The 119,464-nt window shown below is 37.4% G+C and overlaps 9 protein-coding genes and 1 pseudogene across 15 annotated transcripts; 3 read left to right on the forward strand and 7 right to left on the reverse strand.

Moving 5' to 3' along the window:
• The first annotated feature begins 24,107 nt into the window (after positions 1 to 24,107).
• Positions 24,108 to 36,758, forward strand: LOC121810026 (mitotic spindle checkpoint protein MAD1-like). The gene is made up of 16 exons (XM_042210905.1): positions 24,108 to 24,456; positions 24,887 to 24,986; positions 26,271 to 26,431; positions 27,174 to 27,371; positions 27,450 to 27,542; positions 28,201 to 28,314; positions 28,860 to 29,107; positions 29,431 to 29,602; positions 31,254 to 31,364; positions 31,443 to 31,646; positions 32,478 to 32,640; positions 33,637 to 33,727; positions 33,807 to 33,876; positions 35,023 to 35,151; positions 35,975 to 36,013; positions 36,537 to 36,758. The coding sequence occupies exons 1-16, from the start codon at positions 24,247 to 24,249 to the stop codon at positions 36,624 to 36,626; spliced, it is 2,193 nt and encodes a 730-aa protein (XP_042066839.1). The 5' UTR covers positions 24,108 to 24,246; the 3' UTR covers positions 36,627 to 36,758.
• Positions 36,759 to 52,951: 16,193 nt separating this feature from the next.
• On the forward strand, positions 52,952 to 56,896 carry LOC121806318 (protein NRT1/ PTR FAMILY 4.3-like). The gene is made up of 5 exons (XM_042206313.1): positions 52,952 to 53,268; positions 53,342 to 53,559; positions 54,142 to 54,582; positions 55,397 to 55,494; positions 56,000 to 56,896. The coding sequence occupies exons 1-5, from the start codon at positions 53,136 to 53,138 to the stop codon at positions 56,790 to 56,792; spliced, it is 1,683 nt and encodes a 560-aa protein (XP_042062247.1). The 5' UTR covers positions 52,952 to 53,135; the 3' UTR covers positions 56,793 to 56,896.
• Positions 56,897 to 59,315: 2,419 nt separating this feature from the next.
• LOC121808615 (cullin-associated NEDD8-dissociated protein 1-like) lies at positions 59,316 to 73,734 on the reverse strand. Its single transcript, XM_042209187.1, has 28 exons — positions 73,543 to 73,734; positions 73,256 to 73,425; positions 72,462 to 72,672; positions 71,200 to 71,365; positions 70,961 to 71,090; positions 70,249 to 70,363; positions 69,991 to 70,148; positions 69,784 to 69,907; positions 68,738 to 68,788; positions 68,581 to 68,663; positions 67,848 to 67,932; positions 67,671 to 67,772; positions 67,469 to 67,567; positions 66,006 to 66,116; positions 65,844 to 65,927; positions 65,631 to 65,771; positions 64,763 to 64,855; positions 64,560 to 64,681; positions 64,282 to 64,444; positions 63,962 to 64,201; positions 63,071 to 63,319; positions 62,805 to 62,981; positions 62,555 to 62,701; positions 62,293 to 62,409; positions 60,887 to 61,055; positions 60,684 to 60,761; positions 60,448 to 60,586; positions 59,316 to 59,870 (listed from the first exon to the last, which is right to left on the reverse strand). The coding sequence occupies exons 1-28, from the start codon at positions 73,576 to 73,578 to the stop codon at positions 59,774 to 59,776; spliced, it is 3,657 nt and encodes a 1,218-aa protein (XP_042065121.1). The 5' UTR covers positions 73,579 to 73,734; the 3' UTR covers positions 59,316 to 59,773.
• A 4,886-nt stretch (positions 73,735 to 78,620) lies between these two features.
• LOC121808298 (CLP protease regulatory subunit CLPX2, mitochondrial-like) lies at positions 78,621 to 87,144 on the reverse strand. 3 transcript variants are annotated; one of them, XM_042208708.1, is made up of 15 exons: positions 86,352 to 87,144; positions 86,205 to 86,266; positions 85,353 to 85,459; positions 85,101 to 85,180; positions 84,913 to 84,963; positions 83,460 to 83,534; positions 83,297 to 83,374; positions 83,043 to 83,099; positions 82,409 to 82,479; positions 82,233 to 82,329; positions 81,984 to 82,088; positions 79,473 to 79,535; positions 79,275 to 79,397; positions 78,956 to 79,114; positions 78,621 to 78,779 (listed from the first exon to the last, which is right to left on the reverse strand). In XM_042208708.1, exons 1-15 carry the CDS (start codon positions 87,024 to 87,026, stop codon positions 78,708 to 78,710), a joined length of 1,875 nt encoding a protein of 624 aa, XP_042064642.1. In that variant the 5' UTR covers positions 87,027 to 87,144; the 3' UTR covers positions 78,621 to 78,707. The 3 variants fall into 3 exon arrangements, with proteins under 3 accessions (XP_042064642.1, XP_042064644.1, XP_042064643.1); XM_042208710.1 differs by having other exon boundaries at positions 83,460 to 83,509; positions 85,097 to 85,180; XM_042208709.1 differs by having other exon boundaries at positions 83,460 to 83,512; positions 85,097 to 85,180.
• A 256-nt stretch (positions 87,145 to 87,400) lies between these two features.
• LOC121808580 (protein root UVB sensitive 6-like) lies at positions 87,401 to 93,135 on the forward strand. The gene is made up of 13 exons (XM_042209137.1): positions 87,401 to 87,985; positions 88,811 to 88,909; positions 89,027 to 89,140; positions 89,408 to 89,479; positions 89,577 to 89,687; positions 89,765 to 89,884; positions 90,394 to 90,495; positions 90,608 to 90,680; positions 91,013 to 91,096; positions 91,209 to 91,273; positions 91,448 to 91,549; positions 91,634 to 91,798; positions 92,565 to 93,135. Exons 1-13 carry the CDS (start codon positions 87,623 to 87,625, stop codon positions 92,628 to 92,630), a joined length of 1,536 nt encoding a protein of 511 aa, XP_042065071.1. The 5' UTR covers positions 87,401 to 87,622; the 3' UTR covers positions 92,631 to 93,135.
• Positions 93,136 to 93,460: 325 nt separating this feature from the next.
• LOC121806179 lies at positions 93,461 to 97,554 on the reverse strand. Of its 3 annotated transcripts, none has more exons than XM_042206122.1 (7): positions 97,369 to 97,544; positions 96,551 to 96,607; positions 95,887 to 96,006; positions 95,722 to 95,800; positions 95,461 to 95,547; positions 94,271 to 94,333; positions 93,461 to 93,804 (listed from the first exon to the last, which is right to left on the reverse strand). In XM_042206122.1, exons 2-7 carry the CDS (start codon positions 96,604 to 96,606, stop codon positions 93,733 to 93,735), a joined length of 477 nt encoding a protein of 158 aa, XP_042062056.1. In that variant the 5' UTR covers position 96,607; positions 97,369 to 97,544; the 3' UTR covers positions 93,461 to 93,732. The 3 variants fall into 3 exon arrangements, with proteins under 3 accessions (XP_042062056.1, XP_042062057.1, XP_042062058.1); XM_042206123.1 differs by lacking the exon at positions 97,369 to 97,544 and adding an exon at positions 97,206 to 97,227; XM_042206124.1 differs by lacking the exon at positions 95,461 to 95,547 and having other exon boundaries at positions 97,369 to 97,554.
• A 1,878-nt stretch (positions 97,555 to 99,432) lies between these two features.
• Positions 99,433 to 103,959, reverse strand: LOC121807051 (26S proteasome regulatory subunit 6A homolog). Its single transcript, XM_042207238.1, has 10 exons — positions 103,738 to 103,959; positions 103,519 to 103,635; positions 102,448 to 102,555; positions 101,738 to 101,929; positions 101,460 to 101,651; positions 101,127 to 101,245; positions 100,868 to 100,955; positions 100,431 to 100,550; positions 100,134 to 100,274; positions 99,433 to 99,843 (listed from the first exon to the last, which is right to left on the reverse strand). The coding sequence occupies exons 1-10, from the start codon at positions 103,849 to 103,851 to the stop codon at positions 99,766 to 99,768; spliced, it is 1,269 nt and encodes a 422-aa protein (XP_042063172.1). The 5' UTR covers positions 103,852 to 103,959; the 3' UTR covers positions 99,433 to 99,765.
• An 841-nt stretch (positions 103,960 to 104,800) lies between these two features.
• On the reverse strand, positions 104,801 to 105,588 carry LOC121807052 (annotated as a pseudogene).
• Positions 105,589 to 106,357: 769 nt separating this feature from the next.
• LOC121807050 (methionine S-methyltransferase-like) lies at positions 106,358 to 114,936 on the reverse strand. 3 transcript variants are annotated; one of them, XM_042207235.1, is made up of 12 exons: positions 114,631 to 114,936; positions 113,524 to 113,717; positions 113,171 to 113,377; positions 112,909 to 113,004; positions 112,023 to 112,211; positions 111,763 to 111,951; positions 111,421 to 111,657; positions 109,584 to 109,721; positions 108,776 to 109,096; positions 108,365 to 108,544; positions 106,986 to 107,939; positions 106,358 to 106,852 (listed from the first exon to the last, which is right to left on the reverse strand). In XM_042207235.1, the coding sequence occupies exons 1-12, from the start codon at positions 114,845 to 114,847 to the stop codon at positions 106,556 to 106,558; spliced, it is 3,219 nt and encodes a 1,072-aa protein (XP_042063169.1). In that variant the 5' UTR covers positions 114,848 to 114,936; the 3' UTR covers positions 106,358 to 106,555. The 3 variants fall into 3 exon arrangements, with proteins under 3 accessions (XP_042063169.1, XP_042063170.1, XP_042063171.1); XM_042207236.1 differs by lacking the exon at positions 114,631 to 114,936 and adding an exon at positions 114,274 to 114,505; XM_042207237.1 differs by lacking the exon at positions 114,631 to 114,936 and adding an exon at positions 113,896 to 114,251.
• Positions 114,937 to 116,557: 1,621 nt separating this feature from the next.
• Positions 116,558 to 117,082, reverse strand: LOC121809163. Its single transcript, XM_042209704.1, has one exon. It carries the CDS (start codon positions 117,080 to 117,082, stop codon positions 116,558 to 116,560), a length of 525 nt encoding a protein of 174 aa, XP_042065638.1.
• Between the last annotated feature and the right edge of the window lie 2,382 nt (positions 117,083 to 119,464).

Below are 119,464 nucleotides of genomic sequence, written 5' to 3' on the forward strand. Positions count from 1 at the left end.
CGCTGCTCGATGCATCAAGCACGTCCGTGCCAACGAGCAGCTGACGTGGCGGCACGCGATTGAGCAACGACATAGCCGTTGCCTTTGAATTATTATTTTAATTAAAAATCAATTTTAATTTAAAAAACTGATTAAAAATAATAATAATAATTCCACTTCCCAAAAAAATATATCCGTTTTTTACCGTTTTTCATCATTTTTAAAAAAAAATATTTTTTCCCCAAAAATACACATTTTCATCTATAAATGCCCCACTTTCACACCCAAAAATTCACCACACACTACACAATTCTCATCTACACTCTCTAATTTCCATTCTCATTCTCATTCTCATTCTCATCTTCATTCTCTCATATCCATTCTCAATCTTTCTTCCACTCCTACAACATAACAATGTCCGACCAAGGTGATGACCCCCGTCCTCCCACGGTTGGAACCCCGAATGGTTCGGTTCACAATCGTTTTCTAGTCCGGAAACAGAATATTCGGCCTCTCCTCAAACCCAAAGTTCGGGCGTTCCGGGTGGCTACCGGCCATACCCAATCGACGACCAAGGTGCCCCCGAAGGGCGATACTGGTGGACACCGGAGAGTAGTGCCGCCGGATGAGTAGTCATCCACGGGGTATTTTTAGCTTTTAATTATGTAATTTTTTATTTTTAGGAGTTTAATTATGTAATTTTTTATTTTTAGGTATTTTTAGTATTTTAATTATGTAATTTTTAATTTTTAGGATTTTAATTATGTCTTTTTTATTTTATTTGTAATTTGTAATATTTATTGTGGTTTTTTAATGAATTTTAATTTTACGAAAATGTTTTTGTTTAATTGAATTTTAAATTGAATTGTACTCGTCCTTGCGGAAGAGCACATCTGTGGGTGTTGTGCTTAGGGTTGGAATGATACGGTATACCGCGCCGAAATGGCTATACAGCTTACCGTACCGTGCGGTATGACCAAAAACCATACCTTTACCGTACCGTTTTTGTCGGTATACCAAAATTTAGATATCGTTACCGTACCGCTTTTGTCGGTATACCGTACCGTGATTTCGGTATACCGCAATATGCGGTATAACGTGATTTGGCGGTATATACCGCAATTGCGGTATATACCATATTTGCGGTATACCGTGTTATTTGCGGTATATACCGCAATTACGGTATGATGTGGTATAACGCGGTATATACAAAATGCATACATTTACCGTACCTAAAACTGTCGGTACGACATGATACCGTACCGAAAAGTACGATATACCAAAAATTCGATATTTTCGGTATTTTTTCGATACGGTAAGTGCGGTATTTCGGTATATTTTCCCAGTCCTAGTTGTGCTATTGCCAGAGAGCAGGCAGAAAAAGTGGGATCGGGCCCACAACCGTGCTCGCTAGCAAGAGCACGGTCGTGGGTGCTCTAATGTTTTGCAATATTTAAATATAATACTCTCTCCATGAATAAAAGGCATGTTAAAATAATACGAATATGTTATGAAAATTTTCAATTTTACTTAATTGTTTTTTAATAATTCTTATTGTTAAAATCAAAAAACACTTTGTGTTGACGTAATAATTTTTATACGATGAGACAAATTGCAAAAAAAATTAAATTTCAAATACTATTACGAATCTAACTTGCGTGGTTTGAATGACGTTTAACTCTTTATAATATTTCTAGTAAGAGGTAAGACCTTTTATTCACATGTAAAATAGGTAAACGCTTTTTTTGATACTAATTGAAAAGGAGGAAAAAACTTAATATCTAATCATTCTTTTCTGTGAAATAAGTATAAACTTAGTATATTAATATTCACTTATTTAAGGGCTAATATATAAATAAAACTACATGAATTTTGAAGTGAATGTTGTTTCGTACATAAATTTTAATTTTCAGAATAAATCAAGTTCTTCATGTTTAAGTCGTGAAATTGAAAAACTTATAAAAAAAATATTACTCATATAGTATTTATGACAAATCGAAAGTTTATATGCAAAACTGAATCACCCCAGATTTTTTATTTTTAATGGCTGTATCTCTATTTTTTTATAGTACCGTGACATGATGCTGAAAATTGGAAATGGGAGCAATATTATTTTGAAACCGAAAATAATATCGACAATAACATAATAAGATATTATTCTTTTATAACTTATTATATTTATAGTTGAAGATTCATGAGTTATTTGAAATTATTAATTTGCAGTTCAAGATCCGTGATCCATGATTCACGGTGAAGTTTAAACTTGGAAGTCCTAGGATTTAAATTCAGTCGAGAGTTTCTTAATTGACTCTTATCCGTATAATATATAGTAATTAGGAAAGACCACGTTGATGAATTATGAATTACTATGATACAGTGACAGAAAAGGGAAATTGAATAAATCATTCATAATTGGTATGTGTCAAATTAAATAGTTTTTCCTTTCTTACTAGTACTATCTTTGTATCTTTTGTTTGTTGTGATAAGATTCTTATCTATTTCCTTTGTTGGTATTGAATTCTCATATGAATTAAATGGTTAGTAGGAACCAAGTACTCCTATTTTATATGCCGATCTCATATGGTTACCTAGCAAATAGGTTAGGGCTGGAAAAATATACCAAAATACCGCACTTACCGTACCAAAAAAATACCGAATTTTTGGTATATCATACTTTTCGGTACGGTATCATACCGTACCGACAATTTTAGGTACGGTAAAGGTATGCATTTTGTATATACCGCGGTATACCGCGTTATACCGCATCATACCGCAATTGCGGTATATACCGTAAATTTGCGGTTTATACCGCAAATAACACGGTATATACCGGAAATCACGGTAAACTGAAATCACGGTACGGTATACCGACAAAAACGGTACGGTAAAGGTATGATTTTTGGTCATACCGCATGGTATGATACGGTATGCGGTATCTTTTTTTAACTTTTTAAAAAACTTTACCTAATAAATACTATGCCGATAAGTACTCCAAACATGGAAAATGAGCAGTTTAATTTTTTCAATTGAGAACCGGCCAAATTTAATTTAATATGTAATTGATTAGTTGTTGATTAGCAAGTACTAAATAAAATGGGTCGGTTGCCGCAATCAGCTCGAAAACTATATACTATAATCGGTTCAGATAATATACATAACTCATTGAGTTTAATTGTTGACGGAATAAATCTAAACTAATAATTGTAATGCAACTATTGAAAAATTAGAAATAATATTCAATTTTTTTGGCTCAACTATTTCAACTTCCCAGGTGGTCGGCATTTTATGGCGAACAAAAGTCTGAAGGATTCAATGTGAATAATAGTAATAAAAATAATAATAATAAAAATAAGTCATAATATTGGAAGTATCTAATTGGAGTATAATTAGATATCAAGAGACCAATAGCTGTATATGAGAAATGTCATGGTGTACAAGTAATGTTTGATTTCTTGGCTCTCAAAATGAGGTCATCCACACACACACACACACACGTATTATATATATGCGTGTCGTATTAAAATATTTTACGTAGTACTAGTATAACATTCTCTTTGAAAGAGATGGGTAGGTATAAGGGGTTTATATAATACCTTCAATAAACGAATTGTTTTGGTTACTAACTGAAGAATTAATAGTTAAATGACTTGTTTTCTACAAAGATTAAAATCATATATTTACAAAATATATAAATATATATAGAAAATTTATAGCAGATACTGCAAACAAGGGACAATAATCATAATATTATATAGCACTAGTAGAAACACAGCAGTAGATTTCAAGAAAAACAAGTGGTATTTTATGTACATAAAATTCCTAGAGACAACAGTACACAAACAGACCTAACTCAGATCCAAGCAACCAAATCACCATGAGATTCTCCTCAAAAAATACAAATTATACTATCACAGATCCTCGCAGTCGTGGCACCACTCTCCCTGATAAATTTATTATTACGCGAACAAAATTGCTGGTCAACTGTTGGTTTCATCTCCATCGACCATCGTCATTGACCATTTCCCGATCCCATCAGTAACCAGATTTAACGGTTGAAGAATGTTCTTCAGTGCCAACAGCTGCATCAGACAGGAGGAGCTTCCCAGATTTGGCCTCTGCCAGGGAAAGTTTTATCTAAGGCAAGAGCCTCTTGGCTTCCTCGGTTGAGTAGATATATATCTTCTTCACCATGGTGCAAAATTCACTAAAAACGTGACAAAATATTAGCAGCTGTGGAAGCATAAGACAAATAATATGTGTCAAGAAAACTAGATAACCCTTCCAGAAGTTGCAGACTAACCAAAGTCACACAAATGAGAGACAACAGGCATGCACAAAATGAATGTCATGTTTTGCAAAATGGTGCAAATAACACAACTGCCTAGCTCAAAGAGGAACAGGGTGATTATGTGCTCCTTCACATGATCTCTTCCATAGAGAAGGATTAGGCCAGTTCAGACCATTGCAACATCGAAACGAACCCTAGCAGCATTAGAGTGCACCGTAATATGATAAACTATACTGACAAACAGAACATATTGAAAAGAGTCATAACACAGCTTAGAAGTAAATCTAGACATACGTAAATTAGACTCAACTGCCATGGATCATCTCCAACCATCATCATGTCATCCTCATCATCTGTGTAGACAACTTGCCATCATTGCTTTGTTGACCCAGAGTGTTCCCCTATAAGTTCAAACATCTCTTCAAATTTCTTGAGCAGATCCTCATAGCAATCAAACCTGGTCAAGTCCACTGCTCTTCCAACACCAATTCCTTGCAAGTGAACCTGGGCGACTTGTGAGCATATATCATTCAAAAGTGCAGTAGAGGGATTTCCGAAAGGAGAAAATCAATATTTCTAACCAAGGAAAAGAAACTCTACTCTTCAAAATATAATCATAAATTTTATTCAAGCAGGTCTACTATGCAAGTGTTTGTTAATCATATGTTCACATCAAATAGTAAGTTACAACAGCTGAAACATTCTAGACAGTAATTACAACAATACTTTATCCAAAACGATAAAATCTTACTCCGCAGAACCATAACTAAACAAGAAGCGGCAGAATAGCATAATCAGACAGAAATCCAAGACATGCTACTTTCAGTACAACGAATATTCAATAAGGATCCTGGATAAATTCAGAAATGATATGAAAAACTGTCCAGCCCCAAACCTCCACATAGCTGGTTAGAATTAATCAAGTATTGGTCATTTCAGTTAATCTCATTGTTTACTAACATCTAGTGACATTGAAATAAGGCAGTACATAGTAAGATACCTTTGTGCAGCTGCGGATTTGCCTAGTGTGTGCATCATGAGGGGATCCAAGGCATGACTTATCAGGATCACAACTGACTGAGGGAGCATCAGAAGGTTTACAGTCTGATGGTCCAGAATGTTGTTGTTCATATTCGGCATCTAGAGGAACATGAGAATCCTCAATAGCTGATTCAGATTGAATGGCTGGTGACGTATCATCAATATGAGACTGGTCAAGCAACTCGATTCCAAACAGCCTGCAGCCATTTGCCTGCCTTTTTTCACTTAGAGGAGCAAATGACTCTGCTGCAGTTGCTATTTGATTAGGCTGGTACACGGAGTTGCTCAAGATAGGTAGGAAGTTCTCATTAAAATTGATTCCGCTAATTCTGGTTCCATCACTGAGCTTAGGCGATTGATATTTGCCACGACCTCGTGATGGATCACAACCGGCAAATGACGGGGAGTCAGCCGGTGACTTCCACATACCTACTAAGAATGCAGGGCATGCCTGCAGCTGCGGGGAGCAGGCAGGGGGTCCCCCAATCACCTGGGGACAATGTCTATCGCCCCTACATGGATTTATTGTCTAGTGATTCCACCCAGAGTACTCATCTGGAGACTCAATTCACTGGCATTGAGACTTTCTCTTTTGAGGAGTTGGGGCTATCTCCGGTCAGGGAGTCTCCCACTGAGATGCCACCGGCGGCAGGGAGGACGCGGAAGCAAGGGAGAGGGAAGGGCAAGGGCCCTACCTCGTCCTCGCGTGCGGGGAACGAGGGTGAGGCGGGGCAGAGGAGGAGGGGGAGGAAGCCAGCGGGAGAAAGAGGACCATCTGGAGCATAGGGGAGTGAGTCGCGCTGGCGAAGGCCTGGATCAATGTAGTCGAGGATCCCTACGTCAGGGCTAACCAGCATATCGACAGAATGTGGTGGCGCATTAGCCAAAGTTACCTCCAATTCAAACCGCCAGGTGGGAAGCCTCACGATGGAGAGCAATGTCGGAAACAATGGGAGCGGCTGAGGAGGCAGCTCAGCCTTTTTTCCGGCATCTACCAAAACAACCTCCGCACGTCAACCAGCGGCATGTCCGCTGATGATGTGAAGCTTCTGTCTCACCAGCAGTTCCCCGACAGTGAATTGGGTTTCGGGGAATTCAAATATTGGGAGGACTATTTTGTGGTGGAGACTTCCGCCAAGTTTAGTTCGGGTGTTGAAGCTGGCTGGCCGAAGCGGACGAAGATCAACGCCTCCGGAGAGTACAACAGCAGTGCCGATTCCCACGAATTCACTGACGCCGAGGCAGAGTTCCCGAACCCTCAATCGTCTTCCCGCCGTCGTCGTCCGGTTGAGCAAAAGACCGCGATGCGGATGGCTAAGGGAAGCGCCAGCGGGTCCCCCGAGGTCCAATCAGCAGCTCCTTCCCTGATCGATCCCGAGCTCTCCTCACTCGCCCGCATACAGCAGCATGAGACCCTGATACACACCATGGAGAAGTGGTATGTATCCCTTATACAAGTTGATGCTGAATGATGTCATCGACAGTATGCGGCGTGATTTAGGGCACCCGCAACGTGTTCCGCCGGCGTTCCGCGTGCCGTTCCGCCGGAACGGTTTCACCGCGAAACGCGTTGCGGCGCACCATTCCGTTCCCATTCCGTTCTGGGTGCCGACGGCACGGAAAGCGGCACGGCTTGTGCCGCCACGCGCTGGGGCGACGTGGCGCTCCCCGCTTCGTGCGTGCATCCCACTCGCCGGCCCGCGAGTGGGACACATCAGCGATGACGCAATAATTAATTTTTTTTTAAATTGATTTTTTAAAAAAAAAATTTTTTTTTGTTAACGGTAATATTACCGTTTTTTAACTTTTTTTTAATTTTTTAATTTTTATTTTTATTTTCTTATTCTATAAATACACCTAATTTATTACATTTCACACACAACTACACATCTACTCTTCCTAAACCAACATCAATTCCTCTCCAATTTTCTATTTCAATCTCCTTCACAAAATGTCCGGAGACGGGAATTACGGCGGTGGCGGCTCCGGTGGGTGGGATCTCAACGCGTTCGGCGATTAGGAGACCATGTACAACACACTTGGTGGTTCCGGGTCGTCGACGCCGGGCACCCAGGGGTCGGCGACGCCCGGTGGGTACCAACCACCCACTTTCGATGTGGATGCCTACGCTCGACCACCCGGCTCGCGGCTTTCTCAGGGTTTGTCCCAGATTCGGGAGGATATCCCCGTTGAACCCACCCAGGGAGGAAGCCGAGGCGGTGGAAGCTCTAGGGCTGCGTCTGAGGCACCCGAGGAGGAGGAGGAGGAGGAACTGGAGGATCTGGGCCGGCATCCGTACAACAACGAAGAAACTAAGGCGGTGTACACCGCCTGGCTCACCGTCTCGTACGATCCCATCGTCGGGAACCAACAAGCCGGCAAGTGCTTCTGGGAAAAGGTCCGTGATGTCTACCACCAGACTAAGCCGAAAGGGGCCCGGAAGCGCAAATATACAATGCTCCGTGCTCACTTTGGCCGAGTCGACGCACAGGTCAAAAAATTTTGCGGCATCTACTCGGCCGAAGCGGCGAACTACCAAAGCGGAGCTTCGGGCGCCGACATTCTGAGGGCGGCTTTGCGCGTCTTCTACCAGGACACCGGTCTACAGTTCAAATATGTTAATATTTGGCAGCTCGTCAAGGACGAGGAAAGGTGGGCCGGCGGTGTCCGCTCGAGCTCGGGCTCAACCTCAAAGTGCACGAAGCACACGGCGAGCGAGAACTACTCGTCTGGTGACACCGGTGAGGCCAGCGAGGGTGAACCGCAGGTGTTTGGGGGTACGGGGGATCCAACGCCCGACGAATACGGGGGATCCAGCCGTGGGCGCCGTCGGCCGCAAGGGACGAAGGCGGCTAGAGCGAGGAAGGGCCGAGGCGAATCAAGCCAGTCGGCCTCGGGATCGGGCTCGCGGGAGGCTCGGACACACTTATGGTGGCGTACATAACCGCCACAATGGCGGACACTTCCCACTTCTCGTACGCCTAATTCACGGCCTGGTGGAACGGAATTGTGCATATGGCAGGAATTCTTGGTCTTCCTCCTCCCCCTAAACCTCGACCACCTCCGGAGGATGATTCGCCAGCGGAGTAGTTTTTTTATATTCCCACGTTTAATTGTGTGTTTTTATTTTTTTTAAGTTTAAGTTGAATTTTTTTTTAATGTTGTGTGTTTTTTAATAAAGTGTGTTTATTTTTTATTAAATTGTGTTTATTTAAATTGAATTGGGTTGAAAATAAAAAAAAATGAAATTGAATGAATAGTAATTTAAGGAACGGTTAAGGAACGGAGGGTTGCAGGTTCCGTTCCTTAGTTAAGGAATGGAGTAAAAAAGTACAGTGGGGCCCTCAAATAGTGGTTTAAGGAACGGTATAGGAATAGCGTTGTGGATGGCCTTAGGAATGCCATCCCTGCCCGTGAGTGACGCCGGGACCGTCTACGGGCACGCTGGACTGGCGGCGGGGACGACGAGGAGTGAGACTAGGCAGCATTTGTCGAAGCTTGAGGTTTTTTTTAACTATGTATTTTTTTTTAATAATTATGTATGTTTTTTGTTTTAAATAAAGTGGTTGCAATTTCTCCGTATTCGTGTCGAAATTTTAATTTTATAAATTATTTAATTTGGTGAATTTGTGAATTTTTATTATTGTAGATGTCCATCGGGATGTCCGCCATTGTGCAGTGGGATGTCATTATGACGTGGCAGTGCAGTGGGATGTCCTTATGACGTGGCAGTGCAGTGGGATGTCCTTATGACATGGCAGAAGGTATTTTTGGGATATCCGTCGGGATGTCCACGGGGACATCTGTTCCACTGTGGATGCTCTAAGAGCATCCACAATGGCGCCCGTCCCGGCGGACGTCCGACATGCCGGAGTTCCGCGCGGGACGTCTGTCATTGTGCAGCGGTGACGCGGATACGGACGTCCACTGCGGACACCGGAGTTCCGCGGCGTTCCCGGGACGTCCGTCGCGACGTCCTTGCGGACGTCCGCCATTGCGTTGACTCTACGGACGTCAGCGCGGACGTCCCGATTACTTTTTTTTTTTGGAAAATTCTATAAATACAGCTCGTTGAACTTCATTTCATTCGCACCACTTGTATTAACGAGTATCTCTCTCTCTAAATACTCCGTATTTGTGACGAAATTTTAATTCCGTAAATTGCTTAATTTGGTGAATTTGTGAATTTTTATTATTGTGGGAAGTCCGTCGGGATGTCCTTGGGGATGTCCGTCACTGTGCAGTGGGACGTCCTTATGACGTGGCAGTGCAGTGGGAAGTTCTTATGACGTGGCAGGAGGTATTTTTGGGATGTCCGCGGGGACATCCGCAGCCATGTGGATGCTCTAAGAACCTTAAATGGTTACAGTACATGTTTCCCATTTTGTATCTAGTGTTGCCCACGGTTCGAAAATCGGCGGTTTCGGTTCGGAACCGCCGGTTCCGGTTTGGTGGAATTCGGAACCGGAACCGAACCGTGAGGCTATTTCACAGTTCCGGTTCTCGAACCGGCGGTTTCACGGTTCGATTTATTTATTATTATTATTATTATTATTATTATTATTATTATTATTATTATTATTATTATTATTATTATTTTAATTTGAAATTTGGACTTATACAATAAATTGGAACCAAACAATGGATAATTTAAATTGAAATAAGACGAATAATGTGAAAATGATATCAATTTTATTGAATTTGAGTTGTAACGGACAACGATACATTACAATTTACAATACATATACAAGTATACAACATACAACAATATAATATAATTTACAAGTGTAGTCGGAACGTAAATAAAAAACATGAAATGAGGGGGAAAATGGATGAATTTGAATTCAAAATTCGGAAAAAAAATTGAATTTTTGGAAAACCGGCGGTTTTGGCGGAAAACCGCCGGAACCGCCCGTTCGGTCAACAAACCGGCTGCCAAAAGCTGCGATATGTCGCCTCGGGTTCCGCACCACCACCAAAAGCCATCGGTTTACCGGTTAACCACCGGTTTTCGGTCTAAAAACTGCCGAAACCGGCCGGTTTCAACTCATGAGAAAGCTGCCTCGACTGACGCATTGGTTTCCGCGCCCGAACCGTGAAACCACCGGTTAACCGGTGGTTCCGAACCGTCCCGAACCCGAGGTTCAGAGACGGTTCCGGTTCGAAAATTCTTGAACCTGAACCAGACCGTGGTTCAAATTGCGACGATTCCGGTTCGAGGAAAATGCCACGGTTCTGGTTCGGAATCGGAACCGGCGGCGGTTCCGCTTTGCCGGTTAACCGCCGGAACCGGAACCGGTGGGCATCTCTATATGTATCCACGGTCTACGCGTGTTTTACATTTCGCGTGTTTTACATTTCAACGGTAGGTATGAATATTGGAATTTTCAGAGCATCTCCAGTAAGACTGGACGTCAAATAGCCCTCACATAGCATTCACACTGCCACATCATCAGCACTACAATTCTCCTGCCACATCAGCTTGCCACATCAACTGGACATCAAATAGCCCTCACATAGCCTTCACACTACCTATCCACATCACTAATAACAATTATATAATTTAATTTACAATCGTATCAACATACGGAATTTAATTTACGAGACAAATACGGGAAATTCGAATAATACTATTAAAATTTAAAAAGTACATTAATTTAAAAAAAAGTACAATAATTTAAAAAAAAGTACAAAAATTAAAAAGTACAATTAAAAAAGTACAATATTTCTATATGGAAACATAAAACATTCAAGGATGTCTCTATAAAAGAGAGACAACCTAGAATGATTTTTGTCCCACATCGAATGTGAAACATAAAACATTCAAGGATGTGTCTATAAAAGAGAGACAACCTAGAATGATTTTTGTCCCACATCGAATGTGGAACATAAAACATTCAAGGATGTCTCTATAAAAGAGAGACAACCTAGAATGATTTTTGTCCCACATCGAATGTGAAACATAAAACATTCAATGATGTCTCTATAAAAGAGAGACTACCTAGAGTGGTTTTTGTCCCACATCGAATGTGGAACATAAAATATTCAAGGATGTCTCTATAAAAGAGAGACAACCTAGAATGATTTTTGTCCCACATCGAATGTGAAACATAAAACATTCAAGGATGTCTCTATAAAAGAGAGACTACCTAGAGTGGTTTTTGTCCCACATCGAATGTGGAACATAAAACATTCAAGGATGTCTCTATAAAAGAGAGACAACCTATAATGATTTTTGTCCCACATCGAATGTGAAACATAAAACATTCAAGGATGTCTCTATAAAAGAGAGACTACCTAGAGTGGTTTTTGTCCCACATCGAATGTGGAACATAAAACATTCAAGGATGTCTCTATAAAAGAGAGACAACCTAGAATGATTTTTGTCCCACATCGAATGTGAAACATAAAACATTCAAGGATGTCCCTATAAAAGAGAGACTACCTAGAGTGGTTTTTGTCCCACATCGAATGTGGAACATAAAACATTCAAGGATGTCTCTATAAAAGAGAGACAACCTAGAATGATTTTTGTCCCACATCGAATGTGAAACGTAAAACATTTAAGGATGTCTCTATAAAAGAGAGACTACCTAGAGTGGTTTTTGTCCCACATCGAATGTGGAACATAAAACATTCAAGGATGTCTCGATAAAAGAGAGACAACCTAGAATGGTTTCATAATTCGCAAGCCCATTAAATATATATGGGCTATTACGAATTTCTTGTATAAATTTATTTGTAAAAATTGTTTTTAAATATTAAAAACAATTTTCATAAATAAATAGTATTTTTAAATTTTTTTTAAATTCGAATTAAAAAAAATTAAAAATTTGACGCCGGTTTGACGCTGATCCGGGGCCTACAATGGCGCTGTGAGGATCGGCGTCAGAACCGGCGTCGGCGAAAAATCGGCGTCGCGGTTTTGACGCCGGCATTGGAGATGCTCTCATTAGTGTCAGAAATTTTGAAGACCCTCTAATTTCTCGTGCTACTTTTGCACTCGCACAACTGGCCCAATCATCTAATTTACCGGGACCCTATACTTTATTTCATATTTCAACTATTATAGCCTTATTAATGAGAGAAAACACGGCGCTTTCAATATTAGTTCAATGAATTACTACAATGCACCATCATATGCTACATGTAGAACCGTGAATAACAATAAAGAAGATAATAAATCAAAGAGGGAACATTTTTCTTTTGTGCAAACTTTGTTAATGTATTAATTTTTTTTTATCATTTGAAAATATCATATAAGTTTCATCAACTTCAACGTAATATTATTTGATCTACTTTTTCACTTTTTCAAACTTTTTTTTAGCCAAAGCCAGTGGCGGATCTAGAATTTTTATTTTAGGGGCATGGTAATATTATATCGATTGATGGCGCTTCATAATTATCTTTTATATTTACTTTAATATGTCATTTTTTTAGGTAAGAAAGATCACTATTCAAAAAATGATAATAATTGGAAAATGATAAAATAAATAAATTAAAAGAAGTAAACTAACACTTTAAAAACTTTTATGCAGGACGAATAGAAAATATAAAAAATTAAATACATAAAGGAATTAAGCTTTATAAGAAAATAATGATAAGATACGAAAATTTATTATATTAATAGAATATTTTTAAAAAATTATAATAAAAGTTAGAGGTATTATATATTTTTAATGCATAAGAAAATTTATTATTTTTATGGAATATTTAAAAGAATTATAATAAAAAATTAAGGGATAACTGCCTTAAAAGTCATCAACTTTGCCCAAATTCCGGGTTTTCCCACGACCTTTAAAATTAGCATATAAAGTCACCAACTTTGCATTTAGTCGCCGATTTCCCATGATGATTTTTCCGGTGAACGAGTGAGCTGCCGTTTTTTTAATTGACGTGGCGGATCGTGGCGGCTGACATGGTCAACAATTATTGACTGTGCAATAAAATAAAAAAATAAATTTAAAAACAAAATAGCCTGTGAAGAAAGCTAGCACATTTAGCCCGAGGAACGGGAATCAGAGCCACGACGGATATGAAGAGGGGGATCAAGGCGTTGAGAAGGAGGTACACAGCTGATGAGGAACGATCGATTGACTTTAATACGAGGTTGTATAGAGCAGCGCTTACACCATTGAAGCTGACGGTGAGGGAGAGCGCGAACGACATTGCTGAGGGGAAATTCTTGATGCAGAGAACAAAACAGACTGTGTTGAACCAGCAGATGGTTCAACCAGCTAACAAGCAAAGTATAAATACCTCCAGTTGAAATTTAGGCTTCAACTCAATCAAAAAGATTAAAATTGGGGAGAAACGCACACACAAACACACATTGGCATTTCAATTCAGTGATAAAAAATTTCATTTACAATGGAGCAAATCATTCTTCATGGATTCAAATATTTCCAGATCAATCCACAACCTAATCAAATTACTATCGAATTTGCAATGTTACGAGATACTAGATTGCATTATTGCATTTTACTGTAACTGATAATATAGAATTGGAGCTGAATCAGCAAAACCTAATCAAATTGGGGGAAAAGAGAAAGCAACTAACCACCGAAAACGGCAGCGTAATCACTTTAGCAACGACGAGCCATTGCGCGTCGTAGCCGACGAGCCCCATTGCCGCGGCAGCGAACATTACCGCCCAAAGCGGCATCCACATGACGGCAAGACCTGCCGACCAGCCCAAGGCCTTGCCGAGGTCGGAGGCGGTGGCGAGATAGTTGAGTTAGACCTGCGAAACCCCCAAAACCGACTTGAGCTCGGAAGAGTAGGCCGAAAAGTCGAGGTTAGTCCCCGTGAAGGCCTGTATCCAAATAGTGGTCGCGAGCACCATCCATTTCCCCGATTGGGCCACCATTGGTGAGAAGAGAAGAGAAGAGAAGAGAAGAGTACCGTTTGATGTTGAGCAAAGTGATTGTGAGGGAAGAAACGACGTCGTTTTAGGTGTTAGGAACGACGTCGTTTTATGATTTTCCGATGCCATCCACATCAACATTCAGGCATGCCAAATAGGACACTTAGTTGCCGGAAAATACAGGGTCGGGTCAATTTGGGAGATACCAACGACCCGGCAAAGTTGGTGACTTTATACGCCAATTTTAAAGGTCGTGGGAAAACCGGAATTTGAGCAAAGTTGGTGACTTTTAAGGCAGTTATCCCAAAAATTAAAGGCAATATATATTTTAAATGCATTAGTAACGGATAAGAAAGATAGATCAATCTCAAGACGAGTAGGATAAATGTTGTTGTAGTTCGAACCTGGGCCTAGAAGTAGAGAGGTGAGAACTCTAGCACTAGGCTGTTACTGTCAATTGATTGAAAATGGATCGTCTATGTTATTATTAAGGCCATCCACTACGCTGTCTCTATACCGTCCCTTAAATACTATTTGACCACTATTTGAGGGCCACACTGTCCTTTTTTTCTCCATCCCTTAACTAAGGGACGGAACCTGCAACGCTCCGTCCCTTAACCGTCCCTTATTCCGTCCCTTAATTACTATTCATTCAATTTCATTTTGTATTTTTTTTCTCAACCCAAATTCAATAAAAAAAACACACTTTATTAAAAACACACTTTATTAAAAAACACACAACATAAAAAAAACACACAACATAATTTAAAATACAAATTTAAAGAAAAATAAAAAAACTACTCCGCCGGGTAATCATCCTCCGGAGGCGGTCGAGGTTGAGGGGGAGTCGGAAGGCCAAGTTGTGCTGCCATATACACAATTCCGTTCCACCAGGCCGTGAATTGGGCGTACGAGAAGCGGGAAGTGTCCGTCATTGTGGCGGTCATGTACGCCACCATAAGTGTGTCCGAGCCTCCCCGCGAGCCCGATCCCGAGGCCGGCTGGCTTGATTCACCTCGGCCCTTCCTTGCTCTAGCCGCTATCGCCGCCTTCGTCCCTTGCGGCCGACGGCGCCCACTCGCGGATCCAGCCTCAGGTTGGCTGATGCCCTCAGCCAACCTTCGTCCCAGCATCGCCGACCGTACCCGCAAACTCCTGGGATTCAGGCTCAGGTTGGCTGATGCCCTCAGCGGTGTCACCACCAGACGAGTATTGGCCACTCGCCGTATGCTTCGTGCGCTTCGAGGTTGAGCCCGAGCTGGAGCGAAAACCACCGGCCCACCGTTCCTCGTCCTTGACGGCCTTCCAAACATCAACAAATCTGAATTGATGACGTTCGTCCTGGTAGCAGGCGCGCAAAGCGGACGTCAAAATGTCGGTTGCCGTTGCGCCGCTTTGGTAGCGCGCCTCTTCGGCCGAGTAGATGCCGCAGAATTTTTTGACCTGTCGGTTGACTCGGTCAAAGTGAGAGCGGAGCATTTTAAATTTGCGCTTGCGGGAGCCTTTCGGCTTTATCTGGTGGTAGACCTCGCAGACCTTTTCCCAGAAACACTTCCGAGATTGTTGATTCCCGACGATGGGGTCGTACGAGACGGTGATCCAGGCGTTGTACACCGCCAGCGTTTCGAGATTGTTGTACGGATGTCGGCCTAGATCCTCTTCCTCTTCCTCTTCTTCCTCTTCCTCCTCGTCCTCGCCCGCCTGGGGTTGTACACCGCCTCGGCCACCTCCACCGCCTCGGCCACCTCCACTGCCTCGGCCTACTCCCGGCGTGGGATCAACGGAAAAATCCTCCCGGATCTGGGATAATCCCTGCGAATACCGCGGGGCGGAGGGACGAACATATGCATCAAGGTCAAAATTGGGTGGTTGGTACCCCCTGGCGTCGCCGAACCCTGGGTCCCCGGCGTTGACAAACCGGAACCGCCCAATGTGTTGATCATGGTCTCCCAATCGCCGAACGCGTTGAGATCCCACCCGCCGGAGCCGGCACCGCCGTAGTTGCCGTCGCTGTCGCCGTCGCCGGGCATCTTGAGTTGTTATATGAAAATTTGAGAGAAAATTTAGATGATAGGAAGAATAGATGTGTAGTTGTGTGTGAAATGAGGATGGGTTTAGGAGTATTTATAGAGTAAAAAAATTAATTAAAAATAAAAAAATTTAAAAAAACAAAAAAATGGTATTATTATTGTTACAAATTTTTTTTCTTTTATTTTTTCTTTTTTCTTTTATTTTTTATTTTATTTTTTTTTTAAATTCGAATTTTAAAAAAAAATATTTATTGCGTCAGCACGTGACGACGCCCACTCGCGGGCCGGCAAGTGGGCGTCACGCACGACGCCGGGTCGCGCCACGTCGCTTAGGCGCGTGGCGAGACAGCCCGTCTCGTGGCTCGACGGGACGCGACGCAGGACGGCGCGGGACGGGATGGCGAGCTGCAACGCGTCGCGCCGGGGTCCCGTCTCTCCGGGACGGGACGCGAGACACGTAGTGGATGGTCTAAGAATGTTTGGGGGTACAATTGTTCTATTCTCCCTCCGCCACTAGCAAAAGTGCCCAAAAGCCCATGAAGAGCATTTCAGTCAATTACTATCTAATCTTAGGGGTGGGTAAACGGTTTTCGGTTATTCGATTAACCGAGAACCGAACCGAAATCGGTCGGTTAACTGATAACCAAAAATTACGGTGTTCGGGTCGTCGGTTATTACCGATAACCGAGATTAAATTCAATTTTAATTTGAATTATATTTTTAATCAATACTAGAAAAATTGTAATTTACTTTCAGACTTTGTAACAATAGAAGAAATTGTAATTTACTTCCAAATCTTGTCAAAGTTCATATTGCAATGTCAAAAAAGTCTATTTTAATTTGTACTTATAATATCTCAAAGTCGATAAAGTGTCTAAAATCTAAACATTATTTTTGAAATAAGACCTCTCAAAGTCAATAAAGTTTTATTGCTTAAGCATTACTACTATTTTAAAAATAGGATAACTCTTCACTTATTATTGGAGAAAAGTTTTTAAATCTTAGATCATTTAAAGTTTAAGTCTTTTAAAGTGCCTAAACAATTTACGTATTACTTCTAAATAGAAATATAATAATAATAATAATAATAATAATAATAAAGTAGATGAAAAGTTAAAAACCATAAATAATTTTAATTTCAATTCGGTTAGTTCGGTTATAACCGATAACCGATCGGTTCTAACCAAGTCGGATAATTAAGTAACCAAACTTGAGATCGGGTCAATTTCGGTTAGTTTTTTTACGAGATTTTGGGGTCGGTTCAGTTATTAACCGAACCGACCGAATAACCACCCCTATCTAATCTTCATTAAAATATTTGATTTAGTTTATACTTCTTTCCCCTATACTTCCTTTCTTTCTCTCTTTTTTCCATTTTTTCATTTGCTACTCTTCTCCATTTTATCCTTCTCTCTCAATCTAAAGTAACAATATAAATAGAAATGAATGAATGTGTAACTAATTTAAAACAACCGTTTAAGATTCTTAAAATGCCCTTCATGGATTGAAGAGTATTTTCATAAAAACAATTTAAAACGGTGCAAAAGTAGCTCAAACGATATTATATCAATGTTAACAGACTTCAAAAGATATTTTAAATATTACAGACCAAAATTGATATATTGACAAAGTTCATGACAAAAAAATTATTCTCTCTAAATCAAATATACACTAAACAACAAAATAGAAAAAGGAAAATGATGGCATGGTACAACTTCGAACAATTTATCAGTTCTTTGAGATTGTATGGCATTTAACATATGTTAGGAATTAATGTATTCATTTAATGTGCACAACAAAATAGCGTAATTCATAATCATATGTAAGTTAAGTTGTGAAACAAATCGAATATAAATCTTACTTGTTGTGATGTTTGATTTTTGCGACATGCGAGTTGACTGAATTGTTGAATTCACAACTATCGTGGCTCACGTGTATTCCAATATGTTGCATAAACTATTACCAGTACAATTGCTACGTAGAAGAAAACTATAAATTTTTTTATAGAGCTTTATGTATTCTCTCTGGAGTGACTTTTTTAGTCTCACATTATCTGTAACACCCCTTACCCGATTAATTTAATAATCGAATAAGTGATGTCACATTTTGGTACAATTATTGAATTAACAGAAAATCGTGGATTTTTTTATTTGTTTATAGATGAATTATTTTTCATTATGTGGCAAACGGAAAAACTGGAAATATAATAGCTATTAATAGCCACACAATGCCTGTTAGCTATTAATAGCTATTAAATGAGATAATTAAATTAACTTTAAAATATAATAAGAGAATATAATGTTAAAGTATTTGGACAATAAATCATTAGTATAATAAAAGTATTACTATATTATTTATAATATTTACTATTTTGGTGTTTTAAAAATAAAATATTTTGGTCCATCCCCTTAAAAATAGAACTTTTTATAAATTTTATATTTTAATTACATATCAATTTATTTATAACTTACTATATCACTAATTTGGCAAACTTTATAGTTCTAACACTATTTCTAATATTTTTCATCTTTACGTCATTTATTATACTCATTTCTTCCTTTAAAAATAAATTACTTTTGTCATTTTAGAATGTACTACTACTATTATTTAAGGATTTTTTCTCTCTCTAAGTAGGTGATCCAATTTTCCATTATCAATATTCTAATTACTTTTTTTCCATCTCCCTTGCTTTATCATTTATGCATTAAAATTAAAACTCTTCTCGTCTAATATTTTTTAAGGACTAGGGACGGAAGGAGCATTTTTTTTCCTATCAATTATGCCACGTATTTTGGGTTTTTTCTTTTTTAGTTCTAAAATAGAACTTAGATTCCGTGTTTGTACTGAACTTTTTTTTATTCCGGGTTTGGGATGCGTCTTCTTTTAATGAGACGCATGACGATTATGCGTCTTTCATAAAGACGCATGAGGGTCATGCGTCTCTTTTTTTTCATTTTTTTAACGACGCATGAGGGTCATGCGTCTTAGGTAGAGACGCATCTCCTTCATGCGTCTTTTAGTTTTTTAAAATTTTAATAGACGACGCATGAGGCTCATGCGTCTTAGGGAGAGACGCATGAGGCTTATGCGTCTCTAATTCGAATTAAATCAGATGAGGTAGAGACAGTAGCCTCATTCAGGCGCGACAGAAAGAGAGAGACGAATTAGGCGATTTTTCATTGGCCTTTCCGGCGAATCTGACGATTTCCCTCGTATTTCGGTAAGTTTCCTTCAATCTTTCAACATTCCTCCCTTATTTATTGTTAATGTGCATATTTTGTTTAGATTTCTACCAATTTTGTAAATTAGGGTTTACAACAAATTGCTTAATTTTTAGCCGATGTTTTGTTGTTTTGTTAATGGTAACGGATATTATTGGTTAAATTCATGCTATTGTATAGTTTATGATATGTTTGAGATGCTTGGTGTTGTGATTTTGGTTGTAATTGGAGAATAGAGTATGGGTTGAAATGTATCTTTTAATTTAACCTTCTAATTTAGTAGTTATATATAAATTAGGCATTATAAATCATGAATTGTGTTGAATTGGAGTGAATAATTTGGTTTATGATGTTTTGTTATTTTACCGATGAATTTGAATGTATATGTTATTTGTATTGCAATTGTGAGTTTGTAATTGTTGTTTTTTGAATTTGTACTTAGATTAGATGGAGACTTCAAGTTCTAGCGGACAATTATTACATGGACCCGAAGACCCGTCCGTGCTAAATATGCAGAAACATCATATATTTCGAATAAACTCATGAAAGAGGGCACAACACAAGTATTTAAAGTCCGAAGGATAGAAAGTAAGACTTGGGACATCGATATTCATGAGAATGTTAGATATTGGCTTGACGCCTTTGGTTTCAAAGGTGTGATGGATTGTGGGAGGCCCATGAAGGTCGACAATGAGCTGATCACGACTTTGATTGAACGTTGGAGGCCGGAGACGCACACTTTCCATCTACCGATCGGTGATGCGACGATCACCTTGGAAGATGTGCAAGCCATTTAGGGCTTGAGGGCGGAGGGTCGCGTTTTCACAGGGCGTGACTATCATGTCAACTTTCAAGATTGGACCAACAAGTGCCGCGATATGTTGGGATGGATACCAGATACTTCCACAGAGACAAAGCAAGGCGGTTTGCTGATGACCGCGCTGATCAACCAGACAAGGATGCCTCTGGGTGATGACCTACCTACGTACGTATACATCCAAAGGGCACATATCCATGCCCTAATTTTATTAGGAGGTCTCATTCTACCAGACACCACGGGGTATAAGGTTCTAATTTGTGGTTTGTGGTTTCTTTGTGAGGTTCAATTAAATTCAAAAACTCCAATAGAACTTAATAAATCAATTGGCAAAGGACTTCATTTTCATAGGGAACAAAGTCTGTAATTCATTCATTCAAAGTCTTCAAGTCATTCAAAAGATAGTCCAACAGTGTCGTCACCTACACAAGTCCTGTTACAACAGAAAGAGTATGTTTCCTCATAGAACGAACCAACAAATAAATGTAACTTAAATATACGAAAATCAATAATTGAGATGAAAAAATACCGGCACTACAAATGCTACCAACTGCTACATAACACGACCGACTGTGCAATTTCTACGGTCATGCCCCTATACGCCGCAATTCCTGCACTTGCGGGGAGCTCTCGGTTCATCTTCCTCGCGGACATCCATTTGATTAGGAATCCTCCTTGTTCTGCCTCGTCCGCGCTTTCGAGGAAGCAACTGCTCAGGGGTGATACGCAATTTCCATCCAGGTTTTGCCCAATAGTTTTCGTGCCTTGGTGCTTGAAATGAGCTACCATAGTACTGTGCTTCCCATGTAGCTTTGTGGTTGTGTTTATCAATGAGTTCACACATAGAGTTACCTCTATCTCTGGCAACGGTGCATGCATGTAAACAAGGAACTCTCCACATCTGCCACTTCCCACAACTGCACTTTGACTCCATAAACTCGACGTTTTGTCTGTTATTGCCCTTTACCTGTCCCTTTTCGACATGTGGACGACTTCGAATTTGGTAATGACCTAGTTCTCGGGCAAGTACTAAACAGTAATGCAGTTGCCCCTTCGCATCATTAGCAGCAAGTTTATCCCTTGCCCACGGGGTCAACCGACCTTCGGTATGTTGTATTTCTGTCTTTCTATCTGCCCAGCATTCCACTGTTCTCCAAAATGTCAGATCAACCAAAGCTCTAATTGGCAACTCTCTTATACCTCTCAACATGTTGTTGTAGCTCTCTGACATGTTAGTTGAGGGCACCCCCCATCTCAGTTCATCATCGTAACAAAGAGATCAGTTTTCTTTTTTGGCTTTGTTGAGCTCGTGTATCGCAACAAGACTTTCCTCCCGTAGTGCACGTCGCCTTCGCATGTATTTGCGTACTTGAGTTGTGACACCCAATGCCCATATCATGCCTTTCGCTTTAGCTCCCTTACCCTTAAGTTTTGTCAAGATATTTTTCCTCACATGGATCAAACAAAATTTGTGGTGACATATCGACGGCTTTTTCCATTCATCAGAACGCATAGCCTTAAGGATTCCTTTATGCCTATCCGAAATAATGCACACATCCCTTTGGTATTTCACCTCTTGAATTCTGACATGATCCAAAAACCACTCCCAACTGTCGCCAGTTTCTTCATCAACAACAACATATGCAATAGGCAGACATTTCTTGTTAGCATCAACACCACAAGCAACAAGCAGCTTACCTTTAAATCTTCCTCGAAGGTGAGTCCCGTCTATTGTTAAAACTGGTTGGCACTCCTGGAAAGCATATATAGCAGGCCCAAGTGCCCAGAACACGTAATAGAAGACTTTAGTACGACCCTGGCTCAACAACTCATTATGCCTCCACTCAACGATTGTGCCTGGATTCCTATACTGCAGTTCAAGCATGTAGCTTGGCAAATCCCTAAATGACTCCTCCAATCCACCAAATACAATCTCTAAAGCCCTTCTCCGTGCATACCAGCCTTCTTATAACTGATTACCACATGAAATTTGTCATGAACAAAATTTCTTACGGCTGCGGCACTGAGCTCGGCATTTTTTAGCAACTGATGGTGAATACATAAAGCAATCATTGGTGATGAAAAGTTAGCATGTCCTCTATCATTACGATGGCCTTCACAACTATGGCGTCCCCACCACTTCCTAATCTCCCACATATCATCATGGGCCATGTGTGTAACAGAAACTTCCCACCGACATTCATTCACTTTTTCAGTGTTGGTCTCGCTGATAATAGCTGTCCCATCTTCTGTCCGCCCTGCTGGATATTTGCACACGGCATGCCACCTTCTTAATTTGCTCTCAACCACCCTAAATTGCCGGTGTTGCCTCAGACTCCACATAGTAATAGCAGTCTTCACATGCAGCTTGCTATCAAATTTTGTTCCTGCATTAATCTGATATGGGTGTTCTTCATCCTAGTACATGGTACTGCGTTCATTACCAACTTCAGGTACCTCAGAAGGACCACTCGGCAGTCTGCGAAAATATTTCAACCCAGTGTGAACGTATTCTGGAAGTGGTTGTTCACCTTGCACGACGAGTTTATACACTACCTCCTCATCACTAGAGTCAGCACCGGAATCATCACTTAAAATATCATCAGACGATGATGACGACAATGGTGGATCAAGGTCTCCTCGTACAACATAAACATCAGCATGCTCTTGTACAGTCTCTTGAGTATTCAATCCAACATCAGCAGCATCTGCAACATCTGTTTGCTCATTCATACCGCAATCAATGCTCATAGGTTCAAACCTCGTAGATGATCCAACACCATGCTCAACAATTGGTGGGATGAAGGCATTTCCAGCAGGCAAATACTCAATAAATAATTCTATATGCTGAGTAGAATTTAGAGCCGCATTGAACATAAACAACACACTTTCATCACTGTCAACCCCAGTACATACATAACTCGTACCGGTACCCAAGAAACAATGTCTCCATGATATATCGATGGAATGTTGATTTGAATCTATCCTTATCTTAGCATATATCATTGCAACTAATTCAGAGAATGAAACGCACGAATTCAATACGATGGAGGCTCTCGCACGAGGTGGATCATACCCAATGCCCACTTGAGGAAGTTGAACTATTCTACCACCCCAATATAAACTCACGAATACTAACATGATTTCTGCAAAAATATATATACAAACCAACAACAATTAAAGACAATTTTTTTCAATAAACCCTAATTTAGTAAGTTTAAAATAAATTTATCAAAAACCCTAATATTATGCAAATAAATAACAAATACGGGAGCAATGTTGAAAGATTGAAGGAAACTTACCGAAATATGAAGGGAATCGCCAAGAAATCGAGGAAATCGCTGAGTTTTGTCTGCCTCTCTTTCTCTCGCGTATTCTGCCTATTCTTCCTTCATGCTACTGATTTAAGCAAGTTAGAGACGCATGGGCAACATGCGTCTCTCCCTAAGACGCATGAGCCTCATGCGTCGTCTATTAAAATTTTAAAAAAATAAAAGACGTATGAGGGAGATGCATCTCTACCTAAGACGCATGACCCTCATGCGTCGTTAAAAAAATGAAAAAAAGAGAGACGCATGACCCTCATGCGTCTTTATGAAAGACGCATAATCGTCATGCGTCTCATTAAAAGGAGACGCATGAGGGTCATGCGTCTCATTAAAAGAAGACGCATGAGGGTCATGCGTCTCTCCCAAATCCGGAATAAAAAAAAGTTCAGTACACTGAAGGAACGATATCTCTATTCTAGAACAAAAAAAAGAAAAAACCCACGTATTTTTCAAAGACAGAGTTAGTATAATTACTAAAATGCCATGTCGTAAAATTACCTCTTGCAATTTATTTATCCCGAGGAGATTGGCGCCTTCACTTTTGAAACGTTACCTGTTATTGCCTTTTTCGATATTGAAGCCCTAATATTTGCTATCCTTCGGTTTCCCTTCCATCAGATCAAATACAGATAGATGTTTGGAAAATTGAGAAATTGAGCAAGATAACTGAAGAAGATGATGCTCAGAACACCGCCGCCGAGGAAGAGAAGGGCAGAATCTCCGCTGCAGGAAGACAATAACAACAATAACAATACGACTCTCAGCCCCAGTTCCAGTCGGCAGCTGCTGGTTTACGAGGACTTGCCGGTGCCGGAATATTCGCATGACCACTCCATTCCAACAAGCTCCGAGCAGATGCTATGCACCTATCAATGCCGACAGATGGTATACTATTTGTGTCACCTCCTTTTTTCTTTTCCGAGTATTTGGATCATATTGGTTTCTTCCGATTATGCTTTAGTTCTGCTGTGGTTCTGGAAACGAATAATTTATGTTTCTTGATCACATTTAGTGTGTTCTATTGCATAACAGTGGCCTATGTTGCACAATCCATCAACTCATCGTCATATTAATGTATCCGTAATCTGGAAATTTGCTATCATTTTCTAAAGTTTCTCAATGTCGTGAATAACAGTGTTTAAAGTTGGCTAAATTACTTGAGTGCCGGTCTCTTTGTTTGTTCCTATCTGATTGATGTCTTTAGCAATCACATAGTTACACATTTTCATTCAATTTATTTGTTCGATTGAATATGATGCCACTGTTCTAAAGATTTGGTAGCAGTTATTTTGGCTGACTAGACTTGGTCTTGCAGGTGAAATCAGAATTTTTCGATGCTCTTAGCAGTGCAGAAAAACAAGAACATGATTATCAGTCTAAATTTGAAGCACTCAATGAGGGTTTTGAAAAATCTGGTAAGATTGTAGTATGTGCTTATGGTGAAAAGCATTTCTAAGATTTCCTGGATTTTAGATCAGTTTCTTCATGAGCCCCTTCTTGGTATGAGCTATGATTCCAATAAAAAAAATGCCTGAATAGTTATCTACCATCAAACAACTACCTTCACTCACAATAAATTTTGTACCTTACTTCGGTATTACTTCTCAAAAAGGACGCACTACTCTTTGTTTCTGATTAAGCAGAATTTCAAAAAGCCAAATAAACAGCATTTCCTCTTTATTGTTGAGGAATTGCTTAAGGATTGGAATAATAAATACCTTTCATTTTATTTTATCCTTATCTTGCAGATGACCATAGTTAACTCTATAATCAGTTTATGTATGATAGCTACGTGCCATGATCCCAACTTTAAAATAAAAACTACACTTTGAGAATGTCTACCATAAATCTTTCTATAAAACTCATCTTTCAACAGTTCCTTCAGCATTCCCAGAAGGGGTTTTCATCCCTAAAAATCCCAACAAATTGGGTTTTATAGCAAAATGGGTTTTATTACAATGGAGGTGTGTATCTGGCTATCTGGGTAGCCCAATTTATTTATATACATCAATAAATCATACAGTATGTATATATGTTGAAAAAGTTTAGTTATGACCAGTGGGGTCAATAATGTTTTTGGGGTATTATTATAGTAGCGGAAAGTTAAGGGTAGTGAAAATTGGGCTAGTTGCGTATGTGGCACACAAGTGGAGGGGGTGTAGGATATGCTACATCTAAATGTTGTATCTGTATCAAGTGCTGGTTGCTGTTTATTTTTATTTTCTTGGTTTAAATCTTGAATGATATGTAACACTCGATAGTGGTCCTTGAGATTCTTGTTAGGATTAGCAGCTGTTACTTGAAGAACTTTAAATTGTTCTCCTCTCAGTGAGCCTAGAGAAGCTCCAGTTGTTACCTGTCTAAAATGTTCCACGATGGAGTCGTTTGTCACCTCACTTTGCAAGCTTTTTGCCTTTCATAATCTTACATGCAGCATCTCTAACAATATTTCTGAATGACTACCTTATATAGTCTTTCAATCTTGTATTCTTCGATTTCGATGGCTGACATGCATTTTCAAGTAGATAAATCGTGACTGTTAATCACTAATTAGATATTCCATACATTTGTCTATTATTCGGTTATTCGTATGTCTCCTAAGATGTGTATGTTTTTCCTTGTACTTTCTCGCACAATGTCTGGAAGACCATATAATGATGTGAATAGTATCACCCAAAAAAAAACTTTGCTTCTTTCAGAATCAGAGAGAAAGAAATTACGAGATAAATTTTTCAACACCGAGCAGGAACTAGCTGCTACTAGAGGACGTGAACATATATTGCAGGAGCAACTAAGGAAGGAGGTCGATTTTTCTCAAGAACAACTCAGAAAGCAACTACAGGCCTTTAATGAGCTTGAGGTATATAAGTAGTGGAGCATGAACCGTTCAAGGTTCTGAATTTTCATCCTACACAATCAGTTTCTTATTGATGTGTTGTCATACTAGTTTTGCAAATGAAATTTAAGTCAGCCACATAGAAATATAAACTGTATGCATTTCAGGGAAGAGAGTCTGATTATACGTGCATTATGTACTTTTAAGTGGAGTGATCTTTGTTGATGCGAGTTTTTAAGGAGCAGCAATTTTTGTTAATTCTTTGTGAAGTGTCTAGGTGTTTTTAGCTTTACTAGTTCGTAGTTTTTACTTACTTTAGATGTCTTTTTACTATGATTTACTGCTCAAATCAAATGGGATTATCCTATGGTAACTTTTGTCCTGGTTTAAGAGGCCAAGAACTGAAAGCCGTAGAACTTAATCTTGTTAGTAGTCCCATTCGACCCATCTTGCTAATCTAGAGACAATTTTGATGAATTTAATATGCACGATTACTGCCATTTTCTTGCTTAGGCACACTGTGTTAGTACTTGGTACACTGGCTAGTTTTAATATGTATATGATCTGTTCCAAATTCTTGTTCATTTTCCATATTAGGTTGCTTTCAATTTGCTCTTTAGAACAAATTATGTACATGTCTGCCTGTTGACACATGGTGACTGCAGAGGGTTGATTTTTGTTACTATTCATTTAGTACTTTTAAACACCGACACTTTGTTTCTCTGGTCGTGTTTTTTTAATCATTATTTCATGTATGGTTTTGTAGATAAAGTTTCAGAATGAGACGCGCCTGCGCAAAAATGCTGAGTCATCAGCTGCTAAAGCGGAAGAAAGAGCACAAATATTAGAGGAGAAGCTAAATACTCTATCAGAAAGCATAGATAGGGAAAAGGGTCGTCTTCAAAATGAGCTTGCTCAAATGAGAAGTGACACAACGCTGTCTGTTTCTAGAATAAGTGCTGATGTCAGTAATCTAGTTTTGTTATTTGTTAAAAGGTAATCATGGTGATTTTTTTATATACTTCAGCATCTTTTTGCGCAGCTTGAAAGAATGGAATGCAGAGCCAAAAATGCCGAGAAAGAGTCGGAATTACTGAAAGTACAGTTAGAAGGACTGAAAGAGCAACTTGATAAGGTAACTATTTTATTGTTTCACTTATATGTAGTTTATGCACTTCTTAGTAGGAGTATTATTTTAGTTTCATGAGGTTGTATAATCTTAAGTTTCTTACTTAAGATTACATTCTGTAGTTTGAGAAAGTAGGAATATATTATGTATTTCTTGAGAAAAGGGCTAAGTTTAAAAACACTGTGTGTTTCCTTATTTAGCAAATGGCAAAAATTTAGCAAAGGTTCTGATTTTTTTTCTCTCTGGGATGTTGATGTTCTGAAAGCATGTCAAAATGCAGACTGCATCAGGTTGCAACTTGCAAATACACATAACATGAAGGTCTAGTGGTCTACATTAGTCATATTTCTTAGTTCAATATTGCACCAGACCGATTGGTACAAACTTAAGGTAAAACTGTTCATGCAGCAACTTGCAATAAGACATTACACGGAGGTCTAGTGGTAAAATTGCATTCTTTCTTTTGTTCAATATAACTTCTTTGCTTACTAGACCTATAGATGTTCATGCAGCATCTTTCTGTGATGTCATACCTCATGCTAAAAATTGGGATGCAAATATCCTCTTAAATAATTGCCATTATCATCATATAGCCTATTTTTAGTTCCATCGTTTCATAAATCCATATCCGCTGTATATCTGACAATTTTAGAATGACTGCCAGTCAATGCAGGAGAAATTTGAGTTGCAGAAAAAATTGTCAACAGAATCTTTTGAAGCTCCTTCGAAAGACAATAGTTTGTTGGTGCAACATTTGCAAGAAGAACTGAGGAACTATGTAAGTATTCTATTCCTCACTATTAGGTATTAGTGCATTTAACTAGTCTAAATATAGAAACGACCATGCTATTTGGTTTAAAGAACTAAAATACGAGAGAAGAAAATTAGATCTGATCAGGGTGAGAAACACAACCTTTTGTGTACAAACTATGATATTGGTGTTTGTTTAGCAGCCCTAAGAGACCCGCAGCAGTAGCTTATAATAAACCTGTGTCACTAATCCAGATTGATGAAGTGATAGGTTTTGTTAGATTGCTTCCTACAACATGTTTGGCTGTAGCCTCAAACTAGGAATTCATATTGATGACATGGTGGGTAGTATTGGGTGGCTTGTTTTCATTCTCTCATGGTTATTCTCTAAGCATCTGTCAATATTTTTCAGTATTAGAAAATTAGCATAAAACTTGTGTGTTATAAGGAGCAACTTTACCCCAAGTGATTGTTCTCCTGCATGCAATGTGTAGTGAACTGAGATATCCAATTTAATGTTTCCTTTTTCAAGTGTATTATGTCCATAATCGACCGATCTCATTATATCAATAGGAGTCTGAAGTTTGTGAAGCTAGAAAGATAAAAGCTTCTCAGGAAGACATAGAATTATTGAAAGAAAAGTTGCATGAAGAAAAGAGCCGCAAGGAGAGGGCAGAGTTGGAACTACTAAAGTTATCCGACCTCAAGTCAAACATGAAGAATCTGGAGGATGAGGTGTCCACATGGAAATCAGTGATTAAGGAACTTCCTGGTGTGTCATCTGTAGATGATATACCTTCTGAATTTGCAGCTTTACAGAAGTATGTATCTTAGTCATGTTGTGCTTCTCTTTCTATTATCTAGAGTTGCAGTATTATACAATTGCTCGATTGATCTTGTCTTGCGAGGTACTCATGCTTATTAGATTTGCATAATGCTGCATATTGCTAAGATAGAAATCATGCATAAAACTGTTTCAGAGGAAAACCGTATTTGCTTCATATTGCACTTTTCTACAGGAAGTGATGTAACTTTCCTGTTTATGATGTTTACGAGCTCACAAATACTGAGTGTCAGACTTAGGCTTCAGATCCTATTCCTCTCTTTATGAGGATCTCTGACCACTTTTATTAATCTCACATAGGAAGGTGGTCGATAGCATGAAGAATGAAAGTGAGACCCGGGAAAAGGTCATAGAATTTCAGGTGGCCCTTGATAAGGCTATTCTTGACAAACAAAATGCAGAAACTGAGGCTGCCATGGTGAAAGAGAAGGCAGAGTCATATAAAGCAGAAATCAAAAGGCTGGAACTGATGGTATGCAAATAGAAGTCCATGTCCTTTTTCTCCAGTATAACTATAATGATTTAGAAGTTGAAAATGATTGTGGTGTGATTATCTTCAACTCTTTTAGTACTCCCTCCTTCCTGCCTATAGTGAGGCGCTCCTTTTGGTTACAGGATTTTAGAAAGTGTTCTTTAGTGGTTAAATAAAGAGAGAATAAAGTATGAGAGATAAAAAAAGTAGGAGAGAAAATAAAGTAAGAGAAATAAAAGAGTGTTGGTTTTTTGCCAAAAAAAAGGAAATGCATCAGTTTAGTTGGGACGACCCAAAAAGTAATACGAATCACTTGTGGTGGGTCGGAGGCAGTGTTGTTAAAATCGCGCCCCGAGAGCGCTTGGGTCGCGGGTCGCAAGGGTCGAGACCGACGTCGCCCCATTGTGGGTGGGTGGGTCGAGATTCAGGGGTCGCCGTCGGGGCGGCTGGGTCGAGCGGCTGGGGCGAGCGACTGGAAGAAGAAGATCCTCGGCCATGGCTGCTCAGAAGAAGATCCTCGGCCATGGGAATGAAGAGAGAAGAAGGGGGGTTACCGAGACAAGAAATTTTAAAAGTAAAGTAGGCAGAAGCTATAGCTAGGGCTTCTAGGACCTATAAAAGTTAATAATCATTTTCTTCCACCTTCATTTTTTAATATTAGTATTAATATTGGTTGTCAAGATTCTCTATTCTTTAAATATGATTAGTTCCTATTTAAATAAAAAAATACCTTTAATTACCAATCAAAATTACATTCAAATCTAATTAAATATATTGTGATGTTCTAATTAAATTAAATATATGTTCATTTTTATTTAACTATATAACTAATTTCTTAGAGAATTGCAGCTGCGCTTTATCTATTTGTTTAATTTAAAATTGCATTTTATAAATTACTATATTAATTTGAGAATTATAATTAAATTTATTAATTTTGCATCTAAATAGTTATAAATTTAGGTTTTAATTTGTAATTTATGATTTTTTGAATATGAGTGGAGATTTATTGATTTTCATTATTTATTATTATTATTATTATTATTATTATTATTATTATTATTATTGTTATCTAAAGTCTCTAAAAGATATTAATTTAAGACAATTGTTTCAATTATTTATTGTGTTATGACTTATGAATTGTTTTGATATTTTGATCATTTCTATTTTCCATTTTATCTATATTCACATGAATTGCATCTACATTTATATTATTTGATATATTATAAACATTAGAGCAATATATTTATTTTATTTAATATTAAAAGGCAAAAAAATTAACCTAGCTTTGTGGGTCTCTCGACCCCATCGACTCGTCGACCCGCGACCCGAATTTTCACCTCATCGACCCGATGCGCCCCGCGACCCTAACAACACTGGTCGGAGGGAGTACTTGATTCCTCTTGGAAAACTTATTACTTGTAGTAAGAAATCTCGATGAAAATTTGTCAGTTTATCAACTTACAAGTTCATCCTATCACCATAAAGCGAACTTGTTTAGACAAACTATCACTGAAATCGACAGTTATCAAAAGTAACATGTTAACAAAGCGAACTAATTTGTATATGCTTGATGGAGTTTGTTTGATCTTTCTTGCTCTGAATGCTCCTTCTTCTCTTGTAGTCATTTTAATGTTTTAACTTTATTATTTAGCTAGGTTTGATTACAGAGGAAAGAGACCGCTTGAAAGATGTTATTAAGGAATTAAAAGAGCATAAGGATCTTGAAGGTGGATCTGGATTGGTCAGTGGAACTATATTCCAGGTAAGAGATACCGAGATTCGCATGCTTACAGTTCTTTTATGACCTTTCTGCATTCTTATTCAACTTTCATGTGGACAGGAGCTTGAAATATCTCTGGACAAGAAGGAAAACTATGTCAGGCAACTAGAAAATAGCTTATCAGAAATAAAGGAGAGTAATAGTCGACAGCATAATGAGATAATGTTGCTCAATGAAAGGTTAACTAATGAAGCAAGACGAGTAAAGATGTTAGAGCGTGAAGGTGATCGCCTACGTTCCGAGATATCTTTATTGGAGTCTAAGGTTTGTGTTCAAGGCAAATATACTTTGCGTGATGGGTGACATTCTGGTTTGCCTTTGCGAGCTGTTAGCAAATTTGAGTGCTTATCAAATTCATTATTATTAAAATAGTTTCAAAAGATTTTTACATGTGCCACGAAGGTATAAATTTACGAGGTGAAAAATCAATCTTTTTTTGGGTAATTGCAATATAAAATTTAAAGATGATGCCGCTCTGGACTCTAACTTGAGACCTTTGTTCCTTAGATATTAACCATTGTAATGCTAGGCCACATACTCACAAAATCACATCTGCTGAACCTAGAAATTCATAGATCATTATACTAACATCGTGAAATATTAGCTGAATGTTCTCTTACAACACAATCGAATTGGAAACTCAAAATTTTTTGTTTGCATGGTGAAGCCCTCTTATTAACCTGAAATTTTACGTGTTCATTTTATACTGAGATCTCCTTGTCATTGTAATTGTATTAACTCAATAGTTACATAACTATAACATTTCATATGTTTTGCCAGTTATTCATGCTTAGTGGATATTCAAGTGTCACATAATTGATGAATATAGAAAGCATGTTTCCTAATATTCTGTGTTGAAGTTATAGCTTTCGCCCCACTGGTTTGCTGATATTTATACTGATATATCTGGTAAAGTCTGTGTTCACTTTTGTAGGATCCTATTAAAAAAAAATAGAAATATAATATGGGCAAGTAGTATGATTTGTTCTTCTGAGTAGATGCAAAGAAGCAATACGCCATCTATTTAATTACAGACAGCTTGCAAAGTGTGCAATTTCCCCCTGTAGTGAGTGTCATCTTGTACTTTGTTTGCAGCTGGGACATGGAGATTTTTCTTCTGCCAATACAAAGGTCCTCCGGATGGTTAACACCCTGGCTGTTGAGACCGAGGCAAAACAAACAATAGAGGCTCTGCAAAATGAGCTGCAAAAGACAAAAGAAAAGTTACTGGCTGTAGAAGAACTTAAAAAACAGTCATGTGAGCAACGACACTCATTAAATGTGAATATATGATATATTATTCCTTTCTGCATAACAATGACCTCATAAGGCCACAAACCCACAGACACACAGGCACATGCACACAATGAAAGCACAATACACACACACACATCCACATGCCACACAATGAGACATACAAACACGCTACACACCCTTATATTGTATTTGTTGCATTTGATGGTAAAAGACATATTTGCTGACTCTTAAATTAATCCTCATCACTTTACTTTAAGAGTGTATTGACTTTTATTATTATTATTAGTATTATAATTCTGAAGCTTGGCTTTATATATGCAACCAAAACCTGAAAACCAGCTTTAGTCGAGCTGACAATGGATATATTCGTGCAGCTCCACTTTATAAAAATAATTGGATCAATATATTACTAATCTTTAAAACTTGATATGAGCTCAAACTGAACCCCGTAGCCAGTAAAACAAAAGGATATAGTCTAGTTTGGTTCATTATTTTAACGAGTTGGGCTGATCTTTTGAGTATCAATAGTTTGTCTTGTTTTTAGTCCTAATATATGAAGCAGGCATAAGATCTGTAGGTTCTTCTCATAAATGGCTCACATAATCTTCTGATCATGGCTCAACAGTGAAGGGTTATCATAAGCTCTATCTACTAATTTTTATCACTGTATGATCTGATTCAAAGCCTTATACTATGAAGAACTTGAACATGTTTGTGATAGTAATATACTCCCTCCCTCCACAACCTTTTTGCCACCTTTTGACTGGCATGGATTTTAATAATTTGGTTGACATAGTTGGTAGGATGTGTTATGAATGGAATAAAGGTCCTACTTTTTAGTGATTTTAAAAGGTTACTATATATGTATGTGGCAAATACATTGTGTACTGACTGGAGAGGAGATTGTGGCAAAAAAGGCTGTGAACGGAAGGAGTGGCATTTTTTATTTTCTTTTTCACGTGACACTTATGGTACTTCAATTTTCTCATGTTAATAGCTGATGCTGGCACCCATGTTGACTCCTATGTTGCTGGGAAGATTAAGCAGTTGAAAGAGCAGATTGCAACACTTGAAAAACGTGAGGAGAGGTGAGCGAGCAATTTCTAAGTTTTTATACTATTTTCCTTGTTATAGCTGGTAATAATCTAGGTGGTGAATAATAAACAGGTACAAGACAGTCTTTGCGGAAAGAATCTCTGTTTTCAGAAGGGCATGTTGTGAACTTTTTGGTTACAAGGTATTCCAATCCAAATCTATTTTGTAAGTTATGGTTGGTTATGCTTGAATTGAACAAACTTTCTTTCAAACAACAATTCAGATTCCTCACTAGAGTATACAAATCAATTTTCATGCATTTTACTAAAACGGGAAGGATAAAATAGGAAGAATGGTCAAATATTTCACATTTCCAACTACATTTAATGTTTTCTAGTATGTTTGATAGATTTTGGTTGCACATCTTAACTACAATGGAGCTAATGCCATGGATGGAGTACAAACTAAATATAATAGTTAAACTAATAGTGTGTTTAATTGTTTAAAGATTTGACCGATTGTGTTAATTCCATTTATTGTAGCATTTCAAAGAACAGATTTCTATGATTGGTCTTCTCATCCCCCCTCTTTCCTCTTTGTTAAGAGATGACACCATATATAATTATAGGTGTTAACAAGTTATACTAGATTCAAACCAACCACAACTGGAAATTGGTACTAAAAGCAAATGATAATAATTACTCTTGTGGAGAAAGGAATGAGCTGAGAGTAATAAATATAATGGATATAGCGTATTCCCATGTTTTTAAAGTTAGAATGTATTTGAAATGTTGCATTTTAAAGAACAATATTGGTTGCATATAGCTGTATACTAATTTTGATTAGAGTTTTACATTTTTTGCTATTTAAAGAACTAGCTAGAAGGTGAAAATTTGAGAAAATCCTACCACAAGCATGAACACTACCTTAGTGTTTTCTTATTCTTACTTTTAGAAAATCAATCGTGGTTTTCCATTTCCCCTGTGTGGTGACTCAAACCCCCAACCTAATAGTTGAAGGGGAAGTGTCTTACCAATTGAGCGGTGCTTTGTCCTTGACTACCTTAGTTAATATTCATGGTTTAGTTTTAAGAAAGTTTAATGTTTGATTGAGTTTTTATGTTATTTGACTTTGGAATTGGACTTGACTCGGAGTTTCATGCCACTCACAAATTCCAGTGATGCCATAAGTTATTCTCTGATTTTAAGCTTGCTATCACTTTGTTTTCATCGGAAAGATTTTGGATTGACTAACAGGCATTGTGTGGCTTTAATTTCTTGCAGTAGTTCATTTCTAGTATTAATATTCTGAAATTCCATAATCTTGTTATCTTTTCAATGCGATTCAGATTGTGATGGACGATCACCAACGGCCAGATGGAATTCCAGTCACACGATTTACTCTGCATTCGATCTATGCACTGAGTGATGACGAGAAGCTTCAATTCGAATATGAATCAGGGAACACAAATATTGTGGTAAGCTGGCACTATTATTTCTTTTTGTGTGGTTGAGGACTTGAGGTGAAGTGGTAGTAGTTTGCCTAAGGTCTGAATAAAATGGATGTACTATGAAAATCAAAGTTTTCATTTCTCTTTTGCTTAATACTTACATGTATGCATTTTTACTGAATACACTTGACCCTCTCTTAGAAGGCACTTGACCCTCTCTTAGAAGGATGCTTCCCAAGAAATCCCTACATGGTTGTTTATTAAAATGCATCCATAATTTAAGTTAATGAACCAGGACAGAATGTAGGTTCTTAAGTCAATGATTATATTGGAGCCTAGCAATTCTACCTTAGAAAGTTTTAAGTATATTCTCAGTATGGGCTAGACTTTTTAGACTATAGAAGAGTAAATGCGATACATGTTGAATATTGTGGAGGGAATTAACAAATAGAAAAATTGTCATATATTTAAGGAAAAAGGTAGTGTTATTATAGCTTGCATGTGAGGATTTATTTTAAACACTTTTAGGAAGGATTTACTTATATTTGATAAGTTGTTCTTTTAACGGTGTGTCGAATAGTATAATAAACAAAAGTCCCTTAAATCACAGTAAAAAGCAGGGAAAGTAGTAGAATTTAAAAAAAATGCTTGCAGGAGTTCTTTTTTGGTTAGCAACTTTCCTGAAGAAGATATAATTTGACCTTTTGATTTTGGAATTATAAGAACACTTATTATGTCCAAATAACCGGACAGATAAGATTAAAGTAACTAGTACATACTACTATACCATTCAACTTGAATTAATTTGTGTTTATATCATTTTCTTTCCTTGGTGATTTGTTTATCTCAGGTGAATGCGTATACTTCACAACCTGAGATATCTCGACAGGTTTGATCTGAATATCCTTTGGACCTTTTTTTCTCTATATTTCGAAATCCTAAAGACACAGTCTCTGATTCATGCCGACTTTTTTTAGTCAGTTTAATTTATAATTTCATAAATAACCTGATGGAAGTTTTGAGCCACATTGATAACTATCCAATATAATTTTTCAGTCATTCCAAACTGAAGCATGGTTGAGTAATTAACAAATTTTATGCTTATTCTAAGCAAATGTAGTGTGGCCATTATTGTTTTGGTACATCTATTGTTATAGGATTTCATTCACCAGACATTTGACATTTTCTGCTTTTTTTCATCTTTCATAATTTTGTGACAACACTAGTCTTGGGACTGAAGTAGATAAGCACCAAACAATTTGAAGGCCTTATTCTCCTAAAATGACCTGCAATGTAGATAAATAAATCACTACGTGCTTAGGGATCTATTCAATTCATTTTTATTTTTGTAGTACTTTTTATTTTGTTTATGTCTTTAGTGAACATTTTTTCTTAAATGATGTGCTTTGTAGGTTGATATATTTATCCGGAAGATGAATTCAATTCCTGCCTTCACGGCTAATCTGACCGTGGAATCTTTCAATAAGCGTACTCTATCATGAAATGTGGCAGCACAGCAGTATTGATTTTCACTTTGTTTGTGATTACTCTCTTAATGTAAGATTTTGGTTTGTGTTGGGATGAATCAACTTGTACTCTCTCTTCTATGGAATGAGGAATTATTTGTCACATAATTTCATCTCTTATGGCATTTATCATCATCTCTCCTGATTCTTTTCAATTAGTATGCCTTATAGTATTATCTAGAAAGGAAGAACTCAAACTGAAATCATGTCTTGTAGTTGAAAATGCATTGTATGTTTGAAAGTAGGATAAACTCCTTTATTTCAGTTCATATTAGGTTAGACTAGGTGCGAATAGGCCGATTCAAGCTTTCCAGTGAGGCAATTGTGATAGGGGTAGATTGAAGGTGGGTATGGTTAAAAAAGCAGGTCTTCCACCAACCTAAACCTTGCATCAAGTGGGATCTCTATATTTACAGATTAAGTTTCAAAACTTGAGATAATTCTTGTGTCATGGAGTTTGGAAATGTTTAGATGAGTAACTAATGGTGTAGCTTTCGGTGGCCTAATTTTTAGACCTAATGGCGTAGCTTTCAGCGACCTAATGGCGTAACTTTTGGGCATGGATGGCAAGCCACAAATTCTGGTAGAAGAATGAGGTATGAATTTTGGTAGAGTTTGAGGTCCAACAAAGCATGATGCAGTGGGAAACATAAAGCCATTGGAGAAGGTCCTTTGTTTGCTCTCACTGCATTTTGGAACAGCATTGGATTCCTCTAAACTCCTCCACTGTGACTATGGTAGTAATGTCTTTCATTTTCACCCCAGTGCACAATATCATCATATGCCATTCAATTAATTTGAAATTGAGGCTGTTATTTGGTTTACAATTGTGGATTCGTCAGCTTATCTTAATTACTCCCTCCGTTCTGCTGCAGTGGGGGCGTTAATTTTCGGTACGCGATTTAAGAAAAATTGTGTTAAGTGAGTTAAGCAAATGAAGAAAAAAGTAGGATAAGAAAAAATAGAGAGAATAAAGTAAGTGGGAAGAAATGTGTTGATTATTACCAAAACGAGAAATTACTCCACTATTATAGAACGTACTAAAATGACAAAATGACTCCACTGTTGTGGAACAAAGGTAGTAGGTGACAAGAACTAAAAACATCGTACATGTGCGGTTTGGCATCTTGGAATGGATCTTACCTTGATGAGAGAGATGATATTTGGTGAAATCTCGAATACACATACTCTGAACCTTGACGGTAGTGGCATGGCCTAAACAACACACTGTGTTAGTGCACTAGAAAAAGGTGTCAAATTGTCCCCCATCTTAAGTAGTCCAATTCAACTTCGATTAAGCTCGATCTATAGGATATCTTAAAATCAATTGGTGATAAGAAGAGTAAATCACGTTAAATTGATAAAAAAGTCTACTGAATTCCATCTTAATATCTATTGGTGATATAAGTGTCTTACGAGATTTATCTGGTGAGATATTTGTTTGTTCTTTTTCCGTTTTAATCAATTGGTCTTGATATATTGCTGAGTCGATTAATGTTTCAACTCACAATAATCTGCCACTATATCACAATAGAAGCTCATGAAGTATCATTTTAAAAACCAATCAATGATAGATAGTAATTTATAAATTTTATGTACTGATTTTAGTTATATCTTTACGTCAAGCAAGGGTTTTGTTTTGTTTGCCTAGCATACAAACCACGCTCTATGTTAATATACAGATGGTTTATGGGTTATAAATATTTTGAAACTCCACTTTTCTTATTTGGGTTGAGAAAATGAAAACTTAAATTATGGTATGTAACAAGTGTTCTTCCATGTTAAAATATTCGAAAATATGTGAGCATGGAGGATATGACAGATTCCCAGTTCATAATAATTCTGGTATAAATGCAAAGTCTTGAAATGGGGAAAACAGTAGTACATTTTTGCCTATATATTATTATAATCTCCTAAAAAAGAAAGGAGGTTAAGGAGAACACGTCGTAGCCACTAGAGAAATATCAACAATACATGTGATCATCAATAGCCATATTTCGTACTTAGTGTGTTGGGTGATGCTCCATCCATTGAACCAATTAAACAAACACACACACACACACTAAAATCAGGAGATACATGCATAGCATACGTATACAAATAATTGTATGCTAGTTTTCATAGATTAACATTAGGAGTAGCAAATTGGAGAGCCCTCCTTTTTCCACGGGAGCCATGACATCATGATTTTTATTTATCACCCATCATATACTAGTATACAAATATAATAATAAAAACTTGGAGTAGTAATTAGTGAAATACTTGGCATTTTTACTCTATCATGAACATAATAGAGTATTATTGATTATTCGAAATATTAGTCTAGAGAATATTTTTGATAGACACTTGTCATTTATTTGGAAATATCAAGGAAAAAATTATTAGGATTTTGAACATATATTAATTAATTAACTGATTACCATAATGACTGAATTAACAACGTAAAACTATTAAATCTAAATACTTAATTAATATATTAATAATAATGATATAATCTATAAATTTAAAATCATATCAAGATTTGCATAATAAATTAGTACTACCTCCATCCCTAAAAAATAGAAACTATTTTCATTTCGAATTGTCCCTTAAAAATAGTAGAAGCTTTTGAAATTTTTTATTTTAGGACATGGATCTCAAAATCCATTAACACTATTTCCATTACTTTTTCTCTTATACAAATTTTTCATTCTAAATCATTTATTGTTAGTATTGTAATAATAATAATATTTTATATGATGCAAGAGCACAAGGAGGATTAATTGAATATTCAATGACAGATTTAGAACATAAGTAGTAAGTTGGAGGATCTATTGCCTGAAAATGATTTGTAAATTGAAGTGAAGAAAAGAAAGAGGTCATTTTTTCTTTAACCAAAAGTAAAATTCAAATTTTACAAAGATAGTTTTTTTTAAGTAATACTACCTCCGTCCCATATTAATTGTCACATTTTGCCATTTCAATCCATCCCACAATAAGACTCACACTAAATCTGCGTTCACACTAAATGTGACACTTAATGTGGGATGAAGGTAGTAGTATAAAAGTTAAATAGTGGAGTACTTCTGTACTTTTATTTGGGTGTATAGGGGTGCCTATTTCGAACTGGGCTTCTAGGTCGATCTAGAGGTTGAATAAAAGGAATAATGATGGGCTTCCTATTAGTTTGATATTTTGTTCAATTCAAAATATGAAATAAATTATTCCACTACTGCACTACACATTACCTCTTTAAGATATCAACCATCAATTCATTATAAACCTTATGAGATTGTAAGGGATCGATCATATCTATATAATGATGGGTAATATTGTATTTCAACAAAATACTAAATTTTACAAGAGTCTTAAAAGTTAAAATGATGTCATGAATTGAATTCAAGACCTTCTACTTTACATACCAACATCATATATATATGTGGTGTTCGGTTTGCAAGATACGAGATACAATTTAAGATTGAGTTGTGAGATTATTTTAGTGATAGGGGGTTAGCTATAACTAATTATCCCATGATTATCCATCTAGGATTGAGTTGTGGGGTTGAATCTTATGAACCAAACACACTACAAATTTAATCTCGGATATAATCTTGCAAACTGAACACCCCTAGTAGACTACTTAATCATACTCCTATATGATATGTATTGTAACAAAACATATTTTTAGTTTGGCTTCATATTGTCTCGACTGTGAAGTAGGTTAATTTATATCCCAATATTAGCCAAAATACTGGATAATGTTAGCAATCTTCCTATAGTGATTGTTAGAGGTTGAAGAATGAAGCATGCAAGTTGGAGTAGTTATAACAACCATTCAAGATTCAAGAATCAATGGCAGTTATTCGGTTGGTGGAAGTTATTCTCATTGGATGAGTATAAGAGTCCAGCTCCAAAGCATTGATGAATAATTCACCTCAACACATCAAGTGAGAATTGAGTTTTTCTCGGAAATCAAGATACACTAAAGAGCGTTGCATGGTTCTTGCATTTGGCACGGTTGTGTGCAGCTAGAAGTAGAGTGTGTGTTGTAAGCCCGCTGCTGTGATTGTATGCGAGTGTAAGTGTGTTATAAGTGATCATTCAATAAAGCTTTTCTTTGCTCTCCCGTGGACGTAGGCCATCAAAGCCGAACCACGTAAATCCTCGAGTCTTCCACATTCATAGCTTGATCATTCTTTGTGTTGGAGTGATCTTGGTTGGTGATTACATTCACAAATTGGCGCCGTCTGTGGGAACGTGGTTAAAGGGAGGAGATCCAGACGAATTGGGGCTCGAGAAATTGGTTTCTTGAAGGTGACTCGATCATAGCACATCATCTGTTCGATAATATGTCTACTGCGAAGTTTGATCTTGAAAAGTTCAATGGGAATAATGATTTTGGGCTATGGAGGGTCAAAATGAAGGCTGTGCTCATGCAACAAAGCCTATGGGAGATCTTGAAGAAGGAAACGATCACTGAGGCAGAAAAGGCTGACCCCAAGCATCAAGATCAGCAAGATAAGGCTTATTCAACTTTGATTTTAAGCCTCAGTGATCGCGTGTTGAGAGAAATCTCTAAGGAAGAAACTGCAACTGGTGTATGGAAGAAGCTTGAGTCATTATACATGACTAAGTCCCTCTCCAACCGGCTCCTATTAAAGCAAAGGCTATTCACATTCAAATTCACCGAGTCAAGAGGCATTGGGGAGCAGCTTGAAGAGTTTACAAAATGCGTGGACGACTTGGAGAATATAGAAGAAGACCTCAAGGATGAAGACAAGGCCCTTATGTTGCTCAATGCGCTGCCTAAAAGTTTTGAGCAATTCAAGGATGCCATTCTTCTTGGTAGGGATTCAAAGGTTATATATGAGGAGGTTCATTCGGCTCTCAAGTTGAAGGAGTTTCAGAAATCTGCAATGAAACCTTTAGATCCTGCATCACAAAGTTTGAATGTACGAGAGGAGTTCAAGAAGTCAGGGAAAAAGAAATTCCAGAAAGGGAATAAGACTTGGAAAGAGAAGGTTGGGGAAAAGAAGGAATCAAGATCTTGTTTCTACTGCAAGAAACCTGGGCACATCAAAAGGGACTGTTTTGCCTTCAAGAAGAAGCAGCAGGAGCAATCTGCTGGTCAGAATACGGCAGATATAATAGAAGAATTGCAGGCTGCAGAGGCATTAAACATAGTGGATGAAGACATCAGAGATGTATGGATCATGGACAGTGGCTGCAGTTTTCATATGAGCTCTCATGTTGAATGGTTTGAGGGCTTGAAGAAATCTGATGGTATTGTTCTACTGGGAAATGACCAAGAATGCAGAATTGTAGGGATTGGAAGTGTCAGGCTGAGAATGGCAGATGGCTCCATCAAAATTCTATCTGATGTAAGGTACATTCCTCATATCAAGAGGAATTTAATATCATTGGGAGTGCTTGAGAAAAATGGTTGCTCTTTTGAGTCTTCAAATGGCCAGATGAAAGTCATCAAGAATGGAAAGGTGGTAATCACGGCTATAAGGAAAAGAAGCCTCTACTATCTACAAGCTCAAGTTCTAAATGGTGAAATCAATACAGTAGATAAAATAGACCTTGAGTTATGGCATCTCAGGCTGGGGCATGTGTCAGAGGATGCATTGAGAAAACTTGCTAAGAGGGGAGTTATACAAACTCAAGGATCTGCTGCTTTGAAGACTTGTGAAGAATGTATGCTGAGTAAGAGCAAGAAACAGCCTTATGGGACAGGAAAGCACACATCAGAGAGGCCCCTAGACTATGCACATAGTGACATTTGGGGTCCATCACCAATTCCAACAGTTGGAGGATGCATGTACTTCTTGAGTTTTATAGATGATTTTTCCAGACGAATATGGATTTATGTTATTAAAGAGAAGTCAGATGCGTTTGGAAGATTCAGAGAATGGTGCATTGAGGTTGAGGTGGAGAAGGAGACACCATTGAGGTGTCTCAGAACAGATAATGGATTAGAGTTTCTTTCACATGAATTTGATACATTCTGCAAAATGAAGGGTATAAAGAGGCATAGAACCGTGCCTAATAATCCTCAACAGAACGGGGTTGCTGAGAGAGCCAACCGCACCATACTAGAGAGGGTAAGATGCATGCTGGCAGGCTCTGGTATGGAGAAGAAGTTTTGGGGAGAAGCTGCTGCAACTGCAGTGTTCTTGATCAATAAGTGTCCATCATCAGCAATCAACATGGATACTCCAGATTTCAGATGGTATGGATCCCATGGTGATTACTCAAAGTTGAAACCATTCGGGTGCAAAGCATTCTCTCATGTTAGAAGAGGAAAACTGGAATCAAGAGCCATAATGTGTGCTATGCTGGGATATCAGAAAGGAGTGAAGGGCTATCGGTTGTGGTCAATGGAGCCAAGGAACAACAAGGTCATTATCAGTCGAGATGTGACTTTTAAAGAAAATGAGATGCCATACATTGAAAGAAAAAGGCATCAGCAAACAGAAAATGATGCTGTCACCTCAGTGGAGGTGGAGTTGTTTGATAAAGATGATAAAAACTCTGATGAAGATTCTGGATTAAATGATGAATCTCGAGAAGGGTTGGATGAAGATGAAGACTCATCTGTGAATGAATTGGCAGATTACCAATTGGCCAGAGACAGGCAGAGGAGGAAAGTAACTCCGCCAGTCAGGTATAGCAATTCAAGTTTGGTTTATTATGCTCTCTGTGTGGCAGAAGGGATTGAGTGTTCAGAACCAATGAGTTATAAGGAAGCCTTGAAAAGCAGTGAGAGAGCAAGATGGATGAAGGCAATGAAAGAAGAGACGGATTCTCTCATCAGAAACAAAACATGGATTCTGGTAACTAGATCAAATCTGCAGACACTGATTGGATGTAAATGGATCTTCAAGAGGAAAATTGAGGCTGCTCTTGGAAATAAAGTGAGATACAAAGCTCGGCTTGTGGCTAAGGGGTATACACAGAAAGAGGGGATTGACTACAATGAGGTTTTTTCACCTGTAGTCAAACATAGTTCCATCAGAATACTCATGGCTGTGGTGTGTCACAATGATTGGGAGCTGCAACAAATGGATGTAAAAACGGCCTTTCTCCATGGTGAGTTGGAAGAGAGTATCTACATGGAGCAGCCAGAGGGGTTCATTGAACCAGGGAATGAAGATAAGGTGTGCCTCTTGAAGAGGAGTCTCTATGGACTCAAACAAAGTTCGAGGCAGTGGAATAAGAGATTTGATGAGCATATGATGAGCATTGGCTTTGATAAATCAGAATATGATAGCTGTGTTTATATGAAAAGAAAGAATGGAAGAACAGTAGCTTATCTACTCCTCTATGTAGATGACATGCTCATAGCAGGGTCAGAAATTTCAGAGATTGAAGAAATAAAGGCAGATCTGAATCAGAGTTTTGAGATGAAAGATTTGGGCAATGCCAAGAGGATATTGGGAATGGACATTGTTAGGGACAGAAGAAAAGGAACATTGTGGTTGACTCAGCAAGACTACATCAGCAAGGTTCTGAAAAAATTCCAAATGACTGAATCAAGGACAGTCATGACTCCACTTGGTCCACACTTCAAGCTCAGTTCAGATCAAAAGCCTAACACTGATGAGGATAGGAAGGAAATGAGTAATGTGCCGTTTGCTAACATAGTGGGAAGTGTAATGTACACTATGGTGTGCACGAGACCTGACATAGCCCATGCCATAAGCTGTGTAAGCAGGTACATGTCTGATCCGGGAAAGACTCACTGGCAGGCCTTAAAGTGGATATTAAGGTACCTTAAGGGATCAGAGAATGTTGGGATATTGTACAAACGAAGGCATGATGCAACAAAGGAAGCAGCTATGGGGTTCTGCGATTCAGACTTTGCAACCAATTATGATAACAGAAAGTCACAGACAGGGTTTATATTTACTCTATATGATTCAGCTATATCATGGAAGTCTGGTTTACAATCAGTGGTTGCCTTATCTACCAAGGAGGCAGAGTATATTGCACTTACTGAGGCTGTGAAGGAAAGCTTCTGGATTAAAGGGATTCTCAAGGATTTTGGCATCTCACAAAAGGCTATCACTGTGTACTGTGACAGTAGTAGTGCTATCAACCTAACTAAACATCAGGTATTCCATGAGAGGAGTAAACACATAGATGTTAGATTGCATTTTGTGAGAGATGAGGTGAATAAAGGGGAAGTCAAAATCAAGAAAGTGGGGACTGAGGATAACCCGGCAGATATGCTCACCAAAGTGTTGCCTGTGTCCAAGTATGAGCATTGCTTGGAGCTGGTGTCTGTAATTCAAAGATGAGACAGGGAAACTTGGAGAAAACAAAGAAAAGTGGTCTGATCATTATTTCAACCTAGGTGGAGATTTGTTAGAGGTTGAAGAATGAAGCATGCAAGTTGGAGTAGTTATAACAACCATTCAAGATTCAAGAATCAATGGCAGTTATTCGGTTGGTGGAAGTTATTCTCATTGGATGAGTATAAGAGTCCAGCTCCAAAGCATTGATGAATAATTCACCTCAACACATCAAGTGAGAATTGAGTTTTTCTCGGAAATCAAGATACACTAAAGAGCGTTGCATGGTTCTTGCATTTGGCACGGTTGTGTGCAGCTAGAAGTAGAGTGTGTGTTGTAAGCCCGCTGCTGTGATTGTATGCGAGTGTAAGTGTGTTATAAGTGATCATTCAATAAAGCTTTTCTTTGCTCTCCCGTGGACGTAGGCCATCAAAGCCGAACCACGTAAATCCTCGAGTCTTCCACATTCATAGCTTGATCATTCTTTGTCTTGGAGTGATCTTGGTTGGTGATTACATTCACAGTGATAGTCGAAATTAATAGGAGTAATATTTACAAATAAGATAAAGAATGAAAGGATCAAAGGAAATATAACGTGGATGTAATGTAATGAAAATGCGACGCTTAGTGGGAATTGTCGACAAATCAAATTGGATTTGGAAGCTACAAGGTTTCATTTTTTTCATATAATTTTTTCTTCATTTTTTGACTTGCCCACATTCTTATTTATTTATATATCTAGTATTGGATAATCAAATAAGATTTGATTTAGAAAAAGAATGGCTATATGAGAGCCTGTTGACCACCGAAAGGCAATTCGAACGTGCAAACTCAAAGAAAAATGTGCACACACATAATTAATTTAATATTACTACAATATATTCTTTTATTCTACGCATGGCATTTTAGCGGTCATTTTTATTTATGTATTTCTCTCTACTAACATACTAGTCTTTTGGGATGAGTTCTCCCGTCCGTTTAGGATGTAACATAACATCACATAAATTTCTAGCTTTAACCATTTTTTTCAAAATTCTCTTCTACAGCAACTAATTAACAATATTATTTTTGTATGAGATAATATGAGAAGATTCATTTACCTTGTTTTTTTTTCTTGAGCAAGGTACTTCATCTCTTTGGAAAATGACTTGTGTACCCCAAATCATCAAATATTATAAATAATGAGACTATGAGAGTATATCCAAATAAACAACGAATAACCCATAGTACTATTTTTTTTATTATCTCGATCTGTAAATGAAAATGTTGTAGTAGATCCACGCTCAATTCAGATGACTTACATAAAATTTAAAACCTTAATTGTAGTCAAACTGATCTTCCTATTAAGTACCCATTGCAGGATTAAAAATATTACTAATGTCTAAATCAGTAGTATAATACTTAGTGCCTTAATTTAAACACAAATAAACAAAGAAATAGGTATGCACCGAACTAAGAATTTGGTGGAGGGAACCAATTAATAAAGTAAAGGGAAAAGGCTAGAACCTTTTCTAGTGCTTACTTACCAACTTATTCCTTTTTTGACAATATTACATAACAATACATAATGCTGAGAGATTTGCCTCTCAAATCTTAATGGATCTAAAGCAACACAATTTCTAAACCAATTGAATTCCAATTTTCCAGAAAATATATGCCATTAACTTATAATGGTATACAAAAGTTTTTCAATATTGTACAAAAGTTTAAGCAACATTAGTCATTGCTCAAATGTTAATTTCGTATAATTCAATTAATCTTATATAGTACTCCATATTTTAAAATATTGATTATATAGATGATAAAGATTTGATCAAAGTTATGAGTTCATAACTTGGCAAGCATAAATATAGATGTTGGATCGATTTAAGATGCATGGTTGTCATAATTTGACTCATTTCGAATCTTATTAAATACTACTATATGATTATAATGGTTAAATACTTGTCCCTCTTAATGATAAATATTTTAAGTGCTTTAGGCTATGATGCACTTGAGCTCTCTACTTCTCATCGAGCCGACCATTCAATACTTTGCTGCCACTTCGCAGCTCAACATCTATAATGAAATCAAACCCCCCTTTTCACCTTCATGAGGGGCAAGATTTAAAAATTTAATTTTCTGTTAGTGTTAATTACCACTCTTAGTTTAGGATTCAGGATAACCAACCGCAATGAAGAATACATATAAAGAATAGAAGTGAACATTAATCCTAAAAAATTCCTAATTACGACATTGTGATGATCTATGGATGATACCTCTAAACCAGCATGTAGGTCCGACGGGTAGAACATCCGACTCTCCACTCCTATGACACGAGAATTTATCATTATTCGAGGAAGATTATACCATGGTTGGTTGGGATCGATGGTGTTCTTATTGTATATATAAGGAATATAGAAGAAATGAAATCCTAATTTTCAAAATATATTAAAACTACATTATTTCACTATTTTATAAATCATTTATGGCAAACGTAAAAACAAAGTATTATTTTATAGTAATAAAATAAATATTGAAGAATTAGAATGATTTTCTTATAATATATAAAGTGTGAGTCATGAAATGTTAAGGAGTAATATAGGGATCTGATATGCAGTTGACCTTTGTACAATGTTTGCACCAATAAATGGGAGAACAATAATATTCACCATAAGTGCTGGCCAATGAAAGCTCGATACATTGATTAAGTTGAGTGACACATTAAATGATTTTTTTCCCCACTGCGTCCCTTGCCAAAGAATAAAGTAACCACAAAAGAGTATTTTTGTGAATTCTAATAATTTTTTAAAAAACAACTAATTAATAATTTAGTGTTCAAATCTGTTTACATAATTATTTATTTTAGAGGAATGCTGATTTAACTATAATACTATTAAAAATAAACCAATTATTGTTCACATTATGAATATTGAATAGCAACTGGTTTTTATCAACAACAGCAACAAACATTTATTTGTTATTTTGCATAGGATCCATAAAATGTGATGAATTAGTTTGGGCACATGCATCTTATATCTCACTATTATAATGACAAAAACTTGAAAAGATGTCAAATGATCAGATTTAAAGTAATGATTTGGTATGGAATCAACGAAAAACAAGTAGGACATACATATCTAGAAAGATAAAATCAAAATATGTTGTTTCTCAATTTAGAACTTCACTTTAGAACAATGAATTATCAACGTAGAATTGTTATAATAATAGTACTTATTTAACTATATGCCTAGTATTATAATTTGTAAATTATGGTTTAGTTAATAGAAATAGATTTTTTTATTGGAACGACCTTTTGTAAAAATGTAATTATGTACATATAAAAGAGAGAGGGGACGAGGTGGGGCTTTGGCGGTGGTGGCGTTGAAACACATAGAGCATGGGGGGGAAGAATTAAAAGGATAAAGGGAAACCATGTTGTATTGTTTGCAAGTATAAGATTAATTGTATATGTCAAAGAAATACACTCACCTATGACGATGAAACCAATTGCTTTTGCCTTATTTATTTATTTTTTATTTTTTGAGGTTGACCTTTGAAGTGTCATAGTATAATGCAATAAGATTCTAAGATTTGTCAATAAATTGTAATCATAAAGCAAAATGAAATTGGCCCATTTCATCCGTTTAAAAAATTATACTACTCTTACTACTTTAAAAAAGAAAGTGGTCAAATGAGGCGGCCTGATCCATATATCCATAATCCATGTCAATTTCCAACCCTCCGTGTATATACATTTTCAAGTTTTAACATAGATATATTAAAATCAGTTATCAAACATAAAATTGGACTTGAAATTTTAGAAAACCACATATCTGTAGAATTGAGCATGGTAAATGGAAACATTAATTACAACTGATAGCAAGGTGGAAATGTGTCAGCTCTGATAAGAATAGTACCGTTCGTTATGATATGTAATGAAAAATAAAATGCTTGATAGTTTTTAAATATTCTGATACGAACCTCTATTAGTTTAGATATTATAGGGATTTAGCATATCTTTTTCTATATCTTTGTTTTCTTGTTCATTAAGTCAGTAGCATTATAAATAGGATAGACTGTTATCTTTTTTATTCATTCAATCAATTAATGAAATATTTTCTCTCCCAAATATAACGTGTGTTTTCCAATCCTAATTTTGGATTCCCTCCGCCGATCCTAATTGGACGCCGGAGTATTCTATCAATCGCCGAGTTATCTGCCCGACGGGAGCGACTCCCGCGCACAGAAACTCTGCAATCGTCCGCCGAGCCTATTGGCCGCCGGAAATTTATCTCCACCGCCGAGCGAAACTCGCCGCCGGTGCTTGTTAAGGGAAACGTCCTTAACAACTGGTGCTTTCATCCAGAGCTCAGCATCCTCCGTCTGCGTTCATCCATATCCCCAAATAAATCACCACCATTTCTACCACAACCACGATTCAGTCCGTCGACATGTCATACGACTACGCCAGCTATTGCCATCGTAAATACAATTTCCCCCAACTCGTGCAGCCGTTTCACCCTTGCCACACCCGACAGCCCACTTGCTGGGACCCACCATGGACCCGTCGGACCACTGCATATCAACATTCTTCATCCTACGAGCTAGATATGTACTCGCCATCACCGCCCAAGCGCCGACCTACCTGTTGGGACCCACCGGCGCAACAGCAGGATCGCGGCTACCCGACCGTTGACCGGCCCCGACGCTCGGAGACGTGCTGGGACCGACCTCGCCCTTGGGAGGAGGTGAGAGCGCGAGTCCAGCCCGCCTCCCACCAGCCCCGCTATTCCACCGAAAAGCCAATGCGAGACCTGTACAGTCAGACCGCACGTGTGACCAGTCAAACTCCGGAGCAGCCACGCCTGCCTCTAATACGGGTCTCCCAGGCGGAGAAGTCAGAACGGTCCAGGTTGGGTCTCTGCTGGCACTGTCCCGAGAAATGGGTGATGAGACATGTGTGTAAACAACGCATTCTCTGTTATGCGGATGATGGGGATGAGTTTGAGGAGAACATTCAAGATGAGAATTTAGCCGAAGAGAAAACTGATAATACTCCCACGATAGTATTCGGTGATGATGTTCCCAATGACATTACCGACGCTCCTCTTGATGTTCCAAACAACGAGTCCCCTGGAGAGTTCCTCAAGAACAAAGGGATTGTCAAGAACGACAATGAGCCACCGCAAGTGCTCGTTGGGGTATCTGATGAGAAGATTGGTGAAAATGAGGAGACATTGCTAGAAGATAAAGAGGAGGATGGTTCTATTGGTGAAGTGGAGAAGATAATCGCCTCACTCAATGTTGTTCAAGTGTCATCCCAAAATGTTGTTGGAAATTGTTTGGGCAAGAAAGGAGATGGTGCTTACACCGAATTGCCCGTAATTGCTTGTGTCAATGTGGATTTGAATGTCGGTGATGTTCCAAGTATGAATCATCGATCAACATCGCTCGACAAAGATGCAAGGTTGATCCCTCCGAGTAATGACATGCCATGCTTGGGCATTCTGGGAGGCGTGGACAAGCTTTTCGATTTGGCAAGGAATTTTTCCGCCAAAGTTGGGTCTCCTTTGTTGATTTTTTATGGAAGTGAAGAAGGGAGACGGTCAACTGTTCGGTGTGTGTTTGATCCAGGAGGAGTTGCCTCGCCGAAGCTTCTGCTTTCAACTCTCCTTTTTGCTTCGTGGTTCCCACCTTGAGGACAAGGTGGATTTTAACCGTGGGGGAGTTGATACGAACCTCTATTAGTTTAGATATTATAGGGATTTAGCATATCTTTTTCTATATCTTTGTTTTCTTGTTCATTAAGTCAGTAGCATTATAAATAGGATAGACTGTTATCTTTTTTATTCATTCAATCAATTAATGAAATATTTTCTCTCCCAAATATAACGTGTGTTTTCCAATCCTAATTTTGGATTCCCTCCGCCGATCCTAATTGGACGCCGGAGTATTCTATCAATCGCCGAGTTATCTGCCCGACGGGAGCGACTCCCGCGCACAGAAACTCTGCAATCGTCCGCCGAGCCTATTGGCCGCCGGAAATTTATCTCCACCGCCGAGCGAAACTCGCCGCCGGTGCTTGTTAAGGGAAACGTCCTTAACATATTCCTTGGATAATTTTTATCTCAATAGTTGTTGAGTTATGGCAATGTCTGCACATTCTCAAGCACTGACGTGGCTCCTATTACAGTTTACTTCAAAGTCTGCACATTACTTTATACTATAAAATCTTTCATTTGTTACACATTTTAGTTGCTGCTACTAATCACTAGTAGTAGAAAAGCTGAGACTTGCATTAAAAAGTTTTAGTTTGTCATTAATGATGTATCCTCCGTACATACTTGCTAGGGACGATCAAAATTAGTGCATTCTTAACGAATTCTTAATTATTAATAGCCCAACTTTTCTTATCTACCACATTTCCCCCCGATTCTTACCCACTTGCATATTTTTTAACATATTTATGACTATTATTTTATTGTCTTGTCTAATTATTATTACTATTATTATTAATGCAATAATAGATATATTAATTTAATTTTACACTTGTAATTAAATTGTGTAGTATGTACCTCAATAACGTTGGTATATACTAGAAAAACCATCAGGGAATTTTTTTATGTATGCTACTTAGTACTATAATTTAATTATTATATCCGTTGATTAAATATATTGAATTACACTGGGAAAAATTTATAATTATGTTTTTTAATATCTTCTCTTAAATTTAATAACTTTTGTTAAAGATTCAATTAAAGTGTACCAACACAACCAATTGTTTTGTAGGTAACTTCTTTTCAACTTCCAATTATGTTTTCAAATATTTTATCTACTTATTAGTACATCTAACCTAAGAAAGGAGGAATGATATGCTACACATCTTATATGAGCACCACTCTCGTTTGAAGCAAGCGTTGTTCGTTTCGATTTATATATTTAGTTTGATTCTAATATATTAAGTTTTTGAAAATTTTAATTTCACAAAATTCATAAAATTCAAAGCATGATTTGTTATTTTATTAATTTTTTTAAATTATAGAGAAAACAAACAAATTAAGATTTGATTTTTATGAATATGTGAAATAAAAATTTTTAATAATATTTTTAATGTATTAGAGTCAAACTAAATATATAAATCGAAACGAACAACACTAAACGTGCTTCAAACGAGAGTGATGCTCAAATAAGGAGCTCACATAAGGTATGTAGCATATCATTCCTCCCTAAGCAAGTGTGTAATTAGTACATTCACTAATTCTCATGAATTGTTATTTTTTTTACGGATGTGGGTTTATAAATATTTTGATTTTGTTAAGAAAAGTAGAATAAAAAATTAGTTTAACGTGACTCCGATTTTATATATTTCCGCCGTTAGACAATAAATGTCTCGTTTTTGGTGTTTTAGGTTTTAAAAATTGCTATTTGACTTTGCAAAAGAAAGTGAATAGAAAAATTTAATAGAACAAGAGTCCTAATTTTATACTAAAATACTTCCTCCGTCCCCGATTAATTGTCACTCTTTTCCATTTCGGTATGTCCCTCTATAATTGTCACACTTCATTTTTAGCATAAATGGTAAGTATGTCTCATATTCCACTAACTCACTTCACTCATATTTTATTATAAAACCAATATAAAAAAGTGGCTCTCACGTTCCACTAACTTTTTCAACCAACTTTTCTTTACATTTCTTAAAACCCGTATCCGGTCAAAGAGTGACAATTAATCGGGGACGAGGGAGTATGAGTTAGTGTTATTTGTAATCCACTTTCTGAAATAGTAAAGTAAACTGAGATATTTAATGGTGAATGAAAAGAGAAATAGTTATTTTATATAACAACTGTGAGTTGAATGAGTTGGTGGAATATGAAGTTCAATTATCAAATACAATAAATGTAAAACGAGACAATTAATAACCAGAAAAAAATTGTAAAATAAGACAATTAATAGGGACCGGACCGAAGTATATTATTAAGAAAGTGTGGGTGCTGGCTGATGTTCATATCTCTCATATACAAAGCATGCCTTTTGACTTTTGAGCCTATGCTGGTGGTGAGTATATATATTGGAGCCCAACCATCCTTGAATTCACTACAAAATACTATATCAACCAAGCATCTTTCTCTCTCTCTCTCTCAAGCATATTAATTTGGTGTGAAGGAGTGAGCTTCTGTAAACACAGAGAAACACCTATTGGTGTGTGAAAAAGAAAAAGAGGAAAATGGAGGGCTCAAGAAGGGAGCAGGATTTGAAGGCAGCAGTTAAGGTTTCCGAAGAGAGCAGTCTTGATTGGAGAGGAAAGCCTTCCAACCCCCAAAAGCATGGGGGCATGAGAGCTGCTGCCTTTCTTCTAGGTTCTTTCTCTCTCTCTCAATTAATATTTAATATTTGTGACTGATGATGATGGTGATAAATACTAATGTGCAGGGCTTCAAGGATTTGAGATAATGGCAATAGCAGCAGTTGGGAATAATCTGATAACATATGTTATAAATGAGATGCACTTTTCCCTGTCAAAAGCTGCAAATATAGTTACAAATTTTATTGGAACTCTCTTCATCCTCTCACTCCTTGGTGGCTTCCTTTCTGATTCTTATCTCGGTTGCTTCTGGACCACTCTCATCTTTGGTTTCATTGAACTCTCGGTATGTTATTCCTCTCTCTCTCTCTCTCACACACACACACACACAGAGTGAAAACTGAAAAGGTAAGGTTTTGGCTCGATTTGAGGTAGCCGTATATCTCCAAACTATCCCTTTTGTAAAGATTATTTTGTTGAATTTAAGTAGGGTTCAAAATTTGTGTAGTTAGCTTTTTGTTCTATTTAAATTTTTGTATTTGTATGGCATAAAATTGGAAAGTTTATAGAAAAATATTTATTTTACATATTGTTATTACCTACAATTCAGTGACTTAAGTTGACTTAAGTCACCCGGCTCATATTTTTAAAATATTGTTTGATTGTGCATTAATACGAGTGTGGTAGTGGAATACAAGGGTCTCATTTTGACTTTTGGAAGTTGAAATCTTTTCAAATACTTATTCACACAAGATTAGATTGACATGATTATTTAGTATTGACATTTATTAGCATTAAAAAAATAAAACAAATGCATTTATTTTTTCTTGCCATAACTCTGATTTTTGTCCTTGTTTATTGTTATTTATTTTATTTTATATATTTAATTTGATTAGAATAAATGACATGATAATTTTACGCGAGACAGGGTTTGATCTTGCTATCGGTGCAAGCCCATTTGCCCGAGCTGAAGCCACCACCGTGTGACATGATAAAGGATAGCGCGCAATGTGTGGAAGCCAAAGGGTTGCAAGCCCTAACATTTTTCGTGGCTCTTTATTTGGTGGCGTTAGGGAGTGGGTGCGTTAAGCCTAACATGGTAGCTCATGGGGCTGACCAATTCAACCAAGCTGATCCAAAACAATCCAAGAAACTATCCTCATACTTCAATGCTATCTACTTTGCCTTCTCATTGGGCGAGCTCGTCGCTTTGACCCTTCTCGTTTACGTCCAAACTCACTCCGGCATGGATATCGGCTTTGGTGTCTCGGCCGCCGCCATGGCCATGGGCCTAATCATCATCATTTCCGGCACGCTTCTCTATCGAAACAAGCCTCCCCAGGGAAGCGTATTGACACCTATTGCACAGGTTAGAGTTTTTTTTTCAATCACTTTTTTCCTATTATAAATGTGCCATTTCGAGATATACACTATTAATATTAAATAGTAGACTATTAATTATTTTGTTCTAATTATAATTACAATTTTTAGTAAATGAACCATACATATCACTAATTCAGTGCACATGTTAATTAGAGTTGTTTCTCATTTATTTCACACGGCACAATACTATATAGTCCCATAAGCCCATAACTTAGTCCCAAAGAGCGTGAGCGAATGAAATAAATATGGAGCGACTTTAAATTTTTGAGCCAATTATACTCAATCAAGCAAACGTAGTACTTACTACCTTTTGAATCTTAGTCAACTTCTTTAGCTGTCTCCTCTAGGATTATTATATGTTATTCATCAAATTGTCTGTAACATGCATGTGTTTGTCTCTGATGATTATGAATGTATTCTTGTTTTCATTAGCTGATCAAGATTAAATTATCCTCCAACTCTCCGTTATAGAAAAAGAAAAATATTAAATAAATAATAATCGAATAGCATTAGTTCCACTTGATGCAGGTGCTCTGATTAGCCATTCATATGTGTCGAATTATAATACTCCATTAATTCAGCTATGTCGGAATTTGGAATCTAGCTTCCACCTAATTAAAATACATCTACACACATAAGCATTTTTATTTATTGAGTAATTAAACATTATAAATTGTAGGTACCTGATGCCTCTAAATTTTTAATCTTACCGGGTCAATTTTATTTAAATTACTTGCACATCGAAGTTTTGTTTAGATTAATGTTTTACGAATTTCCCTTTTTTCTTAATTTTGTTTTAGGTGATTGTGGCTGCAACTCGAAATAGAAAGCAAGTGTGCACATCTGACAACACCATATCCGACAGTTTTCCCAATAGTCAACCCACCCTAAGATTCAGGTAATTTAACTATTTCCACTTTCCATTGTGCATAGTTTTTTTTTTAAAAAAATCAAAGTTGGCATGATTCATGATAATAATAATACCTATTTCTTCAATTAGACAAAATACACCCTAAAACTAGTGTAAATTGTAAAAAATAAAAAATAAAAAAATTGGTCAATTCCCACAAGTTCAAAAAATCAGTCGGAAAGTCATAAAGTTTGAATATGTTCGCAAGAGAAAAAATCTAGTCACTCATACGATATATTGTTAATGGTTTTCAACTAAATAGCAATATTTTCTTTGTAAACGTAGATAATATGGTTTCGACTAAGCCGTTTACGTATGATTTCTCAGTTGTCATATAGCATCAGCTAAAATTTCATAATAGATCCAAATTTATAGTTTTTCCTAGTGATTTTAAAGTCGTTTGATTAAACTTTATAATATTTCCAAAAATTTTCCCAATATAGTGATTCGCATGCAACTAAACCCTAAAACAAAATAATAAAAAAAATGTCAGATTCTTGAACAAGGCATGCATCAAGAAAGAGGAAGAAAGTGAAGAAGAGAGCAGTAAATGGAGAGTATGCAGCGTGAAGCAAGTGGAGCAAGTGAAAACACTGATATCAGTGGTTCCAATCCTATGCTGCACAATCATGTTCAACACCATCCTCGCCCAGCTCCAGACCTTCTCCGTCCAGCAAGGAGCCGCCATGAACACCCGCCTCATTAAATCCTTCCACATCCCCCCGGCCTCCCTCCAGGCCATCCCCTACCTCATCCTCATCTTCGCCGTCCCCCTCTACGACGCCGCCGCCCCCCGCTCCATCACCCCCCTCCGCCGCCTCGGTGCAGGCCTCCTCCTCTCCACCTTCTCCATGGTCGCCGCCGCCCTCGTCGAGCGCAGGAGAAGGGATAGTAGTAATGCCGCTGTGCTGTCGATATGGTGGATTGCGCCGCAGTTTGTGATATTTGGGGTGTCGGAGATGCTGACGGCGGTGGGGCTGGTGGAGTTCTTCTACAAGCAGCCGCTCGAGGGGATGCGGGCGTCGCTCACCGCGGTCACCTACTGCTCCTACTCGTTCGGGTTCTTTTTGAGCTCGGGGCTGGTGTCGGTCGTGGACGGGGTCACGGGGTGGCTCAGTGATAATGATCTTGATAAGGATCGGTTGGATCTGTTTTATTGGCTGTTGGCGGTGCTTAGCTTTCTTAATTTTCTTAACTATCTGTTTTGGGCTAACTGGTATTCCAGTGGCGTTATTAGAGTTGGTGGTGATGGTGATATTGATATTGATAGTGATAGTGTTGTGTGATTTGGTTTTGAGATGTTAATATCCCTTAATTAGCATATAAAATGTACAGGATATGTTTGTCATAATTTGTAGATCAGATCATTTGATCATTAAGGGTATAAAAATGGTGTTCCTTATCCACTAGTGGTGTATCAATTATGCTACTTATACTATGTGTAGTGTATGTATTAAGATGCATACATACTCACATACACTACAATGTAGGCAGTGGTTGCAAAATCAATCCTATTTTGTGTTTCTCAGCTGGTTTTGAATGTGTAGGGTCCTCACTCTAGTGCACCCAATGTTGTCAAATAGCGGCTATAGCGGGGATATTGCGCTATAGCATATCAGTTTTTAATGAAAACGCTATCGCCACACCGATACGTAGCATTTTTCTGTGGCGGTCGTGGCGCCATAGCGCTACCATATCCTGCAATAGCGGTATTTTAGCCCAATTTTGACTTTTTGGTGCTAATTTTGACTTTTATTTGGCTTTTTATTTTTAATTTAATTTTGCATAGGCCCAATCAACCCACCCCAATAATTCTAAACCCTAATTCCACAACCCCAATATGCCGCTTTTCATCTTTACTCCTTCAGTCCTTCCACAATCTGCCACCCACCGTCGCGCCGCCGCCTGTTGCAGCCTAGCCAGCACCCTCCAGCCCCACTCAGTGACTCAGCCACCGCCCAGCCATACAGCCCCTCCTATTCACAATCTGCACCCTACAGCCCCTCCTATTCACAATCATCCCCACTCAGTGACTCAGCCACCGCCCAGCCACTTGACGCCGCCACCCCCGCCACCAAAAATTGCATGATAGGAACAAGCTTAGTGCAACCGATGAATTTGATCCTATTATTCTCGATGATATTGATGAGTGCAATGAGTGGCTAGTTGGGGAGTTGGATGATGATGATGATATTGATGGTGGTAATTATTTGGTTCATGATGACGATGATACACTTGATTGGAACATGGTGTATAAGGCTTCGGGTGTTGGAGAGCCTAGGACATATACTAGGTCAAAGAAGAGGAAAGAATCTTCTACATCTAGTTCAAGTTGACTTAGAGTTTCTAAGAAAAAAGAACCTATCATACCTAGAAAAGGGAAAGGGAAAAGGAAAAGGCTTGCGCTTGTAGATGAAGAATCGGAAGAGGAAGAATTTGAGGATAGTGTAAGTGGAGATCAAGAGGATGAAGCAATGGAGGATGAAGATGAAATGGATGCCGATGATAGTGATGATGATGAGCTAGAAGACTATGTTGAGCTTGATGATTGATGTCTATTGAGCTTATCATGGTTTTATGTTTTGTTGAACACTTGAACTAAAGACTTTAATTGCTAGATTTTTATATAATTATTTTCTATTTTATGCTTTATTACATGTTTTTAGAGTTTTTAATGTTATATTTTTATTATTTTCTAATTTTTTAAATTATATATGAATATATAAATATTATTTTATATATTTAATTAATGACCGCTATATCCCGCCATACCGATACGCTATATCCCTGTGGCATTTTTCGGGCGAACCGCCATGAACCGCTATACTGCTTTGACAACATTGAGTGCACCCACTCTTTTTTTTTCTTTGTTAATGCATACTCCATGACAATAGTGCTGCTACACAATAGAAAAAAGGAAACAGGAGAACCAATTCTCACTATGGTAATTGGTTAGATAGTAACTCAGAGAAAGAGATTTGTAAAGAAGGCAACCATAAGATTATGCATGAATAATGATGAGACAAAATGAAAGATGAGACACAGCTCTCATTTTCTTACTATGAATGATTCACCTTTTACACAAATAAAAAACATGTCTGAAACATGTTGGAGGCGAGGCCCCTCCTTTGTATATCCTCCAACCACCAATTCCTTGATGTTACTGTGTTGCCTAAAAGATAAGCATTAATGGACCCCCCATTGCAAAACCAATATGACCTCTTTTTTTCTTGCTTTTAGATCTCTTTTCATCCTTGCATTGTTGGGACATGATTATGATGATAACTTACCTACTCTACCAATATATGGAAGCCTCTCTAAGGGTAAAATGCTTGTTCATGTTACTAACTTACATATATGTATATTGTGTACAATTTTACGTACCATCATTAACCCAGAAAATATACATTATTTGTGGATAATGTTTAACAAAAATTCCATATCGCAAAGTGTTCCAATTAGTCCATATATAGGGTTTGATAAAATTGATTGATTAATTTAAGCATCTTTAATTAGTTAACTTTTGCCCAAGAGTAGTATAATTAGTTTACTTTTTCCCAATAGTAGTACCATTCGAACATCATTTTGATATCAACGATTAATCCACTTAATACGATTTGACATAATAATCCTTCTCGAGCAACTCAAATGAACATTATCAACTTTAACTCTCCCAAAACACAAATTTATGCAATCAACATCATTACCCAAAATATCTACTAAGATGCATTTTTAACTCTTATATCCTAAAACTGATCATTTCTATAATTTGAACTTGCTTCATCTAATCCAATAGAACAAATAGAGTATTATTAAACACCAGTAGATAAATAGTGGAAAGCAATAAATGATCGCAAATAAAGGAGGGTATAAGAGTTCTTTGGAGACAAAATTCTTGGGTTTTGTACTCAACAAATATATCATTACTAATGGACAAGAAAATGAAAACATAACAAGCTCATGGTCTTTCAATATCCTCTTCTAATGCGTATGATTTTAAAAACTTATCACCTCCAATTTACATAGCACCAGACAACATAACAGAAAGAAGATCTCACAGTGAAAAATCGAGGATAGGAGCTTGAATTCTTGGACAACGAACCTTATAGTAGATAAAACCCATACCTCGCGATGGGATCACTTCTTTACATAATAATGTAGCCTCACACATTGACATTTGCATGTTTGGTGCGTATTACAACCCATCTATGCGGCCATACCACCTCATACGGTATCACAAGTCTATTAATTATGGTATATAACCATGTCATTCATTCCGGATGGATGAGTATTTCTCAGATAGTGTCTGAGACTTGCCAATTTCATTCATGAGATTCTTAAACTTGTGACTACAATCTCCTCCGCTGCAAATAAATAAAAACAAAGCATAAAAGAAATGAAAACCAAACTTATATCAACAAAATTTTCTTGCAGATATTTTTGCTAACAAACGAAAAAGTGAATCTGAACCATTATTTACAGGCATAGCAAAATGAATCCTTAAATGTTTATTAAGATCAAATATCAGCAAAGACTAACTATTACGTTTAGGATATTATGGAAAATGGTGGATGTATCTTGGTGGATTGAATGTTAGATTTTTTGAACTTAATAAAAACTTCACATCTGTAACAAGAATCATATGGATTCCATCTCTCAAATCAACTGGTCAGTAATCCAAATTTACAAATCATGGGGCTCCTGGAGCAGATATGACATTAAAAAATATCTAAAACGAAAAATTGCAGAGATGGAAAGGAGCCAAATATATAGCATATTAGGGAGATTTTAGAAAAAGCAAAAGCACTCCAGCACCTCATCCAGAAAGATAAAGGATTCATAAAATTTGCTGGATTTCTTACCATGTTCAATGAGTATTACTAGAGTTCAGGGAAACGTAAAAAGGATATTTCCTCCTGAAGAGTGAAGGCACAAATATACCTTATTCGGTTCAAAGATGCAATCGCTCGAAGGGCACTCCGAATCATGTCTTCATTACGATCTACTTCTTGTTTGACCGCATCTTGCTTGGGCCTAAAATTGATGGTCTTGTGGAGAGGACTCACCAAAGAATCCAATACTGAAAGTCCGTGTAAATTAAATTAAAATTACCCGAACATAATTGGAAGTATATATTAGAATTTTATGTTCATATATAACAAGAAATTGAGATATACCTGCCAACACAGCAGATGGGCACTTATCAGCCAACTTTGAAAGGATAAGATGGCAAGGCATTTTAACATCATAATGATCTGCAATAATGAAAAGGTATGAGGTTTAAAACTCCACTGTCACTTCTATAGCACATACAACCAACAAATGGAAGTACAGATATTGAAAGAGGAAAAGATGATCGGTACTTCAAATGTTCGCTTACCATCTAATCCAGATAAAAGGTATGGTACTATAAAAGAAGATGGGTTCACTTGATCAAGGCAACTGTCTAACAGAGTGTCAACACATTCAAAAGCAGCTTTCCTCAATTCAAGCCCATCATCTACCGTGTGCTTGAAAGGGCCAAGATCGACTGTCCTGATCAACTCTTTCTGCAATGAGAAAATTGGCCAGAATAACACATTAAAAAGTTCATGTTCTCAAATACTATGCAGCCACTATAGGTAAATAAAGTGATAATATAATGTGGGGCATTACATTTGAGCAGGGCAATAAAAGAGAGAAAATTATATACTTGAGAGGAAACAATTGACACGTGAATAGCTATGAAGCTGAGATCATATAATACATGAATTCAGGAGAAAAAGTCAGCATCGTAGAATACAAATTCAAATGCTTTGCAGGTCATGATGGAATTTGATTACTGGTTCCAATTCCAGATCCAATAATTCTATTAAGAATTTTGGAATACACAGGAATGTTTGAATGTGAAGCAATTCAAGCAAAATGATCACATTAACAGAAAATTCTCAAATCGTCCTTTTATATGAGACGCTTACAACAGAATATTTAAACATGACATAAAAGATCACATAAAGAGAAATTCCTAAAGGCCATCCCAGAATTTTTATGTTTCTTTAGTCAAGAATCTAACAGAACTAAATCCAACATCCATAAGCATACTGAATCTAATGATTTGGAGGGGTCTTGAATACCATTAATTATGCTTTATGGCCCAATTCTCAAAAATCTCAAAAGAAAAACCCAGCCTTCTGAAAAAGTTGCAAATATGGCTCAGGAGTCAGGCCTACATTTCTGGGGTCAAATTTCTGATGTAAAAGTCTTGAATCCAAAGTCATTTTGATGCTTGGATAGAAAATAAAATCTATGATAAATTCATGACCTATTCGGGTCTTCCACGAACTTCAAGCCCAAAAGTTCAGGCTTTATCTTCAACTTTTTAAAAAAGCCACGGTTTGTTTTTGAAGTTTTAAAGGTTATGCCATTTTTGCAACTACGCCTAAATGTGGGGCCATAATGTAACCCTCTGCCTTCAATTCAAGGAATGCATACATCAACTTGAAGAGTCTACTTGGAACAATTGAAAGAACTTTCTTCATAGTATTATAGATGTAAAAGGATGCCATTTCAAACTGCATCAATTATGAAGAATACTTTCCATTTTCATGCTCAACATGAAACCTAAAGATAACAGGTAACATATACAGCCATACAAAGTAGAACCTTTAGCTTATTCAGAATAAAGTGCAGATTGGGTTAAGAAAAGTTAGAATATGAATACACTCATGATCAACAGAATGCATCTGATAGCATTTGGAAGGTATATTATCTGTGATATGTACATACGATATGAACTGAAGCACATACCTTTATTACTGTTTGATCATAGAGGAGTGGCAATAGCTCTGGTAACAGGGACTTTATCAGGTTTGGTTTATAATGAGCTGCAGTACTCAGGGCCAAAACAGCAGCACGCCTCACATGCTGCACATAGACCAATAAACCATAAAAATTGCATACATGGTCAAGCATCTTCAAATGAGGCATTTAAAATGCAATCTGTTTCTCCTAAACAAAACATTGGGAAAACTGTCTTGAGAACAATTCAAAGCAAGTGTCTGACAATTACCCGGTTTTCATCCTTGATAAGCATCAAGAAAGTAGAAATCTCGGGGTACAGAATCTCGTCTATTTTCTCCTGCCGCTCAACTAGAGAATATTTCACTGCTATAACAACAGTTGCTCGGGTGAATGCAGCAGGACTGGATGTCCTCTCCTACAAGAATATTTCAAGTATATTACTCTTTGCAGGAAAAATCATGTACTATTATTTTTATATACAATAAGTTAAAAACACATTACTTCTTCTAAGAAGGTACCTTAAGTGCAGGAACAAGTTTCCCAGGCTCAATAAGAGCAATTTTTCCCAGGCACTCAGCTACCACATTGCGAACTCCCTCTTCGTCACTTTCACAGTGGTTGAATAGCAATGTAGTGATCTTGTCAACACTGGAATAATCAAATTCGGCTTTATCTACAGATTGTCTCACAATGACCTGTAAGCAGGTTAGTATTTATCAAGTACAACTACGTAATGAGAAGAAAGTCTTTATCTCTTAACAGCATAGATCTAAAAGGAACGGACCTCCTTCAGAGAATGGAGCAACAGATATTGCTTCTTTTGCTGATTATCAATTTTATCCAAGATGAAAGGCAAATATTTAGGAAGATTCCCAACAGCAATGTTTCCCAGAGCATAAGATGCAGCAGACTTTATTTCTTCGAATGGCGACTGAAAAGACTCAATAACAATGTTCTCTATGTGGTCGTGAGCGCTTAAATCTTTTCTCCTTCCTACCTCTCCCAAGCATAGCAAGGAGAGATGCTGTTTGGCCTATGAGAAAGAATGGTGGATACCATAAGAGCACTAGATATATGTGATATAACCAAAATTTCATTGTGAAGAATTTCATGAGTTTACAGAACACACAAGATATGGAGGAAAAAACAATAGGACGGATGTAAGCTAAAAAAGGGAAAAACAATTTCTGATATTCTCAAACAGAATGCAATGCTAAAATCACAATGGAAGATTGAGTACTTCAAGTGGCATAAAAGTAAAAGTAGAATTATTAACAGGCACAAGATGGAAAGTATTATAATTTATATCCAACAATCTGGTCTCTCTTAGAATTTGTAATTGTTCCATTTACATAGACCCTAATTTATGTATCTTGGAACATATCTTATTAATCATTCTAGTTAGCAACTACATATTTTGGAACCAGACTCAGTTATGGTTCAAAAGGATTATCTTTCCATTAAAGATCTAAAAAGGTTCAAAAAATAGCAAATACTTACAGCAAAGGTGGACCCTGTTTGTTTAAATTAGGGTTTGTTATAGATTTATAAGTTTACAGACATAAGCTTGAACACAATAACATTTGTCTAGATAATGCTAACTTAAGAACTAGTAGTAACTTATGTATAGAACTCCCGAGCAAATTAAAGAGTAGATAAAACCAGATTTATATACCGAATTGGTACTGCTATCTGCTTTTAAGATATCTGTAAGCATGTTTACGGTCGAGGAACATTTTTTATCGCCTGCAGCAAGACAGAGAACGGCCACACATTGAGCAATTGAGAATAAAGCCTGTTTAGCAACAGCACCAGTCTGGGCAGATGGTTTGGCAGTAGAAAGAAGAGAATCAAGCAGTGCATCAAAGCTTGTGTTGGCCGAGTAAATCAGTGCAGTGAAGAAATTCTGTAGTGCCTGTGATTTCCAAAAGACATGTTATAAGAGAAGCAAACTTTGCATAACATGTACTAATCAATGAAACATAAAATTAGTACCAGAAGGGCCTGGCCCTGCAGCAGAGAGCTTCTAATTAAAGTCAGCGCTTGTGGCAGAACTTTATTTCGGACAGTCAGACCAACATTTGGACCAGATCTTTTGTCAGCCATTAATGTGCAACATAGTTCCAAGGCTAGAGCAGCCATATGCAAGTCTGAGTCACTGAAAAGCAAAAGGTGGAATCAAGATTTAAAAATGAAAACTTATCATATATGAACTCGTTAACATTCAAAACAACAAAGTCAGCAGCAATACAGTAAATTAAATATTGCCAAACCTGATCAGAGTTGAAAGTTCAACAACAATGACTTCATAAGCAGCTGAGCCAATTTTATCACCATATCCTACAATAAGTGTGTTCAGTGTTCCAAGAGTAGCTTGTCTTAACGCTCGATTGGCCTTTTCAAGTAGAAACATGGAAACAGCTCAGTATACACCATAGTGAAACCATCATTTAATGATTGGGGAAATAGTTTATACCTTTCTTAAGAATGCAGTCAGCTCTGAAATTACATGCTCTAAAACACAGGATAAGTCAAGGTGCAGAGGAGAAGCTGCAATGACAGCAAATGCCTGGAAAAATAAAATAAAATAAAATAAAATAAAATAGAATAAAGGTATAGCAATTTGTAAATGAAACTGTAAAGAAAATCGTAAGTGTCATTCAATATGATTAATATATGTTTTGTTGATAATTGCTCAAACAAATTGAATAAAAATAAGTCTTAAAAACCAAGTGAGCAATATAAAAAATCATCTTCATGTGATTTATAGATTCACCCATTGGACCAAGAGACAGAGTAACTGAAGTCATTTACAATTTGACATATCTCGATCTCCAGTGTTGCACTCAATAGCTAGTGTCACCCATTCCTAAATTCTCTATAGATACATTCCACATTTTGTTACCAAAGTGACAAAGTCAACATGTATCCATGTGCATTTCTAATATGGAAGCTAGTGGACACATACAGTGTATCATATTCACACACTGAAGTGAACAAAACATTATTCCCAAGTCCCATACTCCCATCTTTGACCACATGTAGGCAGCTTCTTGTGCACCAAATAGCCAATAACACCACTCATTTCCTCAGTCAGAACTAACTCGGTCTCTGGAACCTTAATTAACATCTTGGACATAAAAGGATATGATTACTAGATCCATATAACATAAAGGAACACCTAACTAAGGATATATAGTTTATCCATTAAAAAGTTTTCCAGTTTCCCAATCTTGTTTAATAAAATAATGACAAGTCGCACATAGTTGCATATAAAAGAAAAGAATCAATAATTTTATATAAATCAAAATCCATCCAGTGACTACAGAAGACCTTTGACAAACCTTAACAGCTGTAAGACGAGTAATCTCATTTCCCATTCGATCAACAAGCACGGGGAGGCATGAGGGTAGCTCTGCTCCGAGATGATCACCAAATGTAGACACCACAAGTCCCATGCAAGATATTGCACATTCTTTCACTTCCTGTAAATGAGAGGAATAAGACATGATGTAGAGAGAACACAGGATATAGCTGGAGTCAAGACTATCGCTAACCTGATCTTGATCTTGATTGGTCAAACGTGACATGATAGCAGCATATATAGGATGGACGTAGGGTTTAAAATCAAAACCATACACCTGTTCAAAAAGATAAAATGACAGTTTCAGAGTTAATGCTCCGAAATGGAGCTATAAGTTCAGAGATAAGAAGAAAACCTCAATATCTGGCCGCACGACACGAACAAGTTCCCCACATACTCTTAATGCCTCTGCTGTGACTTTATAATACCGTTCACTGACAGCAGATATAATTGGAGCAGATAGAGCCTAAGAAGAGATGCATAGATAACATTTCATCATTAATTTATAAAATTTTCAAATTCATGAACATCAATTGTACAATAATTATAAAGGGGGAATGCTATGTGAATAATATAAAATCAATTACAGCCAAGAATTCATTGAAGTTCATGAAAATTTGGAACAAAATTTAACTCGCTTTGTTTCTTCGTAGACTGGGATTTGAGTTCAGGTATAGCTCCTCCAGTCACTTTCTAGAGAAACAACACGCCTCTGTTCAGTTTCGGAAACAGGGATGAAAAAAGGAAGGATCATGGAAATTAGACATACTGCTCTATTGAATGAGCCAGATTCTGTTATGTAAATGGCTGATGGTTCCCAAAGAAAATGGAAACATGGACTGTTAACCTTAGGTGAAGATTTTGTGTAAGTTAACATGGTTTGTAATTATTGTCAACTTGTGGCCCATTTTATGTAAAACCATAGTATTTATCTAATTACCCAGAAAACCAGAGATGTAGTATAACTTTTTTCAGCCCGATACTAAAGCTCACCAAACCATATATCAGCAAAGAGTCAATTGAAAGAATCAAAGACTCATGACCCAAGATTTAGGCAGGAAACCTAAAGACGTCCTGTTACCCTGATATATCATTAAATCTTCAGTCTAAAGTCGTTTACTTTGATATATGTAGTCTACATAGAGGTATGTGCTCTTTAAATTAACTACTCCCCCTGTCCCATTAGAAATGAAACATTTTCATTTTGGCACGCGATTTATGTAGTGTTGTTTGGTGAGTTAATGAGGAAAAAATAAAAGAGAGATTAAAAAGTAGAGATAATTTCGTTTTCATTTTAGGAAACGTTTCATTTTTAATGGGACAACCTAAAAAGGAAAACGATTCATTTTCAATGGGTCTGAGGGAGTACTTAATAAGTACTACAGGAGTGGTTTTCCTTTATATGAGATATCTGTCATCAAGTAAAGCTCCAGCATAATCCTCACCAAGCATTTATAAAAACTAAGGAATGCAACATGTATGTACCCTGAAACGAAGATAATAACACAGAAAACCAGACCTCCTGAAACAATAAAATGATTTTAAAAATGCCATGACGGGCATTCAGTATCAAAAACCATTTACAACATCCGTTGTCTTGTCTGCATAAAAATCTATACTTCAAAAGCAACTAACAAGTACTAGCATCCATTACCCTTAAGAGACTGACAGATACAAATTCCCCAAATTATAAATAGTAAAAAACAGAAACACTGATTTGAAGAAAACAAATTAAACAAACAAAATAACTGTGTCACGACATTCATGTTTCAAATGGTTGAGAAACTATAAATCAGTAACTATTTTGATTAACACTACCTTGATGTATGGATGAAAAACAGGAGGAGCATGTGAGGCCAACACTAATCTAGTAAAAACAAGAGCTTCAATCTTTAAGTTTGAGGTCGAAGATTTGTCCTGTGGATAGAGGTAAATGCATAAACAGATAATCAAATTTCTAGGAAAACATGGAAATACTGAAACTTGAACATATGAAAGTGCAAAACAGAGAATATCTTACACAAAGTGCTTTCTCAATTCCAGGAGTCAGAGATCCAATATGGTCTGCAAGGCAATCAGGTAAAACAATCACCAGCTCTTTCAAAATGGAGAAAGCTCCAACCTGCAGAACAACCAAGGCGATGAATTCACAATGCTAAAAATTCAGCATAACGCATGGCATTTGTATCAATTTCACCTTTGTCTTAATAGATTTCTCGCGTAACTGTTTATTTACAGATCGAACAATCTTTGCCACCTCTTGCTTCAATAAATACCTGGGACTGCATAGTGTTGCAATAAAGGAAAGAAATAAGCAAAATCCAATCAGCAAATGCAGAAACAGAATTGTCCTTTTTCTCCATGGATGGAGCATCATTATAACAGTTCAACAGAAAAAGAAGAAACTCGTTCAGAATATCAATATTTTAGGTTAAATAATTGTGACAAGTAGATAATTTGAATCTAAAAGAGGTACAGAAGTTTATTATTCGGCACACTAATAACCGTCCGAAGTCAGGATGTAGAAAACAAAAGCAATATGAAACATAATTTGTTTGATCGCCTTAGATCCAAACAGAAGCTCATCATTCTACAAGCATCAAGCTAATAATGGAACTCGATACACAGTAGGAGAAAATCCAAACAATCAAAGATTAAGAATACACTTGTTCAGAATATCAATATTTTAGGTTATATAATTGTGACAAGTAGATAATTAGCATCTAAAAGAGGTACAGAAGTTTATTATTCGGCACACCAATAACCATATGAAGTCAGGATATAGAAAACAAAAGCAATATAAAACATAATTTGTTTGATCGCCTTAGATCCAAACAGAAGCTCATCATTCTACAAGTATCAAGCTAATAATGGAACTTGATACACAGTAGGAGAAAATCCAAACAATCAAAGATTAAGAATATACTTGCCTTGATTCATCGAAATCTGTCTGGCCTTTAGTCACATTTCCTGTTTGTCTAAGTAATTCAGTGAACGTATTGAAGATATCCATCTGCAACATCATCCATTAGATACAAAAAGAAGAAGTAATCTTATTGTCTTACACATACAACAAATAATTAATACCTTGACGTTCTCTTCCCTTTCTTTAAACCTATCAATCAACTTTGGACATGCCTGAAACAAGTGGGATTACATTCCCAATTATTCATACAGCTTTTTTGTAAGCTTAACACAAAAGAAAAACTATAGATGCATAGACAAGAGCAAGAAATTGTCCAGCATGTCGAAACTAAAAAAAACATCTGGTTGACCACCACGTCTACGTATCTCACATTCCACATTAACATTTAACAGAAAATGAAATCATGGAGTACTGAGAAAATAGATGTCTTGCATTTGGGTAGCAATACCATATGCTTGATTTTACAAGACAATTCCTTTCCAGACACTATCAAATATTTTGACCCAAACATCTTGATTAATTGGTTTATATCTTGAGCTATTAGATTTATGTGATATGATAAACACCAATAAGAAGCTCAACTCTTTCTAAAAGATCAAGCAACAGGGTCTTCAACCTATGCCCTCGCCCAAAGAAACTATTGTAGAATATATTCGGCACAGTTATTATGTTGACGTTCTACTTGCATGCATCCAACGGAAAGTAGTACAGGCACTCATAGTATGAACCCTCTGTCGTGACATTCATCTTTCAAAATAGAATCCAAAGAGTTGTATTTTACATGCTTCTCTTTAGTTTTTCAAATTTGGTCAGCTCACACAAAACTTCTATCATGTCTTTTTGTTCCATTTCATTTTGAAGAAATGTTCTAAGCTCAAGAAATCTATCAAATGGTCTCTCTTGAATCATGATCTATAATAGCCAAAGTCAATAGAAAATGTAAACTATATAAACCTCTAGTGACATGCTACAGTTCTAGTGGAGACAAAAAAAATAATGGTACAGCCACAGGTATTGATAGTCATGCATAAAAACTTGCATATAAACGCAGTCATTGGTATGAATTTGAAATCAGTTTATGCAGGCACTAGGCAAAGCATACATGTCTCTCAGTTTGAGATTCTCAGTGTGAGCCATGAGGCATGAACTATAAAACCCTCCATGTTAACATTGAGTGACAGCGAAGAAAAACAGATAAATTGTATACCTCTTCATATAGTCTTGAAAGCATCTCAGGCCGAGAAACAATTAAAGCAGCTAAGCATTTGGCAGCAGCTCTCCGCACTTTCCAGCTCACATCTTCATCATCTGTGTACTCATTAGCACTCTCACTACAAGCATAAATGAACACTGAGCACATATCTTATCAAGCATAATTATGCACACCCATAAAATATTAAAACATAGTACATACTCATCTTCCTCCTCCGCGTAACTCTCGTTATCTGTGTCCTCTTCCATGTTATCAGTAAAATTTGGATCATGACTCAGAAATTCCAAAGTAAGATGTAAGATTTGGTCACAGTAGGAAGAGATATCCCTAGGACACCGAAGTAGAAAACTCTCTAATGCCTACATTAGAAAACATACGATGCCTTCAAGGAAAAATACAACAAAGAAGTGGGAAAGTAAAGTAATAATGTTATAATAATAACAATAATAAGCAAAGTACCTGCAAGCTAAACTCACGAAGCTCTTCATCATTCTCTGATGCATTATTACAGTAGTTAATGAGAATTGGAACTGCATCTCCAAGGTGTGGACCAAAGCGGTAGCCAACAGCACGGCTTCATAACCAGAAAATCCAAGGAAATTTCACTATGAGACGCCTCATAGATCGGTAGCATGTTCAAAAAGGTCATATATTTAAAACGATAATGAAAATTAAATATCTACGGTATTCCTAATTAAGAACATGATTTTTCCTCTAAATCAGTCTGCCTTTCAATTTAACTTCATTAGCAAACTAGGCTGGTTCCCAAGCCAAATAGTCCAAGTTAAGGATTCAACCACAAGCACTATATAAGTTTGCCAATTAAAAGCCATGATCCAGTAAACCGTTACTGAAGCATATGTCCAACATATCTAATAAATTAGTAACAGTATAAGAGTATATAAAAATGTCAATTAATTCATTCACTTCAGCAATGTAACATGTAGAAAAGGAACAACATTGAGGAACTAGATTATTAAGCCACTCATAATTGACCAGATTTAATTACCCTAATAGAGCTTTAGTCCTGAAATGCAGCAACTTCTTGCTTGAAACAATAATGTCATCCACCAGAACAAGATGAACATAATATAATAGTAAAAAATGTTGTACCAGAAAGTTATATGGACGCATGTAACAATCAGGAAATAGATAAAGCTCATCAATTTACCTCAATGCCCCAATCATTTGAATATTTGTACGAGTAATTTCAGATTTTGTAGCCTGATTTTTCAAAAGCTGGACAATTTCAACTGTAGCCTTTGCCAGCAAATCATCTGACAAGCTTGAAGCCAGAGATGCTGCAACAGAAGTTATAATTTACACCATGTCGAGGAATTAAGAGGTTATTTGATAATGCAAAACATAAGGGTACATTGTTCTAGAGTACATTAGGATCAGTTATCCTACCAATACATGAAACAGCCTTTTTTCTCACACTGGCTTGATTGGTGTTCAACTGGGGCAAAAGTGCACTCAGCAGCACCTCATGATCAGATGCCATTAAATTACCATATTTATGTAGAACGTCACACAAAATATCAAGGCATTCACATTTGATTTCTGTTCCCATCCCCTAGAACAAGAGATATAATAAGTTTAATTAAAAGGGGAAAAGAAAAAAGTATTGCTGCAAGTATCTATGCTGTAATAAGACATTAACAACCAGCACAATTACACCCTTGACTATTCCAAGCTTTAGAATCAGTTGTTTTATCCAAATGTGTGAAATTCATTTAATTTCTATTTTCTCAGCATTCTAGTGCATTTTGTACAGGAGAGTAGCTAATCTGCTTTACAATAGTTGGATGGTAAACCTAATAATTCCTCCAGACGAATGCAGACATTTTAAGAAAATCAGTTTACAGAGAAAAATAAGAAAGACTTGAATATCGCCTTAAAAAGCTATAAGCAATGCAAAACCTTATGGAAACCCTAATATTCTTACAGAATTTATAGCCGGGACAGTTTTAAGAACTGGGTTTCATATCATAAAAAGCAATGAAAGAATTGAGTGAAGAAGTGGATATTATAGGAGCTCAAGTACAAAATGCAGGTTCATCAGTAGAAAAGAAATTGCCAGTGTCCAATGGATCAGACAGACAGGTTTTCCCGACAAAGCATTCATGGTTTAGATTATTTTCTTTCACTTTTAAGCTCATAGCCTCATACCAAGACAAACAATATTTTTTAGGGATAATGTCCTTACGGACTAATCGTGCAACTTATACCCAACGTGACCCAAATTGAACCTTTGATGCTCTTTTGGAATCCTGTCCAATAACTACTTCATCTATGGGCTTAGCCTAATTGAAAGGGGTACAATTAAATGTTTGATATATTCAGCATTTAACCACCCCCCCCCCCCGGCCGCGTGAAGATAATCCTTTAACACGTAAGGTCTTAAACTGATCCTAAAGTTCAGGAGCCATGAGCAGAAACTTAGATATCTAACTCTTTTTTCCTTTAATGAGCTTCACCATACAAAAGAGTGATATCATTCAAGACTAATGATGACATGTAATTCAGGCTAAAACAGCTTGTACATATTCTACAAATTTGCATAACTGAAATGAGTCAATGACAGGACTAGCTTAGCATAATTCACTTGGGAAGGTACTTGGCTAGTCAATTAGGATAAAAAACTGAATGAATAAATATATCAGACTGACCTGTGTGACTATTCCTCGTATCAACTTGGGAGAAATGGATACTAGAACAGATTGTGCAACTGTTGCGTTAGGAACTTCAGCAACAATTGTCTTCAAAGCAATGCTAGCAATGTCACGATTTTGCTCTTTCCCATTGAGCAATTTATCACAAAGCTTATTAGTCATCTCAAGAACTTGCTGCTCGCGGATTTTTTTCACCAAGGGAGCAAGGCTAGAATTTGCAGAAAGATAATAATATAGAATTAGATTATTGTTCATCAATATACTGAGAAAACTTCTGGACCCAGGCTAAAGCAATAAACAAGGTAGCTAATTTTCCATTTTCATGCTGACAAGTCACATCATAAAATAGTTGTGCAACCTATTTAAAGAGTCCTTAAACTTATATCATAGAAGTAATCATGAATGTTTGTTTTGCGCATGAAAAACTCAAGGATTGAAAAAACAGATCTATCAGTGACACGCTTGTGTTGACAAGTAAACAGAAACAGTTTACTATGCATTGCTCAATGGTAATTACATTCCAATTCAGGGACAACCCCATCTTCCAAACCAACTCATATCAGGCAATACAAAAGTAAGCCTAAAACAGAAAAAACACTACACGTGAAGCTTTGTATAAATAGAAACTTTGTCATCTGCAGGAGTAGATGGGGAAAGTAATTGGGTACTAAATCAGCATCATTCAAAATAATAAGATGTTTCACAATAACTTTAGCAGAAATAAAAATCATAAAATAAAATTGAGACGCAATATAAACACAGAATGAATTGAGCAAGACGAAGGAGCATACCACTTGACAGCTAACCCAGAAACATCGCCTGCTGCATCATCGAGCTGCTGGATGACAATGCTAGACAGTTTCGGTTCGAGATCAACATCTAGTTTAAACCCTTCTTTGTTTAACTCGTTAAGCAAATCAGAAGTTGCCATATATCTGTAGTCCTTATCTTTCCCAGTCATCTGCATTGCGTTGCACCCCCAAAATCATTCAGAATACCGTCCAATCACACACTGGCATGCCCATAGTACATAGTAGAAAGGGAAAAGTGGACAAAATCAGCAATGAGAGATGTTTACCTTTTCCAGTATTCCAGTTAGGGCTAAGTTCGCCATGTTTGCAAGACGATTAGAATCAATCCAGTTTATCTCTCTTGGAGCGGCGGCGCACTTCAAATTCGAGTGGATCCCCCGGCGAGTGGGCGGCGAGGGCTTCGGAGTTCAAAGGAGTGAAGAATAGCAGAGGACGAAAGAGAATTTCCGTGAGTGAGTGGGCCAAATTCCACTAAAGTACCTCTCGGGAGTTAGTATCCGTCGTTTGTACCAAAAAAAAAAAAGATTCCAGAGAGGGGAAAGACGCGATTTGCTCATGCATGTCTTAATTTATACACGCAAATTGCTCACGCGTGTTTCACTTGATACACGCGAATTGCTCACGCGTGTTTTACTTGATACACGCGAATTGCTCACGCGTGTTTCACTTGAGTTATACATCAGCGTGTCTCCCTTGGATACAAAATCAGTCCAGAACGCGAAAACCATTGGAGGCTGCTTCTGCCTTCGTCGCCCCATTCTTCCGACCCAGCAAAAATCGAACCCTAATCCGACATTTAGCTGCTCTCATTCCATTTTGAAGTGTTGTTAGGTAACTTTCTACCCTTAATTTCGATTATTATTGGTATATTTTTAGTTGGGTATAAGATTTAGGGTTCATGGTTTGAAATTTTTTTATTGAATTTGGTTGAATTTAGAGTATATGATGTTTTGTCGTACTTATTTTGCAGGTTTGATGGTGTTTGTGAGTTTATATTGGGATGGGAAAATTATTCAGCTCCCAGGTTTGGGTGTTGCTTATGATCCCCTCGTGCAAAATCATTTATTATATTGAATGAAAAGATATCTTATTATCAGCTAGTTTCAATGATATGTGAAAAAATTGGAATTGATTTGGATTCACATACGATTGATTTAACATGGAGGCATCCTGTGGTTTTTAGTGGAGTGGTGAATTATATAGCTACACCAGTGGATGATAATTTGTTGGAGTATATGTTTGCTGAAAATCCACGTCAAATTGAACTTTTTATTGAATATACTCCTGTGACTACTGCGTTGCAATTTGAACCACCTATCACTCAGCATGATGTTGGAACGCCTAGGAGAGATAATTATCATAGTTTTGATGTCGGGACATCTAGGAGGGATGATGAATATCATAGCACTAAATTCAACACATTTGGGAGGGAGGTTGATGAACAACTAGATGTACCAAATGTGACATGTGATGGTTATGATGGTTCTGATAATTGTGATGGTTCTGATAATTGTGATGATTCAGATGGTTCTGATAATTGTGATGGTTTAGATGGTTCTGATAATTGTGCTGGTTTAGATGGTTCTGATTGTGATGGTTCCGATGGTTCTCAACCAAGTGATCTTGATTATAGTGCAGAATCATGTGAAGATTCCACAGACGACGAGACACTTGAAATGATGGTTGAGAATTATGTACAACCAGCTGTTCGTGGGGAGCAACCTGTTCCCGACTATGTGCCTGAAGGGTTACCCTTTTTTCGATCATTACCATGTGAAGGCAGGCGAGGTTACGTTTCAGAAGACCATGGAGTGAGTGAAGAAGATATGTGGTATTGGGATGAGGATAATCCGAGACATATAGATGTGGGAACGAAATTTGATAGCAAATTGCAGTTGAAAACTGCTATGACATTATGGCATGTGGGAACAGGTCGGATGTATGAGGTTATGGATAGTAAATCAAGAAGATGGCATGCAGTTTGTAGGGACCCATTTGGTCCGAAAAGAAAAGGCAAGGACCTTGGGCAACGATACCCATGTAATTGGGAGGTTAAAGCAACGTTTAAGAAACGTGATGGTAGCTGGTCTATCAACTCATGGGTTGACCGTCATTGTTGTATGGGAGATCACGATCCAAGTGAATATGTGAATCTTACATCATCCATGATTGCTCTCTGTATTCGAAGTCAAATTGAAAATGATGTTGAATTCAAGCCTTATGCTGTACGCACATATATCAAAGATAAATTTCACGTGAAAATCAACTACAAGAAAGCATGGTATGCTCGCAGAAGAGCTATTGAGCTTGTATATGGTGGGTGGGAGGGATCATTCAGACAACTCCTGGTCCATATTGCGACATCCTAATATTCACAATTCAACACAACACCAAACATTCGAAACCAATTTCAATAATTCAACAAAAATTTGCCACCAATTTCAATAATTCACAATTTCATCGTAATTAAACACAACATTCATCACAAATTCATCCCAATACCAAGCATTCGAACCCAATTTCAATAATTCAACAAAAAATTGCCACCAATTTCAATAGTTCACAAATTCATCACAATTAATTCATCCCAACACCAAATATTTGAAACCAATTTCAATAATTCAACCAAAATTCGACACCAATTTCAATAATTCAACAAATTCATCACAATTCAACCAAAAATTCGAAAACATGAACCCTAATCTATAACCAACAAAAACTGAAATTAAGGGTAAAAACTTACCTAACAACACTTAAAAGAGGAATGAGAGCAGCTAGGTGTTGGATTAACTCCGATTTTCGTCGGGTGGAGGCTGATTTCGCCAATTTTCGCGTCGAGAGGGGGAGAGGGGGGTCGTTGGAGTGAAGAACTCTGGCTTCTGCCTCGTATTCTCATTCAAGGCAAACACGCGACAGGGAGTAGCGTGTTTAAATGAAACACGCGAGAGGGAGTCGCGTGTTTAAATAAATACGCGAGAGGCTAATGCGTGTTTAAATGAAACACGCGAGAGGCTAATGCGTGTTTACTAAATACGCGAGAGGCTATTGCGTCTTTCCCATGATGGGAAATATTTTTTTTCCGGGTACAAATGACGGATAACTTTCCCCATAACGTCCATTTGTGGAATTTAGCCTGAGTGAGACTGAATGCTACTGTAATTTTCTTTTTGGGTTTATTCCAAATTTCCAAGGAATATTATTTGCAAATATTCATCAATTTTGATAACAAAGATTTGCAAAATGTTTTCTACTGTATATCTTTTTATGGAAATGTTTAAATATTGATTGTAATTACAATAATAAAATTTTTAAAATTTTAGTGTAATACTCCTCCATCTGCGCATTTTTATTTTAGGTCATTAATTTGTGATTGATTTTTTAGTATACTTAAATTAATATTTTAAGTGTAATGTGAGATTACTTAATAATGAAATACTTAATTGTCTCTAATATAGCACTTATTAATTAAATTCTCTAATTCGTATTTAACAGTGTAAGTAGTTTTGAACGAATCAAAATAGAAAAGTGCGAATAACATGAGAAAGAGAGTAGTTTTTTTTTTGGCAAAATCAAGGTTAAAGAACCATTTTTCGAGAAAATATTCACTAGTACTTCCATACCAAAGTGACAATGTGAGTTGGTGTGTCCAATTAATAATTCGTCCAATTAGACAATCACTATTTATAGTGATTATGTAAATTGCCTAATTGTTGTATTTATATATGCAAATTATCATATATTTTTCACCTCCCATATAATATATATGCATAATATATATACACAATATAACAATATTATTTTTATGTGTACTTTTCATCTATTGGCGTAAACAAAAAAATTAGTTATACAATTAATACTTTGTTACAATTATTTGAAATTTTATGAGTATAATTTTTTTTCTTATTTATTTATGTATATAAGTATGTGTATTAAAGTTAAAAGTATACAAATAAAATGCATGATCATAATTTAATATTTATTAGCATATTAATTAAATTATCTTTCTCGGTAGCATGTCAAAAATAAATAAAAAAATTAAAAATAAGAAATTAAAATCAAAGGTAATTCATTTTATATTCTTTTAAACGGAACATTTAGAAGATTAGTTGATTTTGAATTTAATGAAAAATTATCAACTTATTAATCCATTCATTTAAATTGGAATTTATATTTATTTGATAATTAACATTCACATAGAACAATATTAGAATCTTCTAAGTGATCTTAGCTACACACACGCTTTTAATAGTCTAATTTTATTGTACATGTATCATTAATATAAACATAGTTACCGGAAAATAAGCAAAATTTGAATGTAAGTTTTTCCGTACATAAATACCTATTAAGCAACTTACTGTAAATAGTAATGGTCTAATTGGATGTGGTTTTTCCATTTGGCAAATAATTATTAGTTGGACACACCAACTCATAGTGTCATTTGGTATGGAAGGACTAGTGAATATTTTCTTCCATTTTTCTGAAATCAAGGAGTACTAAACTACTGCATAAAAGTTGCCTTTCGAAAGAGAAGGTATTATTCATTTCGTCCCACAAAAATATGTACTACTATTTTATTTTTAGTCTGTCTCACAAGAATATATAATTACTAATTTTGTAAAATCTTTTATCTCGAATGAAGTGAGACTCATTATCCACTAAGAACACTTTAATTAATTTTTCTTTCTAATTGCATTAAAACTCGTGCTCAACACAAAGTGCATATTCTTGTGGGACAGATAGAGTATTCAGGAATGCATGTAAGTATATGTCTTCAAAAAAAAATTACCAAGTAATCAGTAAAATATAATAAGAATATTTTTAAGTTATTTTTTATCATATAACTTTAAAATATATGAAACATAAAAATGGCGAAAATGCCATGCTCTACACTTTTCCCAAATTTTAACACTATTTCTGAAAAAGAAGAGGTATAAATTATAATGGAAATTTAGCTTTTGTCCATTCCCTATGAATAAATGAAAACCAACAATTTTTGCAAGAAACAAATCACGCTCATTTCTATTTCTAGTGAATATTGCGGTCAGCACTCATTCCTCCGGCCATGCATAATTGAATAATAAAAGGCAAACACTATGTTTTATCCAGATTTGGAGTCGTTACTAGCCATTTATGGGAATGTGAACATTCCCTTAGTTGGAGACTAGAGAAAATTTTCTGATACCACAACTATTGCTATTACAATGCATTATTGATTTCTGATTCGATTTACGTTGAATCTCTATTGTCGTTCTCAAGTGAAGCCATTTTTCGATGTGATTTTGATTTTTGAGCATTGATTTCTATTAGTAGTTTTTACTCGTACAATATATTGGAATGGTAAATATTGGGCAGGAGAATGGCAAGAACTATTGATTATTCAGGACTTGTGCATATATATACAAGATCAATGAGCCTTTTTCATTCTGTCAAATTACAAACTCATGGCAGGCAATGAATCCTCCAAATGTTCACGCAAGCTTCCCTTCACAGTAGTGCCATCGTCCTGACATAAAACACCAAAGGGTCAATATTCACAGCCAAGCATGTTAATTATGGGGTGACTAAGGAGTATATTTATGAGCCGATGGAGAAAGATGAATTGAAGATGGATGCATATGCCATGCCAATTGAGTTCACAGTCAAATCTATAGAGCAGATGAAAGAAATCGAAGAACATACACTTCTATCTCTTGATTCTGCGTGCTCAGGAGTTTCCTCCATCCCGTGGTTTGAAAAAAGCAATTTTGCTCCGCATCCAGGTGCATGTGGTGCACCCACAGCTTCCTCATCAACCAAAACTGTATCTACCTTGTCTTTCCCCGATTTGGCATCTGGGACCTGTAAATCGTAATATTTCAAGTTAGGTATGTCACATTCAGAACTTGCTCTTTGTGCTCTTTAGATAGTAAGCAAAAACAAGCATCTTGTAGTCCGTGGTTGCATGGCTACATTGAAGTATTGCTAATAGAAGAAATGAGCAGAATTGGCTTTCGCATACCTGAAACATTGCCTCAGTCAGAATGTTTTCTAGTATGGCTCTCAACCCACGTGCACCAGTATTCCGGGCTATTGCTTTCTTTGCAATTGATCTCATTGCATCGTCTGCGAACTGCAACTGGACCTATGATTCAAGTGCTTGGTCAAAATTAGAGATCCATCTGTGTCAGGCATGAATGTATAGCTGACTGTAACTTACATTATTCATGCTGAACATTCTCTTGTACTGTTTACACACAGCATTTTTTGGCTCCGAAAGAACCTAAATAAGCAACTCCACTATTCAGATACAATAAACTGTCAAACTAGATAAGATATTTTGATGATACAAACTTTTGCGAAAGAATCAAATAGACAACAGAGGAGTGTGATTATGGAAGCCTTCACAGTTCACATAGAGGTGATTCCAAGAGATATCCAATTGACTCTTTTTCTCTCGCCCTCTCTCTCGTTAGTAATATCCAGGTTCAAAGGTATCAGTTACTGATTTCATTAAACTGTAGTGGTACTGCATACATAGATTACTAGACTACAAATTAGAAATGGATCTTTTAAGCTTTTTACTGTTTCCAGAATGATACCAAAACTCTAAGCTATTTGGTTTCTGATAGTATTCTTAATCCCAAAAGTGACTGTTGCTGGTATGACTCCTGCTATTTTTTAACTATTTCCAACTCTACTCGTATCAAAACAGTACATTTACTCTCTTTAGAGCATCCTTAACCCTGGCCCGGATTCAGGCCCCAAGTCCCCTCCACGTCATCATTCCCCTAAATTTGAGTCCCAGGCCACAACTGCTCTAACCCTGCAGGCCCCAACCCGGGCCAAAACTAATAAATGACACTATTCACAACTTCAATCTATTTTACTCGTAAAATAAAAAACGCCGGAAATTTAAAACACGGAAAAGTTGTTCTTCGATCGGAAATTGAAAATTACAACATAGAAATTTAAAAATACAAAAAAAAAAATTAAAACATAACGTCAATGTTGGAAAACGTTGGTGCGTGTCCAAATCTCTTCAATTAGATAGGCTTGGAGGCGAGTGTGTAGTTCGTCTTGGCGCATCGCAGCTGAACGGGCCATGACATTGCGGATGTCGGGAGGAAGGCCCTGCACGGGCGGGGCGGTGACAGTGTAGTCACTCCTGGTGCTGGAGAGCGGATCGTCGCTCCACAAAGTGACATTTTCTTCCTCGTCCTCAACGATCATGTTATGCATTATGATACATGCATACATGATGTCGGCGATTAGTGGTCGCTGCCAACCACGGGCCGCTCCCTTCACAATAAGCCACCGTGCTTGGAGGACTTCGAATGCATGCTCCACATCTTTCCGAGCCGCCTCTTGCCATTCGGGAAACAATGCCCTCCGATCCGTTGCCGGACATGTGATAGTCTTTACGAACACGGGCAATCGAGGGTAGATCCCGTCTGCCAGGTAGTACCCCATACTATACCGACGGTGGTTGGCCGTGAACTCTACGTTCAGCGCTCGTCCCACACAAGTCATTGAACAATGGAGACTCGTTCAACACATTGAGGTCGTTGTTCGACCCCGCGACACCAAAGTAGGCATGCCAGATCCACAATCGTTGGTCTGCAACGGCCTCCAACACAATCGTGGGATGTGTGCCCTTGTGCCCGCTAGTGTATTGTCCACTCCAAGCCGTTGGACAATTCTTCCACTGCCAGTGTATACAGTCGATGCTGCCAAGCATCCCCGGGAAGCCGTGGGTCTGCTCGTGCAAGTTCACCAGCTTGCTAACGTCGTCGGTCGTTGGCTTTCTCAATTATGTATCCTTGAATGCTTCGATGACTGGCTGACAGAATTTAGCTAGGCAATCCCGTCCAGTACGCTCGCTTACATGGAGATACTCATCGAACATATCTGCTGTAGTTCCGTAAGCGAGTTGACGTATGGCAGACGTGCATTTCTGCAAAGTCGATATACTTTGCCGGCCCACAGCATCGGTGGTTTGACAGAAATACGAGTCACGAGCTACAACTGCGTTGACAATGCGCAGGAACAAAGGCCTCTGCATCCGGAACCGGCGATGGAACATCTTATCACTCCATCGCGGATCGCTAGAGAAATAATATGTGAAAAGCCGCAAAGCAGCTTGTTCACGGTCTCGGTGAATATACATCCGGGTACGTGGTACCCGGACTTGTTGTCGTTCCAAGCTTGAATAGCAGCTTGGTAGCGTTCGACTTCGTTGTTGATTTCTTCTTAGATTGCCGGTACCGCCTCTTCTAACATTCGGGACATTTGAGCATCGAATAATCTTTGACGACGAGACATTTTTTCGAATTTTAGGAAGAGAAATGAAGTTGAATGGATATGAAAATGGATGGAGTGGTATTTATAAATAAATTTTCGAATTAAAAAAAAATTAAGTTGCGGCCCGGCTCTAACATGAATTAACGCTGGGCCCGTCCCAAACCAATTAACCCTAGGCAGGGCCTGACCCCGGGAGCGTCCTCAGGCCGCAACTCAACTGCTGCCCCGGGACCGGCCCAGGCCGCATCTTCCTCTCCTCCAACGCAACGCCTGGGCCGGGACTCGCTCATTGCGGCCCGGCCCAAAGCGTTAAGGATGCTCTTATACATTCAAGATTACTGCATAAAGCTTTGAGAGCATACAGATGCCAGGCTACACAAAGAGGCATAAGAACAGCTTACAACATAAGGTAAAAGAATAAGCAAACCTGTACAAGTTGGTCTTCATCGAGAGCTGACAAACTCACTATAACAGGAAATCGCCCAACGAATTCAGGTATAAGACCATATGCAGTAAGATCACTACTCTCTACCTGCAATGTGAAAAGCATTGTAAGACACTCTCCATAGTCCCGATACTATTGGCATGAATAAAATGTATTCCAATTCAAGAACTAAATATTTGAAAAAAAAAGTGAAAAGAGAATGTTGACATCAAGACCCGGATCGGTTCTCACATGTTCCAATAGTGATGAGGCTACAGTAATATTTAGTCCACCAAGCCTCATATTAGCACGAACGGGGGCTCCAAAACCAATTGAGGAATCATGTCGTCTGGGGGAAAATAAAAAGTGCTGATATAGTTGGCATATGAAATAAATTAACGATCAAAAGCTTTGACCAATAAGACTACCTCTCTGAAATGGTCTTCTCCAGGTCAACAAAAGCCCCACCACATATAAAGAGGATATCTTTTGTATCTATCTGCCAGATTTAGGAAACCATGTAAAACTATTCATAATCAGTTATGCTCATGTAAAACTTAATGAGGAAACCATAACATTAGTTAATTTTGTTTGTGTTTCCAATCAAACTTTACATTTTATCTAATACTCCCTCCGTCTTACCAAAGATGACCCACTCTCCTTTTTAGTTTGTTCCACCCAAGATGACCCATTACTTAAAATAGAAATCCCTTTATCTCTTACTTTATTCCTTCTCTCTTACTTTATTCTTTCCACCTAACACACAAAATAAAACTGCATAAAATCTCGTGCCGCACAAGGAAGGGGTAATCTTCCTTGGGACGGAGGGAGTATGTTATAACAGAACAAAGTGTATCATACCAAATTCAGAGCCCACGAGACCTCAAAATCAAGAAGTAATGACGAACTTGTAAAGCAAAAGTTAATAGTACCGGACAGAGTTAACTAAATATTATGATCAATAATGGGGGTGATTATTAGTAAGTGATATCAGACCCGACCTGCTTGTAAAAAATAAAAGGCATAGATATTTCAAATGAGGCAAACTCAGCTCCTGGATACCTGAATGCTGTCACGGTGTGAATGCCTTGGGGATCTATTATCAGGAACACTGACAACCTAGACAAAAATGATAGTCATTTTCAGCATTTAAAAAAAGGTAGCCATTCTACTCTCAAAAATTAAAATTTATAAAGACAATAAAAATAAGATTAGAAATAGTTTAAGTTGTAGCAAACCTAATCCAGATACAGAATAATTTCCATACCGAAGGATCATGTAACAACAATATTCACACAAAAGAAATAGTTACTAACAGTTCCTTCAAGCATTTTTAATAGAGCTTGCTGAACACCCTCTCCAGATACATCTCTACCAGTATTTAAGCTCTCTGCCTACACAAAACTTCCAATGAAAAAGTACGTGAATAAATAATGAAATCAGTTACCCTGATAATATTATTGTTGAGATCTCCCATACCTTCTTTGTTATTTTGTCAACTTCATCGATGTATACAATTCCTCTCTGAGCTGCTTCAATATCAAAGTCAGCAGCCTGTTAGGTAATAATAAGAACACAAAATGTTTCACCGGAACCTTCAAGCAAGGAAGCATAGATGCTATCAAATATCCCTATGCTATTTTTAACTTCTAGAACCAAGCGCTAACTCATGTATGCTGAAGTGTACACTAGTCTCTAAACACGCCAACAAAAATAAGTAGATGCTCTGTTGTATTTTTGTCTTCTTTCACTTTTGCTCGCCTATAATCTATTTTCTTTAGTATAATAAACTGTTTAACAGTTGACGCTAACAGACAGAAACGGTATCAATAAGAAGACATAAACTTTCTCATGGGTATTTTGCTAAGGGAAAGGAAGAGATATCGGAAATAAAGGAAATCAGGAAACTATATATACACAACTTTACCAACTTACTGAAATTTAGCTCCCTTGCTTTCTTAGCTTCCCAAAGCAAATGACTACAATATCACATTAATCAAAAGCACACATGAATCCCTTTCTTTTTATGCCTTTTGTTCATATTCACCGAGTCCCCTCATCCCTTTGCAGTCCTGAGGCCGATGCTGTAGTTGACTGCGCATTGGACACCCTCCACTCCCGTCCCGGGGCACTAAGGGTCTTTTGTTTTTGGGACAGATGGCATTTCTAACACCTCGAATTGCAGCTCCTGCACCTATTAACTTAGCCCCTACTAACATTTTTTGTTGATTCTTTTCACATTTGATTGATTATGAATTTCTCTTCTCTTATGAGATTTCTAGAAAAAGAATGGATCTTGATGAACGTATAGGTAGGAACGGAAATGGGACCGCTGGTTAAGAAAGGGGAAGGTCCTGATTCCAGGACGGAACCGTATGACTCAAGAGTCATGTACGGTTTCATTGAGAAGGGTGCGTGTGAATGTGTGATACCACCACCTAACAGGCCCGACGAGTGGTACTTACACAAGTTACAACTTCCACAAATAGTCACAAGAAACTAAAGCATTACTGAGCAAAGATGCATACATGCCATAATACACACAATACTCTTTATAAAACAAAAGTTTAGTATTTCAGATTAGCACAATTATTATGTTTTTATTATATTATACTCCATCTGTCTCATGTTTCTCGCACTTTTCTATTTCGGCTCATCCCAAACTACATACACTAATTATATTTTAAGTAAGAATTAGGGTATTTAATTAATATATTAGAGTTAATTAAGTATCATTATTAAGTGATCTTTCATCACACTTAAAATACTAGTTTAATTACACTAAAAAATCAATCATAAATTAACGACCTAAAATGAGGAAGTACCTCTCCTTTTCACTTTTGCGTAAAAACACTTAAGAAAAAACAAAGTAACAAGTAAAAGATACTTGAAAAGGATGCATATTAATATCTAGTAACCAAACATATATTACCATGAGTAGTTTGTACAGCATGGATTCCACATCTTCCCCAACATAACCAGCCTGGACATGCATGCAAACACATAGTGAGAGGATGAATTATTCATGGGCATAGTTGCTAATAGGGAGTGCAACAAATAAATACTTGCAAGTGGTCAGGAATAATCAAGAATTGACACTGTACCAAACTTCAAACCTGCCTGTGTTAATGAAGTTGCATCAGCTATGACAAAAGGTACTTTCACAACCCGGGCAAGTGTTTTTGCAAGCAATGTCTTTCCTGTTCTTCAGTCAAGGAAAGAAGGATAAATCAGAATGATGCACATGCATCATGCATAAATCAATATCTCTACCAACCACTATGGAAAGATCTAAAATTCTGGTGCTAAACCCAAAAATAATTAAGCCACTGAATACTTTTGTTCATAAAATCAAAACTCTACATATCGTGCCTGAGCCCGTTGGGCCAATCAATAAGACATTGCTCTTCTCCAGCTCAACAGCATCATCATTGCAGCAATCTTGTTCAGACTCAATAGGAGCTGATTCAGAACCAGCCCTGATAATAAAACAACAAAACTGGTGAACAACATGCAAAAGATTCATCCTACATATTTGCAGAATACGCATTAGTTGGACTGTATCTGATCAAATATCAAATGAGTGCATATATTTTACTCAAGATATTCTAGAAAGCATTGACTTATGTAAACAGTTCTGAAGACTGATATGATAACACGTTAGACTGCAAACTATTGTTTGCTAAAGTCGCAACCCAAAGACCAGAGCATAGAATTCTAATGAAACACAAAATATTATGCATTTCTTTTAATCTTATAACTGAAAGAATTGCGATCTATCAAAGAAGTAGTATATGAAATACATCCAAAAGTCTTGAATAAATTTTAAAAATTGGTGATTAGATTGGGGAAGCAAGGTTAACATGTGATACAGACCATCAACTTTAACAAGGTTAATGTTTAAATAAAACACTACCCTACCCTAGAAATCTTAAATTAGTTTTCACGGTTAACCAGTAACTAGCTCAACAATATTTTCAAAGTAATAGGAAGCCAAATCATCCTAATTATTAACATAAGATGCTTCAAAATAAAGATTTAACTCATCAGAATACAACCTCCTAATAACATAGGTGTTTGTCAACATGATGCTTGTAGCTTCTTCTCAGTAAATGTAACATCAAAACGAAATGAGACATTGTACATATCCATTGAGTTACCCACATTTTAAGCTTTTCTTAGATTACATAACAGAAGAAGTGCTTAAACAGATATATTGCTCACTCTTTCTTCACCAAGGAATGGTTTATTCTTTTGTAGTGATTATAAACAGCAACAGAAAGCACCTGTAATAAGATAGAAATACTTAGATGCCAAGGGATGAATCCGTGACTGCAACATTTCTGATGAAAACGCACACGAAAAGCAGACCTTTTTCGCCATCTCCTGCCCGACAACAAATTCATTGAGCACCTTACATATCTCCTTGGGCGTTGGCAATACTTCTTGCCCCACTTCTGTCACCTCCTCCACCAAACCTGCACTCGCAGCGGAATCCTCCTCCCGGCAACGATCACCATCTTGATGAACACCACAGCTGCCAGCGTCATTATTGTTCTCGACGCTGCTATAAGACCTCAACTTCTCCCAAATCTTCACACCGTTCTTCCCGCTTTTCCCTACCATATCCCTATTATTCTCTCTACCATCCTTAACCCTCCCAATCTCAATGAAACTGCCCTGCAGCGGCTCCAGCTTGAAGGGCCGGAAATAGTAGGCCGTGCGACAATGACAGCACATGTTAACAGCCTGGTAAATGCCGTTCTCGCCGGCGGTTATGGAGAGCGGGCGGTTGGAAAAGAGCACAGTCATTGTCTTGGAGCATCGAGGGCAATTGACCTCCGCTTTGATTTGGTCGTAGTTATCAGAGCTTCCGTCCCATTTCTGGCGCTCCTGAAACCCTAATTTCGCGAGTCTGAGGAATGGAGTTTGGTTGGAGCGGGGGAGGAGTGGATTGGCGGCGGAACGATGGTGAAAGAGGGTGCTGGTTGCGGTGCTGGTTAGGCGTCGGAGCTTGGACGCAGAGCATCGGAAAATTGCTGACATAATTGGCGCCGCTGCTGCCGCCGCCGTCAATTTGCAGCTATCATGCTCATAAACAGACCAAATTCACTGTGAGTTAGTGAATGGGGAGAGGATCCCCTGTGCACAAATCACAGCAGGGCCTTGCTGCCCCATACAATACAAATTTTTATTATTATTTTGTTTATTAAAAAAAAAATTAATATTTGAAAAATGTTTGTGAGGGACAGCAAGGCACTGCTGTGATTTGTGCATAGCCGGGGATCCTCTCCCGAATGAATGATCGCATTTCGCTCGCCCGGTAGACCGGGTCGGACCAGATCAGACCGGACCGGATTGGAATGCCACGTATTGGTTTTTACCCATCGTCACCCTCAAATTGCCCTTCCCTACACTACCTGTGGGCTGTGGCTCTCTCTCTCTCTCAAGAGAGAAGAATAGAGCATAACTGAGCATAAACTACAAAATCACAACAAGAAAATCTCTCTTACTCTCCGCACCTAAACATAGTTTCCGAATTTCTCTATTTAGCCCCATTCCCTCTCTCTCTTTACAATACACACACATCATAGTTGTGCTCCGTAAAATTTGATCTCGAAGCTCTACTTTGTTTGGGCGCAATGAAGCTGAAGAACCCCTCAAATTCCACCTCGCAAACCCTGACCTCCTCCGAGACGCGCCTCCTAGTACGCGAGACGCTTCGCATCAGCGCCAACCTTGCCTCGGCGCCTCCGCCGTCTCCCTCACCGGTGGCTGCGGCGCCTCAGGAGCTGCCGCTGCTCAAGGATTCCAGCTTCGGCGGCCTAGCCGACGATCAGTTTTTGAATTCGAGCTTGAGGTGGATCTGCTGCGAGGAGATTGATGGCAGGCGATGGCAGTACTTCGCCGATGACAACGTCGGTGCAAGGAGTGTTGCTTTAAAACCACTGAAGAACGATTCCATTCGCGCTGTCTGCTTGCAGACTCCTTTGTCACCTGCCGATGTAAGTATTATCTAATATCTATTTGGTGTTATTTACGATTCATTTTCCTCTCTGAAGTCCGGATTGGCTGCATTGCATTGTTGGATAAAAAGAATGCATCAGAAAGAGTCATATTCCCGCTTTCACTTTATTTGATGAGTTTACCGTAACTTAAGTTTATTTTTCTGGCGTTAGCATTGAAATATTAGTGAATGTATATTGTTGTTTAAACTGATGTGAAAAAACATTGTTCCAGCAGTAAAATAACGCAGTGTTAATGGCTTATTCAGTGTGATATACTCCCCCCGTCTCCTAAAAATAGGGACTTTGGGGACATCACGAGTTTTAATGTGAAATTGGTTAAGTATGAGTGATAAAGAAAAAAGTAATTGAAGTAGTGTTAGTAGCTAGTGACTCACCTTATTAGTTATTAGTAGTGTAATGTGTGGTGAAAAGGTTTCCAAATCTAAAATGGCAAAATGTGCCTATTATTTTGGGACTGAGGGAGTAAGTTACTATATAAATATAACTATTTACATCCAATAATTTGGGGATTCCTATGTAGTTGCTGCCATTAAATTATTTTTTTCAGTCGTAACTTGAAATAGAGGGTCAGGCTTCAGTCTTAACTGTGAATAGTAAAAGCCAAACATGGTATATATAACTGCAGTATTAGGCGCACGAGAACATGTTGAAGGTCATCTATAAATATTTGTCAAGTGGCAATTAAGAAGAAACCATAGTGGGGAACTGAGACTGCATCGGTAAAATCATAGAAGACAAAGCAAAATCTTTGATCACGAGTTAAGTTGTCTCTTTACTTAAGTTGTGTTGTTCGCCTTGCAGGAGTTGATAACATTCATAAGATCTTACGTTGTTCCTGAAGGTTTCCCAGACAGTGTCACACCTTCCTATGTGCCGTACATGACTTGGAGAGCGTTAAAGGTACTTTTGCTGATAGATAATGGAATTGGTAGCAACATTGCAGTTTCCTTCACCATTGAACTGTTTACCATATACAGCCACCGCAGTATGGTGATAGTGATGTTGTTTTGGTTGTAGCACTTCTTTGGTGGTGCCATGGGTGTATTCACCACACAAACCCTCCTAAGTTCACTTGGAGTCTCCCGAAATAGATCCGCACCAGGTGCTGTAGCTATCAATTGGATTCTCAAGGTACACATGCTAAGTCGGATGAGCTATTTATTGTCAGAACAAATTTTCTTGCATAAAACATTAACATTATGCAAAAACTCAAAGCTATTAGTTGATTTGTTAAAAGCTCTTCTCTTATGGCATTGCCAGAACATACTTATGTTTAGTTTTTAAAAGCTTTTCACTTAAACAGCATTGACAGTACCTACTAATGTCTGAACCTTCAAGATTTCTCTTATAGTGATGCCAGCTTTTAGAAGCTAACATCAGAAACTGTGATATACCTAGGATGGTGCTGGGCGGGTCGGGAAGATGCTCTTTGCTCGACAAGGGAAGAAGTTTGATTATGACTTAAAGCAGGTAACAATTGATAGAAATTGGTGGTGAAAGAGTAGAATATGATGTTAAAGTTCTGCTAGTTAACTCTTCATTATCTTATGTCTTGAACTTCATACAGCTAAGGTTTGCTGGTGATCTCCTTATGGAGTTGGGAGCTGGAGTAGAGTTGGCAACTGCAGCTGTTCCCCATCTATTTCTTCCATTAGCATGTGCTGCCAATGTTGTTAAGGTTTGTCTAGTTAATACATTAATATATAGCAGCAATTGATTAAATGAATTTCATACATGTTCCTTGTTTTCTTATAGAATGTTGCTGCGGTGACATCAACTTCGACTCGAACACCAATATACAAAGCCTTTGCCAAAGGAGAAAATATAGGAGATGTCACTGCAAAGGGAGAATGTGTTGGAAATATAGCAGATCTGGTATGCTGGTTGTTCATGTTAACATTGTGTGAAATCTTTATATTATGCAACTTAATCTCGCATCACCAAGCCTACTGAAAGATGCATTTCTTGCAAGATTTTGTTACAAGATAACATATTTGTATGTAAACTGCTGCATTTTCAGAAAAATACGTCATGCTGCTGTCTTGTGTTTTGCATAATATAGCACTCTATGGTTGTGGTAATTCCATTCTTACTATCTATGCATCATTCCAGGCTAGCTCAAAACTGATGTAGTAATTTAAGTACATTTGTTCAAATCTGGTTCTGTTTCAGTGATATATCAATTGAAATGAATGAAGGGCTATTATTTGCTCTGTCCTGATATGGAATTGGGCAACGTGATCCTGTCTCAATGCATTTTCCATATCACACTTTTGGGGTGTAGAATTTGCAAATTCACTCTTTCTGTTTCTCTATGGTGTTTGCTTAAGCAGTTCTTTTCTGACTTGTACTTCTAACTAATTATGAGTATTTTCTTTATGCAGCTTGGAACTGGACTCAGCATAATGATTGCTAAAAGAAACCCATCCTTATTCACCACATTTGGTCTGCTCTCCTGTGGATATATCCTAAGCTCTTATAAAGAGGTTCTGTGATGTGAATATATCAATCTACCTCTCTAGTCAAATCCTCTTCCATTCCTTAATTACTCTATGTTCTCCATCAAGGAGTATTGATAGAAGCTGTTGTATTTTCCAGGTGAAATCTGTTGTTTTGCATACACTAAATCGTGCACGATTCACTGTGGCAGCAGAATCCTTTCTAAAAATGGGTAAGATGATTACCTTGTCTATCCTATTCTTCTTTGCTCATTACACAACTTTCTCATTCAACAATATCTAATTTTGGAATTTGGAAGAGATGGGGTTAATAAAATTGGCTTAAAATGGTATTTGGCCCTTCGATTCTCTGGTATTTCCAGCAATTGCAATGCCTGCAATTGCCTTTTTATTGCTTCATGTTAGACAAAACAAGATTGTTTAAGTCAGACAGACCCAATCACATATATTGCTTGATAATTAGATTTCTACATTAGCAAAGATATCTGTGAATATGGTAAAACATGTGATTCTTTTTCATATTTGTTTTATGCTTTAATATCAGGGTGTGTTCCAAGTTTGCAAGAGGGAAATTTGATGGAGAATATTTTTATTCCCCCATGGAAACAGCATAGACCTATTGTTCTTGGTAGCGCTTCTCTCACTCCCTTTCTCTATTCACAACCCACTCACAGACACAGATCCAAACACATGTACACTTCTTGCAACCCCCAAGCGTACATATTCTTCTATATTTGCAGGACCAAGGTTCAAAGATGCATTCCAAGACCCTATTACATATATCGCATTGGAGCCCATTTTTGAGGTATAGTGCATGTCATGCGGAATTGATTAACATGTCAAGTTTCAATTTCGTTGGGGATGCCTTTTTATTGTCAGATTGTATGTGCGTGCCTGTTGATTTGTGTTCATGATCTGGATTGGCTATAATTTATAACTTATACTTACAAGTTGCCAATCAAATTTACTTGGATCACAGAAAGAGCAATACATAGTGACTTATAATCCTTCAAAGGGCAATATCTATGCCTTGTTCAAGAATCAAGCAAAGTCTGATGATATTCTGAAAGCGGCTTTTCATGTAAGATTTTGGATCTGTTGATCACTTGATCTTGTAATAAAAGTAAATGTTAGAACTCTTGGCTAAATTCCCATTCTACTACAGGCTCATGTGCTGCTTCACATAGTTCAATCATCCAATCAGAGCCAGCAATCCTCGAAAAAGCAAGACAGTGATCTTTCACTGGGTGATCTACAATCTCAGATTGCAGAATCATACAAGTTGGTGTCAGCTCTATATGAGCCTTTTAAGACAAAAGTTAAAGAACAGGTAACACTCCACCTATTCTAGAGCAGGTCCAAAATGAATATACTGAAATGGTTCAAGAAGTTAGTAAATCTATTTTCTTTAAACTCATGCATGATTATATGATTCCATGAAATACTTGGATAAACAAATTAGAGATTATAAGTTGGGTCTCAAGTAAGCGGCTTTATAGCTATTTGGTACTTGGTATTTCATGTTTCTAAGCTACTATGTGTGTACAAAAGATCAAGAAAATTGAACTTAATATTATCCTTACCAGTTGGAAAGCTGATGTGGCAGCTAGCATAATGATTATTCATGTTATTGTTGGATGTAGAAAACAGGTGGGATTAGTGGTGGATGTTGTTGAAGTTACTGTCCTTAAACAAATAGTTAATGCTTGATAAATATACATTGTTTGCTGGTTGCAAATCATTTTTCAATTATTGACCATTGCATGCTGAAAATTATTTCGGGTCTGAGGGCCTATAGGGTGGCGGATAAATAAATACATAGATTAAGTGTCGGCTGAATGCAAATATTCATCAATTCTTGATTACTTGTGAAATTTAATTAAATTGGTATAGAAATTCCATGGTTTGATGGCCTTTTATGCTCTTGCCTTAATGTGCTTAGAGATGTGCCATATTAACTATAAGAAATGGTTAATCTTGTGAATTGAATATTGAGAGCCTTGGAGATGATTGTTAGGAGGTGTTTTAGTTTATTTCAAAGCATTAATTACCCTGCTTGATACAAAATGGCTGCTGATATTTTCCTGTTCTCTCAGGGTTGGGTCATGTCTGAATCACTACTAAATCCTGGCAGAGCACGGTTATGTGAATTGTCAAGTTAGGATTCACGTGGGACCTTTAAAGACTGTAAAAGCTCGGAGAAGGATCCAAAGGGATCCAGTCATCTTGCTTATAATTGGGTTGGATATTCTCAGAACTTGGGGATATGAGCAAGGTGGTGCTGTTGCCGAATCAGGGATACTCAGTTCCATGTAAACGCAGCCCGTTTTCTGCAATATTCTTGAAAAACACTACTAGTGGTGTAAGTTTGTTTAGAGCCATGAAGCCTATTATGATATGCTGAAGCTGGGGGAGAGGGTGGGTTGGGTTAATTAATAGGTGCAGATTTTGTGTTTGCCAATATATTTTGCTTTATCACATGACTTGTGCTGTGCTCCATATGTATATTTGGTTTTGTGGATTTTTCAGTTACCTCAGTTGGGCGTAATCTCGTTAGCGTCATAATCTGTTTGTAATATGTAATTAAATTAGTAGTACTTAATTGGCTCAATCTAGTATGTATGGTGAGATTGCTATTCATCAATTATAATAATGCAGCTTTTTACATACTCTTATTCTTGCCCACATTGGAACTATACCTTATTTCCTTGTTTCTCTTGTTTTAATACTACATTTCTACAACGAAATGCAATATGATTGACTGACAATTTTCTTTCAATCAATAAATTTGGGGTTTGAGTCACCTTGGGAGAGTATGTATGTGGCGTTGGCGAATTGTAACTCAAAAAAAGTGATGTTATGACTGAAAAATCATGACGAAATAGCGTTGTTAAGTTTGGCAATCAACCCTTATCAGCGTATTATGCATTTCTATTTTTTCTAGCATAAATGTTTTTCCACATTTAACTTGACATAAAATTAGGTCAGTAAATTTGCATAAACGATTTGCATGTTAAATGACATCAACGTTCTTCGAAAAAGATGTCTAATGTTGGAAAAATTTCATAAAGTTCTAGTCCTATTATCTAGCTGTAATATAGCTACCAAACGGTGCCTAAATAGGCATCGTGATTGTTGGATAAATTTTGGACAAATAGATATGAAACTATGGAAATAGTATTATTTCGGACAGAGAGTTGAACCAACAAGATATATTCTGCATTCTCATGAAAGATAGAGATCTACAATCTACATCCACACACTTCAGTAGGAAGACTTGATCCCGTTGCGCTTGAAATACTCTCTGAATCCATAGGCACTGACATCATAATTGAACTGTAAAAAACACACACCAACGGCTTCAGAGGGTTATCAGAAACGTTAACCACTTTTTCTTCCAGGTTAAATAATAAATATTCATTTGAATCCTAAATTAATAGCGTTTTCACAAAAATGTCACAGACTATTAATATTGCTAACCTCTGACTTGACCAGCAGGACAGTTTTGTTGCTTTTCAATACTTTAAGCCTTTTAATTATTATTTTGATAGTTTGGGCATTTTTTTGGAAACGCTAATAGTTCAGTATTTCATCGGATATTATCATTTCCTGTCTAGCAATATCTTGGATGTACTAATGCTAAGATAACAAACACTGTTCTAACAGATTTTGAAAAGAAAAGGATAGAGATTACAGGGACATTGTGAACCCAAAGTGTTCGAATTTCATAACTTCGATTACTGTCATATTTAGGCAAGCATAAACCTTAGGTGGTATGATAAAAACAACTAGAAATACTTACTGGTAATACTTTGACAGCGTACTTTGTGATATTTGGATCAACAGCCTTCACTTGATCAGCTGCCTGCAAGATATTACCAGTGGCTCATTGCAGTCAAAGACAAAAACCGGAGCTTCATGAAAGCATTACAGATGAGAAACCTGTTCCTTAACTTTGCCAAAGCATTTTAAAGTTGCACATAAATGGAGGTTTTAGGTAAAACTTTCAGCATTTGATGAATCACATAATGAGTAAGAGAGCAAATATGATGCCATAAAATACAGAGATAAGAAGAAAAGTAAAACCATTTTCCTTGTGGGGCACTAAGTATGTAATAAGAACACGTTTTACCAAAGAGACCTAGTTCGACAATGATAAACACACTGTTTCTGGAGAAAGTAGTACCTAATTTTGCCAATTTCCAGAAAGCCAAACCTAACATTGTTTAAACTTAGTTAATATAGGAGATTAGGAGTAGACAAATATTCAACTAAAAGGGAAAAGGGTGGACCAGCACATAAATATAGTTTTTCGTCTAGTTTATACGAAAAATAAGAACTGTGGATGTTTCCTATAGCATATAACAAATGACAATTTCCGTTCGTAAGTGGCACCTATGTGTTTCAAGTAATTGCGTTTTAATTCCTAATTCAAACACGCTTTTCTATGGCAGACTTGGCAGCAAACAATTGCATCTCATCACAGGACCAACTATAGGTTTTTCTTTATTTATCTCACCTTACTGTATATGAACTTACAAACGCATCAAAGCAAGAACAAGGTTGCTTTACAGGAGGTCAGTGAGAAAAAAGTTCCTTTATTGGGAGATGACATTCCATTGGTGGGAAAGATACCATGGGGTGATGGAAAACAGCTCACATACAAGTCAAAATAATATTCTAAACTAAATCTTGTAGATATCTAGTTCTCTACACAGATTTCTAGTTAAAGTGCCACCCAACGGATTGGAATTTGGAAACTTGTTACTGATTATGGTCTAGGAGTTCCTTATCTAAAAATAAGATCAACATGAAAGGCAGCTGATACTAAGCAGAGATGGACAAATACATATGCATATTGCTCATCAAGCAACACATAAATTACATGAGAAAAAGGTTCCACGAGACTCCTAGTAAAAACTTCAGCAATGGTGTTCTCTTAAAGAGCATTCACATATAAATACAGTATGAAAGACGAATAACCACCCCAACCTGTTCTGGACTGTGAAATATTTCGATAAAGGGATATTCCGTCTTTTGGCGTGTTATGCAAAATCCAGGATACTTTGGGCACTCAACCTAAGCAGAGATAACTAAGTTAAAGGCATTATATCAATATCAAAGAAATATTCTATCAGCTTAATTTTGTAATGGAATCATACATGAATAACCAGAATTTCACTGACATACAACCATAAACCTTGTACAATGGCCACTATCTTCTAAAAACGCTGAAGATAGGTGGTTACTTACACGCATAAATTTTACATGAGGATGGAACTCTGCTGCAGCTTCTTCCAGTACTCTATCTAGACGTTTGGTGAGGTTACATCTGCAGCAGTCAAAAACTTTAATCATGAATTAGTGCATCACTTCACTTCTATAAAACAATACAAAGTAAGAAGGTTTAAAAATTACTTTATGGTAAATGCAACAACCACAGGGTGACCTTGGTGAAGAAGCTGTACAAATTCACGCTCCGAGGTAAAATGAACAACTTTTGATGGTCCTAGATCCCTTGGATAGCCAGTATAGTACCTTTTAGGTTATACAGGAATGCACAAAAACGTTAACTTGGATGACTAACCACACAGTAACCAGAAAATACAGATCTTACTAATCAGTTGCATCTCCCGCACTATGCAAAAACTTGCATGTACACTCAAAAGCAACTAAATTAAAACATCACAAATATGCATACATGCACACAGATCAAGAGTTCATGTAACATGTCACATCGATAAAAGCCAGGGAAGATGAAATGTAACACATAAAGAAACAGCACTATTAACACTAATAACTTCTGTAACGAGTGATTTCAGAAGCAATCATTATGAAACTTTCCAAGAACCTTGCACGTATCTCAAGGGTCAATAAAGTGTATACAAAGCAATATGGTACAGAGAACCACCCCAAAAAACAACATGATCCACTATATTTGATAGCCGAATTACGATTAAATAAAATATCGATCAGATTATAATACCAGAACTATTTGCCCTAAATTATGTCAATAGGTTCTGGATAGGAACAATTTTACATGGCAAAAACTGATGCATAGATGAGTGTGCTTATAACATACTTGCACGTTGCGCGAAGATTAAGCAACATCTTGTTTAGCACCGACGATTCCTCCATTCTGCAGAAATTTATAAAAAATGGATTAGCAAAACAATAAATTATTTTGAAAAAGTATAGGACATGAAAACCTAAAAATAATTTCACAAAAAAGAATATAGCAAGAAATGACGAATGACCAAATGGGTAACAAGAGATGGTGAATGCGATGGATTACGCAACTTCGGATTACCCCTAACCAGCACATATCGTCTTAGATTTGAATTTTTCTCGAAACACAGCTCATCCCAAACTAAGGTATTGACCCGCAATTTTTTTACTGGTTATCAGGGACTTAGCATGAGTTTACAAATCCACGCAAAGTCGGTTGGTTATTATCACACACTGGTTGCCCCTCTTCTTTTTTGGATCAAATCAGAAGACTTGTGGCAATCTGAGGGGTTGTGACCGGTGGTAGATTTTTGACCACGATAGTCAGTGTTTTTTTAAGCATAATCTGCTCTCTATATCTAGACGGGTAGGAGAGGAGTAGTTTGTCCTTGATTGAAATTTGGGGGTTTATCATCTTCTCTGCAACTGATGGAATCCTACACGTAGTTAGGTCCTAAATCTTGATTTTTATAAGAGGTTGGTGATTTCTGATCGAATATGCATTTTACCCGATTGTTTCGTCCCAAGTTCTTGACTATACTCATCAGACTTATACACCTAAATCAATCAAGCACACCACAAAAGAAGAACTGAGGCAGAGAGCAAATACAATTTATGTCGCATCCAAACACAAAATTACAATATATCGATTAAAATGGACAGATGATTTACCTGCAGTTTTCTTAATTTTTCTCTAGCTGAATCCACGCTTGTTGCGGTGACGCCGGTTGGGTTTAGGGGTTTAGTTTACAGGATTTGGTTGTATTTGGGATTCAAAATTAAAATTGTGATATTCCATTAAAAAAACACCCTTAACCGTCATTTCAAAATTGTTGTATACCAATTATGTTTTGGTTGCATAAAGACTACCCACTCCGACCTTCAAGAGTACTATCTTTCTTTTTTTTGTTTATTTCAACCATTTTTCAATTTTAAAAATAACCTCCTCTCTACTCTCTCCTTATTAAATTATTCAACTACTTTTTTCCTCTCTACTTTATTCCAACTAACAACGCTTCCTAAAATTTCATGTCACTCAAGAATGTGACCATTTTGAGTGGGATAGAGAGAGTATATAATATATCCATTCATAAATAAATACTAGTAGCTCATTTAAAATGTAAGTAAAAATAAATGGAAAAGTTAATGATGAAACGTTTTCCTTTTTGGTCTGTCCCATTAGAAATGAAACGTTTCTAAAAATAGAAACAATACCCTCTCTACTTTTTCTTCTCTCTTACTTTACTCTCTCTTCATTAACTCACAAAACAAAACTACATAAAATCTCATGCCGAAAATAAAATATTGCGTATTTAATGGGACGGATGGAGTATATAATAACTTGTACATACTTTTATATAATTGTATGAATTTTATTAAAATTCTAAATATAATAAATTAGTCTAATATGGAGTTCAACTACTAAAAATAAAAATGAGATATAATATTTTAATGAGAGTCATTTCAATACATTTCGGTTTCTTAGATAAAATAGTATCACAATATAATATAGGATTGAGTTGTGAGATTATTTAGTCATAAGAGGTTAACTATGACTAATTATCCCATAATTATTCATCTAGAATTTGAGTTATGTGATTGAATCCCATGAACCAAACACACTACATATTTAATCTTGAGATGCAATCTTGCAAACCGAACAACCCCATGAAAAACGAAAAATATTAGTAGTTTTATTGTCTTTTGCTAGTAGTATTTGATAAGAAACATATTACACTAATTCATTTCACTTCTATTTATTTAAAAATTAATTATAAAAATAAGTTATATTTTACTAATTTTTTTCATCGATGGTTCTTCAAAACTTTTTCAAAAGTATTAAATTAAAATAAGAGTTTGTCCTAAAACAGAAAAAGAATTATTTTGTAAATGGATATAATATTTGGTATATTTGTAAAATTGTGTCAAATAATATGGGATGTTATTTCAAATAAAAGTGAAAATTTATTTCGCGGAGGAAAGTAAAATATGGTATAATTGGGATTGGCATGAATATACTCCATTTTGTTATAATGTATCATTCGGCGACAGATTATTCCATAACTACACTACTCCCTCCGTCCCACAATAATTATCATTCTTATTGTGGACATGAATTTTAATAAATGTAAAGAAAATTTGATTGAAAAAGATAGATTATTCCATAACTACACTACTCCCTCCGTCCCACAATAATTGTCATTCTTATTGTGGATATGAATTTTAAGAAATGTAAAGAAAATTTGATTGAAAAAGATAATAGAATGTGAGATCCACTTTTTTTATATTAATTTTATAATAAAATGTGAGTAAAGTAAATTAGTAGAATGTGAGATCTACTTCCTATTTATGATAAAAAAGAAATGTGACAATTATTGTAGGACGGATCAAAATGAAAAATAGTGACAATTATTGTGAGACGGAGGATGAGAGTAATAAATGAAAGATTATTCCACATTATATAATGTAACTGACTGTACATATTAATCTAAGAAGTAGGATTTGGTTTCAGTTTTAACATAAAAAGTGGTTCACTTCTCATCACTACGTAAATTGTATAAAATATTTGTTTTATCTTCTCTCAAACCAACAAATATCAAATTAGTAATGTTGATTGTATAATCAGAGTATTAGTACTTGATAGTACTCCCTTATGTCCATCAAAACTGAACCACTTTCCTTTAATACTTGATAGAAGTAATTAACTGGACAAAAACATTAGCTTGTCAACAAATATACCGAATTGAAGACCAGTGTATCATCCAAATATTTAAAATTGATCAATTGTACATATGAAGAGACTACCAGATTCTGCTCAGGAGCAATCTACTATATTGCTCAACATGATAAAAACAATACAGAAACAAAACCACAAAGAACACATCATCTTTTATATTCGAAGCCCACCTGTAATTTGCACGATCTGCCTCAAATTTCACAGCTCACTGTAAAATTAGGTATAAACTTCCTATTTGAACCTTATATAAATGAAGGGGTGCTTCAAGCAACAATGTAGACATTCTCCTGCACTGAGCAATATGGACAATGTGCCCCAAGGGAACCTGTAGTCTAAGCATAGTAATTCAAGCTGGCTTTCTTTTTTGCTTGAACTTGGATGATACCTTCATTGAAATCTTCATGGTTCACCTGAACAGAAATTTTGAAGGAACTAGCATATCAGTACAATCTAAGATATGCTGGGTCTGATGTTTCATATAGCTTAAGGTAATCTTATTAGTTTCGAATGCAAGCTTCACCAAACTCTAACAAACATCAACAATTAACGAATCTTGCATAAGCAGCAAAAGCATAAGATTTTCGACATAAACGGGAAAATTTGACGCACTTTGACACACTTTGACACACACACATAATCTAGATGTCATATTTTGTCAACACACGTGACACAGCAGAAACATCCAGATGTGAACACAAACCTCAGTGGCGTCACGGCGAAGAGCTAACATTCCTGCTTCCACACAAACCGCTTTAAGTTGAGCCCCATTAAAATCATCTGTTGAGCGAGCAAGCTCCTCAAAGTTGACATCAGGATGAACATTCATCTTCCTGGAGTGGATCTGAACTTAGAGAAACTATCAGTAGCATGCACTAATTGCCACTCAGGCACTGTTACGCAGGACATTAGATATAAACACAACCGATTAAAAGCACTCCACACAAAAAAAATCAATTAATTGAAGATAAAGTAATACAATATCGACTTGGAGACATACCTGCAAAATGCGAGCCCTTGCTTCTTCAGTAGGGTGAGGGAATTCTATTTTACGATCTAATCGACCAGACCGCATCAAGGCAGGGTCTAAAATATCAGCTCGATTTGTTGCTGCTATTACCTGAATGCACAAATAAACAGTAAATGCAATAAGAGACCATGCCATTTAATAAAAGAAATTAGAGCAATCATATAAAGTGTGCTAGCACAAACACAATATTGGAATCACAATATTAAGTGTTCTAGCACAAAGTAAAAGAGATTGAATGCAGTCTGTCATTCAATATCAGAGGGCATCTCAAATTATAATTATAATACTCCATATATTAAAAAAAAGCATTGTCATGCTGATGAGCCAACAACTATCAAGAAAGTCACTTATTGAAATGGAAGCAAAAGATATTACCAAAAGAAAGATTAAAAGAAGCAGAAGTAAACCTTTATGCGATCATCGCTGCTAAAACCATCAAGTTGGTTGAGCAATTCTAACATAGTTCTTTGAACTTCTCTGTCACCACTAACTTCACTGCATAAGAAGATATTCTCGGTTATCCGCTTATAAACAACACCAGAGCCCTTGATATAAAGAGAGACAAGGACTCAAAAACTCATCCAGTACATAGAAGAAATTCACAATCCAGAAAGTTGTGAGGCACATAAAACAGCAATGCGAAATTGCAAACTGCATACAACCTACCTATCAAAACGCTTTGTACCAATAGCATCTATCTCATCGATAAAAATGATGCAGGGGGATTTTTCTTTAGCAAGTTGGAAAGCATCACGAACAAGCTTTGCTCCATCTCCAATGAACATCTAATTACATAAAAACATTATTAGAGGATATACAGTTAATAACAAACTTACAAAAAGAGCCAAAATGCATCAAGCAAAATATAGCTCAACTGTACTCAAATCAAAATCACTCTGGACAAGTACAAGTTGAATCATGCACCACAATGGTATTTGTTCGGGGTACACATGCACAACAAATCAGGTACACATAAAAATGATCTTGAGCATACTATACCTGAACGAGTTGGGGACCTGCTAGCTTCAAAAAAGTGGCATTTGTTTGGGCAGCACATGCACGGGCCATTAGAGTTTTCCCTGTTCCAGGAGGACCGTAAAGAAGGACTCCTTTCGGTGGACGAACTCCTAATTTCTGAAATCTCTCTTTGTGTGTCATTGGCAAAACAATTGCCTCAACCAACTCTTGAATCTGAAATGTGAACAAGGATTGTCTCAAAAAAAGCTATAAGAAGTGGCAAAAACCAGACCTATTAGCTGACCAATGGAGAAACTTGCCTGTTTTTCCAAGCCACCAACATCATTGTAGTCCTCAGTTGGTTTCTCATCAACCTCCATAGCCTTAACACGAGAGTCATACTCGGATGGCAAAGTATCCAATATGAGATAACTGTCTTTGTTTACTCCAACAAGATCCCCAGGCTTCAACGTATCAGGATCAACCAAACCAACTACAGGCAGGAAAATTGTCTGCAATCGACAGATTGTTATGAAGATATTATGTCCGAAGGTTTGAAATTTTCATGTTCTATATGGATTAGAAGTCCAGTGTAGAGGCCATTTCTGGGTGGGTATCTCACAAAAAAATGTTCCTTCAATATGTTCAGATAGGCATTAATATAGTTGAAGTCAAACGAAGGAATTGTTTATTAAATGAAAGGACCTTCTAAGCATTATCATCAAATTTCAATTCTTTATATTTTCCAAGTATATTCAAATCTATAGTGGATTCAGTTCTACCAGATGAGTATATAAAGTTGTTAAGATATGACATCTCGTTTTCTGTTCTGCCAACATTAACAAAAACATTAGAGCATTAACAGCAGTTGGACCACTTTTCTTTCACAATTTTATTTTAGAAAATTCCCAGAAAATTCCCACTACACCTACATCAGACCAAACAATACACATACATGAAAACATAAAGAGGCAGAGGGCATCATGCAATGGAGCAAAGTGAGAAAAATGTATGCTAGTCTGCCATTTACCTGGCGTGTAGATGTTTTTAACACAACGCATTTTCCCTTCCTTTGTGAGTCCAGATCAATATTTGCACCATCTTCTTCTGCTTCTTCCTCTGGGTTCATTTCCAATATCTGAGAAAACAGATAAAACGTGGTAATCTCTTGGTGGCACACAAATCATAACTAAAGAAACAAAAATTATCTAGAACATTAACATGGAGTGCTGCATTTGAATGCCACCACTGTATATCATAACAGGATTTGGTTCCAGAAAATGACTAAAATTACACATATTCTTATAGGTATTCGCCATACAAGTTTTTTCAGTGTACCCACCACCAGATAATATCATCTGGAAACATCCCAAAAATAGTGCAAGATATTAAAAGTACGGGGCATCCGCAAAAGTAAATAAGTAACTGGGAGTTTCAGTTCAGTTACAGTGGAAGTAAGAAGTGGATATAACACCACAACTCAGCCTCGTTTATGGCAACAAAAAAAGTATAATTAACATACTCTTCTTGCTTCCTATAGTCTAGACAACAAAAAAATTATAATTTGACATTCACACATGCTACCAGCTGCTAAGGCATTAAGACAGACTGTAATATGACGGACAACCATACAAGGAAAAGCCAGTCCTATGAATTTGGATCAAATATTCATATGGTGGCCTGGCTTCAACACAGTTCACCAAAACTTCATATTTAGCTTAGTTTCCATTTAAAATATCTTTCTATGGCTCAACAACTTTGATTATCTACTGAAGCACTGTGTTCAGTTAGCAAAAAAAAAAGAATAATGTGGGTGCAAAAATTACAAAAGTCGTTAATTGCTTAAATGTCCATAATTTATTGTGAAGTTGGCTAAATATGAGGCAGGCACCCAGCTGACACCCCATTCCTAACAGACCAAGCACTGGTAAATCTTGAAAACCCCCCAGAAAAATATGGAGCAGAAACCAAGCAAGAAAAAGAAGAAGAAATAACTAGGATACATTTTTTCCAGCTGTAATCTGAAACCCTAAGCAACGAATAAAAGACGTAATCAAACAATCCAATTTAGATAGCGTAAAAAAGGCTACATATTTTATACCTCCACAATGTTTCCGACCAAGTAAGGAAGCTGCTTATTCAGCTTAATTTTTTCCTGATTCTCTTTAATCTTCTCGCGGAATGAATCCAACTCCAAATTGGTCCTCTGTAACTCTTCCTGTCAAAAGCGAAAACCCAGATCAGATCGCCACATAACTTGAAATTACAACAAAATTCAAATGCATCCAAAACACACGCCAACTGAAACTCGGATTGGTACCTTGAGAATACGGATTTCGTTATCCAGAAGACGAGAGGCGCGAGTAATGTCCTCGGTGGTCATGGAGGAGAGCTGGTCGTCCTCAAAATTGTCCTCCACCATCGGCGTCGCCATACTGACCAAACTATGGTTCAAGGTCGCTAATCGGGTATGTGAAATTTGTTGAGAGAGAGAGAGTGGAGAGGTGAACGGAAGCGAGAGGGAGAGGGGTATTGATATGGTTAGCTTGGAGAAGGGGACTGGTATAGTAGACGTGGGCCACAAAATGTTGTACTGGTATGGGCTCATACGGCCCATTGGGTTGCACACTTTTAATATATTAAGAATCTTCTGAAACAATTTAAAACGATTAAAACTACAATTACATAAATATATCATGTTATTTTTTTATGAATGGAATTTATACGTTGTTGACTGATTTATTATTCTCACCTTAGTATGAATAGGGTAGTTATTTAAGGAGGAATTATATGCTACCTATCTTATATGAGCTTCTTATGTGAGCAACTCTCGTTTGACGTACGTTTAACGTTGTTCATTTCGATTTATATATTTAGATTGATTCTAATACATTAAAAAATGTTATTGAAGTTTTTAATTTCACAAAATTCATAAAAATCAAAGTTCGATTGGCTAGTTTTATCTATAACTTCAAATAAATTAATAAACGAGCAAATCGAGATTTGATTTATATGAATTTTATGAAATTAAAAACTTCAATAACATTTTTTAATGTATTAGAATCAAATTAAATAAGTAAATCGAAATGAACAATGTTAAATGTACGTCAAACGAGAGTGGTGCTCACATAAAATATGTAGCATATCATTCCACGTTTCCACTATACCAACTATCATTCCTAAAATATTTGTGTTCAGTCCGCCACTCACACAAAAATATCAAATTGTATTTCATGTTTCATGATGTTTTTCAAAAATTACAATGATTACTCCTAGAATTTACTCTCATCGAATATGTAATGCCAATCTTATACCAAAACTTCACTCACTAATTTAATCATATTCGTAGAGATCCAACGAGCTTAGTCACAAATTATTATTGATACAATTCACGAACGCCACACTAGTAGCAACTACGTACATATGCAATTATTTGAGAAAATGAAAGAAACGAAAAATACAGACAATTATTTGTCATGTAACCCAAATAGTACAAAACAATAAAATTATGGGAGCTCCTTGGCGTCAGGGCTGGCAATGGTGATGATCTTAGGCTCCTTCTTCATCTCCTCTTCCTTCACCTTCGGCACCGTTATCCTCAACACCCCGTCCTCCAACCGTGCGCTCACCTTCTCCATGTCAGCATTCGCCGGCATCCTAAACCGCCGCCAGAACTTCCCGGCGGTGCGCTCCACCCGGTGCCAGCGCTCGTCCTTGACCTCCTCCTCCTCCGTGCGCCGCTCGCCGCTGACTCGGAGCACGCGGTTCTCCTCCACCTCGATCTTGATGTCCTCCCTCCTCATTCCGGTGACGTCCGGGGAGATCTGGTGCTCGCCCGCCGTCTCCCGCCAGTCTGCCCGCGCCAGAGCCACTTTGGCTCTGGCTGCGGCCAGAGGAGACTGCTCCCATATCTACCGGGGGCTCATGTAAGGCACGAGCGCGGTGGTTTCCTGCGGCAGGAGAAATGCCGCCGCGGCGAAGTAAGGCCATCGCCGCCATTGTAATCTTTGCTCCGTCCATGTGTATGTGTGTGTTTGTGTTTGATGCTTGTTGGTGTTACAATTTAATGTGTGAAATAAGGGAAGTTTGGGGATGAATTTATAGGTGATGTGTACATGGTTCTAGAGCCATGGAGACAAGCTAGGGGCTTCTCGAATCTCTGAGAAATGAAACTTAGTACTCTTAAAAATATTTTTTTTCTTTTTTCTTGAAGAAATGATCATATCATTTCAAAAAATATTTAATGGTTATGGTACATTTTTATGGATAAGGTTATAGTTCGGACATATCAACATTATTTAATGGTCATAATATAGATCTAAGATCTAAAGTCGACAATTTTCCAATTGAGAAGTACTACAAAAAAAATTGAGTTCGATAATTTTTGTATATTATCTTCGGTTTATATATTTAGGATTAGTAATGAGATGACACAACATTAAATTTTGATTTTGTACCTAAATTTTAGTTTGACACCTAACCTTGACAACTCCTCCATATTGAGAATTTGTAGAATACTCTATCTATCCTTATAAAAATATGAATATATCGTTGCACACGAGTTAAAAGAAAATCTAATGCCATTTCAGTCATGAGTGGATAAATGGTCATTCTAGTATTGTTCGCATTGTGATTTGTAGTCGACTAGTCGTGAGTGGATAAATGATCATTTTTGTATTGTTTGTATTGTGATTTGTGAGTCAGATAAAGATTATCGCTTAAAACGTAATTATGTAAAATGATTATAAATAAATTGTGAGAGGAATTGAATATTGTTTGAGAAAGGAAAAAAAAATGTGCGTGTGTTTCATTGTAAGAATTGAGTATCAGTTTCTATTCGGAAAATTCATGTTTTGAAAACCTCAGGTATAATCAAAACCCATAAAATTTACTCCCATTTCTTCGAGCCAGTTGTTTTTTAATGGGAATAATTCACTCTGTGTTTTCAAATGGCATTCCAATGACTATTTTTATTAATATTGAACTCAACGCGTATTTCCTGAAACACAGCTTCTAGTTCATACATTTTGGCTGGTAGCATCAATTTGGATGATGAATCAATTCATTTCACGACCAAAAAGTTGCAAAATAACAAAATGTGCAACTTGCGTTACAAAATAAATGACCATATATTCAACTCAAGAAACCAACCTTTTGAACTGAGTAATGCAATCCAGTGCCCGCTTGAAATCTGTGTCTTCCAGGGCAATGGTGAAGCGGCAGTAACCGGGAATTCCAGTCCACGACGCACTATTGATGCACAAACCGGTGCTTGTGAGCATCGCGTCTCGGATGTTTGTGTCGTCAAGCTTGATTTCGCGGCTTTCTGAGCCATCATTCAGTTTGATGGTCTTGCCAAAGTAGGCAGATGGCTTTGCTACTATGGAGACACCTGCTTCAGCGTTGAGCACCTCCCAACCGCTATTTTCAAGTGTCTGTCACAGCAAAATTAATTTAAGATATACACATACAACATATTTAGCCATGATTTGCATGCTATGTCAAACACACAAATTGGCAAAATAGCTTACGATGCTCTGTGAATGAGTAAACATTTGAACGATTTACCTGCTTCAAGGTTTTAAATCTACTTCTCAGATTATCCATCTGGTCTGCTATGCCGTTCAACAGATCCTCCCCGGAGTCCAGCAATTTTTTCACTGTATACTTGATAGAGCTGTGGGGTTTGCTTACTCCACCACTGCTATAAAAAGCATCCACCAAAGAAGGCTGATTCATGAGCAGAAATCCGAATTTAAGCCCACTAGAAAGCATCTTGAAAAATAATCCCCCAAGTAGACATACAGAAGTGGCTGGATTAGCAGATGAAAGTTTCTGTAGTGTAGCTCCCAAGTTCCAGCCATCAAATCCCTTGGAATTATACTGCACACCTGAGAATGAGGTATCCAGTATTATCCTCGCTCCGAACTTTGCACACACAGACAATAATTTATTTATCTCTTCGTTACTGTAAACCAAGCCAGTTGGATTGATAGTTGGACCAGATATATAGATCCATGGTTTTTTAACTGTCTCCAAGGTGCGAGTAAGCCTTTCCTCAGTTAGTTTGTACCCTGCTTCCGGATTTGTTGGGATTGTTACAATGTTAGCCTTCAAAAATCTAGCAGCAGATACATAATTTCCATTTGAACCAATCGGGAAGCATAGAGTCCCGCCCTCTTGAGCGCAGCAGATTACCAAATTAGTGAAAAGTTCTGCAGGGGACCCAGCATATATGAACTCCGTGTTGATGTCAGAAGAAAAGCCGTAACTGCTGCTAACCAGACGCTTAATGCCGTCCGTGACATCAGTCTCAGATTCTGTTATGTTCTGCCGGGCAAAACTCTCGAAGATTGCAGCCTTAACTGGTGTGGTTATTGGCAGAAAGCTTTGGTCGACATCCATGTGAACCAGAGAAGACTCATCAGATTCATTTATTGATAGCTCAGCATGATCAAGTACTGGGTTTGTCAAACTGGAAACTCTGTTGACCTTGGTAGCACCTGTCTCCTCAGCATTTCTCTAAAGATAATCGAATGTATAAGATATTAAAAGCAATTTCTTTTTATTAGCTTAAGTAAAGGAAGCGGCATGTGCTATCACCAAATTTTACTTGATTGGCTGTATTATACAAAACCCAGGTTTAAGGGCTATAACTGCTGTGATTCTCTGAAAATCCAAGGGTCAAGTCGTCAAGTAGATAATAAGAAAATTTCTTATATCTGTGTGTCTATCATGAACTTATATTGCAGCTTTTCAAGCAGTAAGTTGGTGGTTATATGCATAGATAATGCATATAGTCAGTTTTCTTTTCACTTGTGTTATCTTTCACAAAGAATACAACTAAAATTTGATAGTGAAGATCATTAAGCACGAGCAGACCTCTCAATTACATAACCAGTGAAATTTATGAACAACATGATGAGAGAGTTCACGAACATACTGACCTGTACACGTGGGTGTCGATCAGCAAGCTGAAAAGCCAGAAGCTCATGGAAAAGACAACCATAGTAATACTGACTAATTATTGCAGTACTTCCCTGTAGAAGTTCAACTGTCCTGCATAGAGCTTTGAACATTTCCTTGTCCTCAGATATCACAAAGGCCACTTCCAAATCCTTATAAACCTAGATTGCAGAGAAAAAATAGTTGGATGATATTGTTAAAACTCTTAATTCTTGTCCCACATCGACTTGGTGATGATCCTAGCTCCTCTATAGAAGTGTGGATAACCCTCCCTCTTATAAGGCCTTTTAAGGGGTGAATGGCCCATTTCTTATAGATATATTACCAGTAGATTAATCACAACAGAGGATTAATCAAATATTAAGATGATTCATCAAGCATCAATAAATCACCTGATTCTTCAGTAAGCCACAAACGATTGTCGCATGTGGAGGCAGAGGACTTCTTGCAAGATATTTGAGGACTCCATTGGAACTTGGAAGACTGGATAGCACAAAGTGGTCAGAGATATCCAAAAACAATCGACATCCAATTTCTCTTGTCGTATCTAGTAGATGCTCAAAGGCTGAACTGGTAACGGACTCAAATTGGCCCATTCCCGTCACTACCACTTCTGGCCTTAACTTCTTTATTAGGTCTACCATCAAGTCTGACTGGCGTGGTGCTTCAATGACTGTGATAACTTCCTCTGAGTTTTCACCGGTTTCTCTCTTCTGCAAAACAAAAGGAACTTGTGAAGAAAGAGGGGCTTGATGCAACTATCAGATTTAGTGACAATGAAAAGAACTTCTGGAAAGCCTCTTCGCAAGAAACATCAGAATTTGAAACAAGAAAATTGATATTGATAGTAAAAACATGATACCATCACTGTCAAGATTTCTTTCTAGTTATCATGTACATATATGTATGTTATACATAAGTAATGTAGTGAGAAAGAAGGTTTAGTCACTATGAAGGCGAATACCAGTGCAACACACCACCTTCAACTATCCTCTAGGAAAAATGTCAGACTAGAGGACAATGCATTCCCTTGCATTAAAAAGATTAGTTTTAGTTTATCCTTGTTTTAGTACATAAGCCAAGTGTACCAATTAAATATCTATCCCTAACAATAGAATCTCAAAACCTAAGAAGAGAAGGCAAAAAGTCATGATGATAAATGAGAAAGAATCAAAATAGTAGAAATTAGCATCAAGATACCTCAACATTTTTTAAGCTTGTCAGCCATTTCTTCGGTAAATATGGCGACAATTGTTCATCAACAATAGCCAGGCGTGGAGACAACAAATGTAGAGCACTTTCAATCGCCACATTCCTTGATGGAAACACAACAATATTCTGGCCCACAAAGTAACAAAAAGAAAAGAGAAACAAATTAGATGATAGGAAAGTTTCAGAATTTACTTGTGTATTGAAGAAATATTGTTCAACATTGATATGGAAGTGCAAAACTGGCGATTAACACAATTCTTGAATAAGAAAAATATACATGGGCTAACAATTGTGTTCAAGAATCCCAATCCAGTGTTGAACACACTTGAGTGAAACTAAGATAAAAATTTAATAAAGTTGAAATATAACCAAATTTGGCTTTTTTCAAAGATATTCTTTCCTTTCTTGGAAAGACCAAGTCATATACCAAACCACAAAAGGACTGTAAAAAGAACCATATATACGAGATAAGTTACCTAACTCCGTCCATCAAAGTAAAATCATGACAAACATATATATACTTTTGACAAACTCAGAAGTCCAAAAACTAAACATTTCACTAAGATCTAATGCAAAGTTCTTTTTCCTACCTTGCTAAATGACTTAGTTATAGATAAGAATCACAAGTGAAGCAAGATTCTTTGAGGTTTAATATAGTTTATATTTTCTCTACTAATTATTTCAACTCTGGGAGTACTAAGATATGTGTTCTTATTCAGCTTCACAGTGCACAGTTGCCTACCTTATCATGATGTGATTAAGATCAAAGTCCAAGCAAAACCTAAAATGAAGCACTAATTTTGTGGATTTAAAACGAAAGGCTAAATGCATCGAGTCCATCCATCATGATGTCCCTAACCAAGGTAAAGAAGATATACTCATCTGCTTATAATCACAGATCAAGGTGCATGTCTTAATTTAGCTACCTCTCTTCTAAAAGAACTAGATGAGTCTGTATTTCAGACATCAGCTATCAAGTTCATATGTCAGAAAAAATGGGTTATGATCCCCCACTATAAATGCAGCACCTAAGTCCCATCACTCTAAGAAATGCACTTCCCTCCAGAAGAACTTACTGAACTGTGATGAAATGAATGTTTTGAATCAATTGTATTTGGTGTTGGAAAATTATGAGATGTAACACATCAACTGTCTGCCTAAGAGCAGAAATAGGTGCATAGAAAAATGATGGGATGCACTGCATCATCTGCTGAAGAGCTGAAATAGGTGCAAACAACAGATCATCTATCCTCTATTATTCCCATGGAGGTGGTTCCTAGTAATAGGTTTCTACACATCGCATGTGTTGAGATTTTTTTAACAAATACTCAATAACGACAAGAACTCCACTATGCATTATTGACCCCCTCTGCTGACCTGACCACTCAACAAAATTGAGACAGAGAGAAGGAAGAGTATATAAAGGACTAGACTAGGTTATTGCATTAAGAGCTACCGTTTTTCCTCATTTTCCATGAAACACTTTTCCACCTTTGGAAAGAAACACTATTAAGAAGATTGGTTAATATAATTTGAGAAGTTCACCAGTATTCAGTTCAACATGTACACTATCAATCAATCATTCACAAGGAATTGTGACTTTGAGAATGAGTAATCGTGTTAAGGTTTTCATATTGAGTTTCAAGTTCCAACTTTTCAAAATTAGCTGGTATTCACACAAGAAGAAGTTACTATTAAAGAACCTGACAAGGCTTTAAGCAAATCAAGAATTAACGAATCTCCAATGAATTTTTGGTAACTCAAATCACAGCTCACAATGATATTGTTGTACTGTTAGTAAGTTGAGAGTAGCAATGTTCCTTACATCTGCAGTAAGTGGGATGTGATGGTATGTATTCATAAAGTTGGCAATAAGCCCCCGGAAACGCCTACTTCCTGCTGGTGGTTCATAAGGAAAAAATGAGAGCTGTTTGAGAACATTAGCAAGATGAGCAAGGAATGGAATCTTCTCATCTGCCACAGACTCTTCTTCAAATGACAAGTCTAAGGAGCTCCTGATATCATCCAGTCCATTTGTGAGAAACTCAAATATCCTTTTTACCTGTCAAGAAGCAAATCAGCTTCAGGCTCACTTTCTAGCAGGAACACATCCATTTTTGTTTTTTTTGTTTAATAATAACTCTTAATCATGAAGAAGATATGAAACCTGATTAGGTTGTCGGAGTTGACAACTATATACTGACAAAGCATGAGAAATACGACCACCAGCTTTTGCATATGCCCATGCTGTTCGTGCACAAATTGGTTGATCTCCAGAAAGTCCCATAAAGAACTCAAAACGGTGAGGACTATTCTTTTCAATTTCAACCAGTGCAGAAATATCTGTATCAGCAGCCTGCAATAGAAAGATTTCTAAAACTTATGTTCCTGAATGGATTTAAAATAGTTGGAAAGTTGGGGTAGAACCTGAAGCACTTTAGTCTGCCAAATCTTGTCAACTTGAAGACCACGGCGTTCGAACAAACGTTTGCACACAGCTTGGCCAGGGCGACCTCCCATATTAAAGATCATAATACCCAGAGGTTTTATTACAGATATCCCTTCCTCGACGGCCCTCGCAATGAGACCTAAACCAAATTGGTCCTCCACAAAGCCCTGAAAAGAACATATACTAGCTCAAGAAACAAGTGAAGACATCTCTTTCTACATTTTAAACAGACAAAGAGCACAGTAGAAAACTCTCTCTGATAGAAAAAACACAAACATCATAGACACAATGTGCCAACGTAATCTGCGAAGAACCAGAAGCCGTGACCTTGTAGTAGATTATTAGTGGAATAAGCTTTGCCATGGAACACTCTAGTTAAACAAAGACCTAAAAAACTCTAACTCTGTTATAGTACATTGAAGGGTGTGTTAATACAAATGTTGGAGAAGCAAACTAGAAAAACTATAGTCTGCACAGAGATGGAATTTCTTGCGCTAAACGAAAAGAAGACATAAATTTTCACGAATCAGTTAATTCACTCCATTTTATAGACTGCATGGATACAATCAGCAATCAGTACAGGACCTGATCAACTAACAGTCTATTTAAATTATAAAGGTAACAGGCATGAAGAGTAATCGACGAAGAATAAAGAGGATAAATAAAAACTTGACAGCAGATTGGGTGAGTGATAACAAGATCAGGTCTAAGTCTTAGGAAATAAAAATCTATGGTTTCTTCAAAATCGTTTTCATGTGTACAATGACTCAAACTGGAAGTGTGAGTTTACAATATTTACTTTGGCTTGAAACATTAGAACCCATCTATTAGATTTCATTATAGACAGATGATATAACAAGTGACCTGAAGAGCGCAGTAGTTGCTTAAAGAATGTAAGAATTCTTCACTAGCATTCTCCGTAATCATTTTGGACATTGCATCTGGATTAGGATTCAGAATCTGAAAAGACAAAAGCACAAAAAGGAAGATAAGAACATTTGAAAGAGTCTCCATATCACTTGAAAATAATCCCACTATGTGGAAATAACTGTGCTGTATTTTATGAACAAGAAAATCATGATCATGCAAACAATTTACACAGTATTTTACAAGTCCATCATGATACCTGTGGTATGCATCCAACAATTCTCTCAAGTTCTATGTTATTATTTCTGCAGTAAGATAGCAAATCAGATTCATAAAACTCAACCCTATCGAGTAAAGTTTTATTCTCCGCATCATAAATTGGCTGGCCACTGCCATCCAGAGCATTCAAGTAGAGGTTTATCCAGGATATCTTCACCGCTCTTGGATTGATATCAAGCCCATACACCTGAAAATAGTATTGAAACACATCAAGACTCCTCATTGCCCTGATTTCCAAGTCCCAATCAAATATACGAATACATGCATAACAAGATAGACTTCATTAAACGTCAAGATAAAACAGTTAGTATGTAAGATAAAGGGATCGTGAACCTTTAATGGTAACCACTTCTGCGCAATTGCAATGGATATCCATCCATTTCCACAGCCAAGTTCAGCTAGTGTCCTGTCCTTAAAAATGGCGTCCGGGTGCCTATTGAGCCCCTCATAGAAAGTGAAGGACCAATCCTCGGGTACAAAGATGCTGGGTATAACCATCATTGTAAGTTTCTTCCTCTTCTGGACACCTACACATGAAGATATGATAAGTTCAAGTCCCACCATTGAGACTCTAAACTCCTCCAGGTCAATGACCTTCATCTACTCCAAATTCAATGGTAATGAAGAAGAAAATAGAAACAAGGACAACTAAATAAGGGGAATACGAAAATTGATAGAGATACAATGTAAAAAGAACACCCTGACATTTTCTCCATTATCAGATCCAATTTTAAGCATTCTGCATTCCTTTGTGGCTAAAATAAGCATAAGATTCTATTTTCACATTAAAGTGGTTTCTGTACAATATCAGCCCTCCCCCAAGCAGAAGAACTCCATAACTACAAAGGGGCTGTCTGCCTGTCTCCAACAGCACATTCAAGGATGCACAATGAATCTCAATTTTATTTCCAGCTACATTTACAAACCAGATTTTCTAAATCACATTAACGTTTCTTATGCTATGATGCACCAGAAATGTCACAAACTGTAGCACATTAATCCTTGCATGATATGAATGGCTATAATATGTTCATAGGTCGTTTCGCACAGAAGATAAGATAAACCGAAACAGCATTCAAAAACCTAGACGATTGACCGCCAGATCATTCTCAACAATAGTAAAAAAACATAGCTCTATACTCATTTAGTCAAACAGCAGATTTTCAATTTTCAGGAACAGGAAGTATCATTATGCTATTTTCGTCAGCCTAATAATTATTGGATCTCAATCTTCGATTAAAATTGCCCCCATCCGTTTTGTAAACTCCAAAAACGAAAGTGTGAATTGACAGTCGTCGAAGTTGACAATTAACTTTTCCTGAAAACAATGTCTAAAACTATGCCCCCCATTCGCACAAAATCTCACTCAAAATCGCAGCGGATAATATACACATACAGCAGATACACACACGTACATCTATACGTATATACAACGTATACCTTCGTATTGCTCGACGTAGATGTCCTGAATTTGGAAATGGTAAGTCTGGAGGCAGCGGTCGTTGTCTTCCTTAGAGGTGAACCGTTTCTGGAGTTCGGATAGGAAGATCCGAGCGTCGGTTCGGGTAGTCGGGTTCTCGAGCCGCTCCAGGAGTGATCGCAGCGCACTGTAGGCTGCATCACCAGACTGTTGGCATTGCTTCAGAAAATCTTCCATGATCACCTCAGTAATTGCGTGTTCTCGCCTTCACAGACTCGAAGAGAAGGAGAGGAAGCTCTATTGTGCGATGTTTCTGTGTACGTGGAGAAATTTCGGAATTTAAGATCATATTCGCTGACTTTTCAGAATTTAGGATTAATTTTGCTAACCTTACAAAATATGAGATCCAAACACACGAATTTTTCAGAATAAATTTTTTTTTTGTTTTTTTTTCTCTTTTTTCTCTTATTTTTCTTATTATTTTCCTCACAAAAATTATGAATTGACCAAACTAACCCACGTAAAATTTGAAACACAATTTCTGAAACGCTTTGAAACTGCAATTCTGAAACTTCCACCAGACCACCACCGATCCACCACCCCACAAAATTTATGAACATATTTCTTGGCTTGAACTGTCTCTTCTACAAGCAGTTCAGGAATACAGTGATAAACAATTAAACTAATGTACAAGCGAGGTTAATCAAGTTGCAAAATATGCTTTGCCTAACAACTTATTCATCTTGAACATGTTAGTGCACTACGTCTCAAAAACAAGTCGCAGAACATCATCACAGATTCACAGATAATTTTATCTTGTTCTCTGTAATATGAAGGTTGTGTTTCCTAATATACGCCCATAATTGCTTCACTATTTGTACGCAATGCTTTACCCTTATGCATGAATTAGAACAAGTTAAGCTAGCAGCTCATAAGATCAAAACCTCCGTCCTTGGCAATTCTCTGTTTTGAGTGGTCGGTGGATATATGGTGGAAGTATCAACTGGGTTTCAAAATTATCCAATTATCAAATTCACAGATTGGCATTTTAGAATTTGGGGTTTTAAATCTTATGTGGGGTAATTTGGGCAATTCATAAATTTTGTAAGGGAAATAATATGTAAAAGAAGACAAAAGAAAAAGGCAAAAACTCTTGTTCTGAAAAATTCGCGTGTCTCGATCCCATATTACGAAAGGTCAACGAAATTAATCTTAAATTCTGAAAGGTCAGCGAATATGATCCCTTATTCTGAAATTTCTCGTTTAGGAATTGGGTTTTTAAATCTTATGTGGGGTAATTTGGGCAATTCATAAATTTTGTAAGGGAAATAATATATGAATTTTGTTAGGGAAATAATATGTAAAAGAAGACAAAAGAAAAAGAAAAAGTTGAGCCATTTTTTTATAAGGGAAATAATTATGGACATCTAATAAGGTACTCCCGTTGTTCCCTCATAGTTGAGCCATTTTTTTTATTTTGAAAAGTTCCCTTATAGTTGAGTCATTTCTATATAAAGTAACACTTTTCTCACTCTTACTTTATTCACTCTCTACTTTATTCTCTTCTATTTAATATTTCAAACATCTATTTCTTAAAATTCATGCTAAAAAATTCCGTCTCAATTATGAAGGAACGGAGGGAGTAATAGTTGTACCATTCATTCATTGGCGATACAAGATCTTAAACTAACTTTTTTTTTAAAACAAAAACACCCTTTGTGGGCGGGGGTTTAGGCAGACCCCCAACCCGTAAATAAGATCAAAATGTAATGTTCCAAAAAAATGATCTTAGCCCAAAAGTGACTAAGATCTAAACAAGAACATGAAGATGCAAAGTAGAGGTCCCACAAGTCGGGATCCTCCATTCTATCAAGTGGAAAAAAGACGACTAAATATACTAAAGAGAGAAACGAAAAAAGACCAATACAAACCACCAGAAGAACTAGATCAACCCACATCTTTACGTCGGAAACAGAAGTTAGGATATCCCAGCTGGTCCATCCTAACTAGCGCCTTCAGGTACCGAGGCGCAGAGATTGGATCAAAATATGTAAGAGCAGGTGTCTGGACCCCCCTACCAGCCTGAAAATCAGCAGCCCGGTTTCCTTCTCTGTAGATGTGTGAGAATCGAACATGCCGCTGCGTTGTCATGCTCCGGATCAAAGCCATATGGTGTCTAAAATCCGCGGAGCCAAAGTGTCTAGATGACAACAAACTAACTAGAGCCGCTGAGTCCAGCTCTATCCAAATGTGAGTAGAAAGCTCCATAGCCATCTCCAAACCCAGAATCAGAGCCAAAAGCTCCGCTTCAAAGCTCGATGATGCAGCTATCGGAGCACAAAAAGCCCGCAGAAGGCCTCCATCAGAACCACAAACCAATCCTCCCTCTCTCGCCGCCAGTGTCGATGTAGAGAAGGCACCGTCTGTGTTCAGCTTCACCCAAGGTGCATCAGGGGGATACCATAGGACCATGAGCGACCGCAGAACACGCTGTCTGGGGGAGAAAGGCATGAAATCAACCGACGGTGAGCATCCTCTCCAATGAGTCGAGGTGATCCTGCCGGCCAGAACTAGCACATGCAGATGATGAGTGACCTGCCAAATAACATGTGAATGAAGAAAAGGACGACCGCCATGCTTGCAGCCGTTCCTCTTCGTCCAAAGAAACCAAGCAATCAAACAAGGAACAAGAAAACTAATATGCATGGCGGGAGCCCTCTGGAAAGAGGACCTCCGCTAGTGACCTAGTCTAAGTGCAATATCAGTGCTCGTGTGAATCGGTGTGTGCGAGGAAAGAAACCAGGCATCGAAATACTCCCATGCAGAAATCGCCGACTAACTCGAAAAAAAGACATGGCTGAGAGACTCGACCGAAGGAGACCTACAACACTGACACCTAGACGCTAACTCAATTCCCCTCTTCTGCAACTTCTCATCCACCGGCAGCCTACCAAATAGTAACCTCCAAATGAACACCGACATGGTAGGAGTCAACCCCTGGTTCCAAATAAGACCAAAAATCTCCCTCTTCTGCAGTCTAGTCCAGATGCTCTCCCAGGCTGAGGTCACAGAGAACTCGCCATGGCTAGTCAGACTCCACCGCCTCACATCCTTCGCCGCCAACTCAATCGGCCCGGCTCTGATCTGGTCTATGACATCGAGAGGTACGCCAAACCTGAAATATAAACTATGCAGCATATCCTCATCCCATGCATACTCATGCCAATATGATGCAACGGCCTGAGATTGGGGAGGATCATTTCCCGGGACGCACAGACTCCGGATGGAGCTAGCCCCAAGCCAGACATCATCCCAGAAGCTGATCTTCCCCTCACCCAAGGACCAACGAATGTATTCAAGCATGTGGTACCAAATACGACGCAAACGACGCCAAGTAGGACTATCATGTGACCAACAAGGAGATGTATGCAAATGACAAGGAAGGATATTGTACTTCTGGGTCATGAACTGGGCCCAAAGAGAGTCCTGAGCTAGCAGTCTCCACCACAGTTTGAACCCAAAAGCCACTGCCACCTCCCTGAAGCGGCGAATACCCAGGCCACCCTCATCAAAAGGCAAGCAAATCTGTCTCCAGGAAATCCAGTGCAACTTCCTCTTCTCTCCAACTGTGCCCTAAAAATATCTAGCCAATATCTGCTCCAGCCCGTCTAGAAATCCAAGCAGAGGGTTCATGACTTGTAAGATGTGTAGCGGGATGGTGGCCAGGGTGCTCTTAATCAGAGCCAGACGACCCCCAAAAGCAAGATGTCGGTGGGACCAGCTGTGGATCCTGTCCATCAGCCTCTGCCTAAGGGGCAAAAGATGGTCAGCCCTCATCGCTCCTCGGAAAATTGGCACCCCAAGGTATGCAAAATACATCGCCCCTCTCTGAAAACCTCCAACCTCTTCCACAATGTCAGCGAACTCCATGTGCTCATTCGCCAAATAGAAGTGTGTCTTTCCATTATTCACCAGCTGACCAGACACGACTATGTAGTGATCTAGACATCCAACCAACTTCTCCACCGCCTCTCTATGAGCCCTCGAGAAAATGATGATGTCATCCGCATAGGAGAGGTGAGTGATAATGGGGGCCTTTTTCCGACATCTATAGACCATCTCTCTATCCCCCTTGATCAATCTGTCAAGACATCTCGATAAGTAGTCTGCCGCCAACACAAAGAGGGAAGGTGATAAGGGGTCTCCTTGCCTCAGCCCCCTGGACGACTGAAAGAAGCCTGCCGGGCCACCGTTCACCAGGACAGAAAACCAACATGACGAGATGCATCTCCTGATCATATCCACCCAGGCCTGTGAGAATCCCATCACTTCCAAAACCTTAAGTAGAAACGGCCACTGGACTCTATCATATGCCTTTGCCATATCCAGCTTGAGAGCCAGGTTGGGCGATTTCCCTCTACTCGAGAGTTCCTTCCCCAGGTCAAGTATCAACTCTTGAGCCAGAAGAGCATTGTCGCTAAGCAGGCGGCCCTTGATGAACCCACTCTGATTCGGTGCAATGACAAGGGGTAGTAGAGGTGCAAGTCTCGAGGCAAGGATCTTTGTGATGATCTTGTTCGTAACATTGCAGAGGCTGATCGGTCTAAAATCTCCTCAAGTAACCGGGTTTGGCTTCTTCGGAATGAAGACAATCATGGTCGTCGTGCCTCGGGGCATGAATGCCCCACTGAAGAAGTCTCCCACAGCTGCAATCACATCCATCCCAACAGTGTCCCAGCATGACTGAAAGAACAAAGAAGTGAACCCATCCGGCCCGGACACACTATCACCACTGATCCCAAACACTGCATCTCTAACCTCCTTATCCTGCGGCGACAAACACAGAGCCTCCTG

The sequence above is a fragment of the Salvia splendens genome, chromosome 6 (assembly GCF_004379255.2).
Source record: "Salvia splendens isolate huo1 chromosome 6, SspV2, whole genome shotgun sequence".
Taxonomy (NCBI): Eukaryota; Viridiplantae; Streptophyta; class Magnoliopsida; order Lamiales; family Lamiaceae; genus Salvia; species Salvia splendens.

Coding starts and splice junctions, on each gene's coding strand:
- LOC121808615 (XM_042209187.1), bottom strand. CDS start 73,578: ATGGCGAACTTAGCCCTAACTGGAATACTGGAAAAG. Junction 65,928..66,005: donor TCGTGCGGCCAGATATTGAG/GTTTTCTTCTTA, acceptor CTTTTTGAACAG/GTGTATGGTTTTGATTTTAA. Junction 59,871..60,447: donor GCATCTTTGAACCGAATAAG/GTATATTTGTGC, acceptor ATTTATTTGCAG/CGGAGGAGATTGTAGTCACA.
- LOC121808580 (XM_042209137.1), top strand. CDS start 87,623: ATGAAGCTGAAGAACCCCTCAAATTCCACCTCGCAAACCCTGACCTCC. Junction 89,688..89,764: donor GTGCTGCCAATGTTGTTAAG/GTTTGTCTAGTT, acceptor GTTTTCTTATAG/AATGTTGCTGCGGTGACATC. Junction 90,496..90,607: donor TCCTAAGCTCTTATAAAGAG/GTTCTGTGATGT, acceptor TGTATTTTCCAG/GTGAAATCTGTTGTTTTGCA.
- LOC121807050 (XM_042207235.1), bottom strand. CDS start 114,847: ATGGAAGATTTTCTGAAGCAATGCCAACAGTCTGGTGATGCAGCCTAC. Junction 112,212..112,908: donor GCAACTACTGCGCTCTTCAG/GTCACTTGTTAT, acceptor TGTTCTTTTCAG/GGCTTTGTGGAGGACCAATT. Junction 108,545..108,775: donor GTGGCTTACTGAAGAATCAG/GTGATTTATTGA, acceptor TCTGCAATCTAG/GTTTATAAGGATTTGGAAGT.
- LOC121810026 (XM_042210905.1), top strand. CDS start 24,247: ATGATGCTCAGAACACCGCCGCCGAGGAAGAGAAGGGCAGAATCTCCG. Junction 28,315..28,859: donor AAGAAGAACTGAGGAACTAT/GTAAGTATTCTA, acceptor TTATATCAATAG/GAGTCTGAAGTTTGTGAAGC. Junction 33,728..33,806: donor CTTGAAAAACGTGAGGAGAG/GTGAGCGAGCAA, acceptor AATAATAAACAG/GTACAAGACAGTCTTTGCGG.
- LOC121808298 (XM_042208708.1), bottom strand. CDS start 87,026: ATGTCAGCAATTTTCCGATGCTCTGCGTCCAAGCTCCGACGCCTAACC. Junction 85,181..85,352: donor GATTGGCCCAACGGGCTCAG/GCACGATATGTA, acceptor ACTGAAGAACAG/GAAAGACATTGCTTGCAAAA. Junction 83,375..83,459: donor TTGACAAAATAACAAAGAAG/GTATGGGAGATC, acceptor AGTTTTGTGTAG/GCAGAGAGCTTAAATACTGG.
- LOC121806179 (XM_042206122.1), bottom strand. CDS start 96,606: ATGGAGGAATCGTCGGTGCTAAACAAGATGTTGCTTAATCTTCGCGCA. Junction 95,801..95,886: donor GTTGTTGCATTTACCATAAA/GTAATTTTTAAA, acceptor TGACTGCTGCAG/ATGTAACCTCACCAAACGTC. Junction 93,805..94,270: donor ACGCTGTCAAAGTATTACCA/GTAAGTATTTCT, acceptor TGTTTTTTACAG/TTCAATTATGATGTCAGTGC.
- LOC121809163 (XM_042209704.1), bottom strand. CDS start 117,082: ATGGTCCTATGGTATCCCCCTGATGCACCTTGGGTGAAGCTGAACACA.
- LOC121807051 (XM_042207238.1), bottom strand. CDS start 103,851: ATGGCGACGCCGATGGTGGAGGACAATTTTGAGGACGACCAGCTCTCC. Junction 101,930..102,447: donor TAAAAACATCTACACGCCAG/GTAAATGGCAGA, acceptor TGTCGATTGCAG/ACAATTTTCCTGCCTGTAGT. Junction 100,956..101,126: donor GGTACAAAGCGTTTTGATAG/GTAGGTTGTATG, acceptor CTTCTTATGCAG/TGAAGTTAGTGGTGACAGAG.
- LOC121806318 (XM_042206313.1), top strand. CDS start 53,136: ATGGAGGGCTCAAGAAGGGAGCAGGATTTGAAGGCAGCAGTTAAGGTT. Junction 53,269..53,341: donor AGCTGCTGCCTTTCTTCTAG/GTTCTTTCTCTC, acceptor ACTAATGTGCAG/GGCTTCAAGGATTTGAGATA. Junction 55,495..55,999: donor CAACCCACCCTAAGATTCAG/GTAATTTAACTA, acceptor AAAAAATGTCAG/ATTCTTGAACAAGGCATGCA.